Genomic DNA, 144,179 nt, shown 5'->3' with positions numbered 1-144,179 from the left:
GTCAACCTTGTATTATGTTTTATTTTTCATATATTGTCTCATTTCTCCATTGTACTCCACGCTCTGGTCTGAGATACTAATAAAATACTTCAATTTCTTATACTATGATAAATTTATTTCTCTGTCTAATAATCTGGAATGAGATACTTAGCATCATTTCTTTCATATATGGTTTGTATGGGAGAATGGTTAGAGAAAGTACTCCATTCTTCCCATTTGATGGTTTATATAATCTATTTTTCTGCATACATGTGGGCATCCTTCTATTAATCATTCTTCTATCCTATAGGATGGAAGAATAATCACAATAGCCATTATGATTATGAACTGTATGTCTGGGATGAATGGGAACCCATAAAGAATGAAGTATGTTTTCTTCTCATCCAAACTCTATAATGTTTACAGGTTTGTATTGTCTACTGCTAGTGTTGAGATCACATTATGTCACCATCTGAAGGTTCTCCAAGGGACAAATTTCCTAATGAACGTGTGTTCCACTTTACATTGCCAAAAGATCAAGGTTTTGTCACAGTAAATAGCGTTGCATTTTTGATGATCCCATTCTAATCACATTCGACCAATAGTTCTAGTTGGCAATGTGTCTAAGATTAGGGTTCTACATTGAGAAGCTTCATTATATACTTCCAATCATTTCTGATTCTTTATTGTAGACAAATGCTTCATTAATTTGATGTATATATTGTCTATATGCTGAAAGCATTTGTCCATTACTCTTTAATTCACTGTCTACTAATGTTCTTCCCATCAGGATGGTAGGAACATGCTCTGATACCACTATAATGTCCTCATTTAGGACATTAGATTATATTTTCAACTCTACATATATTTTCTATATCTTTCCTTTGATTAATCTGTATTTCCCAATCTCTAGATATATTCCACTTCATTTCCTAATCAATTGATGATTTTTCGCTTTGTATTTTTAGTTATTTATATATTTCATAGTGCGAAGGGATGTGTCTATTAGTTTTATTATATATTAATACTTTAATATAAAAATATTATTATCATATCATAGTTATAATAAAATATCATATTATATGATAATAATGTTATTGATATTATATTATTATTACTATTTCATTAATAGTGATTTGACCTTATTATTCCGTTAGTTACTACCTAGGTAACATATTATAACAATAATATTTTATTATTTATTCTTTAATAATATATTGTATCATTTAAACATATTTAATAATCATGAGATTGTAATATGTTTACATACATACATACATACATACATACATACATACATCCATGCATGCATGCATACATACATACATACATACATACATACATACATACATACATACATACATATATATATATATATATATATATATATATATATATATACTCTAATAATTTAATATATATTTATTTATTTGTAATAATTAAAACTATTAATTTCATTCAAGTATATTACCATAATTAGGGGACATGACATCGGCTAATGAAGGATTTTCTTGTTTTGGCATATTAAGCTTAATTGATTCATCTATTAGTTCTAGTTGATTGTGATGATGAATATTAGTTATTTTAAGTTTCATATGAGCTGACTTGACAATATGAAAGATATAAGTATAAGGTCAAGTTGTGGATTCAAGAAGAGTGTATTGAAGATTTAATGATGAAGAAAGGAATTGAATTTGAAGGCTAAGCAAAATATCCTTGTGGAGTAGAAAAACTATATTTGATCAGGAAGGATCAAGTACAAGCTAGAATAGAGATCTATAATCAACAAATTAGTTGCATTCAAATCAAGTCATCTCATTGTTACTCTCTAAGCATTGTAGCAGTGATCTAAATCTCTTAACAGAGTTGGCTTAACAACTATTTGTAAATCCTCTAACAAGGTGGCTTCTTTAACAAAGTCACACCTAACAATGTGTTTTGTAACTTTTGACAAGGTTGGCTCCTAACAGGGTTCACTTCAGAAGAGTGAAAATAGTAACTAGTTGTAATTGGTGGTTTTTCCCAAATTGAATTTCCACGTTAAATCCTGATGTAAAATGTGTTCATGCTATTTTGTTTTATGTGTTTGCAACTAAGCTAAAGTAAGGGTAGTCACAGATAACATTTAAAGATTTGCATAATTCATACTTGCCAATTTACAACATTTTATGTGTGTTTACCGAGCATCAGCAGTATTCAATTTTCAAACTTTATTTTGTACTAACATCTTAGGGATCTAGGATTTATTTTAGTAGTAACTGATTCACCCCTCCCCTCTTAGTTACTCCTATTATATTTCCAACAATTGGTATCAGAGATTTTTGTGCTTGTAGAGAAGGTTTCAAGGACCTAAGCTAAAGATCAAGATGTCTTACAGAAGAGAGATTCCCAAGCTAAACAGAGACAATTTTGTAGCATGGCAAGGATTTATGAGGTTACATTTAGGGTGCAACTATCTTGATACTGAATACAAGACTCCCACTGAAACATTATATGTTGAAGTTATTGTTGAAAAGAAGAATCATAACATCATGATGACTGATATTGCATCTGCTCTTAGTTATGTTGAATTTGATGAAGTCAAAGACTAAAAAACAACTCATGAGATGTGGACCAAACTAAAAGACATATATGGAGGAGATGACAATGTAACAAGAGCTAAGGCTGAAATTCGTAGAGGTCATTTTGATCATATGAAAATGAGAGAAGATGAGAATATTGCAAAATATGTGGAAAGAATCAAAGCAAGTGTAAGTGCAATCAAAGCATCTAGACAAGACATTGAAGAGAAAACAGTTTTAAGCAAGGTATTTAGAACTCTTCTTCCTATTTATGCAATTAGAGTGTTTTTTATTCAATAAATGAGATGTGATACAAATAATAAAATGTCTTTGGATGCTCTAGTTGGAATATTGACAACTTTTGAGTTAGATAACTTTGATAACTATGTTCCTAGTTCAAAGGTTATTGAGTCTGTTTTTAAAGCTAAACTCTCACTCAAAGAAAAGGGTAAGAAATCAAAGTCCAGTTAATTAGGAAGTGAAGAAGAAGAAACAGAAGAAATTTTAGATAGTGATCTTGAAGTTGTTGAAGCCCTACTTGAAAGAAAGTATTCCAAAGGTAGAGGAAAGTACAAAGGTAAAGTTCCTCTGATCTGTTTCTCTTGTGAAGAAGTTGGTCACATTGCTACAAGGTGTCCAAACAAAGAAATCAAAGATGCAATGAAAAAAAATAAGCACAAAGGCAAGAAGGATTCCAAGAACTTCAAGAACCACAAGGACAAAGGTAAGAAATCTTGTTTTATAGCTAAAGATTATGATAACAATGAAGACGAAATGGTATATATTATTGTAAAAGATGAATCTGATGATGAAGAAGATAAGATGGCACTTATATCTCATGTTAGTAAAAATGATATATGGATTATTAATAGTAGTTGTTCATGTCATATTACTGGAGATAAAACAAAATTTGAGCACATGAAACATTATGATGGAGGTAAGATTTGGAAACAATGAACCTTGTAACATAAAAGGAAAAGGATGTATTTCATTAACTAAGGAACTTGTATGTAACCATTCTTATTGGGGTGGCACAATTGAATAACATTGGATTCAAGGTAGAATTCATGAATGGACAAGCCAAACTACTGGATGGAAAAGGAAATCTGGTTGGATTTGGCAAGCAAACAAAAGGTAATCTATTTTATCTTGATCCCAGTGAATGTTCATGTTTTATTGCTCAAGTAGAAGAAAGTTGGTTATGGCACAAAAGACTATGTCATGTAAACTTTGATAATCTCGTTAAGATAAGCAAACATAGAAGAGTAAGAGGTATTCCTAGTTTGAAGAAACCTAATATGGGTTTATGCAAGAATTGCCAAATTGGTAAAATGGGAAAGACTAGTTTCAAAAGAAAAAAACTATCAGTCAGAAAAAGTCTTAGAAATTGTTCATACAGAATAGAGAGTTACAGTGGAGAAAAGTTTTTCATTCTTTTTTTTTATGACTATTCTAGAATGATGACTATAATATATCTAAAAGAAAAATCAGAAGCCTTTCAAAAGCTCAAATGGTATCTGAGAAGAGTAGAAAAAGAAACTGGAAAGAGGTTGAAATGTTTAAGATCAGACAAAGGTGGTGAATTCATCTCCAAAAAATTCAATAATTTTTGCATTGAAAGAGGAATTAAAAGACAAGTATCAACCCCAGGTACACCACAACAAAATGGTATAGTTGAAAGAAGAAATAGATCCATCATGGATTGTGCAAGAACCCTAATGATTGAAAAGAATGTTGCAATCAAATACTGGAAGGAAGCTATCAACATTTTAGTTCATACCTTGAATAGAGTACAGTTGAAGAAATATTCAAACAAAACTCCTTATCAACTATGGTATGGCTACAAACCTAATGTAAGTTACTTGAAAGTATTTGGCAGCAAATGTTATATCTTGAAAGAGTCTAGAAAAGGAAAATTTGATGTAAAAGGTAATGAAGACATATTTATGGGATACTCCTATAGAAGTAAATCATACAAATGTTTGAATTCATCTACTCATAAAATAATAGAAAGTGCACATGTTAGAATAGATAACTTTGCAGAAAAGAGTGAAGAAGAAAGCAACAAAAAGCCAGAGGATTATAGAGGATTTGTTTACTATGAACCTGATACCCTACCAAACCAATCTGAAAGAAGGGAGGCTTCATCTCCTGAGTCCCCAAAATCTCCAATAGTTACGGAGTTGCAGATAGTGCAACTCGAGTCACAGTTAGAGGATACCGAGCTAGTTCAAATCGAGTCTAATGGACCCAAGTCATATACAATGGGACTAAGCTTGATACTGAAATTGATGATGAAAATAGTGGAACTCATTCAAAACCCAAAGAACCTATGTTAGCAAGATATGTTAGAAGGCATCATGCACCTGATCAGATTGTTGGAGACAAATCTAATGGAACAATGACAAGAAGCAAATTAAAAGGTACATGTTCATTTGCTAAATTTGAACCTAGAAATGTTAAAGATGCTCTGGAAAATGAAAGTTGGATTGAAGAAATGAATGAAGAGATAGAACAGATAGAAAAGAACAAAACTTGGACTCTTGTTCCTAGACCCAAGGATAAAAATATAATTGACACAAAGTGGGTGTTCAAAAATAAGCTGAATGAAGATGGAAAAGTTTCCAAAAATAAGGCAAGACTGGTATGTAAAGGCTATTCTCAAGAAGAAGGTATTGATTATGGTGAGACTTTTGCTCCTATTGCAAGATTAGAAGGTGTTAGAACTTTACTAGCATATGTAGCACACAGATGATTTAAAGTATATCAAATTGATGTTAATCTACATTCTTGAATAGAATTCTTGATGAGGAAATATACATTGAACAACCAGAAGGTTTTTTAGATCCTAGCAAAAGAGACATGGTTTGTAAGTTACAAAAAGCATTATATGGTCTCCAGCATGCTCCTAGAATATAAGTTGACTTGTCACATAAGACAAAAGTCTCACAAGCCTTTTCTTTTAATTGTAAAATAGAAAAAGGACTTTATGTGTGCACTTTAAGTGGGTTAGAAGAATGGGGTCTTTTATTTAATTAAAAGGGGACATTTTCTTTTAATCAAATAATGAACTTGGGATAGCATAGTCAAACTATAGGTTATAGTCAAATTAATTGATTATTGACAATTTGGCCTAGGTAAGTGATTAAATTAAATTAGCCAAAATGCTGAGAAGGGGGCTAATAGTCTAGATGACCATTTTTAGGTGATTACATTTGCCCCTTTTTGACTAATGTGTGATCAATTTGGGAACACATTATGTCAAAGAAAATCGAAGCCAAGTAGGCAGTGGTAGATATGGATGTCTGATTCCAAAGAATGATATGCAGAAATAGATAGTGAGTCCTGAACGCAGAGCCTGATGGCAGTAGTTATGAACACTAGGAAGATGATGTTAGGATCCAAAAAGAATTCTAACACCTAGCAAAGTGAATAGATTGAGAGCAAGTGATAAGGTCAAACAAATGCTCCTAAGAAATAGATAGCTGTAACAATCAGCAATAGAGTATTTCTGCCCCCTCAGGATCAAAATTGAAATGAGGTAAGAGGATGCAGAAACTAGCTAGACATGAGAAAATTGAGATATAGCAATGTTCGATATGACAGATAAATGATTAAAGCCCAAGAATGACTATAAGAAAGTGATAAAATGCCTCAGTTTGACTAGAGTTGACCATGAAGGACACAATGTAAAATTAGGTCAAATCTAGTAGAAAAATGATTTTATACATGAAAAGGTTGAATTTCAGTAGATATGAAGTATGGAAATGATACATGAAAAGGTTGAATTTCAGTAGATATGAAGTATGGAAATGATGAAGACATGAAGAAATGAAGATGCCCCAGCGATGATTTGGAGATTAGACCTCAAAAGGTCAACTAACTGCTCAAAAGAAGGTGAAATTTAAAAATGTGATTTTGACCATCAAGATGAACTTGGGTTTTGATTTTTATCCCGAAAATGGATCCAAGGCATCAAAATTAGTTAGGGGTGCAATTTTTGCGCAATTCTGAGGAGTTTGAAAATTAGGTCAAAATGAGGTTGGAGGCTATAAAAGGGGTCCAAGTGTCATTTTCACTATTCATTTGTCTTTTTTGTGATTTGAGAGATTTTGTGAGTGGTCCACATAGCATCATGACTCAGGCAAACATTCCTCTTCATCGACACCGTTTCGAGCGTAGTTGGTTGCACAACCGGCCAAAGCGATATGGGGCACCGGTAAGTAATTACTTTTTTGTTGCTTTATCGAGCTTTTTGTGAGCTATTTCGCACATTTTAAGGGTTTCTTGAAAAAAGTCACACGATACTTTTAAAGTATCGCACGGGCATTGAAATATTGTTGCGCGATACTTTTTTTCAAAAAAGTATCGCACTACTTAGCGACTATATCCTAATGTCACACGGAATGGTGCAAAATATCGCACGACAAAATTATGTCGCACAGCTTCAAAAAAAGTGTCGCGCGATACTTTTGTAGCAAATTGTGTCACACGCTACATGTAAAAAGTGTCGCACTGATGGTTTTGATTTTTTTTTTAATTCTTTTTTCATCATGTGATTGTTATTGATGGTTGCATGTTTTACCTGGATAGGAGGTATTCCTGGCATTACAGATCAAAGCTCCTAGGGTGGTGGGTTTGCGCATTGTGGAGCATTTGAGCGATGATGAGCAGACTGTGCTAGCGGCTATGGGCTTGCAGTGGGTTGTATGGATGCCCCATATTCGGGCAAACCATGGTTTGCTAAGTGCACTAGCAGAGAGCTGGCATAGTGAGCATAACACCTTTCACTTATCGACTGGCGAGACCTCTATTACCTTGGAGGACATATATCACATTCTGCAAGTGCCATGCCATGGCGAGCCGGTAAGTTGCTTGATTAGTAGTTTGTTGATTTAGCAACTTTGATGTTGGATGCTAGGTGTACTGATGTCAAGTTTGATGGTGGCATAGGTGTACTATGATACTACCCTGACAGAGGGGCAAGCACGAGTGCAAGAGCTATTCCAAGATGTGACCATTCTGGATTGTCACTTGAGTTGGGAGAGATTGATGACCAAGTACGGATATGATTTTCCTTTGCCTAGCTTGTTATGCTCTTTAGTAGCCCAGGCCCTAGTGATAGACCGAGGCCAGAAGGGCTTCCCGCTAGGATGGGGCCGACTGGTGTATGATCTGATCTCCCAACCACGTAGGATGGCATGGGGGCCTACCATATTGGCAGAGATGTACCATGAGCTCCATGAGATAGTATACCATGAGGGTGGGTCATGGGCATGCGGAGTAGTGTTAGCACAGATCTGGGCTTGGGAGCACATTACTATGATCTGACCGCGAGTGTAGCCACGAGAGCGCAGCCAGCCTTACATTTTTGGGTACAGAGGGTTCATCCCATAGAGACATAGTGGAGATGTGACCTACTATCGACGTGCGTTTGATGAGCTAACTGCATTCACATGGCGACCGTACTGGGAGTGTGGCAGATGGTCAAACTCATGGGAGCTGGACTATGTTAGATATAGTAGACCACTGGTGGGTCGGAGTGCAAACATTATGGAGTGGTTTGTGATCAGTCACGTATGGTGGTAGTTTATAGAGTGGCAAGTGATATCGGTGGAGACCACCACCTATGCCTGGATATGCAAAGATGAGGGATTGGGATGGCTACCGATGCTGGACTATCATACAGTAGTTCGGGATACAGCAACGCTAATGGCGACTCCCTGGGATTATCACCCAAATATGGTAGATGCAGGGGCAGTTCCAGGGTATCTTTATGAGATGTAGAGACACCCATTCCCTTGGTTCATAGATTCAGATGTGGCACCCACAGGAGTGGGACGCGAAGGTGGCGAGGGAGGAGGCGGCAGTAGGCAGATGGAGGGGGAGAGCTCTTGAGCAAGGTGGAGGAGGACGCGAGTGTAGATGGTGTAGGAGGAGGAGGAGGAGTCATCAGAGTCTGATGATGATGATGGTGAGGAGGAGGAGGTGCCCCTAAGGCAATGGCGAACGGTGAGGGTAGAGGCACCTACAGAGCAGCCAGCAGGAGGAGAGGATCAAGGTGCGAGGATTCGTGCCTTGGAGGCAAAGTTGCAGGTAGCTCGGGTGACTATTGCAGTATGGGACCAGTAGCTGATGGATGAGTGGGCACGAACAAATGAGCTACACCGAGAGCGAGATACCTCGAGGTGAGAGGCAGTGCATCATGGTGCACGAGCTGCATACTATTATGCTGCCTATAGGGGTGTGGTACCACCAGGAAAGGGTTTTCCTGACTATTCAGAGCAAGTGGGTAGATCAGAGGGCGCAGTGCAGCCACCTGATAGGAGACAGGCTCCCCCACCAGGGCCAGCACTAGCCACAGAGGGTGGCAATCAGACATGATGTCGAGCAATAGCTGTGTTTTGATTGTACCTTATGTATTTTTTGAGACATATCCAGATTTTGGATCCCATATTTGTATATGTACCATGACACATTTGATATATATATGAGATACTGGATTTATTGATATTCTTGTGTACTTGTCTCAAAATGTATGTTTCAGCTTTCATGTGGTGTTTCAGTTTTGTTTTCAGCTCATGTATGTGTATATGCTCATGTGTATTGATTTTGATATCTCATATGCATGGTAAAAACTTAAATGTTTTTGTGAAAATATGTGACACTTGGATAGATCGTATGTGATGTTTTTGGATTAACCCCTTGTGATGACAGGATAGCAAAGAAATGTAGCGAAAGATTAAGGAGGTGAAAAGACATGAAGAAGTGAAAGATGAAAGCAGCTAGTAGATATCTTCGCAAAGAAAAAAAATGAAGAGGGAGCTCTTCCCACGTGTAGGAATGCGCAACTAGATTAAAAATGACATGAACCTAAAATGCAAGCTAATATGCAAAGTGGTTTACCAGCAAGAAACACATAACATTTAGACTCTTAATTTCATCATTGAGTATTTAGTAGGGACATCATGAGATCATACAACCATCACTAGTATAACTATGAGGATATGAATATGATCGACATCAAATAGGGATGTGGAAATCCAATCTAAGCATCAGAGATATGTAAGTCAAGACAGCTATGCGATTAAATTTCCTAAGTTTAATTTAGCAAGATTACACCTGTATCAAGGCATAAGCGCCAGGATAAACCCTAAGTGCAGTCTTGCAAAATAGTCAAGGATGATACATTTGTAAGTCAAAATGTTGAATAGGACAAGCATTTATGCTTACAACACTATAGACAAACAAAGTATACCCACAAGCAGAAATCAAGAAAATATGTCCCATGCCCCCAATCTTCTAGTCAATGACATCCTCGAAAGACTATTAGGGAGGGAACATGTGGCAAAAAAATCATGATAGACAACACACAAAGTAGATAAAGATCAGCATAGCTCAATCGTTTAAGTGTTAAAGTGCGTGTGTGTAAGTCACTTGGCCATTTCTTCAAGACTTGATTCTGATAGTGAGAAATATCACGACATCGGAGACCGTAGGTAAACTATCTAAAAAGTGTTGAAAAACACTAGATGTCAAGGTGGGGGAAGTGTTGAGAAACACTATTTTGTGAGTTGTCAAAGAAACCCTAATGCACAAGAATGCCTTAATAGGTTAAGTAGCTATGCCCCCGAGATGAGGACAAGAAATAATTCCAAGCTAGGAAATGTGTAGCGAAGTGGATGATTGAGACTGATAGATATAGGTGCAAGGGTTTCAAGTAGCACCTATTTCCAGGTTTTCACCACTTGACAGATTTTTTTAGGACTTTTTTCAAATTTTTGTTTTGTTTTGTTTTTTTTTTTTTTTTTTGGTGATACATCAAAGCACCTGTTGCTAGGTTTTCACTAAGATGATCATTTTTCCAAGGCATTTTCTAATTTTTAGGATTTCTTCAGCATCATATATGATTTTTTGAATTTTTTCAGGATCATAGATATATACAAGATAGCTGAGCAGCAAGTCTCTAAGCATAGAACTTTTTTAAGTGTAGGATGTTGATAGGTTCTGCAAGCTCTTCCCCTTCAAGAGTAGACAATTGATAAGCACTAGACCTGAATGCTGCTATGATAATGTAAGCACCCAACAAGTTAGGTCCAAATTTCCCTTTCTACTCTCGATGTTGTTGATTTTTTGGATTCTCTCTAAGCACGAGTTCACCTACTTGAAACTCACGAGGGTGAACTTTCTTGTTATACTGAGTAGACATGCACTTCTAATAAGTCCTCATGTGATCAAAAGCAGCCTTACGACGTTCATCAAGAGTCTCTAATTCCTGTACTTGCATAGCTCTATGGTCCTCATCGGTTATTAACCCTTGTAAGGAGACTCACAAGGATGGGATCTTGACCTCTAATGGGAGAACAACCTTAGAGCCATAGACTAGAGAAAAGGGCATAGCCCCTGTAGGAGTATGAATAGAGGTTCTATAGGCCCAAAGTGCCAGATTTATTTGCAAGTGCCAATCTTTCCCAGACTTGTGAACTGTGCGGTGTAGGATTTTCAGCAGTGTTTTATTAGAGGCCTCAACTTGGCCATTCCCTTGGGGATAGTAAATAGAGGACCAGTGTTGCTTAATTCGAAACTTTTTGCACAACTGCTTTAAGTCCTTATTCTTGAACTGCCCTCCATTATCCGTAACAATAGAGGATGGGATACCATATCGGCAAATGATGTGATTCAATATAAACAGGGCAACATGTTTGCCTGTAACAGCAGATAATGGTACAGCTTTAACCCATTTAGTGAAATACTCTATTGTTGTGATGATGAATTTATGACCATTGGATGAGCTTGGATGAATCTTTCCTACCAAGTCTAGTGCCAATAGTGGCATGTTGTGATGGTTAAGTTGTTGCATTTTTATCTTTGCCATCAAGGTTCAAATCTAATGGGGATGAGGTCCCCCGTTTGTGGCCTCACTGGTTCATAGCTCCAAGTCAAAGCGTTTACCCCTCTTTAAAAAAAAAAGAATCTGTCCTACCAAGTCAAAGGCCCATTGCTGAAATGGCCAATATGTCACAGAAGGGATTAACTCTCGCTCGGGACCATGTATCAAGTTGCCATGGAGCTGACATTTCTGACAGGACTTCACATAGCACACAACATCAGCTTGCATGGTGGGCTAGTAATAACCCGTCCTAAGTAGTTTTTGGGCAAGTGCAAGGCCATTAGAATGTGCCCCACAAATGCCATCGTGGACTTCGGCAAGTGCCTTCTCGGACTCTTCTAGCTCTAAACACCTAAGCAACATTCTGTCTAGACCCTTCCTATACAAGTCACCAAAGACCAAAGTGTAGTGTGAGGCGTTATGAAGGAGTTGGAATTTTTGGTTGTGTGTGAGGATTTTGGGAATAACCTAATCATGCAAGTAGGAGAAAATAGTTGCATAGCAGGAGGAATCATGACCCACAACAGTGCAGATCACCTGGTTATCCGAGGAATCATAGGCTAGATGATGCAGTTCTTCCACCAGGAACTCAAATCGTGATTCATGTTCTTGTAGTTGGAGGATAGATGCTAAGGTGACCATAGCATCAGCAGCCTTATTTTTTGCTCTAGGAATCTGTTGGAATGTCACAAAAGTGAAATAGTTCCTTAGAGCATCTGTCAACTTTTTATAAGGGATCAACTTGTCATCCTTTATTTGATATTCATTATTCACTTGGTTCACAACCAGTTGAGAATCCCCATAGATGTGTAGCTCAGTTATTCGCCATTCAAGGGCCATTTTGATCCCATTTGTTAATGCTTCATACTCTGCAATATTGTTTGTACATGGGAACAATAGTTTGTAGGACTTTGGGATTATATAACCATGAGGGGAAAATAACAAAACCCCTACTCCAGCTCCATTTTGTGTATGGGATCCATCAAAAAACATCTTCCATGTTCTCTCAATAATGTACATGATCGAGGCATCTAGAAACTCAATTTGCATAAGTGCTACATCTTCAAGTGGGAAGTCAGCCAACTGGTCAGCTATGGCATGTCCTTTGATTGCCTTATGTTCGACATACTGAATGTCAAATTCAAAAAGAATCATCATCCATTCAGCAAGATGACCAGTAAGTGTAGCTTTACTTAACAAATATTTCAAAGGGTCTATCTTCACAATCAAGTGAACTGTATGTGCCAACATATAATGCCGAAGTTTTTGGGAGGCAAAAACTACAGCAAGGCATGCCTTCTCTATACTTGTATAGTTTAGTTCATAAGCCACCAAAGTTTGACTGATATAGTATATGGCTATTTCTTTACCTGTTTCATCACTTTGGGCTAAGAGTGCTCCTAAAGAAGAATCCATAGCTGAAATGTATAGGATCAAAGGTTTTCCCATAATGGGTGGCATCAAAACTGGAGGTTTTGCCAAGTAGCCTTTGATTTGATCTAAACTTTGTTGGCAGTCACTGTTCCAAATATGGGTAGATCCTTTATGCAGATTTTTATTGAAAGGTTGAGCCTTATCAGCTAATTGAGAGATAAATCTTCTTATGGATTATAGACGTCCTTGCAAACTTCTAAGCTGACTAATATTCTTAGGTGGAGGCATATCCATGATAGCTTGGACCTTTTCAGGGTCAACCTCAATGCCTTTTGCTGAAATGATATAACCTAGCAATTTTCCAAAAGTGACACCAAAGGCACATTTTTTTGGATTCAGCCTAAGTTGGAATTGTTCCATACGGTCCAATATCAAACTAATGTCTTCGAGATGTGTGTCTCATTTTTAAGATTTAGCCAGTGTGTCATTAACATAGTCTTCCATGTTTTTATGCATCATATCATGAAAGATGGTTGTCATTGCTCTTTGATATGTAGTGCCAGCATTTTTAAGCCCAAAAGGCATGACATTCCAGCAAAAGGTACCCCATGCACATGTAAAAGTTTTCTTTTCTTGGTCTGCTGGAGCTATCTTGATTTGGTTATACCCAGAAAATCCATCCATAAGCGAGTACATCTCATAACCCACAGTCATGTCCACTATCATATCGATGTTTGGTAGTGGAAAGTCATCCTTGGGGCATGCTTTGTTGAGATCTCTAAAATCAGTACAAACTCATATGGATTTGTCATGCTTAGAGACAGTTACAATGTTGGAAATCCACTTTGCATAATCAATGGCCCTAATGAAGTTTGCATTCAATAGTTTTTCCAACTCTATCTTGACCAGTAGGGCCACATGTGGATGCATTTTTCTCAACTTTTGTTTGATAGGCTTGACATCTAGTGAGATTGATAAGTGATGCATGATGAGATCTGTATCAAGCCCTGGCATATCAGAGTATGTCCATGCGAAGTTGACCTTCTTGTCTTGAAAGAATTGAGCAAACTGTGTCTTTTCTTCGTCTGACAAGGATTGAGCTACATGGATAATCTAAGGACATTCTTATGTACCCAAGTTGATAGGTTGTGTAGGCTCAATGAGAATTGAAGATCTATCCTGGAAATAGCTTGGCAGAATACTAAGTACCTCATCCGCAGGTGCCTCAGAGAGGTTTTCACCATTAGATATGCCTTTATTTTTACTTTTTTGAGGATCAAACATCGCCACAATGTGGTTTTCGTCATCTAATTTCTTATTTTTTCTTTTAATTTTTTGACTGAGGTACTTGATATCTGATTTCGTTATGTTAACCGCAGGTTCGCTGGTGGAAGAAGTGACAGGTTCAATGGCATTTAGATAACAAGCGATCTCATAATCATTTTGGAAAGATCGTATTTTAGGTCTTTGATTTTGGAGAGACCAATCTATGAGATCTGGGTGAATTAGCAAGAGTGAGGGGGAAGTTTCAATATGATTGACATGGAAGGAGTCATCTCTAGTGACTTGTGAAGTTGAGCCTATAGAAAATGTTGCAAAGGAGTCCAGCTCAGGAATAGTTCTGTAGGGACTAGCGTGATCCATTGAGACATGTTGTGAGTCAAACTAATCCAACCCTATACTAGACCATTCGACTACATTGGGTTGGGTTGTATAGGCGTGAATGGCATCCACCCCTAGCTCGCAAGATGCATCAGAGAGACTTTCCCACTCATACTCATGAGAATCTGTACTCTGATCCCTAGCTATGAGACAAGCAATATTCTGCCTAATTTGTCCTCTATTTATGTCCTCAGAAGTAGACCCTTCTTGTTCCTGTTGTTGGGTGGTAGAAGCTTCTTCATTATTAGCAGTCAATATTTCTTCTCCCCAAAGGAGGGAAGTGAGAGGAACAAAGTCTTCATCTTGTGAAGTGGTAGCAATTATTGGAGGGTCATCATCCTCCAATTCATTAGACATGAGCAATCTTCGATCATAGGTTGGTATATCATTGTTTAGCCCAAAGCCTAGACCAGCAGTGTCTCGAGTATCACAACCTTGAGTGTGACTTAAAGGTTCAACTAGAGCATTCTTACAACCATTTAAGGACCCATGGCCCTGGTAGCCAATTTTTGCCAAAAATTTATAGCCTTTTCCATATCTTTTGGGAGAAATAGGAGTAGTCACTGTAACTTCCTCATCTTCCTCTTCTCTGTAGATCTAGTCCTTAATGGCATGTTCTTCCTTCTCTGCTTCTAGAGGTAGTGATGATTGCACAAAAGTGCCAAAAAGTGTCATAGCGGAAGCGAAAGGCTTCTTTGCGGTAGTTGGTTTCCCATAGGACCGAGGGGAAACTAGTAAGGCAGCAATAGAGTCCAAAGTGTACTCGTCCATGCCAAGGCTCATCTTTTTTAGTTTTTGTTCACACTCTATGAAAGATGGTGTCAGCTCATGAGATGAGCGATTATGTGGAACCAGTGTCTCAGCAGTAGATAATGTGTTGATAGACATGGAGTTGTCGTCGGGGACAACTACTTCAATACCATTGAATGGGAACTTGATGCACTAATGGTACGTGGAGGGTATTGCTTACATATCGTTAATCCATGGTCATCCCAAAAACAAGTTGTATGCAAGTGGTATGTCTAAGACTTGGAAAATGACATTCTTCTCAACTGGACCAACTCTGATTGGAAGTACAATTAGACCTTTAGAAGGCCTTTCAACCTCATCATAGGCCTTTATAGTGATCTTGTGCTTAGGATCGATGGCAAATTCAGACATGCCCAACTATTGGATTACATTGAATGAAATGATATTTAACCCTGCACCATTGTCTATCAGGACTCGGTGGACACAGGTACGAAAGATTTGAACTTCGACGTGAAGAGCAAGGTTATGGGATGACCTAGAGCTCGGTCATCTTCTTTAGAAAATGTGAGATAGTGAGGTGAGGAGATGTGGTTCACCATAGCTTGGAATCGTTCTGCATCAATATTTGTGGGAACATTGGCAAAACGTAAAGCTTTCTCAAGGATATCCCTGTGCAAAGGAGATAACTCTAGCAATTCGAAAATGGAGATTTGTGCTTGTGTGCGTTGTAGTTGGCTAACAAGATCATAGTTGGAGATCTTGGAAGTAATTGGTTGCTTAGATGATGAAGCACTTTTAGGGTCATGAGAAACTTTTAGGACAACCTTAGATTTCCCCCTAGTAATAGCGTTAAGTGGTTCACTCTGAGAAGACAAAGACTCAGCCACTCAGAGTACCACCTTGGGTCTAGTATCAGTATGGTCTTGAGGAGTGGATCATGTTCTTAAGACCACTTTTGGTTGTTCATCTTCAACGTCATAATTTGGCCAGTTGTCATTGTTGGAGCTTGTCATACATATGTATTCAATAGGCTCAAGCATGCCTATAACATTATCAGTGTCAGCGTAAGCATAACTAATTTTGGTGTCATGATTCTTTTTGGCAACTTCCCTTGAGGTCTCACCCTTTTCGTATTCGGGTAACAGTTTTTGGAAAGCCTTATGATCAACATTTCTAACAAAGCCATCTGTGACAACTTTGCTAGCTTCGATGAGGTCTTGAATTACATCTTTGAGTTTGAAGCAATTTTATGTGTTATGTCCTTTACTTCGGTGATAGTTGCAAGTATGATCTTCTCTCCACCATGGAGGTCTAACAGGTGGATCATAAGGACATGAGTTGTTTGGTAAGGTAACCAATTTGTTTGTAATTAAGGTTTTTAAAACCACTTCATAAGGTTTGACCATAGGTGTGTACACACGTCGCTTCCTCACAAATTTAGAGCCTTTGTCAAAGGGTTGTGGCTTTGAACCTTCTTGTTGTTTTGTTGCATAGATGGCATTGGAAAGGTTAAACGCAAGCTCCTTAGTCTTAGGAGTGTCCACTACTCCATCATTGACAACATACTTGTTTTTGTTCCAAGGTTTGCCTTTGTCTTTAATGTTTCCATTGTTAACTTTATCCTTGTTTATGACAATGTCCCCTTTCTTGATAGCAACATCCTCAATGCGATATGCGCTCTCAACCATGGTGTTGAAGGATGTGAATAGTTGTTTTCTAAGATCAAAGTATAGCTCAACTACGAGTGTGTTGACAAAAATGTCGATTTTCTCAGCTTCAGGAACTTGCCGAGGGTACCGTGAGTATAGAGATCTCCACCGTTGGAGGTATATGGAAAAAGGTTCCCCTAATTTTTGTTTAATTTGGCATAAGTCCAACACAGTCATAGGATGTTGGATTTTGTATGAATATTGTTGAAGAAAGCATTGTGCGAGTTCATCAAACGTCTTAAGAGGGGGACTCAATTTGATAAACCATTCCATGGCTTGTCCTCTCAAACTTTTGGCGAACAGACGCATAAGAAAGGTGTCTTCATGCATAAAGTCCATGCTAATAGCATAGAAATGTCTCACATGGTCGTTAGGGTCACCATTTCCATTGTATTTTTCATCCTTAGGAACCTCTATATCCTTAGGAAATGGCAGCATGTATAGATTCCTATCAAATGGAAGAGCGCAAATTGATTCAACAAATGACATTTTAGGTGGCTCTTTTGAAGTTTGTTGCAAATTATTTTCGTAGTTCTTGTATTTCTTCCCTTAAGATTTCAGCCTCAGTGGGCTCTCGTTTTGGAATTATATGCTCAACATCAAAACCTTGAGGGAGTTTCCATCCCCTAGCTGCCATGTATCGAAAGTATTAGTCTCCATTTTCCTCTAAAGCTCTAAGCATTAGTTTTTGGGCAAAGCCATCTTGTTGAAATTTGATCACATCTTTGCTAGTTACTTCTTCATCACTATCATGATGGGATGGTTTAGGTGGTGAAGGACATGCACCAATGGCAACTCTAGGAGTCCTTGGTGGTGTGTGATTTCCATCATTATTCTCAAAAGGATTTCGAGTACAAGTTCCTTTATGTCCTTCATAGCGTGCCTGATTGTCAGTTTCAACTTGTTGGTTTTCTCTTTCCATAGTGTATATAGCCTCCAAAGTCTTTTGGGTTTCACATGCTTGTGCTTCTAAGCGACGTTTAATTTCATCAGGGTGTACCATAGTGACTATACCACTTGTATCCTTAGGTGTCTCAGAGGGTGTACCGAATGGATTTTCAAAACTATAAAGTGGGTTGTGCCGAACGTTGGCCATTTGTGTTTGAGAAAATTTGAGATTCTTATCACAAGGTTGCTTGCGAGGACGTTTGGGTGGTGTTTCCAATTGCTTGAAAACGAAAGGCATGTGGCTAATTGTGACCAGCATGTAAAGAGTTGTCTTTGTTTAGTAGGACAAGAAAAGTGAGCCAAATTTGAAGCATTTAAGATCAAGACTAGTCACTTGTCAAAATGTGATAGATGGCTTGTCAAACAATGCTCAAGATCTTACAGCACAGGTGATTCAAGCCGAGTGGATGAGCGAGAAGCTCAATAGCGGATAGCTAGAATAAAAAAATAGTTGAATTTTGACAAGTGATTCATCAAGATGTTTCAAGACTTACATTCGATGGACTAAACCCATCTTTTCAACTTAGGACAAATTCTTCACACACTGATATGTAGCTAGGACCAAGGGTGACCAACGTGACTCTCCTTAGACCAAAAAAAATCCAACTGTAAACTCTGTTTTTGACCCAAAGTAACTCTAGGTGATATTTTCTTAGAAGGAGGGCAACATAAGTTAAGCATATAATATCGCGCGACAAAATTTTAACACGGGTGCAACAATTTTTTTTTAAGTGACAGATATTGTAACCAAGTGCGACAGAAGTTTACAAGCAGTACGACAAAATTTAGTAATGACCTACGAAGATTTTTGGGTAAAATCTGTCGCGCGATATTTCTCATGAGAGCGTGCGACAGAGTGCCAGTTTTGTGCAAAAAAAGGTCAATTTTTTGTTTAAAGTTCGTTTCAATTTGTCAATCAAACAATTGTTTCAATCAGGCAGTGTTTCGTTTCAGTTCGTATTAGTAAACAGTAAGGTTTGCAAATAGTAAGTGTTTTAATATGTCTCAAAACAATTGATCAAGGGTAAAAACAACCTTGTCAATACGCATTTGGGATATCAGGACAAACTTCCTAACAACTTTTATCAGAATGTTTATGTTGCAAGAATGTTAACACTGGTCAAAACATCGAAAACAATAGCCAGGCAATCTACCTTAGAGTCATGGTTCATTACTCAACAACTTGGCCCATGCTTGATGCTCCTTTGCCTCACACCAAGTGGTTTCCCACAAGAGATATTGGCTTTGTCATGGAAGTGCCATAAGCACAACCAAGGGAACACATATGGTGAGTGTAAAATCTTGGGGTGATCCAAGTAGTCCACTAGGATCGATCCTTGCACCAAGAAGTTGAGCGGCTAAAAAGGGTAGTTACTAACTTAGGGTGTTTAGATAGGGCTTCCGTTCATAATTTTCCTCTTGCTCCCAATTATGGGACACCTCACCTTGCAATGAGTAACTGATCTCGCGACCACAAGAGCACCTTAATCATTCTTGCCTAGTGATCTCCCTATGGTTTAAATCCCATAAGCGATCACACTAAGCAAAGAAAAACACTACGTCTACCAAGGTTTTGTGTCCTTGGTAGCCTTGGGTTTATAGTGGGTTGGAAGAGCCAGGTAATTGACTTGTCCCCACTTGGGTCATTCCTGTTAGGTTGTCCGAGAGCAGGCCCTCTAAAGGATTCTAACTACACAAAGAGTGGATAAACTTTCGGAAGTCAAGATTTCTGATTCACCATAAGGGTGAAGAGCACACTCTCCTATTCCAATCATTTTCTCCCAAACACACCAGGAAGATTCAGTTACCCCTTGCTTTTGAAACCAAATGGCAAGTCAAGATTTCTAATTCACCACAAGGGCGAAGAGCATACTCTCCTATTACCAAAAGACTCCAATCACAAGTTTTATGTGCCTATGAAAAATGAACAATTAGTCAATGTCGCACATGAAAATAATAAATCAAGCAAGTTTGGGTTTTTATGCTTTGGGCAGCCCTGCAAACAATGTTAGTAGCCCTTGCGCATTTGAAGCTTTGACATGCGTTCTTTTGTATGCAAGGTTTCAATTTTTTTTCACAAAGAGGGCAACCTGCAATCACAACTTGTTAGCCCACAAGTTAGCATGAAATAATCACAAAAACTGCGAACTAGACCTCTATAAAATAGCCTAGAAATCTACTAAAAAACAACAGTCAGCCAACTGAGAAGAAATTTGATTAAATCCCTCAAAAAAAAGAGCAAAACTTGTCAGGCGATACTTGTTGCTGAACAAATGTCGTGCGATACTTTATAGTATATGAAGGCAACAATTTCTGTGTAGACGATACTTTTTCTTCAGCTGTGTGACAGAGTTTTGCACAAAGGGCAACAAAACGTAGGCTTCAAGTGTGACACTATTTCCAAAAAGTGTCGCACGATAGTACTGTGAACTGTCACGCGAAACTGGAAGAATATCGCCCAACACCGCGATTGTAAAAAAAAAAAAATTGAATAGTAAAGGAAATGCAAGTGAAACTAGGAAAATGCAAGGTGAAACGTACAGTCTAGCCCCACGGTGGGCGCCAAAAATGTACACTCGAAAGTGTCCCACTCTAAACCCTTCTATCCAAATGATTCCATGAGTTTGGAATGCTTGGATGTTGGCTTAGAGCTCCCTATCCACGAAGTGCAAGAGAGTGTATTTCAAGTTCAAGGGCTCTCAGCTGAGCCTTAGGAATACTATTCCTGCTAGTAAACCATGCAATGGGAGGTTCCAAAGACAAGATGCAAGAATGCAAATGTCTCAAGGAGTTCCTCAAGAATGCAATGCAAGTATGGAAACTAAGCTAAGATGATAATGCAAAATGCAACTATGCTAAAACATGTATGAGAGTGTTACAATCCAAATATTAAGCTATGTGAGATAGATTATTGCAAAATAGAAGCTAAACTAACATGCAACATGAATCTAAGCTAAAATGCTATGGTATGAGAGAATGTAGACAAGAAATAGAAGTTCTCCACAAAGCTCCAAAGAAACCTGTTAGAAAACCTGCAGCATAACAATACTCAAAAGATGGATGGATCCTTTGAGGGGGAAAGCTCTCTCCCTTTTAAAGTTGTACGGATGGTAGAGATCAAGATGAAGATGGTGGATGATCAACGATGGAATTCGAAAAGAGGAGTGATCCATGTGCACACACAAGTCAACCAATAGAATATAAGTTGACTTGTCACATAAGACAAAAGTCTCACAAGCCTTTTTTTTTAATTGTAAAATAGAAAAAGGACTTTATGTGTGCAATTTAAGTGGGTTAGAAGAATGGGGTCTTTTATTTAATTAAAAGGGGACATGTTCTTTTAATCAAATAATGAACTTGGGATAGCATAGTCAAACTATAGGTTATAGTCAAATTAATTGATTATTAACAATTTGGCCTAGGTAAGTGATTAAATTAAATTAGCCAAAATGCTGAGAAGGGGGCTAATAGTCTAGATGACCATTTTTAGGTGATTACAACATCTAAGGGATCTGGGATTTATTTTAGTAGTAACTGATTCACCCCTCCCCTCTTAGTTACTCCTCTTATATTTCCAACAAACTTCTATTGGAGTTGAGGAAAGCCAACTCCAAAGACGCCAAGATCACCTGCATGCGAAACCTGTCAAAGAGAAGCCATAGAAGGGGAGGAGCATGGAGCACGGGCAAAACCCTAAACGGACATGAGAGACACCATGAATGCAAACACAAGAAGAAATGTATTTACAATAAGAAATGATGTGATGTTTGCATTCATGGTGTCTCTCATGTCCGTTTAGGGTTTTGCCCGTGCTCCATGCTCCTCCCCTTCTATGGCTTCTCTTTGACAGGTTTCGCATGCAGGTGATCTTGGCGTCTTCGGAGTTGGCTTTCCTCAACTCTAACATGGTATCAGAGCTAGCTTGCTACTCTCTGTTCATGGTTTGTTGAAGCATTTCAGAAGCTACATTTTTCGGAGTAGTGGGAGGCCGTACGGACAACAAAATTTTTGGAGCACTTTGGGCTCAAACAAATGCTTCCATTGAATTCGGAAGGCCGTTTGCAGTCAAAATCCATATAAAATTTGTTCATTTTGGACACCGTTGGTTTGGGAGGTAAATTTTTTTGTCTGACAGGGCCGTACGGCCCCCTACACGCAGTACGAGGCGTCAAAATAAAAAAAATTGGAAAAAAAAATCTTTTTTTGGTTGTTTTAGCCGCCGGCGGTTATTTAACTGCAGCGGAGCCGCTAGCGGTCACCGCTGACGGCAACCGCTAGCGGTTACCGCTGGCAGTCCGCCAGCGGCCTTTAGCGGCTCCGCCGGTGGCCACCGCCGCTGCTCCACCCCGCGGCAACCCTCCAACCTCCCGCTGCCTGGCCGCCGCTCCGCCGGGGGTGGAGGGATTTTTTTTTAAGATTTTTGTTTTTTTATTATTATTTTTATTAAAAAATAATAATTTTTTGCATTTTCAGAGGCCCTGGAGGTTTTTTCTCCGTAACTTGAGCATTCGGACGTATTTTTTCAATCTGAAAAATGCGCCAGAAAGCTGGTTCCGAGACGGAGATGCTAGTATAGGTGTTTTTGGGTTTTTATGTAGTTTGGTTTCCTATTATGGTAGTCAAAGCTAGATGTTCTATTTTGCAATCCGGGAGGCGTATCTTGAGCTTCCGATCTCTGATTTTGGACTTCTTTATATCGTTGGAAAGCTCTTTCTGTGCTCTTTCCAGTGATGCTGGTTGTTGTTCTAGATTTTGTTCTAGGAACATATTATTTAGTCTTTTGCATTTTAGCATTCTGGTGGATGTCTTGATTGTTTCAGGTCTGGGGATCGATTTTGATGCTTCAGTTGCTTCGTTTTGGGCTCTACCTTCTATTGTTTCAGCCTTATGTCTTTTCTGATCATTGTTGATATTCATTGTAAGCATTTTTATGCAACGCACTGAGATAAAGTGCCATACTACATCTGTATTTTCGTTTCAGTTGTTTGCCTTTGTTTGCCTTCTGATTCGAGTAGTGTCATCTGAGGACACTCATACAGATTACTGTATTCTTGGGATTCATTATATCTTGTGCCTTATTGTACATGCACTACTTTGATAAAGTGTCATGGGGGGTTGATTTTTTTGCCTTTGTTTGCCATCTTCCTTTGTCTAGTGAGTGTCCCTTCCATGACATTAGCCTCATGACGTGTCTGAGATTGATCACCTCAGTACACACACATGTACTATTTTGTGCATCTTGATCATGGTTCCTTGACATGCAGTTCTTTTGGCCCACTTTTTCAGGTGCCTGTCACGTCACCCTTGTCTGCATTAGGGGGGGTTCTTTTGTTTTCTCTCATGCTTCCTTGGTTCGATTGATCAGCTCTTCAGGCTTTGGTGTTTCATGCCATCTGTATCTTCGAGTTCAGTTGATTGCCTTTGTGTGCCTCCTGATTTGATGCAGATTATAGTCTTCTCTACCTGGTCAGGTTCTATTTCAGTGGAGGTCTTTCAGATCAGCAGTTACTTTTGACAGAGCTTTGCAACTTCTTCATGCTTCAATGATTCTCTTCTGATCTCTTTGTTCCTTCTTCTGGAACATTCTTTTCTATCTCTTTTTGGAGTAGGGTTTTTCCCATGTGGTTTTCTCTATTTCTCCTCTTTATAGAGATTTTTTTGTGATTGGGTACCTGATCTGGCCTTGTTGCCGGGACCCAATTCTCTTTCATAGTTGTGCTAGGTTAGCTTCCTCCCAAGCTTCGCTTAAGGGGGGGTGTTAGAGTAATTATTTGTTCTAACTTATTAATTAAATCACTTTGATTTAATTAATTAAGTTGTCAATTACTCTAGTTTTCTTAAGCTATCTTGTAGGTGCATATAATTAATATTTTATTAATTATATTGTGCAACCCTAGCTTTTTTAAGCTTTAGTTTCCCTTTTCGGGTTTCATGATTCCTTTACAAGGATTCACCTCTTTGTATTTTAAAACATTCACTTATTGGATTATATGAGATATTTCTCTTTGCATGTCCATAAGATGGATCTGGCTTTTTGGCCTCCTTGATTTTTCCTTGCCTCTGTTCTTTGCTTCACCTAATCTAACAACTTCAACATGTCCCCTCCACTAAGCATGTGCTAAGGTGCACACATGCACACTTGGCTAAGTTGTGCAAACTCCACATTATGCACAACCCCCCACCTATAAATAGAGTACCCCTCACATTAGATCACTAATTTGCATTTGAGAGCTCATAGTGTACACATCTTTGCACCCTCACACTACCCATATCTTCACAACACATAATGCTAAGGTAAAGGGCCTAATGTGCATGGGTGCACCTTGCACAAGTGCACATGTATACAATATGCACATCTCTTTCTTTCTTGAAGACCTCATGCAAATACATTTTTAGCCCAACTCCATGGTGCACAATTGTGTACCTTCACAACATGTGCAAGTATCCCTTTCCAAGTCCACACTTAGACAATTTAGCACACATTGTGCACCCTGTACACTTGTGTATGTGCATAAGTGTGCACCTTGTAGGGTCTTATTTTCCTAGTTTCTCAAAAAAAAATCCAGTTTATTTGAGTTATTAAACATATTTCGGGCTTCGAGGCAATAATGTACTAATGTTCATCCTTCTGTGCAAGTTACCATGGCTTTGTCATCTTCCATAACAACTAAGATTAGACTGAAACATGTGACTTTCAAGTTTTAAGGAGTGCCTAAGAAGTCATTCTTTATAAATTTGCACTCAAAGATCAGGGACATAGAGCTCAGACACATTGATTGGAATGAATTCCTCATACTATTCAACAAGCCCCAAGAGAGATCGGTTATTGTCTATGCCCTCATTTAGAGTGGGTTGATAAACACATCACACCCAATGTTAGTGCAATCATTAGAACTAATCATTTAGTGCAATCATTAGAACTGATCATGACTCTAGCAAAGCACTATGTACCCAATGAGAAGGTGGTAAAGAGTGTAACTAGGGAATTTGTCTTAGATATTTGACCAAAAAATATAGAGAAAGTATTCCAGCTCCCCCTAAAAATTGAATATCACGACATTACCTATGAGAGTGAAAATTGTTGGTAAAGAGAAAATATCAAACATGCCAAGAATATAGTTCAAGAAAAGTACCTGATCACCAGGATCCCACATGATAGGACTAAAAAAGTAGACATGACATAAGGATATATGACTGCATACATTAGATACTACATTCTCCCCCAGGGTAGAGTGATGAGACTTTTTTGCAGCAGGCCATCTGGAGACATGGATGGTGCATTTTATAGAGACAATTAAGACGGTATCACAAGATTGGTTGAGGCATCATCATTAGTAGCACGTTGGACGAGCAACTCACTATGGTCCAAAATGACCCACATTTTTATATGAAATCTTATGTGGTCTACTTGTTGGCAGCCCGAGTGGTGAATTATCCAAGACTTGTAAGGAGGGGAAGCATACAAGACCCCAATGCTTGGTCACACATTGTATACCCATAGTTAGTGTAGAAGAAGCTCCCAGACAGAAGCCCAAAATATAGAATAGCGAATGACACCTTCATCTTCACAGTAATCCAGTTCATATAAGGGTATTATGTGAAAAGGATATCAATAGGTGGGAGGATAATTTATCCAATACCACACATTTACTTACCTCCAAGTAGTTGGAGCCCTTTCCAGCCCAAAGAAGCTATTGCATTATCCATTAGATAGACTTGAACTATTGGAGATTGTCTCGTGGCTAGCTTTTGCATATGGCTGGGTCTAGAAGAAGCATAGGAAGACATGGGTATGGCCAATCACCATTGGGCCTTATAAGGTGAAACAGAGGCAAGACATTTGCACCTACAAGGTGGAATGGGAGAAATACCCACTTGATGACTCCCATCGGCCCACCCTTATTTTAATAATATAGGGATGTTCAAGCAAGCTGCAGACAAAGAGTTTTCTAGATACTTCCATTGAAGATCATTGGTTGAAATATGTAGACAACTATGAAGTCTGGATAGCAGATTATTGTAGGATGAATCTAGCACTAGCAAAGAAAGTTCTAAACCTGCATATAGCACTCAAGGTGTAGAATAAGGATAGTCCCAATGTCCTAGATCCCACCTATAACAAGGACAAGATCTTTGAATGCCCTATCATGAATGCAGAGGTGAATTAGGAGGCGAATGATGATATACAACATTAGGCTCGACATGTTGTCAATTTGACAAGGGACTAGGTATGAAGGCCCTTCCACTTGGATGTTGTGCTAAATATTCCTACATTAAAGGCACTAGCAAGGCCAAAGAAAGGGAAAGGGACTACGGTTATTATCCCCACTTATAAGGAGAAGTCCCTAGTCAGACCTATGATGGTGCATAGCCACAAAGGGATGTAGTTTATATTTGCAGGGAAGAAAATTCTAAGGGAAAGAAGAAGCAAAAGGTCATGGAAGAAGAAGAGACACAACCTGAAGTAACCTTGGCTCATGAAGAACCTTCCCCATTAGTCCCAAAATAGAACAAAATGGAGATGATGGTTACTAGAGTGAAGAGGAGGAGATTAAAGAAGAAGAGCACTCCCTTGTCATATATTCTTGAGGCCATTGTAAAAGTGGAAGAGGATGGAGAACAAGAGGAAGAGATTGATTATCTTTTGTTGAATAAGTGGACCCGTTCAACTAGAGTCATTAAGGAAGACAGGAGGAGAAGCTCCACATAGACACCCCCAGTGATACAAGAAAAATTGATCTAGATTGAAGAATCCATGCATCAGGAGCAAGAAGGATGGGCTGAATTCACACTATGGGAGGGGTTAGATATTTTTGATCTCGTTGACTTTCATTGGATGCCTATATGGACACACTTGGAGGAAGGGTAGATAAGAGATACACCATGCCAATAGTCATTTGGTGATGATTGGAATGTAATTCCTCCACTTCCCTAAGGTCTATAAGGCACACCTCCTCCACCTCTAAGAAAGCCAAGGATACCACCTCTACCTCCACTAGAGTCGAAAACCATGTCACTGCCTCCTCTAATTCAGGAAGAGAAAAGTCAAGGGACTACAAAAGGAGAGCCATGTGAAGTTCAAATAAAAGAGTCTCCCATGTCAAGACAGATGGCTATAATGGAAGAACAAGTTCCTTCAACATTGCAACCATCTTCCTCCCCTCCTAGAACTATAATGACCACTCTCGTGGTGGAATAGCCAAGAGTATAGAAGACCCTAGAGAGGACAAATAGGGGCAAAGGACTAGCATCTATGATGACTTTGTCATCTAGCTAGTATATGTCTCTAATAGGAACTACTCCAACATGGCTAAAATGGGAATTAGAGACCTGAAAAAGGATGTATATAAAGACTCCTAAGGAGGGGATGGCAATTGTGATAGAGCTTGTTAAGCCAATATTGTCTATTCAAGAATATCCACACCAATTGGCCTTTATAATGAAGAATAAGAAAAAGGATTTGGTTGCACATATAGCCATCCCTACCCCTTATGCAAATTCAGAGACCATGGCCCCTCAGGACTATCAGATGCAAGAGATCATATTGGGGAAGGCCACTAAGGATACAACCAAAGTTTTGACAACTATGGATCTCAAGTAGGTGTTTTACCACTTAGATTAGGGAGAAGTTGAAATCCAAATTTTGAGGAAACAAATGTTGTCTTGTGGAGATTTGTAAATGAGGTAGCAGGTCACATTGACCCGACTAACACTGGGATAACTTTATTAGCTACCCTTGAGAAATGAGCCCTAACCCCTGCACTAAGTGATTTATTTTGGATACTTGTAAGCTATGGTATCTCATTTTTTAAGAGAAAGGCATAAAGATTATAGAGGTGAATATGCATGTGTTACATAACATATAGAATAATTCCCATAAGTTAGCAACAATGATCAACCATGATTTTGGGTTAATGGACAAAGAGTCTAGCTAGACCAATGATCTAGAGGCATTATGGACAATAAAGAAGCAAATATATAGGATGTTGATGGATGTATATTTAGAAGAAGAACTACATAAGATAGATAATTGGATTGAGAAGGTAAATGATAGTAATAAGGTCATGCTATTCATGTATGAGGATATCTAAGACATGTTGAAAAGGACTCATGCCCAGTTATTAGAAGCAGATAATTACTATAGTGCAATTAGCCTAGAGATTTTTTATGATGACTCCAAAAAACACCTATGCTCAATAGAAATATGTGTACAAAAATTCTAAACATATTTTGAAGCAATTTCCTTTGAAGATGATGTTCGATAAATATTCAAGGTCAAGGAGACACTAAAGGAGTTAGATTCCAAATTGGATGATTTTGTAAAGTATAACAAGAGGTTCACAATTTTCATGGGGAAGTAAGGACCAAGTACCAAGATTTATATTTTTCAAATCCCCAATAAATCACTATGGTCTTACAAAATTTTTAAGTAACCCATCTAGACATCATTTTGGTTGAAGATCAACAAGACCTAAATGCTAGAAATTAAGATTTTGGACTTGGAAAAATCCTACCAATTTTGATCATGAGACCTCTGAAAGTGCGCAGGTCCATATTTTGAAGTTTTGGAAGAGAAAAAAATTTTGTCTCCAAAGGTGCGCAAGTGCACAACTTTGTAGGTGCGTAGGTGGAACGATTTTTGAAGAATTGCGGTTGCGATGACAATTAACTGCCAATTTCTATTTTGAGCATTTTTGTGCACCAAAAGCATGTTTTTAATGCTTGGCAATAGTTAGTTAATACTTATTTATGAAGGAGGATGAGTGGCTATTTTTGGAAGGCTCCTAACCTCTAGTTTTGACTCATATTTTTATCTTCTATCTTCTTCTACTTTTTACTATTTTAAGTCATGTAAAGGCCCTTGCACCATTTAATTAATAAATAAAAATGTGCTAGCCTACTTAGCACAATGTTAGGAGTCAATTTGTATATAATTTTCTTTATTTTACTAGTTTTAGGATTTTTTTCATAGGGAAAAACCCTAACTCCAAAATTTACACGAGGGAGAGGGTTTCTTATAAATACAAGGATGTAATTTGCATTCAGGATCGATATTTTATGCAATAAAGTATGTTATTGGTGCTCTCATTCTCTGTGTATTGATTCTTGTTGGAATGTGCATTCTCTTTGTGAATTGATAGTTCATAAATAATGAAGGAGCTAATAGTCTTATTATTTTGAATGATCATGTAATTTTCGTATTTTGGAATCTTGTCATAAACAGTTGCATAATACCTCTATTGTGACTAATTGGAGAAGGGGATGTCTTACATGTGTTCATATTAATTTGTCTCATGTGCATGCACTTTGTATGGCTACATGATTTGATGAGTTGTGAAAAATTACATTATCTTACAAAGTTCCATTGACGATTGCATCAGGGAGATTTTGGTTGTGTTGCTCCAAATTTCATTGGTTTCCTATTATCCCCTTTGAAGTTTTAATTTGCAAACGTCTTACCACTGTGGCTTATGTTTATTTAGATTTCCCTTTTTAGTAATTTGTTGATCTTTCTTGTTACCTTACCTTCATAATTTTCTTTTTTCACAATGGCTAATTTAGAAATTCATATTAATTTAGGCTTGCATGCATCATCTTAAAAATCAAAAGAAAAAGAGAGAAAAAAAAAAGTTTTTGTTAAATATTTTCTAAGTGTCAAAAAGTTATAGATTGGGCTTCACCAAACCAACAAAGGTCTCCCTATTAAACACAAATATTTATCTTCAATTGAGCTACCCAATTAGTTTTAAAAAAACCTCCCAGAACCTTGGAGTTGATTTTTTTATTAGTTTTTCAAGAGAGAGATTCTCACTAATTTATGTCATCATCATCATGCAAATACAATGCTCAATAGAATTGGTGCTAGGAGGGCCTTAAGCTCAATTGAAACTTTGAGAAAGCTAGTAAATTCTAATCCATCATCACCTAACAAAAATGAGTTCTTGGAACTTAACCATTTTTGCAAGCCTCGTAGTGATGAAGGCATTCCCAAAATTCATACTCTACTACCTTTCATATTGCCAACATCCACCTCACAATTCCTTGTTTCTTTACAACCAACACCTTCCCCACAACAAAAAAAATTAGTCAACTTCACCACTGATGGATTTCTTTGCTAATGCACAAAATTCACTTATTAGCTTACAAGGTCAACTCAATGACCTTCCTAAAAATCTTGATAAATTCTCTCCAAGGTATGTTTATGAAGAAACAAGGACTGTGGAAGACCACATCAAGATTTTCAAAGAAATGTGCAATAGAAAGCAAATTCAACATGAAGTTGTGGTTGTTTGTTTGTTCTCTTATACTTTTGGTGAACCGACATTTCATTGGTATGTTGATTTGCCTCCATCATGGATTATTGGGCCTCTTTTGAGAGTATGTTCTTGGACTAGTTAAAGGCATTCATTAGCACAATTTTTGTACACCAATAATTCCTTGCCATAAAGAGGGACCCTCATGAAATTATCTCAAGGTTTAACCATCATTTCCATATGATGTATAGGAAGATAGTGTCCCCTTATATAGTACCACTCAAGGCTACAATACAAAATTGTCTCAATTCCATGGATCAACTCACAACAATTTTTCTGAGAAGGTTGTCTGTCACAAACATAGACACTCTTGAAATGGTTTTCCAAGAAGCAGACACTTTCACCAAGAAAGCTAACCCCAATGGAGGGGGAAGCATGGTGATCCCCTTGCTAGCAAATAATAGAGGAGTAATTCCACCATATGTGGCAGGACCAAGAACGACAATACATCAATACCAACCATATAGCACTACACCTATGCAATAGTCCATTGCTACTCCACTAGTAGCTCGTTTGAGGTATGAGCCACCTAAGATAGCATTTTTTTTGAACAAAAGGCTTATCCACAAGTAGAACCTAAGAGAAATAACATGGCTACTAAGTTTGAAGTCATGAAGAAAATAATGTCACGACTCTATAATGAGTTGATGAGGAAGAAATTGTCTCAGGGACAAAATCAAAATTATTGGCTAGTACCCAAAATAATAATAATAATGTGTTGAATTCTAATAGAAATTATGGTTCCTACAACAATAACAACAACAATGGTGGGAACATTTACAATGTGCAAGATAGAATGAACAGAGTGCCAAGGCCAAACTAACAGTGGATTACTCACCCCAATAATGGTAGTGTCCCTACTACTAATGCTAACCTGATCAATTCTGTTGAGGCATACTTTGTTGGACCTAATGGGAATACTCAAAATAGTAGAGATTATTAGTACTATGATCAAAATAATAGTCAAAATCAGCATCATCAAGATGCAAATGCAACTCCTATACAATTCAATGCAATGATGTTAGAATATTATATGATGTGCCTTGAGTTGAGGAGGAGAATTCATCAAATGAGAAGTTTGTGTTCCCCTTCAACCAAGAAGTCGAACTAGAAGCAATAATGATGTCCATTTTCTGCAATGACAATAAGAACACTTACAACTTGTACAACTAGATGGATTCACATACTGATGGTATACCTCTAGGATCATGCCCTATGCTTGTAGTGTTAGAGATGCCAGAGTTGTCGTTGCACCAAAAGATTGACCTGTTAATGTCTGATACAACCAATAGTCTTATAAAACCATAGGAGGTGATTAAGCCATGTCGCGAACCCTGCAAGGAATACTGGCCCACTTCCAACAATCCCCCTCCCAACATCACTTGTTGTGGTTTGTAGGATTAAAATCTATGACCAAGCTTTGATACCAATTGTTACAAAGGCCAGAGTTTCCATTGCACCAAAAGATCAACCTTTTAATATCTAATACAACCAATAGTCTTATAGAACCATAGGAGGTGATTAAGCCATGTCGTGAACCCTACAAGGGACATTGGCCCACTTCCAACACGTAGATACTTGGGCAAGAAATAACCTAGTCTTGCCATGCATGCCATTCCAAGGGGCATATACATTCAACAATCCACCCATGATACTAAATAACCCAACATGGTCTTCAAAAAAGTATAGTGTAATAGAAGAACTAAAGAAAGTGAAGGCTAATATTTATGTATACGATATGCTACGAGTTTTCTTAGTCAAAGGGAAGATCTCTTGAAAACTTTAGACCATACAAAGTCTATGCCAACTCCCAGCACTTAGACAACACCTAACTCCAATATTAATGCAACAAAAACTATGCTTACCATGTTCAAGGATAAGCTTACGAAGTCTACATATTTTTGGGAAAAACTTACACAATTGTTTGGTAGAATTAGGTTCTAGTTGCGATATCATACCGCTATTAATTTATCAAAGGCTAGGCATGACACCCCAGCCCACAAATCGAGTGGTGATACAACTAGATAGAATAAAATTCAAGGTGATTGACATATTAAAATATGCACACATATAACTCATGATAGATCTAAGGATCCATGATATAATTGACATACATGTGATAGATATCCCTGAGATGTACGAGATGCTTCTGAGCAGAGAATGGACTAAGTGTCTAAGTGGGTGGTTTTCAACTGATTTCACCCAACTATGGTTGTCATGGAAAGGATTGAATAACCAATTGAAGATTGATGCAAAACCTAAATTAAAAACAACGGTGACTAAATATAACGACCCCAACAAATTTCTTTTCCACTAATCTGACCTAGGATCATATCAAATCCTGACATTTGACCTATAGGAAATATCAAAGGGTAGCCCTGTATAGGGACTGCAAGAACTTTCACTGAGTGCTAATGCCTCAGAAAATTCATGGACATGATTTCAAAAATGCAATATCTCAAAGAAGATGCTAATCTGAACATACTCCTACTACCTAGTTTCTATCACCTTCATCGAGAAAGTCATTTAGAATTCAAATGCCCATGTTGCCAAGATGTTATATCACAAGTATTATCAAAGGTAGCATCACAAGGGAGTATGACACAAATTACTAGTCTAGTAACTAATGCCACATTGCTAACCATACTACAAATCTATGAAGAACCTTGTGCGACTAATAGCATTACAATTGCTTATCCAAATAATGGGCCTAAAGATGATGGAATGGTTCTAGTAATAAAATATTTTCCCCCCAAAGGACTCTTCTCTAACAAAGATCCAAATATCTCATGCAGTGATACTTCAACAGATGGAGGAGAACTTCCATTGAATTCTGAAGGAATGATTGCCCACTGTAGGAGGTGATGTTATGCCAAAGGTCAAGGATGAAATTTGTCGTTGTTAAGCCAAATGAAGAAACTTTTAAAGTCCTAGAACCCATAAGTGAACTTCGAGAGAAACAACAAGAAGGCACAAAACCATTGTCCAAAATTGAGGACACACCTATGGAAGTCAGAAGAATCGCCCAAGGCAAGATAGAATGGAGGCCTAAATCTAAATCCTTCAAAGATAAAGTTAAAGCCAATGTCAAAACCAACAAGAAGATGAAACAAGTCAAAGATATGAATGGGATATGGACCTTGATATTGATAGTTCTAAGTAAAAACAAGGAGTTGGAACCAGAATGGAGCTAATAAGCCCCAGAAATAAGTCTTACTATGTTGCTTATCATTTATAGTTTTTTTGAAGTAACAATGTCATAGAATAAAAAGCTCTAATGTGAGGTCTTTTTCTAGCTCTAGAGAAGGATGTGAAGATTCTGGTAGTTGAAGGAGACTCTCAACTAGTGATTTGGTAGATCAAAGGAACCTATTCATGTAATGACAAGGGATTGCAAGCTTATAGGAAATGATTATGTGACCTGGTGGAGGATTTTCAAGCCTTCAACATAAGATTGATTCCTAAAAGGAAAAATGCAATCGCATATGCATTGACCATGTCAGTCAGTGCATTATAACCAATGGAGTGAACTAGACTTAAAAGAGTTTCTATAGAATTGGTTGTCGTCCTTACAATCCCTAATAATATCACCAACTTCAATTCTTTTCAAGATGATTAGTGGAATTTTTGAAGGACCCATGATAGATGATGAACCTAAGGAGGCCATAGAAAAGGAAGGGGTTAAAGATGAAGACAAGGTTCTAAATTTGAAAAAAAAAACACCATTCCCAGGGGGATGGTGGAACTTGAGTGGATATTTGACAAAGATGAATCCACATGACAAAAATGACCTCCTCTTGAAGAAGGAAATGATGATTATGATTCATTCAAGATTTCATTGAGGATCCTTGAATGGTGAAGATTAGCAAGGTGTGAACTAAACAAGAAAGGAAAGACATGTTACTACTTCTAGCTGAGTATAAAGATGATGTTGCATGGAGTTATGAGGACCTCAAAAGTTGTAATTTCTACTGCACCAGTGCTTGTAAGCCTCGACTACCAACTATCATTTAAAATATATTTGTTTGCCTCAAAGCATTTGTGTGTCAACATATTGACTCAAAAGAAAGATGGTGAAGACAAAAGACCCATAGCCTTCATGAATTGTCCCTTGAAAAATGTCAAGTTGAACTATCCCAACTTGCACAAATAATCCTTCACCTTAGTAAAGGATGTCAAGAAATTCAGGCACTATATCCTATGAAGTAAGATCAACACTATTGTAAGAAATTTATATTAATTTAGGCTTGCTTGCATATATACGCAAATGTTAATTTTATTTAGTTTTCACAAGAAGTAGAGTTATTCAATTATCTTCGTAATTTTCTTTTTTCACAAGAATGGCTAAGTTAGAAATTCATGTTAATTTGGGCTTGCTTGAATCATCTTAAAAATAAGAAAATAACAAAAATATAGTTTTTCACTAATATTTTCTAAGTGTCAAAAAGTTAAAAATTGGGCCTCACTGAACCACCAAAGGCCTCCTCATTAAACATAAACATTTATCTTTAATTGAGATACCTAGCCAGCTGAAAAACAACCTCCTAGAACCTTGGAGTTGATATTTTATTAACTTTTCAAGAGGGAGATTCTCACAAATTTATGTCATTGTCATTGTGCCAACATGACACTCAATAGAAGGATTGATATTATATTTAGAGGGAGTCTAACTCTTCATCAAAAGCATCATTGGATGAGGAGCTCAGATGATTGATATTTAGAGGAGTTTGAAAGTCCATATGTGTGATTGTATGATTTTAATGGATGTACCCCTTGTGTACATCATGAGGAAGTGACAACTTCCAAATGGTTATCACTTGTATTTTCAAAAGTTATTGGAAGGTGATAATATTAAAATAACTTAAATCTTGATATGCATTTTATGTAAATGTTGAAACAGATCATGATAAATTATATCTTGTAAATCAATAACTAAGTGTTATTTGTCATTCCTTGACGATCTATGAGTTTTTTGTATAGATATATGATAGGTATTTGGTGAATATCATACGTTGATATTTGAAGGCCATTACCTTAAATTGAATACTTGGTGAATATCATGAGTTCATATTCCGCAGGTCATTACTTAGAGTACTTGGTGAATATCATATGTTGATATTCTAGAGTCCAATACTCATGATAACAAAATGGTGGATATCTTCTGATCAAAGATATTTTTTTTTTTTTTTTCCATTTTGTATATTACCAATGGTGTAATAACTATGCATTTATCCTCCCTAGCTAAGAAAGAGTGTTATACACACGCACACACACGCACACACACGCACACACACACACACACACACACACACACATATAGATATATACACACACACACACATATAGATATGTACATATATATGTACACATATGTACATATATATGTGTACATATGTATATACATATGTGTACATATGTACATATATGTATGTACATACGTATATGTATATATGTACATATATATATGTACACATATGTACATATATATATATATATATATATGTACATATGTGTACATATATATATGTACATATATACATATACGTATGTACATACATATATGTATATATGTATGTATGTATATATGTATGTACATACATATATGTACATATGTACACATATGTATATACATATGTACACATATATATGTACATATGTACATATATATATGTGTACATATGTATATACATATGCACATATGTGTACATATATGTACATATATATGTATATATGTACATATACATATATATATATATACATATATATATATATATATATATATATATATATATATATGTATATGTACATATATACATATATATGTACATATATATATATATATATATGTACATATATACATATATATGTACATATATATATATATATATATATATATATGTATATATGTATGTACATATATATATATGTATATATGTACATATATATATTCTATCTCAGGTATATATATACATATAAATATACATACATACATATATATAGTTAAATAATCAATTGTTATATTAAATAAATAACAATGAAGGCACATGTCTCTCCATGTCTTTTTGATAGTATAAGAGAGAGACCATTGTTCTTGGAAAACATATACCAAAGAGGAAATGTTAATACATTTGCAATGATCTGGATAAAACAATAGTAATATGTCCAAATACTTTACAATGAAGTCATTGTGTTCCCAGGACACATTAGCAAAGTCAACCCAACTTCTTCAAAAATGTTTCAGTGAGTGATTTCCATATATGTGGTCATAAATCTACTATCCTATTCTTTTTTGTTTTGGGTAGACAAGGGTTTGTCTTGGTCAATCACTAGATTAAGGATTAAACCTTGAAATTGAAATGTAAATATTTAAAGAAAGCAAGACAAATGTAAGTATTCACCTTGATTGAAAAAACCCTTGTCAATGAGGATTTGTAATGCTTGTATGTTGTAGACGTTGAATTTGCAAAGAAGGATGTAGAAAATATCCACAAATACAATGGATTTACCGAAACCACATCATGGAACCATGGATGTAAATTTGCATTAATAAATAAGATGATGAATGTCTTAATGTATATCTCCTCCCTTATGGCCAAAAAAATACTAGATCTTGAAGAGGAAATAGTCACAAAGAATCCTTGAATCTTTGAATGCCTTAAATGCTTGATGAAAATCCACTTGTTTAAATGCTTGAAATTGTTTGATTATCTTAATAGCTTGTGATTGATCATGGATAGCTTGTGGATGTCATGTGATGTGAAATTGAGGTGCCTAGGATTCCTTTTATACTAGTTTTTGAGCACGAAAACAAAGCAAGCTGATGGGGTCACCAAATTTTATAATTTACAAACTTGATACAAAATTGACCTCCCTATAAAATAGGTTGACCTATTCTATGGCTGGCCTACAAGGAGCCAACCCTAAGGTCTTTAAAATTGCATCAATGGAAAGGAAAGAAACAGGGCATAATATTTAAAGAAATGATTGAGAACAAATTTATCCATGGTACATAAGGCCACTAAAGGATGGGTACTAAAAGGTCTTAAATGGTGGGTACTTCCATTTTAAGATGGTACAAAGAGGTTGTGGTCAATAATCTCTACTAATTTTTAATTTTTTTTAAATGCATCTTTGTTTGTGCAGGTACTAGTAGGAAATAATAGAGTAAAGAAAACATTTAGTCTCACCTAATTCTTTAAAAAAAAAATCCTAATCATTAGTTTACATATCCCTCTCTATCCATGTGGGTCGCTAGTAACCAAGGACTGGAAGCCCTCATATACAAGTTTAAATGTTTTACTTTTATATATACATATCCTATATTCAACATATGTAGGCTTTTTTTCTAAGCTTGCATCAACTTACATATCACATTACTAGTTGTATTTTTAGTCTAATTCAACAATCAATATCTTTCATTTCCTATTACATTTTGTTATTGAGGATAAAGGTTTATAAATTACAAAACTATATCAACTACAAGTGACATTTACATTGAAATTATTGGTCAACGTAGTGGGATCCTTTAGCTTGTCTGCTTTCTTTAGGACACTTCCACCTCCCCTTTCCTGATCATGCCTATCTATAATGACAGTTCTATCCAATTTCTTGATGAAAATTTAATATCAAATCAAGTTCCAAAAACTTATATGTCTAATTCTCCTCAAGAGACTTTTGAAGAGCTAACATTTCTATATTTGTCACAAAAATATCTTAAAATAGAGTATAAGATTTGAGGAGCAATTTGTCAATACCAACACATAATAATGGTGTTGAATATAATATGGTTACCCAAATTAATTTACTAATAAGTTGTGTGATATGTTTCTATCCATCATATATCTTGCTAAGCTTGATTCACAAATAATTTCATCTTGTCTGACACTAAATATCATTGAAAAGAAGAGATATAAATAATTAACCATCAAATGAAGGAACATACAGAGTGTTTACGACAACTGAATCCATAGTTTGGAGAGTCAAATAGGCATAGTAATCGTGTTGTAGTTCAAACATCAAACCAACTCTAAAAAACATCAATAATTAGGTCATTCTTTCATAATAAAATATTACAAAATAAAGTTAAAATCAAAACATGCATTGCAAAATTCTTAGCCTCAATAATCATTATGTCAAAAAAAACATCAATAAAAGACTGTAAAATCTTCACCTATAAATCTAGAGTGATGAATATACTTTGTGTGAGTCTTTGTGTGTGTGTGTACATATACATCTTGGATATTTTATGTACAAATACCCTACTTATAGGTATGTATCAATATAGCCATATGTGAATGTATGTACACATATATGTATAAATGCATTAAAGCATATCACCATAAATAATCATTGTCAAGTGTTTTTCATAGAATATACTATAGCAATATTGAAAAGCCAACATTGTGTGAGCCATTTTGCATCTAAATCTAGATTACTAGATATTAATGCTATATATATTAATCCACATATTTTAAGTAGTATTGAATTAAACTTATTTACACAACCTAACTATAAGATACGGTTCCCTCAATTCCCCAATAAGCATATTTATGTATGCGCATTTCAATGTGATTCAAATTCTCCACTAATGATATTTATAAGTTTGACCCTATGTCTTGAGTATAATATCATTTCTTTATAAGATACAAGGCAACATGACCCTTCTACAAGTTCTTATTACCTTTACCATGGTTATGGTATGATTATGCAATGCTCCTACCTAATAGTGTCTCCATCTTCCCCTCTAATAGAAACTTCAACTACCCAGGAATTACCTTCCCTATATATGTGATTGTAGGTTATTTTCACAAAGGACTGAACCAAGTGGAGAGCCCTTGAGAGTTTAACACTATGTTTCCAATTTATTATGGATCATTTTCTTAATGCCTTATTATAATTGTCGAGTCTCCTTCAATGACTAACTTCTCGATCCTCATCTCTATACATATCAGGAGCCTTTCTATAAGGGTTGTTAGTTCAACCATTTAAAAAAAAATTATCAATTAGTTTATCCAGCCTAAAAACCTCAACCCCATCATTATTGTAATGAAAACATCCAATGATATCTTTGTTTGGATTTTTTCTTTAAGCTCTGTCAAAATTCAACTTGAACCGTCCTTTCATTGGAGGTTTTCTCCACACACTCTGCTTGTTTTGGCTCACTCTCTTTTGCTCTAGGACCCACATAAGGAGGAATTTGTAACCCACTCCACATACCTCTCATTTTCTTATCCCAATAGATCATCCCAAGCTCCTTTATTTGTTGGTTCATAATCCTATTGTTAAGAGTGTCAATTATGGTTGCCTTGAGTTCGTTTGTAAGTTGCTTCCAATCCATCTTCTTATCCTTGAAAATGCTCCTATTTTTTCCCTTCTATAATTTTGAAATGACAATGGATGTATATAATCTCCAAAGTCCACCATGTACGCAATGTTTCTTAATGAGAGGGTAGGCTTGGACATACCCAAGATAGATTTTGGAAAGGCAGAGCTCCATCCTAGTTTATTACATAACTATAGCTAGCATTGACTCAAAAAATTATAACTCAATTGTATGCAAATCAATAATCTCTTTTTCCTCCTCTCAAAGAGGGAATTTGCTAGGACTTTCATATCCCATTTTTTCTAAATTTTGTTGTTGTTAAAATTTTATTATATAGGGCCACTAAGAAAATAAGCCCACCTTAGGAAAAAAATACTTATCCCAAGAATAACTTGATACTGATGTTAGTCTTTAGCTCTATTGTCTTCCAATTAAGTAGTTATAACCTTCCTTAGTGTTATATTCTCCTGATTTTGAGTCATCCTGCACCAATCTATCTTCCTCTAGATAGAAATTTATACTTCTTTTTCTAAGGATATCACTAAGTTCTTCTTTCTCTTTGATAAGAATATTCAAATAATCTATATATATCCCCTTCAACTACTTCAATGTAGCCCTTAACAAAAATACTCCATCTATTTTCCATAAGGATTTTAGAGGCTTTAAAGATGGATATATTTTTCTATAGCTTTATATCCCCCACCAAGAGTTAAACCAAAATAGAGCATGCTCACCTATCCAAAGATTCTATGTTAGTTTCTCATTAATGGCATTTTTGAAATCTAACATGAAGTTCCATATACATGATCTTCATGGTGGGCATTTCTCCCTGAAAAATATTGGTAGAGTCCTAGTTATTTAGGTATTTATGGTACAAGTTTTCTGTTCATTTTATATATTAGCTTTTATACATTCTCCAAATACTTTTGGTCCCAATGGCCTTACTTTTCTCCTTTATGTTTTATTTTAGTGCCCCCTTCATCCTTGGTTCTATATAACTTATCCCATGTTGGGAGTAGTGATTTTTTTCCTCTAGTTCCTTGCCAGAAGAACATTCTTAGATGTTTATTTAATTTATCCTTGTTATCTACATGGAGGTTAATGCATGAGATTTGGTAGACACACATTATATATAAGGAAAATTGTAACATATTTCCCCTCTCAATGAAGGAAAGCCACTTACATTTCCAATAATTTGTTCTATCCTTTATTTGTGATTTCATTTAATCTCATAATTTAGTTGAGTTACATCCTCTATCCAAGGGAAGCCTTAAATGTATGCATGGTATTTCACCCTTTTTAAAATTCAAAACCAAACCTATCTCCTTTATTTGTATTTTCATCAAAGTTGAAGAATATAAAATATATTTTTTCATGGCTAATTTCCTACTCCAAGACCTTTGCATAGGAATCTAGTATTTTTTTCATGGCTAATTTCTTTATATTATTCACGCATCCACTCATCTAGTTACTTATACAACTATCAACAATAAACATCACAAATCTCAAGTCTTATATTACTTTTAGTCTCTTGAGGCCCTATTTGTTTCATACCCTACAATTGATCTAAAGACCATTTTCTTTTTAATTGTGTCAATGTCCTCTATATTCAATTTGGTTTCTTGAATCATTAACAAATCTAGATTAGTGATATTGTTGCAATATTTAATTATATATTGTTTGCTTGAGGCATTCATTCCCCTAATATTTGAAGTCAAGAGCTTCATGGCTCTGTGGTAAGGGCCTTCCTCTTTCCTGCATAAACCACAGAGGTTAACTTGGTATGTCCCTATGTAAAATTGTCTTTAATTAGCTTAAACAAAAAATAACTTCCTCTTTTCTTATTTTGCTTAATGTAGTCTAACGTATCCCTACCTACTTCAATTTGTGTGATACTAATGATCACCATCCCTACTTCATTTTCCTTGTTATTTATCTCTATTATCATTTATTCATCCTTCGTTATCAATTGTTCATTCTTTAATTTTGTAATTTTTGCTATTAGCACCCTTTTTTGCAAAGCCATTTCATCCTCATCCACTATTTAATCCATAAAGTTCTCCATGCAAGGTTGTTGATAACCTTGTTAAATACATAGTTTATTATAATATTAACTTCTTATTCTACCATTTTACTTTCCTCAATAACAACTTCCTCGACAATCTTGTCCTAGAGGATTTCTTTGTTAGTATTTCCTTTACTAGGCATTCAGCTTCTATCCATTATGCTCTTTTCTTCTAGCTCAATTTTCTTATCCTTTGTCCCCATACTGAGCATCTCTGTCTCTTTAATTACCCTTCCTACTTCCTTCATGGCTTCCAAATCAATGATATCTAGGATCACAATCATGATAACTTCCTTGTCAACCTTGTCATTATCAAAGAAGGTAAATATTTTAGTTGTCCCTTGTTCCTCTCCAATAGCTTCTGTAAATTATTTAGGTATTTCTTTTCTTGATTTTTTGTTTACCTCTTCATTTATAACTTTATTTGGTTAAGGGCTATTATTTTCAAGGTGAGGAACATGTCTTTATCGTCATCACACACCACTAGAGAAGGATTTGCTCCCTTACTCTACAATCTCCCCTCCTTTCACTTCTTCCAAACCACATGGGTTAATGAAAACTTCTTTTTGGTTAGATTTTTTAGAGCCTACTATAAATCCCCCCTTTTCCATATTCAAGCAAATGTTGACTCCATTGTTTATCTTGGGTAAAATCTCAACTAACCTACTACAAATGACCTTTGGCCTAGTTACTATTTTGTACCTAGTATACCCATAAAAAAATATAAGCTAAAAATGTATATTGCATTTTCATTCTTAATTCAATAATTTTCAACGAGCTTATATTTATATTCATCTTGATCTCTATAACAACATCAAGATATATGATGCAAAATTTTCTTCAAACCTTAATACTTCTTCTAGCTGGTTGCTAATATTTCTTATTATGTCATTACTTATCAGTTTTACTGGAAGATTAAGGGACATAATCAATCTTTATACTTCAAATGATTTAAGATTGCTAGGGTTAAAATTAGGTTGTCGATCCATCAGTACAAAATCATGCCCTTTATAGTATGCGTATTTACCAAACATGAAATTATTTTTTAATTTAACATTGTAGTAATCGATATAGAAAAAATCTTCAGACATGATAGTGATATGTACCTTGTCCTTATAGGTTTCTTAGAGATAGTTCACTAATTGTTCCCCAAGAATCCCATGATCACATCATCTCATAAATAAACCATAAGTTTTGCAATGAGACTACATGCCTTTGGTGATATAGTTGTCGATGTCTATGAAAACCTTTTCCTCTATGTTTGCAGTATGAGATTTTGCCTAGATGGTCTATTTAAATCAATTAATGCAGGCGCATGGATTCTATTTTGGTGTGAGGATTCATTGATATGATTTTTCTTGATATTCTCTCTTTGTATAGGCCTGATTACAACAAATTGACAGTGTGAAGGAGCCATATTTTTAATCCTAGGTCTAGGTGTTAGATAGATAACTGAGAGGGGAGGGGTAAATTAACTATCTCACATGTCCTTAAAATTACTTTTCACAATCTTGACTTCTTATACTTTCAATTCATCAGCTTGATAAACACATTAGATATTAAGATCAAAGTAATTGAATACTTTGCAATATACTATCAACTTATTATTCCTCAATATACCATGTATCAGAGTTAACTTCCTAGCTTTTACTAGTTTCTACCAAGTATTAGTAACAAGTAGTAAACATGATAATAATATGCAACACAATAAGCATCCACACAATTTTCACACAAGTATTTAATGTTGAAACCTTGTGAAGGGAAAAACCACCTGGGAACCAACAAGCCAAAAATTTCACTCTTCTAAAGTGAGCTCTGCTTGGAGCAATATACCTTGTTAAAGGTTACATACACATCATTACATGTGACCTTGTTAGAGGTTTTTCACCAAAGATCATCTAGACCTTATAACTTCATAAAAATCTATAGAGTGGCATGCTCTAAAGGACTTTAAAACAATACTATTGAATGTTACCATAGAGTGGCATGCTCTAAAGGACTTTAAAACAATACTATTGAATGTTACCATATAGGATTTCACAAGATTGTTAGGTCCACTTAGTTAAGAGAATTTTTACTGCAATGGTTAGAATGGAACAATGAAATGATCTGTTAGGTTTAGCACTACCTTGCTTGTTCAGATCTTTGTTCTACTCTGGTCTCTTTCCTCTTTCTCCCTTCAAATCTTTCTTTGTGATTCATCCACTCAACAATTCATCTACTTAACACTTCTCTTGCTTGATCTTCACTATGCAACTCACTCGGTTATCCTTTGGTTGTCAACTTCTTCTTCAACTTGATCAATAATAATGAATATCGTGTTCATCGCTTAAAATAATAATCTTCCAACTTTGTCTTCTATTTGATCCGTCCACTTTATCGCTTAAACATATATGTTAGATCTTCATTTAGCTCAGGTTCATTCAATCTAGTCCCTTAGTTAATACTCTTCCACTTTGAAGTTTGTGCTCATTCTAAAAATAGTAAATCTCCTTCATCAGACCTCTCTTGAATTTCTCCACTCATTGATCTCATAACTAACTTTGTCCTTAACCTTTAGTCTTCTCAAACATTCTTAATTTTCATCAAATGTCGGCCTTGGATCCCATCTTTTCTTTTATATTCTTTCCCTTCCTTGCTCAATGAACACAAGATCATGCTTGAGCAATACTACACTCAGTCAAAACTAAATTTTCTTAGTTACTACTAACACTTCCTTTTCATTTCATTAGGCACTTGATGAGCTCGGTTAATAGTTGGATTCTTCTTTCACCTAGTTGATCGGTGTAACTTGGCTAGCTCTGTGCAAACTTGTTTACACATGATTTCAACTCTTATTAAAACAATCAAACCAACACTATGCTATCATAGTCCAACTCTTTCAAGTTCCCATTGAATACCATATACTTATCATCACTTACATCATTATACTTTCTTCAAATCCTTTTCATTCAAATCAAATGATATGGAACTCTACTAAATTAGTATGTCTTACCAATTAAGGCTTCACATCAATGACAACATAACAATTGATATGACTCTTTTACATACATTAACAACACTATCAGTTGGGGCTAACACTAGGGTTTTGTCAAAATTGATTATGATAATGATTTTGATTCTTATTATCAGGGGCCAATTGTAAGAAACCCCCACACCTTTTTGCAGAGGAAGGAACTTGTTGTTGTTCAAAAGTAGATGAGCTACGTGAACTGATCATTACTAACTAGACATGGGTGAAGGTTGAGGGTTTCATTGTCCCAATGCAACTCTTTTATATCTAGATACAAATTTTGGTGGTTTTTAAGTAATTAGGATGATGCATATCCTAGAAACCCTTTGCTCCTTTTCCCTCCTCTTTTTTTGTCATGGTGCACTCAAACCTCTCAATCTTTCTATTTTTAACCAGTTACCAACCAAGTCATTTGAGTTTTTTTTTGTGCGTGTGTGGGGAGAAGGGGGGGATGCCAACAACAATGGCTATGGGGTAACATATATGCACCTTGTCCTCATGTTTTTACTCTTGTATACTTTATATTCTTTCTATGAGAAAGTGCATTTTTGTGCCATCATAGATAATGCTGATCCCAACCCTTATATGTTTCGTTAGCAATTTACCATGGGTTATGGTTCAAATTTCCTACCCTTGTTCCGTATGTCTTTCTATTTAGCTAAACTATGTTTTTTTGTGTACATATTTTCGTATTCACATTCATTGGTTCATGTTCTTTAATTAATTTTTAGATAGAGTTATTTACTAGTGTCTCATTTAGACTTTTGTTTATTTTTTAATTTTTTGTTTGTATTTTTAATTTGCATTTATATATTTTGGTGTGTCTTATCTTATTGTGCTTTATTATGTCTTATTTTGTATTTTTTCTTGCTTTTATTTTTAGTTCAATTCTATGTTAGTCTTTTTCGGTCTTGTGTGTGGTCTATTTACTTTTAATTCGTGGGTTGTGTATTTTCAATTTCATTATTATTATTTCCACAGCTCAGTGGTCTTGTCTTTTTTGGTTTGTGTGTCCTCCCCCTACCATCCTTTCTCCTTTCCTCTTTATTAAATTCTTCGTCTCCAATCTAAGATTTTTTTCTTTTCCTTATGTTATCTTGCACCTTGATGATGAATCATAGAATGCAATTTGAAATACTAACATAAATTTTTTCTACATGATCAAATCCCCTTAAAGCTACATAACATTGATTTGGATTGTGGAAATCTAACAATGTTGATTTTAAGATCTATTTTTTTTTACTCTCAAGTTTTCATATGCACTTTAAAATTGATTTAGAGTTAAGAATGGTTAGTGATATAAATATGATATTATTGCATGCATGGTTTGATTGGCATGTTATATGACAAGTTCTATGCATGTTATATGACAAGTTATACTTTTTGTAAATCATGAAATGTATTATTTGTAGAACCTTAAGTATACTCACGAGGCCATATATATTAGACAAAGTGATGAGAAGATAACCCTCTCTTGTCAAGGGTCCAATTCCACATTTTTTCTAACAACAAATTTTACAAATAGGTTAAAATCACTTGCTCTTTATTAAACTTGTCATCATTTAAAAATATAAGATGCTGCATTTAGAATACCAATAAAATGAAACTAAGAAACCCCATTATTAACTAACATATCCATGACTTCTATACTAAATTAAATAAAAAATTTGAAAATAACATCTAGCCTCTAAACTTTTCTTCTATACTTTTAATTTTAATCTTGTATCATGGGTTTTAAATGCCTACTAATAATTAATTGAAGGCCTTCCTCAACTTCAAGAAATCCACACCTCAAAGAGCTAATTGAATTTCAATATTTTAGAAGAACTACTACCATTACCTCATCATCATGTTCAATATCAAGATTAAAAATGTGTCTTTTAGAAAAATTCATTAAAAGATCTTACTATTATTCACATCTATAATTTACCTTTCAATATCAAGATTAAAAATGTGTATTTTAGAAAAATTCATTAAAATATCTTACTATTATTCACAACTATAACTTACCTTTCAAAATTTTATTAAGATTCAACTTTACAAACTTTTTCAATAACTTAATGCCACCTTTAATCTCATTTAACAATAGAGAATTTGTACTCTTTATAAAGGACACACCAAATTCAAACCTATGTGACAAAAAAATAAAAATGCACCTCTTTTATAAGACATCACAAGTTTGTTGTGCTGCACAGGGTACCAACAAAATAGTGTATAATATCTTTTTCTTTACCTAGCTTTCAATAAGGGCTGTCAGTGGCAAGTAATCAAAGAGATTTGTAAAATATTTCCATACATTTGCATTTCCATATTTTCTCAAAAATTCATCGTAAAATCCATACCTGAAATTGCAAGAAAACAAAATAATTCTTGAACACTGTCGAAAAATTAAGATAAATTACAAATAGATTGACAAATTTTGGTCAGCTTTCTAATCTCCCCATTCAGATACTAATATTTTGCCTCCCATAATTTAGATATAGCCTCAAATGGAAAATAATGTACATGTCTACTTTAAGCATGGTACATGAAAATTGATAAATACATCATAGATCAGGGTTTTCAAAGGACTTCTGACTCAAATTTTTATGTCAAGGCTACTAGCAATGATATCATCCTTCTAGTTATATATGCCGACGATTTAATAATCATTGGCAGTTTGGCATCTTAATTCATGGAATCAAACAGAATTTATGCCAATCTTTTGACATGACCAACCTTGGGCTTCTCCAGTACTGCACATTAAGAAATATAGATAAGATATAATACCTTTTGAATTTTGTGTATGTATTTGCTCTACGAATTATTCTCACTTTTCTAAACTCTTCTATTGTGCAGATATATTTGTACATACTTCCTCACTGTTGTGATTTAATGATACCCTGAGTTGTTCCTTCAATAAATCTGGATTATTACTATAGATACACTACAGATGCAATAATATCATGTTGACTGAATATACTTTCCATCCACAGATAATATATATATTACCATGATAAGTCGTGTCCCATATATCATTCTCAAAATCATCACTTTATCTTAGATATTGACTGTATCCAATTAATACCAGCAATAGTTTCTGTTTTGGATTCTTTTGTGCCAGATAACGCCAAGGGACCAATGCCCAGGCATCAATTTTTAGTATTATCTAACAATCTCACAAGGATGGAGAAGTTTATAATAGCTCCTTGATTCACAATGTTAGAAGACAAAAGATCAATTTCCAAGAAAAAGGAAGAAAATTGGTTGGTAATCCATTTTTTGACTCTTTTGACTACTTAGTTATATCTTTCCCACTTTACCAGTTGCAAATAACCTATGGTGAATGCGAATTTGCCATGGGGTAAATGTAGGTTAGCCACTTTTGCTGATCATTTAATATTGTTCTTTTGGTGGCCGTCACTGTTGCATATGGATTCATAATGAGGCGCCTTTTGTATTGAAATGGCACTGTTTTTCGAAAGCATATCTCAATATGCAATCAACTTTAACTTTTGATTCAATCTTCATATTCATCTTGCCCTTGATATAATCGTATTTGCTAGGTTTGGTTGAACAAATATGTCTTCTTTATATATATGGATTAAATAAATTAATTTTGTTATGTGATGGTTATAAAGTAGCTTGGGCTCACTGAAGTCTCGGCTCCTTGAGGTTTCATTAACCGTTATAAATTGTAGGTTTTCTAAGCAGCATCAACAGTAACTATAACAAAGAACGATTTCTTATCAAAATATCCTCTATTTGTTTATTCTCTGTTGTTCAGTTCTTTTATTGCTCGACTGTTTAGAATGTCAGGTACTGTTGAAAATCCCTACATTTTTCTGTTCTTTCAGTCTTATAATTCAATTATTGTGGCTAGTGCGAATGAGAAAGTCATTGAAACCCTTTGTGCAAAAATTCTTCAATTGATTTTTAATGAATAAAGCCCTAATTCAATAAGTGTCTTTTTTTGACGGGGATCGTTTTAGACATGGACAAAATGGATTATGGATTCGAGTATTCTGATGAGGATCCGGATGAAGAAGATGTCGCCATTGAAAACCAGTATTACAACTCTAAAGGTGCCAAATAAATTGAATCTTTTCTATTTTTGATTTTTTTAAATGGCAATGATTTTTTATTTATTTCTAAATAAAAATTGGGTATTTGTAGAAGTAATCACATGCCCTAAAAGTTAGGGCGATGGTTACTATTGTTCGTCAAGCATTATGTTGTTCCTATAATGCCAGATCATTTGTTATCAATGTTGAATTTTTCAAGTTTTGGGAATGTTTCAGTTAATGGCTATTATGTTGATGACAATGAGTGAGTCTTGCTTCACTGTCTCTAGAAGGCTCCACTTACTTCATTACTGTTGAGAGTGCAATTGGTATGGAGAGACTATAAAGATGCATTGTGATGTGTATGTTCTTATGAGAGGGGGCTTTAAACTTATCGATACTGTGTATTAGGGTACAATTTGTTGTAACAACTTGTGACTGACTGTTGTAATCCTTTTTGCGACGACTAGAATCCATTGTGATATAATAATAATAATGATTGGAGAAAAAAGGATTCTAAGAGTAATGGGTTTGTTTGTTTTGCACCTTGCCATCATCCTCCTTTGAATGTTGCCCTTGGCCCTTTCGCCGCAGAGATCCCCATAGAATATAGTAGGTCAAGCAAGCAGTTAGCAGATGCGGGTCTCTGCCCCTCTCAATGCGTCGAGTTAGTCGATGCAGGTCTCTGCGCCTCTCAATGCCTCGAGTTAGCATCACCATTTGAGAACTATTAGAGTTGCCCTCCTTTCCTTTCCTCCCTCAACAAAGTAACTAACTAAATCTTTTAATCTTAACTACTCTTTTTAAAATTCACAAAACGACCTAATTGTTGAAAAAATAGTGAAATTTTCTGTACACTAGGCTCAAGCGAAGCCCCTCGATGGACCCATAGCAGACTGTTTAATTACATCTTCAAACTTTGAAAATCATGAATGACGCATGATTGTTCTCTAGCCATCATCACCGCTCGTCTACCCATCTATACCACCAAACTCACATTTACCACCGGTGTTCATTCCTTTGTGCATGCATTACCTTCCAGTTCAAGGGTTTTGTTTTGTTTTGTCTGTACCTATTCTTGCTAAGGATTTACAGTAGTCGTCATGCCTTACGTTCCACCTCACCAAAGAAGCGGAGCAGCTTCAGCTTCTCTTTCAAATGTCAATGCCAATGGTAGCTTGCCCAAATCTCTCGACGGACATTATTCCGCTTCAGGAAAAAGCTTTGGTTGCAGTAAAGACTACCAGAGTAATTCGAACAGACGAGGAGGAAGTTCGGGTTCAAATCTTCGCGAAGTCGGTAATGGCAATGGCATTAGCTATTCTCATAGACAGCAGACGGATGCCCGAGGCTCCTCCATTCCCGAGGCTGTCTTCCCCCAGTGGCAGCCTTCCGAACGCATTCGCCGTTTCGAGAATGATCAGGTATGACTCAGGCTATTGGCACTAGCTCTTTGGAACTATTCGAAGTAAAATTTAGGTCTTGCGCTGCTAGAATTCAGTCCCTAATTAGCTGTAAAATAGATTTTTTTTCACCACATTTCATTGCGGATCAAACTTGAAGTCCTTTACCTTATTTTCTATTTCATTACTTCATTGGCTTGATTTCTTGTCTTTCTTATGAGGGCAGCAGTTCTTGGCACTTGCAATAGCATGCCCAAGAAAGTGCGAATTCATCTTTGTTGCATATTTTTTGCACCCTAAGATAAATTTCTTCTTCTTAAAATGAATCTTACGTCTTTACGCTTCAATTTTTTTTACAGAAAACTCTAGCCTCGTGAGGCTGTATCCAGGGCATTATATTCGACTTAGCTGCAATTGCAATTACCTTTGCATTACACACTATTTGATTATAATTGTTGCAAGTCCAAATGTGCTAGCAACGGCTCCTGTCAACCCCAGGGTAGTAACACTAAGCTGAGATTAAAGTAAATGGGATTTAAAATAAAATAAATCCTCCTAGATTTGAAACTTAAAACTTAATTTAAGATTGAAAAATGGAAGGAGAACAGCATCTCAGTATTTTGAAAATAGACAAAGAGAAGGAGAATGTCATGTCCCCTTTTCAAATAATAAAAAAATAATAATCTTTGCTAAGGCAGGCAAGCTCAAGAAAGTGAAGTTTCAAAAAAAGGGTGTTAATCTTTGGAAACCGCTGGACTAATAAATGAAAATTATTATTAAAATATGTTTTATTAACCTCTCTTGGACGTGAGTTACAGTTATACCCTCTTTTAAGGGGTTTGGAGGCATTTTGGGCTGATTGGAGAACTGGATTTTTGCTCATTCTTTGTTATTATTCAGAGGCTGCCAAACCTGTGGAGAAGAAGACCCAAGAACGGGAGTTTGCAGGTTTCTAAGGAGACCCAAGAACGGGAGTTTGTAGGTTTCCAAGAAGGCTAAGGACGGGAGTTTGAAGCCATTCCATGTGCATGCTCATATAGAGTTTGCCTTTGTGCTGAACAGTGCAGATTTGTGAGTTTTCGGGTGTGTTTTTTTCTATGAGTTTGGTGTTTACAGTTGAGTATTTCATATCAGTTTGGGTTGTTGCTGTATTTCAGACTTTAAGGTGTTAAAATAGAGCTGAATATATGTATTGGGACGTGATTAAACTTCTGAGATAGATTATTAGTGTTTTTGTGGTGTTTCCGGGCATTTTTGTGTTAATTTCAGGAGCCCGATGAGCATAGTTTTTGTCCTACATTTGAGAACTGTTGTGTAAAGGATATACGGATCTGGAAATGTCATTTTGTAAGCTGTTATGTTGCTGAAATTTCTGTAAAAATGTCCAATTTCAGATTTATTAATAATAGGTGAAGCTGTGAAGCTTTTGGCACAATTTCTGGCATACCCGATTTGGGGTTTCTTGAGAAATTTGGTGGATCTTTGTGATATTAGTTGTTTGATCTTGAAAATCTGATTAGAGGTTGGAAATATCATACAAAATCAGAAAAGGGACATTTCAGTGGTATCAGAGCCATGATCTTGCCAGCCTGAGGGTTTGTAGAAGCTTGCATGTCAGTTTTGACAACTACCCAGATCTTGCATGTCAGTTTTGACAACTACCCAGATCTTGCATGTCATAATTTATGATTGCATGTTGCTTCTAATCAACTGCATGTCAAAATTTATGGTTTCATGCTACTTCTAATCATTTTCATGTTAGTTCTTAGTGAATTTGGTGGTTGTAGAAGTTTGCATGACAGTTTTGACAACTACCCAGATCTTGCATGACAGTTTTGACAACTACCCAGATCTTGCATGTCACTTTTGACAACTACCCAGATCTTGCATGTCATAATTTATGATTGCATGTTGCTTCTAATCAGCTGCATGTCAAAATTTATGGTTGCATGCTACTTCTAATCATTTGCATGTTAGTTCTTGGTGAACTTGGTGGTTGCATGTTGCTTCTAATCAGTTGCATGTCAAAATCTATGGTTGCATGCTACTTCTAATCATTTGCATGTTAGTTCTTGGTGTTTGAAGAAGTTATATCCTATTGGGGTTACACTCTACTTTATCTAGAATGGACAGGTATAGTATAGAGTTTCAGAGGACACGATCTTGGACAATTGATATCTAGAGTCAAAATAGTAGAAAGGATGGTTATTTAGACATTCGAGATAAACTTATGAAAATAAGCCATGACATGTCTGAACAGTTGATTGAGCACCACCGTATAATGAATGACATGTTGTCCGACCCAGCTAAGGTGGATAAGTTGACTAGATTTCTATTTGGCAGATTTCCTCACAGGACAGATGACACAATTCCCAAGAACTTGCATGAGGAGTTTGAGAAACTAGTTGATAGCCAGGTAGAGGTCTCAGATTCTACTCTGCCACAGGAGGTGGTGGGAAAGGATATTACGCAGATTGATAGTAACGGTCAACTTGATACTCAAATTGAGACAATTGTTTATAGGTCGTCAAAGGGTGATGCCACAGGTATTCAAGATGGTATAGTTACAACAGGCAGTGACTACAATGTAGTGGGTTCAGATGATGATTATGAGGATGTTGTTGTGCAGGATGGTGAGATACTTGGTAGAGATGAGTAGGCATTGAGCATTCATGACTTTGCTGAGAAAGAGTACCAGGCACAGTTAGATGCTTCATCACATGAGGTTGAGGCTGGTAGTACTTCACATGATTTGTCCAGCCAGTTGAAGGTGAACAAAGATAGTATTGTGACTTCATTACCTCATCATGACAGGTATATGGAGTTAGTTGGTATTGGTCATATTACTCAGGTGAGGAGTTTGCTTGAGTTACCAGTTGATTCTAGTTTACGGATATGGATTTGAGATTGTTATATTGGCATTTGGGATTCAGTTGACTGGAGATCTTTAACACTTTTTGGTAGTAGTGTTTGTTTGGGTGCTATCATGGATTTGATTAGCAGATTACGCGGTGTTGTCTTTTCTTGTGCCAGTATCTTGTCTGATGTTGGTATTAGTTTTTATACACCGATGTTGGGCTTTGTTCATATATCCAGTCGACCATACTTGCTGGAATGTGTTGATGATATTTCATTTTTGGCAGTGTGTATAGATGAGTCCCAGGATCATATTGGCATTGATGACATCCAGGAGGATTCAGTGGGCAGTTTTGAAGACTTAGTTTCCTTGGGTATAGAGGAGTTGGACAGCAATGCTAATGTTTTTGATACTCTGTATGTTGATATGAGTTTTAGATTTGATTCACAGGATATGGATGGTAATACTCTACAGACTAGTAACTTTGAGGATACTCCTTTAGACAGTGCATCAGAGGAGGTTTGTAGGAGACAGTCAAGCCAGTGCCATCATGTGTTTAATCAGTTGAGAGTTAGTGACCGAGACATTGCTATCACTTGCCAGCATTTCGATGCTGCTCGTCAGTTGTTAGCAGTTTATGAATGGGGTTCTCCTACTAGTGATGAGCAGGGAGGCAGTTATCTTTCCTTGACAGAGTTCCACTTTTTATGGGAGGCTATCCAGATTCTGAGACAGGATTATATGCAGTTGGTAGCCGACAGAGATTATCTTATGAAGTGGGGCAGTACAGCATATGATGCATTGTTGGCCAAGGAAGATGAGGTGAGTGAGCTTACTGAGCAGCTTGAGGTGACTTCTGAGATTCTTGAGAGTACACAGTTGGCTTTCAAGGAGTCACAGTTTCATTTGGCTAAGGTGACCATGGAGTTAGAGCGACTACAGTCTTTACCTGATTCTATACAGTCACAAGCTGTGGTGTTTGGTGATCCGAGGATGTCCATGGCCGAGATTGTCAGAGACAGTGGAGATGGGGATGCATCCATTCTTGATACTAACATTGGCATATCAGGTTCATTCCCACTAGAGTCAGGTTCAGTTGAGTTGGGTGTTGTTGCAGATTGTTGTATGCCTGACATGGTGGTGGCCTCTAGTATTGATGGCATAGAGACTAGAGATGTATCAAAGATCATGTGTGATGTCGGTGAGTCGACAGTTGGCATGGTTCCTGCTAGTAATACTACTCCCTTGGTGATATCTTCGGAGGTAGTAGTCAGTTCCAACATGGTTAATGATCAATTGCAGTTAGTTTCATCTGGATTACAGTCTGAGCCACTAACTGAGATTGACGCATTCTATCGGCATTACACTGTGAGGTAGGCTCATCAATTTACCTTTGATGACCATGTTGATGAGATAATGATACAGAGATGTACTTTGGTTCCTAGTGCTTATCATCAGTTATGGGAAAATTTGATGCCTCAAGATGAGAGTTGTGATAGGCATGACATGGTGATAGGTTCTGCAGTTGACAGCTTGATAATATGTGACTTAGAGCAGGAGTTTGGGAGTGATGCTTCAGTGGGTGTTGTTATTGATTCTACTCCTTTGGCTATGACATCTCCTGACTTAGCTAGTGATCAGTCACAGTGGGTTGTATCACTTGTTCATGGTGAGCTGTTGACTGAGGTTGGTTTTTTTAATCAACATTATATTGCAGGGTATGTACATCAGTTAGCATTTGATCCTTGTTTTGAGGAGTTGATGGCAGACAAATTTGGTTTGGATTCCATTTCTTACTCTTTATTTTGTAATTTCTTTTCACCATCAGCAGTGCATGGGAGTTATGGTTATGAGACAGTGGCCGATGATTTGCAGAGTTGTGTTGACTGCAGGAGTTGTACATTGTGTGGATTCTCCATACTTGGTATAGTTTCATTCGAGAGCGTTCACCATTGTTGCAGAGTTGGATTGTACATTCCGTATAGGCCAGTGGGATGCGTTGATGGTATTTACTGTGTTGGTAGTTTGATTTGTCCACTTTACTTGGGTTCTGATGTTCTAAGAGTTTGTGTCTCATGGGTTTTTGACTATGGTGGTGGTGATTTTGGAGTTTGGTTGAGCTATAATTGTCAGTTTTATTATGGATTCCTCTTGGTCATATTGCAGAGGATATTGCAGGAGCCTGTGTTAATTGGTAGTAGTATAGGTCATGACTACATTTGGGATCCAGGTGGATTGATTGGTTTATTGTTCAGCCATTGCTTGAGGACAAGCAATTTTTGGGAGGGGAGGACTTGTCATGTCCCCTTTTCAAATAATAAAAAAATAATAATCTTTGCTAAGGCAGGTAGGCCCAAGAAAGTGAAGTTTCGAAAAAAGGGGGTTAATCTTTGGAAACCGCTGGACTAATAAATGAAAATTATTATTAAAATATGTTTCATTAACCTCTCTTGGACGTGAGTTACAGATATACCCTCTTTTAAGGGGTTTGGAGGCATTTTGGGCTGATTGGAGAACTGGATTTTTGCTCATTCTTTGTTATTCTTCAGAGGCTGCCAAACCTGTGGAGAAGGAGACCCAAGAACGGGAGTTTGCAGGTTTCCAGGGAGACCCAAGAACGGGAGTTTGTAGGTTTCCAAGAAGGCTAAGGACGGGAGTTTGAAGCCATTCCATGTGCATGCTCATACAGAGTTTGCCTTTGTGCTGAACAGTGCAGATTTGTGAGTTTTCGAGTGTGTTTTTTTGTATGAGTTTGGTGTTTACAGTTGAGTACTTCATATCAGTTTGGGTTGCTGCTGTATTTCAGACTTTAAGGTGTTAAAATAGAGCTGAATATATGTATTGGGACGTGATTAAACTTCTGAGATAGATTATTAGTATTTTTGTGGTGTTTCCGGGCATTTTTGTGTTAATTTCAGGAGCCCGATAAGCATAGTTTTTGTCCTACATTTGAGAACTGTTGTGTAAAGGATATACGGATCTGGAAATGTCATTTTGTAGGTTGTTATGCTGCTGAAATTTCTGTAAAAATGTCCAATTTCAGATTTATTAATAATAGGTGAAGCTGTGAAGCTTTTGGCACAATTTTTGGCATACCCGATTTGGGGTTTCTTGAGAAATTTGGTGGATCTTTGTGATATTAGTTGTTTGATCTTGAAAATCTGATTCGAGGTTGGAAATATCATACAAAATCAGAAAAGGGACATTTCAGAGAACACTCCAGAGGCTATGGAATGAGGCCAATTGGGTTGTCCAAGTTTAGTATGGTTACTACCTTGCCAAAGGCATAGTTCAGAGACATGCTTTAAAAACTACCTACTCAAATTATACCCTACTCTAGTACTTCTAGCCTAATTAATTTCTCATCTGTGCTCTGTTTTGTTTTGAGTTTTGGATAGTTATATTTTCTACGGAAATTACTGACTGACAACCATAAGAATATTCCTGATGAACCCATTAAATGAGTCATAAGAGATCTGCAAGCTCAAAAATTTGGTTCTTGTAATAGGCAAACAAAGTTGAATCCAGTAGATCGACAAGGTACCTATAAATTGTGTTCAAGTTCATTGTCCTTGGGTAGATTGACAAGTTCTAGTCTATGTGTGATGTGTTATGCATACCATGAACTTAACTATCACAAACGTAGAACTATAAAAGCAAATCATACCCTTGAATTATGCCAATAAGGACTATGGGACAATATAAATACTCACCTTTGATGGTATGGATTGTGATATTAGTGTCTCTTCTAGAGTGTATGTTACGCTTCCTTGAAAAATTTGAGGCCTTTTCCTTTTGTTAATGGTCAGCACGGAAATTTCAATCTACAAATGGTTGAAGCTGGTGTAAGTGCTTTCTAAGGACAAATTGACTAAGATTATGTGTTCAGTCACCATCCAGAAGCATATTTATTTCTTGTACATCACATGCTCATAATTCTTCATGTTTATTGTTTTCATTTTGGTAATATTCCAGAGCTATTGTTCTGTTTTATGCCCCTGATTCTTTAAGTGATCACTAATCTCCCAGACTGCAATCGTATTCATTTTTACCTAGTAACAACTGTTTGCTTCTACGTTACCACATTTGCTCAGCAGATCCCGATCTGAAATGTGGTTCACTTGGAATTCTGTCCACATTTGCTGTTTCTAACGTTGGGTGAATTCAAAGGGAATTTGACAGACTTTTAAAATCACTGCATGAGCCTGGACAGAATGCAGGGGAATGTGGAGCAAATTTGGTGGCCAACATTAGTTTTGTCGACTTCCAATTTAGTTAGAGAAAGATCATTAACTTAGTGCACTGCATGACTAGATTTATATTAAACTTCAGTTTTGTTGTACTCCCTATGCTATGTTGTTCAACGGAGTACAATGCTTATTGTATCAACAGACTAGAGAAAGATCGCCAACTTACTGCACTGCATGATTAGATTTATATAATCCCACAACCTGGCGACTAGGGCCCAAGACCATCCCTGTGGCAGAGAAAACAGTGGTGAAATAACAATCATAACTGTAAGACACCTTCGGAAACTCTGTTTCCACATAATAAGAATTGGTGTAATCTTCAGGGTCTGTTAGATCACGATTTTTATCCTGCGCCAGGCACTCACTGTTCCCACTATCGAAGCTCACCACCATTGGTTTGTACTGGTATGGTACTCCTTTTGTCAGTGTTTTTTTACAAAACAAATAATAACCCACGATTAAGATCAAAACATTCATGAAGGTCAGTTCAGCTCCTGTGATAAAACAGAACAGAAAAGGCACTGGAAATGAGAGATATAACATACCACAGAAGTGGCCTAGGCATTGGTAGGAGTCCATGTCATGTTGCTCACATTAGTAGGCGTCCAATTACCCATCATGATACTGTTTCCAACAATCTTAAACACTTGCCCATATTCGGCATGTTGAGTATGAGCAGCAATATTGATGTAGAGATACTATGTACTGGAGATGTAGAGCAATATTGATTATTTGCAGCATGCTAATTTGCTTCAGCAATATGCAGCATGATAATTTTCTGTCACATGATATTTGCCAGCAATAAATATAACTTATGTCTATTCGTTTCTTTTCCTTGTGATGGACATCAAATATATTCTGTAACCTCTATTTGAATAAGACATGCATATGGATTATTTCCTTTAATGAAAGTCTGCTCTCTTGCTTATATTCCTTTGATGGTGATGAGAGAATGCATTCAATTTCCTGATGCTTCAGCTATACGCAGCATGATAATTTTCTGTCACATGATATTTGCCAGCAATAAATACAACTTATGGCTATTTGTTTCATTTCCTTGTGATGAAAATCAAATATATTCTGTAACCAATATTTGAATAAGACATATACATATGGATTATTTCCTTTGATGAAAGCCTGCTCTCGTTCTTATACTCCTTTGATGGTGATGAGAGAATGCATTCAATTTCCCTGATGTATCTTTAATATAACTAGCAAGGTTGAATGGTTGCATCTATTGATGGTGAAGAGACACATCTTTTGTTACGAAGAGACACATCTTTTGTTACTATCTCTCATAATTAGATCATACCTCTTCATAACCAGACTGTTCGATTCTCTTGACTCAAATGCACTCTTTCTATAATTGGTGATTGATGCCAACCTTTAATTGAGAATTAATCTTCTTTTAGAATAATGACTTTTGGTATATGTTAATCTTTGTCAATGGTATTCTTAAGCTGTGTCTCTTAATTAGTCTCTATTGTTAGATTTGATCATAGACTAATTGTCTTAGGTGATGACATATACGTTGTTCATATTGTTTTTATGTTCTCGTAGTCAATAATGTATTGTTGTTATTGTGATGCTAAACCTTAATCTCAAGGAACAATATGACTTAATTCTTTCCATGTCATCATATGAAAGCCAAATTGATGTTATTCCTTATTTAACAGTGTTGTGGAGTCAATGAAAGTACTGTCTTCATATCTCATCGAGAGCCCCTATATTTGAACACTTTGTACTGTACAGAAATCATATTATGGTGAATTGTTTTGCTGTAATTGCATTAATGCTATTTGCCCAACGATACCTGGTGATTATATTTTGATTAGCCTTTAATATCTATCATCAATATAGATATGTCAAGTTAGACGCTCACCAACTAGCAATAATATTCTGATGTTATTTAATTATATATTACTTTATTTATTTTTGGTCGGTAATAAGAGAGTATTTTATTAATATTTAGAAATTTACATTACATAGCAATATAACATAGATGGCCATTTAACATAAGGCCTAAAACAACTATCTGGACCTTCAAAAAATAATCATTATAAAACCAGATTCCTAAAAACTGGCTATCTAAATCAGCCACCCGGAAAAAACTTCACCAAACCACCCGTTTGGGTTGTCTGCAACCTTCAGCTGATAATCCTTCATCTCCGAGCTGCTTCATGTCCACCATTTCCCCTCCACTCCAACAGGCTGCATTCAAAATGGGCACTAACTGCCTTCTGCTATTACTACTGTTAATGTCCAGCCATTCAAAATCCTTACATAGGTATCCTCGCTTCACAAACCTTCTCCACCACCGCATTTCTTCGCTGCTTCCACAAACACAATTACATAAATATTTCCTTCAAAACAGCTTCTACCATCCATCCACAACTCCAAAACACTCTCCACCACCTTAACACCGCAGTCGCTTCGACATTCATCAAAAAAGATTTATCAAAATTTCTTTAACTACATTTCATGATTGTTACGCACAAACCCATTCTTACACCAAAAACCTCCCTACCATAATTCAAATTTGTGGGAAAATCACCCGCACTACCAACCTCCTTCGTCGTGGGGTTGCTGATTGTCGCCTTCTCTGGGCAGCCACTAGAAACCCTATCACTCAGCAACCATTTTCCGCTTTGAAATGCTGGATTTCCTCCTTAAATTGCAGCAAGGCGTAAGCAATTTCCTCCTTGTAGGCCCTCTAGTTTACTCGTTTAGGCCACGATAGGAAGGAAAACCGTCCCACCTCATTCCTTCTTCCTCATTTGCAAAACATTCGCTATAATTGAAGCCATAGCGTGGGAATGGCCACTGTAGAATTCAATCAATCCCAATGATCAGGTCTTTGGGGAACAAAGCCTCCTACCCATTGAACCACTGGCGTGCCCTCGTTTAATTCCAACCCCCAAGCCACCACCATTGCCCCTACATCTGCTTGCACCTTCCAATGGTGCTTTGCCTCTTGAAACAAACGACCCAATATTCGTTGAACAACATTTATCACCCTCGGTGTTGGGCAAAGTAGGAGCAACTTCAGACATTTCTCCGTAAAAGTCCCAAGAAGGGCTTTCTGTTGCTTGCGAGTCTTGAAAGTAAAGGTTGGCTCCATGAAAATGAAACCACTTTTCACCACTTTTCCCAATGCCAAACCATTTTTGGCCTTGCGCATATAAAAGGCTTGCTTAATTACTACCTGACATCCCTTACTTGTCACTGTCAGGCTTACACACTTCAAGCGCCATAAAAACAAGGGTAACCTCAATCAATAGATCTCCTTTGTCCTTACTTTTTAAACTTTCCCTCTTCCAATTTAAAAAACACTAACTATGCCAGCTTCAAAATTTAGTAAAAAAACTCTTCATTCCAATGGCTACAAAATTCAACATGTCTCTCGCCTACCTCTTGAAAGTTGACTTCGATTTAAATAGAGCTTCCGCTTCCCCATTTCCCTCCCTATAATTATGGCCGACTTTGAAATCATCCAAACTTTCTAGCTCCTTTCTAATAGCTACAACATAGTTCTCCAAATGTCATGCCTTAATTTTGTTTGATCAAATGGCTTCTATTACTACTAAAGAATCTCCTTCTAAATGAAGCGGTTGCATCCCTAATTCCTTTGTGCATTTCACTGCTAGTAAAGTTGCTTTCATCTTAGCACTGTTATTCATTCCTTCTATTAATCTCATCCCCACACAGGCCATAGTCTCTCCTAACTGGTGTCTCACAATAAACCCAGCTCTAGAAGGGTCTGGATCACCCTTTGCAACATCATCAAAATTTGCCTTGACGTGACCATCCTTTGGGGCACACCATTTAACTAAACATCTAGAATTTTGCATCCATTTTATCTTGTTTCTTGCACCCCAAAGTTCTTATTTTTATCCTTGGCCACTGTTGTTGAATAACTCCATCTCTCAATTGGTTCCACCTTGTCTTGAAAAATGCGTCGATTCTTTTCATTCCAAATTTCCCAAATCACAATTGAGGGGCTTACATTAAACACACTAGACAACATTGCTCCCTGCTTAATCCGCGACCAGCTTAGAATTTTTTTTTTGGAGTTGACATCCAAGGGCCCAACCATCCCAACTTTCCCTGCACCATTTGACAACTTGAAGTTGCCACCTCACATTTTAGTAACAAATGATCAACTGACTTTTCATCTCTATTACACATAACACATTTTGTTGGGCCTTGAAATCCAATCTTTTTCCTTCTTTCACCTGTGAGGATCCTTCCTTGCACAACTAGCCAGGCAAAGGTTCCAGCCTTTGGGAGACAGTTTTTATGCCAACACAACTCACCAGCTTCAAAGGCTTCCAACCTACCTCGAGAGAGGAAATCATATCCCAACTTCACAAAATATTCACCTAAGGAAGAGGCACACCAACTCACTTTGTTTTCACAATCTATTAAGCACACCTCCCTACTAGGAAATAAATTCCTTAAAGAGGTTTGCTGCCGATCAGATAAGCCCTCTACTCTCCAATCCGTCCACTTACATTCCTTCCCTAAAGGTTCTTTGAGTCTCCATCAAATAATCTCTCACCTTCACCCCCCATCTGGCACAAAGAAATGTTTTCAAATCCTCATCGTGAAAAACCTATTTAACAACTGGGTAACCATTCCATGAATCCTCCCAAAAATTTTCTTTCCTGTCATCCCCTATCTTCCATGAAACATGGTCAGTAATCACATGTCTACATGACACTATAAAGTTCCATATAGCTGAACCATTTTGTGGATTCCAGATTGTAAGATTCCTTTCTACCTCATTGGAGTCTAAATATTTAGACCTTAGAATAATAACCCATAACTGCTCTGGGCTTTTATATAAATGCTAAACCAGTTTAGCTCCTAGTGCAATGTTCATCAAACTCCAATCTCGCAAGCCTGCACCACCATACTTTTTTGGCTTACAAATTTTATCTCATCCAAGCAAAGGAAGCTTATCTCCCTCCCCTGCACCATTCCAATTTTTTGCTCCACCATTTTGATCACTTTTTTTGGGATATTTAAGCACATCATTGAGAAAATGGGAACGCCAGACACAACAGATTTGAGCATTAAAATGTGGCCTGCTGAAGTCAACCACTGTCCTTTCCAACCCTCCATCCTTTTCAAACATTTCTCCACCATACCTTTCCAAAGGTCAGCCTTATTTGTGCTTTGAAATAAAAGGATCCCTAAATATCTGCTTGGTAGAGCACCATTTCTTATATTCAGGATCCTACTCATTGCTCTTTGTTTACATAGAGGGGTATTAAAAAACAAAATTTCAGATTTGTGCCAATTAATTTTCTGCCTTGAATCTTTTCCATACAAATCAAAATTCTATTTCATCACCTGAGCCCTCTCTGAAGCTTCACCTGTTAAGAAAGTGTCATCAACAAACTGGAGGTGGGAAATAATTTCCACCCCTTCAGCCACCTTCACACCCTTCCAAAGCCCATCTCTTCTCTTTTTACGAATCAATCTACCCAACACTTCTGCCAAAATGATGAAAAGGAAAGGGGATAGAGGATCCCCTTGCCTTATGCCTTTTTCAGTCTCAAAGAGACCTTTGGGGCTGCCATGGACCAAAATTGAAAAACGAGGAGTCGAGATACAACTTTTCACCCAATTTACCCATCTTAGATCAAACCCAAACTTCTCTAGCACCCTCAAAAGAAAAATCACAAGCCCTTCTGATATCTAATTTCACCATCATTTTTTCCAGCTTCTTCACCTGGATTGAATGAATCATTTCATGTGCTATAATCACCCCCTCATATATAGAGCGTCCTAGAGAGAAACCACTTTGTTCACTAGAGATCACCTCTTTCAAAACCCTTTTCAATCTATTAGCAATTACTTTTGCAATGATCTTATATAAAGTATTGCATAATGCAATTGGTCTAAAGTTGTCAAAATTCTTAACCTCATCTTTCTTGGGCTCCAAAGCTATATTAGTGTTATTCAGATCTTTAAAAGCACAAACCCTCCCCTTCTTAACTCTTCCACCAAAATGTTCTGAAAAACCAGGCAGGGAACCCATCAGGGCCTTGGAGCTTTGTCTTTACCAAGACCCGATAGGGATTTTTGCACCTCCTCCATAGAAACCTTTGCATTCAACAAATTATTATGCTCACCAGAGATCTTTTTTGGGATGCAAGAGAGCACTCCCTCTATGCCCATCACCTCTCCCTGCTCCTTTGCTCCTTTCCTTTTAAATAAATTTACAACTTCTTCATTAATCTCCCTACCTTCCTTAAGTAATTCACCCTCTATGTTTTCAACTGAAAAGATCTTATTATGAGCTCGCCTCATTTGTACGGAGTTGTGAAAAAAATTTGTTTATCTGTCACCCTTATCAAGCCAAGTTTCTCTAGATTTCTGTCGCCAAAATATTTGCTCTCTTGTCAACACCTCATCATATTCTTTACTCTTTTCCCCAAGAAAATCTTCCTCTCGCATCCCATGCCTTCTAACCTTTTCATTGAGCTCCTTTAGAGACTCTTCCAAATCTATCTTTTTTTTGAAAATATTCTAAAAGGTTTCTCTATTCCACACTTTCAACTTTTCTTTGAAGAATTGTAATTTCGTAAAGAAAATAAAGGCTTTATTCCCTTCATAGATTGGGGCAGCAAACCATCATTGCTCAACCAATTCTTTAAAACCATAAGCTCGAAGCCACAATGCTTCAAACTTAAAGGGGCATTTGTCTGGAGAGGAAACCCTCTGCACTCTAAGTCCTATTGGGAAATGATCAAACCCATGGATAGGGAGGATTTCAGCTTTCATCATCCAAATTGCACTTGCCCAATCTCCTGCCAGCAAAATCTATTAAGATTTTTTGCAATATTTACAAACCCTGTTCTTTGATTTGTCCAAGTCGATTCCCCTCTCTTGAAAGGCATCTCAAACAATCCGTTACCTACCACAAATTTTGTAAAATCACCTTGACTGGCTGATCTCCAACCCCTTCCATCCTTTTTCTTTGCAGGATTAAGTATTGTGTTGAAATCTCGCCCCAACACAACCATCTCCTCAGATAGGGCCTCTAACACCCCAGACAGTGATTGCTAATCCAACTTTTCCCCCTTATCTTGAGTAGGCCCATACACATTTATAACATTGAATTCAGTTCCTAATTGCTTAGAGCTCACCTTTAGCCATTGCCAATTTGTGCTTGCTGCATCACCAAAACCGAAGCAGACTCATCCTTCCACATTACACCTAAACCTTCGGAAGCCCCCGAAGCTCCCGACCATACACATTTCCATCTACTTAAACACCTATGCCTATTCATAATATTCATAACATCAAAGTCCTTATCCTTAATCTTGGTTTGCTGTAAAAGAACAACATCTGGCCTTACTTGATCAAGACCCCTCTTGATCAAATGAATCTTGTTAGGGGCATTGCAACCCCTAACATTCCATGATAGGAGCTTCATCTCCTATGGGAAGAGGCATTCCCTCTTCCTTATTTCAGTTTACTTTGCCCATTAGTACTCCTAGCAATTTGGATCGGAGCATTGATTGTTCTTCGACCTCTTTTCTGTTTTTTCCCAACCTTTATCTTTTGATTTTTTTCTTTTGTTTCGGATTAAGTTCTCTTCTCACTTAGCAGCACATTCTTTGAGAGGTGCAAAAAATCATCCTCTTGGTTCTCCTCATCCCCCTTATAGTCACTTCAGACTGTTCACTAGAAACCCCTTTGGAGTTGAAAGAGCCTTCCAAATTTCTTATTGGTGAGATTTCAATGTCTTTCACATGAGCCTCCTCCTTCCCCTCATCAATCTTCCCTTGCATCAGGTTCTCAACATCTAAATCTTCTGAACAAAATAAGAAATCTTTTTCTTGGCTTCTCCATCCTACCTGAAAGCCTAGCCTCTCTGCTTTGTGCCTCTTCCTCATCGTTATCTTTTTGTGGGGTGCACAAACTAATCCCCATATAACTATCCACTAAATGAGTTTAGCCCTCACCTACCTTCACACCATCCAGGCTATCTTTCCTTCCTTCATCATCTAATATGCTACCCAGCTCAAATAAGCCATTTCTTTGCATGGTAAAGCTTTCCCCAACAACATTCTCTTTATCTCCACCTAAGGTTAACATCCAACCTGAATCTCTCAATCTATCCATTCCACTATCATCTTGCTTCGAATGCCAACCCTCTCTTGAAAGGTTTTCCTTATCTTTTAATACAGTTTCACATTCCTAGGTTGCAACCCTTGCTAAATCTTCTTGACACACAACTTCCTTTTGGAGAGATAGGGATTCAAAAATAGCATTGCTTGATTGAGAAGCTTATTTGCTTCCAATTCCTGTTTCCCCCTAAGATCACAACCCTTCGATTTATGCTCCTCACTCTAGCAACCCATACACACCCGAAGTTCCTCTTTTATGGATAGAGTGTGCATCCACATCCCTTCAGATGAGTGTAGCTCGACCATTTTTGGTAAAGGGTGACATGCATTCTAGATGATACATAGACAAGGAAACATCTGAAAGGAGATTTTATTCACTATCTCGATGGCCTTAACAAAGGTTCTTAACTTGTTTCCTATCAATTGATAACATTCCTCATTCCAATATTCTTGAGGGAGATCTCTCAAACCTATCCATAGAGGGAAAATTTGAATGGCTTCTTTTGTAGGATCAAAATTTGGCTCCCAAGGTTTCATATAAAAGCCTTTCCCTTCCAAGAAATAGGGACCACTATTTAGAATCCAGTCTCTACCATGAGCACTATCCACAGTGATCATGGAAAAACCATTTTCTAGAGTTTTAAAATCTTTCACTCAACCTTATTGCCTATAACACCACTCTTTGATCTTTCTAATAGCTGGCCATTGTCCCCCCCATTTGAGAAAGAAGACATCACTTTTTAAAAACTCACCGATTCCTACCATAATCGAGTCTCAACTTTCAAGTTGTTTAGTGTGCATCTCACCTCCACATGATCTACTATAGTCTCCGCTTCCTGTTTCTCCACCACCTTTGGTCTCCAAAATTTCTGGGCTATTGTGCTGAAGTCTACTCTTCCCCTCAGGTTTGTTGAAGTGAACCTTTGTGATGGGTGGGGCCTTTGCAGCTGATTTCTAACCCTCTCATCCCCATTTTGTGTAGCACCCATCTTTGCAGGTTGAAACGCTTGCCTCCTTGCCTCCATGCCATTGTTCAAAAGACCGTCTGTTTTGCCTAGAAAAGGGCTACTGAGTTATCCATTGAGCTGTATAAGAGAAACCTTGATGTTTTTGAAACGGTCCCCCCTTCGCCTTCTAAAAATCCTTCTTGAAAACACCTTGTGCACAGCTGCCATGGATCTGCCTTTACCCTAAACGTCTACGCTCCACCATGTCTCTTGGGCCAAGATATACTTGAGATCAAACATCAATAAGATATTGCCTTATATATTACTTTATTAATAATATTTATCATTATTACTTTATTTCTTTATATTTGAATTATTATTCAATATGCATTGAAATACTATTATTTATTTGCAATATAATTATATTATACTATTTACTTGCTTTTATATTTTAATATTATTATTTATTCACTAAATTCACCTTTAAAATTATATTGATCATATGCCAATATCGGGTCATGACAATTAGAATATTGTAATATTTCTTTAATGGTCATTTTAGTTAGGCTTTAGTTTTTTAGGTAGTTTCTATTTTTGTCTTTAATTCACAATTTTTCCTTTTAAAAACATCATCAGCTGGATGTTAACATCTAATTCACACTTAAAATAAATGATAAAAGGATAGAGTTTGGAGAAGTCTAATATTTATCTAACACATAAGAACAATGATGATAATGCATACTGTTAATATTTTGGTAAAGTAATGAATGTATTATTAAATAAAAAGATCATAAATGATCTATATATACACGTATACATAAGAATGTTTCTATAACGAACAAAGAAAGGAATAGAAACATTCTGAAGAGAAAAAGAGAAAGTTTCCTCAAGTGTAAAGTTTTTGCAATTTCTGTACTAAATAATTCGGACTTCTATGTTATCCTTTGTTGCTGAAATTGATCTTCTTAATATTCTGAAGTATGGAGGAGCTGTCGACTTTTATTCTTTATTGAATGTTATTTATCTCTGCAATAAATTCAAATTGGTATTATTGCTTGAGGGAGCAGACTTGTAATTATTGTGTGTCCTCAAACTGCAATAATTCCTACCTTTAATATCATTTCCAAAGGGCATGTCCCTAAAGGGACATGACCCTCCCTAGGTTGGCTTATACTCCTTTTCAGAAATCGAGGACTTGAAAAAGATGACTAATCATAAACACAATTAACATAATGCGTTAAGTTTAGTTTAACATTATCCTTAAAATCGCTGCCCATCCTAGAGGTGTATGACATATATATAATGTCTTGAAGTGATATTAAAGGAAGAAGACTAAGTGCGGTCTGCACTCTCAGACTAGCATATTATCATAGTTATGAACTTAACACTCCCTCTTAACTTGATAATCATACTGAGAGATAACATATCTAGCATCATCAATTACGATGAATAAGCATAGATTGATACTCTATATCTATCTGAATCTTTTTGAGAAAATGGCATCATGGGATACATGATACTGAATCATATAACTATCTTGTGATATGACTTATCACTTATACTAGTGATGTCAGTATTGCATGTAATGCAATACACACCAGATAAAATCTGAATAATGATGAAATTCTTCATTTATCCAGGTTGTGACTCATAGGTACTAGCAACCCTATATCACAACTTGATCTTGAGTTAAGATCTACCAAAGAACAGGATAAAGTTTGAAGGATTAATTCTTCCTTTATCCAAGTTGCGATTAATAGGCATATAAATTCTTATGTCACAAATGATCTTGGACTCACCTAGATCTAATAGTAGTTCTATATTGTTCAATACATTATCTGAGGGATCGTCATCTCTCATAATGTCTTTTATACAAGTATTCATTACTTTAGAGATCGTCTTCTCTTAACTAATGAATACATATGGTGGAGCCCATAACAGGCAATAACTTGACAATAAAATTATTTCATTAATAATTTAAAGAATACAAATGAGTTACAATTCAACCATACCAAGTCTTTTCTTGAAGTGATCTATCTTCACTCTAGATAGAGGTTTGGTGAGTATGTTTGCTGTCTGATCTACAGTGCAAATGTATTCTAATTTTACAGTATTCCTGTCTATGATATCTCTTACATAATGGTAAAGAATTTTGATATGCTTGGACCTGTCGTGAAAAACTGGATTCACTGAAAGTTTGATGGAACTCTGATTATTACAATGAATAATTGTAGGATTCATGGCTTGCCCAAATAATCCCACAAGTAACTTCCTCAACCAAACTACTTCTCGAGAGGCCATCATTGCTGCAATGTATTTGGCTTTTGTGGAGCTTTGAGCTATTGAAGACTGCTTTCTGCATATCCAAGATATCATAGCTGATCCTAAACTGAAACAACATCCTGAAGTACTTTTTCTATCTTTAACACTTCTACCCCAATCTAAGTCGGTGAATCCATGTAAATCTAAATCAACTTTCTCATATTTGAGCCCAAAATTAAGAGTGCCTTGTAAGTATCTCATAATGTGCTTAATTGCAATTAGGTGAATCTCCTTTGGCTCACACATAAACTGACTTAAGGCATTAACAACATAGTAAATATCAGGTCTTGTATTTACCAAGTACAGAAGGGACCCAATCATCTGTCTGTAGAGAGTAGAATCTATGGAAGGTGATTCTGCTGTTGCTTCTTTAAGTTTATGTAGATTAGTTTCCATTGGAGAAGACATAGACTTGCAATTCCACATTCCAAATCTCTTCAAAATATCTGATGTATACTTCCCTTGATTAAGTATAATGTTGTCAGAATTCTGCCATACTTTCAGTCCTAGGAAGTAATGAAGGAGTCCCAAGTCTTTCATCTCGAATTCTCTAATTAGATCTTTCTTGCATTGATCTATGAGATGATCATCACCTGTTATTAGTAAATCATCAACATACAGTATCATAGTTACCATATCATCTTTATCTCTTTTATAATATAAATTTGGATCGGCTTCATTTTTGGAGAATCCTAAGTCGGTGAGATACTTATCAATTCTTTCATACCAAGCCCTTGGAGCCTGCTTAAGCCCATAGAGAGCTTTCTTGAGCCTGCAAAACAAAAACGTTAGGATCATGAGTTTCAAATCCTTCAGGTTGCTCCAAATATGCTTCTTCTGTAATCCTTTCATTTAGGAATGCTATTTTTACATCCATCTGATGTACTTTCCATCCCTTCAATGCTGCAATTGCTAAGACTGCTCTTACAGAGGTATATCTGGCAACAGGAGCAAGAGTTTCTTCATAATCAATCCCTTCTTTCTAAGAAAATCCTCTGGCTACAAATCTAGCTTTATATTTCTCAGTGCTACTGTCAGTAGTATGCTTTATTTTAAATATCCACTTGGAAGAAAAAACAGATTTTCCTTTAGGTCTTGGTACAATTTCCCAAACATCATTTTTCATAATAGATTGGTATTCTTCTTCTAAAGATAAGATTTAATAATTTGTTCTGTAACTTGTGATAGCACTTGTGGATATTTTGTGTATTCCAAGTTACTATACAAATGAATATATATATGATATAAAGAGGCATGTCTCTTGAAGAGACATGTCTCTTTAATATATTAACTTACATTACTTATAGATATAACATAAGTAATATACCCTCAATATATTATAATTGTTATATAACAAGATACACACACACACACACTCTTAACATAAGTTAATAATTCCATATATAATATTTATCATATATTATTTATATATCTCATATATATAAAATATAATTTATTCGACAAAATTATGACATTAACACTCCCTTTTAATGAAGAAGGATAAAACACATAGATATTATACCATAGGTAATATATCAAGAATAATACATATGAGAAATCTTTGATCAAAAGATTTCCAATATATGATACCATATAATTATTGGCCTATCAGAATATCAACACATGATATCCACCAATTAGTATTCCATATCATATTAGGTAATATGACTGAATCATTTACTCTATCTTCTCCCTCTCTTTGTCCAGAGTTGCCTCTATAGAAACATCTCCCCTCTAAAGTTGGTATAGGTGGGAATGGAACATTTGTTAATATCTCTACCACAATGTAAAATTCCCACTCTTTTATCGTTTGAACAATTTTGCATCACAATCATATATGATAGACTTCATCTCTGACATCGTTGGTAGTAGATGGCCAGAACATACCATGAGTTTATAATCCTTTATGATCACTCGTCTTTGACTATTTTGTTCTCAGACTTGTTCATCTCCTATGTCATAGTTGATATCTTATAAGAAAGATGAAATACACTAGTGGTGACGAGGACATCAAAGATTGAGATATATAAATAATATATTTTATCCGATAGAATTATAACATTAACACTTCTGTCATAGCTTCTTTCCAAGCTGTATGTTTAATAGCATTTGAAGGATTGGTTGGTTCTGTTTTGGACATGTCGTTCACGTTTGTTGTATAACTAGAACATCTTTTGGGTCTTTTGCTTTCTTTGATTGTTCCAAAAGGTGCAACAAAGTCTTGTGCTTCCTTGACTGTTTTAATGGCCCAAAGTGGTCTTTTCTTAGAGTTTTGAGTTTCTCCAAGATTTAGATTTTGAATTTCATCTTCAATTTCTTCTATGTTCTCCCTCTGAGACTCAGATTCAGTATTTCTTTTAGAACTAGGTAAAGGAGAAGGTTCTTCAGAACTTAGGGCTCTTTTGAATGCTAGATCTTCTTCAAAAATTACATCCCTACTAAGTTCAATACTTTTCTGTCCAGGTATGAAAATCCTATATGCTTTAGATGTTTCACTATACCCTACAAAAGTACCCTTCCTCCCGGAAAGTCCTAACTTAGTTCTCTTTTCTTTTGGAACATGGATATATACAGGGTACTCAAAAATCCTAAGATGACTTATATTCGGTTTAACCTTAGTAAAGACTTCTTCAGGAGTTTTATCTCTAAGGTAGGAGTGAGGGCTTCTGTTTTGACTATAGACAACAGTACAAGAAGCTTCTGCCCAAAGATAATATTCTAGGTTTTGATCAAATATCATAGCTCTAGCAGCTTCTATAATTGTTCTATTCTTTCTTTCTGCTACCCTGTTTTGTTCTGGATTATAAGGAACGGTGTACTCTCTTTTAATTCCTATTTCTTTACAAAACCTTTTAAGCAAATCTGAGGTGTATTCCCCTCCATTATTAGTTCTAAGAGTTTTAATTTTATATCTTGATAAGTTTTTAGTTAATGTTTTGAATTCTTTAAGTCTCTTTAGGATTTCTTCTGATTCTTTGCATTTTAAGAAGTAAATCCATGTTTTCCTAGAAAAGTCATCTATGAACAAAATATAGTACCAAAATCTTCCAAGAGAAGGAACAAACATAAGTCCACATAAATCTGAATGAATTAATTCCAAAACATTGTTGGTTTTTCTAGTGCTATCATGAAATGGACTTTTGGTGTTCTTACCCAGAGCGTACCCTTTGCATATGCTTGAGTGGTCTTTATTTAGTTTAGGTAAACCAATAACCATCTTCTCCATAGTTGATAAGGTTTTGAAATTTAGATGTCCTAACCTTCTGTGCCATATTTCATTTATGTTTGTAGCTTCATGAAATAAAGCTTGAATAGGTCGACTAGGTTTTATATTTAATTCATACAAATGTCATTTTCTTGACCAATCAACTTCGCTTTCTTAATTGAGGAGTTCTTTGCCTAGGTTATTACTTTACTGTCCATGAAAGCAACATTATGTCCATCATTTTCAAGTGCTGTAACTGAGATTAGATTTTTTATTTCTGGTATGTAGAGTACTCCTTTGAGAAGAAGAAAATTTCCTGATTTTAGTTTCAAGGTGCAATTTCCAATTCCTTCGATAGAATGTGCTGAATTATCACTAATGGTGACTTCGCCATTAACCTTTTCTGATATAGAGTCTAGTGCTTCTTTATATCCTATTATATGTTTAGAAGATCCACTATCAATTACCCATGCTTTATGAATACAATAAACGATTCTCAGAATCATAGTTATCTTCTTCCCTAGTAACATTTGTACGGTTCGCTTGTTGTTTAGAATTCTCAAGACAATTAGATCTGTAGTGTCCAAACTTTTCACATCTGAAACACTTTATTTTGGATAGATCTTTCTTGAGTTTGCGATTCTTTTGATTTCCCCTTTTCTTCTTGAAATGCTTCTTCTTGCCCTTATAGGAGTTTGTATTAAGAACATGAAGTTCTTCATCTTCTATTTTTAGTTTCCCTCTCTTTAATTTTCTGGATTTTTCTTGAAGACAATCTCCCTTAAGTCTGTTGAAGTCAAGAAGTTTATTTGTGGCACTTATTCCTTATGCAAAAGTTTCTTATGACTCTACTAATCCATCTATAGCCATCAGTGTTAGTTCCGTTTCACTAATAATGGTTCCTATACTTGATAGTTCATCTCTTATGTTGACAACCCTTGGGAAGTAAGAATTCATTGATTCTCTTTTCTTTATTTGTATGTGATTTAGTTGCGTTTTCAATGCGAGAATTCTAGTTGCATTGTTTGATGCAGACTCTCACCTTGGAAAACTTAGGAGGAAATCAATCACTTGACTAAGTTGCTTAAAGGGACACATACTTCTAATATCGATTCTAACTTATCACATATTGTTGTTCAAATACCTTTCTTTTTAACAATTCATAACCTTGATAGGCGACAGGAGCTTTCTTAACCTCCTGTAGCAACATTCGTTTTTTGCTTCAATTAACTTACGTTGACTCGACTCTTTCACCAAATAATTACAAGACATGGTTAAACTTATCACCGTCAAAAATAAATTAGAATATCAAAATGAACACAAACTGCCTTCTAATCAACATTAACAATGTCCAAATCTTCTCCACATGTCTGCATGTGAAATTGGAATATGAACCCAAGTCGGCTGACGCAGGTGACTTCTTTAACATAAATCAAAACTGCAAATTCATACCTCAGTTTGACACTCCTCACACTCACATACAATCATACTATTAAACATATCGGTGAATAGATGAACAAATTCACTTGATCAGAATCTGAATTCCGCGCGGTTATGAGATATAACAAAAGGAATAAGGAAAACATAAAAAAACACAGAAAACCTATAATACATAACTCCTCCACGATCCTAGAAACCAAATTGTGGAGAGTTTAAGAAGACTCCATGTCTTGCTGCGACCCTCAAAACGGTAGATATTTACATGCAAGGAAACCAGAAATCGTATTTCCTAAGATCGTTTCCAAAACAACAAAACTTGATTTCTATTCAAAACTGATTAATATAATACTGTTCTAAAACAAAACCATCGATGTAATCCAATAGTTCAGAATATCGATTCTGGAAAAAGAAACAAAGCAAATCACCATCCAAACTAAAGACTCACCAAAAATCCGAAAAAACACCAAAACTTTCTATATTCTTCTGCTTTACTTTTGATAACCTCTTACATTCCAAAAATCTGCCTTTTCAATGTTTTTCTCCCTTCTGATGTGGGAAGATGAAACGTCATTCCCACTCAAGAACAGGGAGTCATTTTACAAATTATGAGGAATCCAAAACTGCCGCCAACTTCCTGTCGCTTTCCAGTACTTGATTTGTTTAATTATTATTCACTCAAAAACTTTGACTTAAAGAAAACTAACTTAGCTGAAAACAAACACACATTGTCCTAAGTCGCTATACCTGGAGAGTTCATCAAATTACTACTCCAGTTATGCCACCACACATAGGACTTTATTAAAACATTTAAAATTGCAAACACACATAAGACATTTTATTTAACTTCCTGTCGCATTTTCGACCATGTTAGTTTCTGTAGCATTTGTTTGATCTGCCACTGCAGCCTTGTTGACCTCATATGCATTTAGTAATGCATTCATCATATCAAATGCTGTCTGATGTTTTGTTAGCATAGGTACAATGTCATTCTTTACTCCATCTAATATGATCTGAATGGCTTTTCTATTTCCTTTACTCCATATAGTTTTATGAGGTTCAATGTTAGGTTGTTTGGATGTTGAATCAACAAATTGTTTTACATCATTTTCTTCAAGAATCATCATGATTCTGAATTTCCAGGCATCAGTGTTCTTTCCCATCAAACCTGTCCTCGGGTCTGATTATATATGCCATTGAAGGTAGGAGAATGATGCTAGATATATATTAGGTATGATTACTTTAATTTGCAGAGCCTAAGCTTGACTACCAGAGCTTTGATACCATGTAAAGTTTTTGCAAATTCTGTACTAAATAATTCAGACTTCTGTGTTATCCTTTGTTGCTGAAAATGATCTTAATATTCTGAAGTATGGAGGAGTTGTCAACTTTTATTCTTTACTGAATGTTATTTATCTCTGCAATAAATTCGAGTTGATATTATTGCTTGAGGGAGCAGACTTGTAATTGTTGTGTGTCCTCAAACTGCAATAATTCCTACCTTTAATATCGTGACCAAAGGGCATGTCCCTCCGTAGGTCGGTTTATACTCCTCTCTAGAAATTGACGACTTGAAGAAGATGACTAATCATAAACACAACTAACATAATATGATAAGTCTAGTTTAACATTAACTTATCCTAAAAATCGCCGCTCATCCTATATATATATATATATATATATAATGTCTTGAAGTGATATTAAAGGAAGAAGACTAAGTGTGGTCTGCAAAAAGAGTGACCATAAGAAAAAGACAGAAGAGAGAGTAAATAGAAACTATCTTATATCGTAATAGTTAGTATAAATGGATTCCATAATCAAGCTTTGCTTTGCCATGGAGGAACAATTACGAAAAACTGATGTTAGCTCCAAAGGTAACCAAGGATTTTCATATAGTAAATATTACATCCAAATATCCTCTACTGGGACAATCCAAATGACCATCCACTATTGAACTATTGCTTAAGTGGGGGGTTTGGACTAACCATGCACTTGAAGTTGCAATCAACAAACCACAAATTGTATGAACCAAGGAATTTATCATATATCTATTAAAGTAAATGAACTTAAACTAAAAATTGAGAAGTAGAAACCATGCAAAATGTAGAAATAACACACAAAGATCCACCATCTCGTTAATGAAAATTGTACATTAACTTCAATGTAGTCTTGGCAAATTTTTTTGATCTCCTCCTATTGCTACTCCTACTTGCCAATACTATGATCTCTCCAATCTTCTAATTCTTTGTCTCTAAGTTGCTGGTTTGGGTTCGGTTCCAAGTTCAAAGTTCAAGGAACCGGTTCGCAAGTTTGTCAAAATTTTGGAAAGGGGTTTGGGTTCGTTAGTACAAAAACATGTAAAAAATATATATATATATATATATATATATATATATATATATATAATGAAGCATGAGTTAAAATTAGAATGTAGCATAGTAGCACAAACACATTTAAACAACAAAAACTTTAAAACACCATAAACATTTAAACTTGTAATCATAGTGATCATACCATCATATAGTAACATAGTCCAATCAACTTCAACATCAAAGATTCAAAATGTTTAAAATATCCAGTTCAAGTATCATTGTTTCACATTCATTGTCAAATCTATTAATATTCTAAATTCTTCAATCGTCATCTTCTTCTTCTTCAATATTACTTGTGCTAAGGCCAATGGGATCAACAATAGAAGCAACAATGGTATTGACATCAAAATCATTTAATTTTAGGGTTGTAGATGCCAAAAAACATTTCATTTTTTCTAAAAAAAACACTTTCCAGCTATCTGTTGGGCCCAGTTTGCTGCGGGTTCGAACTTTTTGGTGTTGGTTCGCTCGGGTTCGATTCCAGTTTGAACCCGCAGGGAAAAAACAGTACACTGGTCGAACCAAGTCCGAACCGGACTAGAATTGCAAACCGGTTCAAACTTTTTCTGGTGCGGATGGGGGGGAGGTACTCGTGCAACTTAGCTTTGTCTAATAGATTTACAAATGAGAAGGTCAAAACTTTTATAGACCTCTCAATTACAAATGAAGGGTCCAAATTTGGTTCTAAATTAATGTTTGGGATTATTCATTAGAAACCCTAATTGTGGTTGTTACTATTATTACCTTCATACATTTAATGCCATCTAATGAGAAAATTACAAATCTTTGAGTACATATACTTATTAGGTTGAATCATTGAGAAAATTTATTGAAATCTTTCATTAATTGCCCTCCACATTACCACAGGAAAACATTATGGATTGTGATTGTGAATGAAACCCTAGGCTAGATAAAAAGTTCAAAATTAATTCCTTTGCATCATCAATCTTGTATTAAAGAACTTTAAAAGGAATTTACACGCTAATCGCTCCTTAATAAAAGTTTTAAAACAACATCAACAACACGAGAAATTTTCTTCATAAATCCTCCAAAAACCTTGAAAATAATGAGATCTTGAAACCTGTAAATGCAAAAAAGTCCTCGAAATCGTGTTCTAGAAAAATACTATATTTGGTGAGAATTCGTTTTGATTTTTTGTAAATGTATAATGAGAAATGGGGATCAAAGGGGATCAATCCTACCTTTTTTTGTAAATCTAGGAGGGAGAGATAACACAATAGGTTTAGAAGAACACTAAATGGGTATCTTTGGTCCTTCCCTAATATGCTATGTTACCTTGGGATGAGGGGACAAAGAAACAAGTTTTTGAGACTTTTTTCCCCCGAGCTGGGGAAGGCTATATATATATATATATATATATAAACAAATCTGAAATTTCAAATATATTCATGAATTATATAACATTGTAATATTCATCATAGCAACATAATAACATTTATAAATCCAAATACAATGATCTATATATATATATAAAAGAAAATCTGAAATTTCAAATATACTCATGAATTATATAACATTGTAATATTCATCATAGCAACATAATAACATTTATAAATCCAAATTCAGTGATCATTCATTGAATTATCATAATGCATAGCATCAAATGAACCAAATCAAATCATCATAGAATAAAAACATAGGATAATATTAAATGAGAGTTCAAATTTCAATTTTATACATTCATAGGTATAGTTCATTGAAACAATGAAAAGTGTCATATTGCATGTCAAAATGCACAAAGGCTGCAAGTCCCAACAAAATGAAAAGTTAAAGATCTACCAAGCTTCAATAATCATTGCATAAATGTATCATATAATGTTAGAAGACTAAAGTATTAAACTTCAAAGTCAAAATGAAAACAAAGATTGTATGTTTCTGGCCCTAAGCCTTGGTCTGTGAATGCTAAATATTGCTCAGATTTATATTCTCAATCTGCAGGTAGCAAGAACAAATGATTATTCACTCAGTCATAACTCTATTGATTTGAGCCAATCTGTTTGTAACTTGCGAGTAATTTATGATTTGATATTTTCGATTGTAAATTACTAATAACACATTTTAATATTTAGGGTTGCGTTGAGGTGTGAGGCCCACCCAACAGTAAAAAAATTGTAAATATTCTATAAAATTATCTTTTCCTTCTACAGGAAAGACTGGCAGTCCCCAGAATGGTTAGGGGAAGGCTAAAGGTTTTCGAAACTTCCGTTTGGGACAGTTTCTGAAACTTTTGCTTCATCAGGGATGACTTGGAAATGTTTCTGGCTGTCCCCCTATCACCAAAACCTTTTCCAATTCGGAGATGAGTCCATTTAGGGCCTGTTTGGTTGCGGGAATAGGAAGTTGAGAATAGTAATGGGGAATACGAATAGGAATAGGGAATACAAATAGGAATCAAGAATAGGAATAGGAACAGAAATAGGAATAGGAATAGGATTTGTTATTCTACAACCCGTTTGGTTTTACAATACCAGAGTTATCATCTAATTTAATCATCTGATTTGGAAGGGGCAAATGGTGAAGAACTCGTAGCAGATTCTGCCTTCTCCATTCCTTGGAGCATAAATTGATATTTTCACTTCTCCTCGGCTGAGCTGATTTTCGACATTACACACGCCTATGATCTTACTCGTGCGTGATCAACACCCTCTGCCATTTTCCACGATATCAATGAAATGATCTCTATTATTGAAGCTCCTCAATGTGCAGTGAATTGAGGAACTTTAGAGAAATATATAAAGAACATATTGGAGGGGAATGAAAGTAGAGAGAATAAGGAGCTATGCGCGCAAATGCTCTTGCAAGAGTTCAAATTGAGCATCGCTTCTCATAATTTCAAAATAATGAGGTTGCTTATCGAATTTTTTGAGCGTTGTAAGGGAGAAATGGTGAAAACTGCATTCAACGTTTTCTGTGAAGATTAAATTATAGAGTATTGTAAAAGGCCAAATTTTAGTAGCAACATGTTGCCTACAATGATCTGTTTTATGCAGGCAATAGGAAATGGGAAGATAATAGTTTCGAGAGATTTTCGATTATTATTTGTGAGAAGTGCCTATCAATCATAGCAAACATGTGTAGTGGAACAACTACCCGAGCTTGATAGCACAGTGGTGGAGGTCATAGAGAGAGAATATCTTTTTTTAAATTAAAGTGATTCAAGTAGACTTCAAAATCGAACAGGCAGTGGACTTCAGAAGTTTATCAAATATGAAAAAGTTAAAATGGGAATAGGAATAACTATTCCAATAAGAGGTATTCTTGAGAATGAATACATGCTCATTTTGGGGCCAAAATGGGAATAAGAATTCCAATTCCCAATTCCGATTTGGCGCACCAAACTGAGAATTAAAAACAAATTCTAATTCTCAATTCTGATTTGATGCACCAAGCTGAGAATTGAAAACAAATTCGAGTTCATGATTTCTATTTCAGTGAAATTCTTGCAAACAAATGGGCCCTAGTGGAAACAGATTTCCATGTAACATTGCTAATGTGGAAAGTTGATAGGGAGATATGTAATCTAAGATGAAATGGAGGAAATGATTGATTTTTTATGCTCACAAACTTAAATAAACTAGATAAATCAGTGCAATAACTAGAAATGGGCCATAGAGGATGTCATTGACCTGTGATTTAATTTGGTGTAGTTTTGGAGGGAAGAGATTGCCTAGGGTGACCTCTTCCTTGCCCTTTTTGATGATTTGAATTGTAGATTGTCCATGAGGCCTTGGTCTTCCCAGAGTTGATACGGTGCAAGCACTACTTGTTCTTACACATAGAAAACAAGGGAAATATTGTTTAGAGAGGGGTTTGCCTCGGTCAACTGTGATTGAGGAATCAACCTTTGAAATGAAATAAAATATGCTTGAAAGGAAAGTATGCATCATAAAATAGAAGCTAGGTTTGAATCATAAATTACCTTTTACCTTGATGATGGAATGCTTCTTTAGATGTAATCGCAAGTGTTAATGCAATAGCTCTGACTCCAAACAAAAATGCAAAAAGGAAATCATGAAAAAGATATGCATTATAAAATAGAAGCTAGGTTTGAATCATAAATTACCTTTTACCTTGATGATGGAATGCTTCTTGAGATGTAATTGCAAGTGTTAATGCAATAGCTTTGACTCCAAACAAAAATGCAAAAAGGAAATCATGAAAAAGATAAGCGTTGCACAATGGGTTTTGTAGTTTGCCAGAATGTTTGATAGAGAGAAGGAGAGAGAGTTGGAGACTTGACAATTTGAATGAATAAATGATTGAATGTTTATGCTATGATCTACTTCCTCAATGGTAGACATCTTTGACTTATCGGCAAATAGAAGCTTCTGATTTATATTATATCAAGATATCATAAAAATGATTACAACGAGTAGCATGATAATTACAATAGTGACATACCCAAAACTTTTTTATAAAAAAAAATCACTTTTACTTCATGTTGATGCTGGTTGGCGACAAGGGACATATAGACGTCTTGTGTCTTGGTGGTGCGAAGGTGGCTTGATGGTTGTCATGGGGGGATTTGGGAATGCCAAGTTCCTGTCTTGGGGACCTCCCCAACTTGGGTGTGTGGGGGTTTGAGGGGGGAGACGTATCCCTGTGTTACACTGGATGAACCCCCCAAAAAGGGAGTGGTACCCACAAAATCAATGGGTTTTTGCAATAGTTTTCACTGGACTAGGAAGGGGTTTTAGACACTCGAGGTCAAATAACTTGCACAATCCTAAAACAGGAGATCAAGTGAGTATTGAGACTACTTGAAATAGAGTTATTTCCCTTCAAATTAAGAATACAAAATGGAGAGAAGTGAAAATATATATAGAGAGCTTTCTTAATGAAATGGGCTAGGGTCTGGCTAGCCTTCTAGAGAGTTTGTAAATGTTGTGACAAGCAGGATAAGAATTTTGAACTGAAAACTCAAACTTTAAATATTTGGAATGAAATTATATTAACAAATCATAAATAAATAGTTCTACAAATGCTAAAAATAGTGTTATTTGAGAAGCAAGTTGTCTATATAAATACAATCTTTAAAAATAAATCAAATGAAGAAAACTAAAAAAGTCAAAATGATCGTTAACTAAGGTTCTAAAATAATGAGCTAAATATATCAAGAACCTAGGATACTCAATATATTCGAATACCCTCCCTAAATGATTATTCTATCAACTACCTTGTAGAAGATTGTACATGTCTTGTGGTCATAAATTCCTCAAAACATTCTGCTGCTGCTGATATTACAAGGTAATTGGTAAATACTTGCTTATTAATAACAGAGACCGAAAGGTCAATTTATACAAAAGGAAGAGACGATGTTTTCTTAGGAAACGATCGTAAAGAATAGAAACATTCTATTCCAAAGAAAGCAAAAAACTTCAGATTTCTTGATGAAAAATGGTCGAATCTGCTTCCCAGAGCACGATGACAGACTGAGACGGCTAAGAGCATGAAGATTTGATACAGAAACATGCAGATTTTCACCCCAAAAACGCGAGTCTTCAAAAAATGGCCACGATTTCCACGCGATTTGCAGACCCGTAATTCGGGAATTTCTCCAAGCAGAAAAACCCTAGGTGGGTTTTGGAGAAATTAGCTGAAATAATTTTGGAAAAATTTAAACAAATAATTTCAAGAAGAAATTATAAATTTTTCCGAAAAAATTTAAGTATTTAGCTCTGATACCATATTACAAGGTAATTGGTAAATACTTGCTTATTAATAACAGAGACCGAAAGGTCAATTTATACAAAAGGAAGAGACGATGTTTCCTTAGGAAACGATCGTAAAGAATAGAAACATTCTATTCCAGAGAAAGCAAAAAACGAAAGCAAACTAAAGCTAAAGATATTTACAAGATAACCATTAACTAATAATAGACGTCTTATCTATTATTGTAATAGCTGAGACCCTACCTGGATCTGCAAATGTCAATGGCCTAGAGTAGTCAAAACCAATCTAGAAAAGAACAGAGAAGGGTTTCCCCTTCTTTAGAATGCTTTGCAACAAGAGACAAGAGTCTGCCACTGACTTTTCCATTGAGATGAGTTTGCCACTAACCCTCCCAAAATCTGCAAAACCTTTGACCAAAAATTATTCACAAAACATCCAACCTGATATTGGATAATGTAACTTATTTTGCTGTAGACGGAGACACATTGAGAAGAGCTGCCATGATTTTTAGGAAAAAATGGCAATACTCCAAACTTTTGCAGATGGGCCAGGATGCCCCAAAACAGACTGTGAGATACCATGAAGTGAAGTTTAAAGCATAATTTTTGTGGGAAAAAAACGGTAAAAAAACTAAAAAGCAAATTCCACGTGAGCTTCGCAAATAATGGAAAACCAGAAACAATTTTTGAGGTGAAAAATCTTTCAAACCCAAATAGGTAGCACAAAATCTTAAGGCACAATTTAGTATACAAAACATAATTTAACTGAAAAACTGTAAAACCCAACGATTACTAGATAACCCTTCTGAACCCTTCTGAATTGCAGAAACCATGACTGGCATATACAAGAGAAAACCTTTTATTTTTTAGGAAAAAATTGTTAACCCTCCAGATCATTTTTTTAAGGACGAAATAATTAGAAAAAAACCCAAAAGTAATTATTTAAAAGCTCAGAATTTTTCGAAGGATAATTTTAAAAAAAACCCCAAAATAAAATTTCAATGGGAAAAATTATAAATCCCAGAAATTCTACAGCTTGAAATCTGATTTTTGGATTTAAGGTTTTATTCCCCCCCAAAATGCTGCAAAACCTGAAATATTTTTTAGGGAATAAATTATTGAAACTCACAATACTTTTTCTTGGATTTTTAAAAAAACCCTAGACACATAGATTGAAACACTGAAACCCTCAAAATTTCTTCACAAACTCTTGGAAAAATCAATTCTGCTGAAAGATGCAATTGTAAAAAATTTATTAATAATCTTGGACCCTCCCGTGAGGGAGTCATACCTAGACCTGCTCTGGTACCATGAAACTTTAAACGGATGAAATTGTATTAACAATACAGTGATACACAAATAAACGGAGTTTTACAATCACTAAAAATAAAATTAACAGAAAAGCAAGTTGGCTAAATAAAGACATCTAAAAATTGACCAAATTTAGAAAACCAAAAATAAGCCCAAATAACCATTAACCAAGATTCTAGAATAACAAGTTAAATATAGCAAGAACCTGGAATACTAAAAATATTTTAATAAGAACTTTGCCAAATAGAGTTGGAGAATATAGTAGGAAATTGCAAAACCTATTAAGATTTGGACCGTTCTGCAAAGGTCTATGTCAAAGATAAAATAGAGATGAATTTGGAGAAGGATCAGTTGACAAATAAATTGACTGATTCAAGTAAGGAAATGAAAGGGACAAAATTCTTGATATGTCATGCCAATCAAGAAACTGGAGAAACAAGCCATCATGCTGATTCTTTGTGTCAGAGGGCGAAGGACTTAACTTATTGAATATTTCAAAGTCTAAAATGGAAGATTACACACACTTTTGTTTTCATACTATGCAATTTTGTATCACTTGCATGGAGTTATTCTTTGTAGTAAACGGATTGTTGAAGGGTTTTAGATAATTTAGTAATACCTTTATATTAATGATAAGAAGGCATAGATGATTGGGGTTTCCTGCACTAATAACATGTTGCACAATAATTAACTGCTTTTTGACAGAAAGAAATATAATTGTTTGCAGTGAATTGTCTGGACACAAAGAATATGAGTTGTATGTATTCAATGTTTTGAACAGAGAGATTAGAAGTGCTCTTGGGAATACTGGGTCACTTATAGTGTTTAACTTCAGCTTGTATTGGATTTCATCTCTTGACATTCTATTTAAGAGCATTGAATTATGTTATTATTGACATTGACAACAGATTGAAGAGGTCAGAGCACGATTAAATGTTGATGTGGCTTCAGGCACACCTCCTGTCTCTGCACCCGTAGAGTCATTTGAAGATATGGTGTGTATTAATATGCTATTTGAAAATTTTATGTTCAATTTTTTTATGACCATCTCGTGTTTGATAGCATTTGTTATTTATTGTGATAACACTTCACTTTGTTTCAGTGTTTACATGTGAGTATCATGAAAGATATTGTTTTTCATGAGTACACTAGGCCAACTCCTATTCAGGCTCAAGCCATGCCAGTTGCTCTCAGTGGAAGAGATCTACTCGGATGTGCAGAGACAGGGAGTGGGAAAACGGCAGCCTTTGCTATCCCCATGATTCAGGTTGAAAGCTTCATCTTTTATTATGGTCAATCTGTTTAGATGGGTTTGTTGACGTTTTTTATTTTACTGGTTTTCAATGTCTAAAGAAGAAAGTGTTATTACATACAAGGCAATGTTGTTTGTGTATGTATCTTATGCATCAGTTTAAACATTGATGGTGCTAAAATTTGAATCCTTGTTTAGCACTGCCTGGCACAACCACCTATTCGGCATGGAGATGGACCACTAGCTTTAGTTCTGGCACCTACAAGAGAGCTTGCCCAACAAATTGAGAAAGAGGTATTTCATAGCTAAAAACATTGCCAGCTATAATTAAAATAGAAGAAAACAATGAAAGCTTGGTTAGGACTTTTCAATTTCTTCTGGATGTTCTTACCTTGGTCTTTAATTTTATAACCAAAATTATATACTCCTTAGGAAAAGGGAAAACATGCTTATTAATGCCAGTGAATTTTCAGTGTGTGTTTGATGGTTTGATATGAGGAGATATAAATTTTTTTGATCGGTAAGAGGCCGACGCCAAGGCAAATTATTATTATTTGTTTTTTGTAATTATTATAATCATTATCTGTTAAGCTCGAGTAATTTTGAACCCAAGACCTCCTAGATAAGAGGCTCACTATTTACCATTGTGTTGTAGGCTCTTGCCTTTGATATGAGAATGTATTTGTTTTGTTGTTGTCAATGACTTCTTTAGAAAGAGCTAAAAGAACTGTTGGCGAACTCTTCATTTATGGATGGGATGATATTGTAAAATCTATGTAGTATTGGAAACCTATCCATTCTGAATTTGGACATCCAAATCAAGTACACACTTGCAGTGATGTCATGGCATCTGTGAGTCTTTTTGGGTCTGGATATGCATAGATTAGCATTTTACTAAGAAATTATACTGCAGTTGAGTCATTTACAATGAGACATTTGCTCAGGTATAATCAAGTACTGTATCTTGAATCTTGATAACTTCAAATATGAATGATTCTAATGTTAGCCCTTGTTCATAATATATTACTAGTAGGCTCTCATACATGGAACTAAAAATTTGCACTTACAGCATTCATGGTGCTGTGGTAACTATATTTAGCATGTCTCCAACGGAAATGCCGAGGACAGATAACTGCTTTTTCAATCAAAGAGGCAGCTATGTTAGATTTGCATGCTTTTCCTTGAATGTTAGATTAATTTTTCTACTACTGCATATTTTATACATCCAGTTCTGCCATGAAGGCTATGTGTTAGTAATCATGGATGGTTCAATCCTCTCTATCTCTGCTTGAGTTTTAAGGGACAGATGTAGAATACTGCCTAAATATGATCTTATCTGCAAAGCTAGTCATTAATTTCTGTTGCAGGTGGGAATTATTGCTATCAACACAATGGCTTGTGAAAACCTGGTTTGGGATGACAAAGTCTTGCTCACCAGCTTATTACCTGGAAGTGCACTCACCCAAGGTGGGTGGAAACTTAGAAACCTTTAGGTTCGAGTATGATTACAAGTAATACTGTATGCTCTTCTTGACTATTCTGTCACGTATCGAAGCAACTGCAACTATGCGTTTGCTTATTGGAGAAACGTCCATTGTGAGGCTGATGAATAGAGATTATATTAGGTGGTTCTTTCATCAACATGGACATTGGATATGATGTAGGAAGATAGGGGAATTGAAGACAACATGTGGACTAAACTCAACTTCAACCATCCAACACTCCCGCTCAGAGATGCACACGGAAGCTACACATAGATTAATGAAACCATAGAAAACACAAGGCCAGATGCAACATATTTTGCAAGTGTAATTATTTCACTTCATATATAAAGAAACAACAACATGTTCGGCTGTGAGGTCTTCCAGGTTGCGACCTTATACAAAATAAGAAATATACAATCTCAGAGCCTTAGCTTTCATATTCTGTCTTCTTTTCTCTAAGAATACTACTTTCCTACATCTAATCAAGCTTCTTTTATAGCCAGCTAAGCCACAAGTCGGCTAGTCAAGCATTTAATTACATTATAAGTCCATACTAGAAGAGTAAACCAAATTTCGCGCAAGCGACAATATGAGACGATGCACACTTGGAGGTAGGTCCACATGTATGTTAGGAGTCAGCTCCCAACTGGGCAAGATGCCACATAATCAACAGAAAACACACCAATCGGAACAACATACTATGCAAGATGAAAACAACAGGAAAACAGGATCGAACGGCACAAAACTCAAGAAATATAGAACATAAGAATTCGTGTGCTTGGGACAAGGATCTAGGATAGGTCCTTGACATGATGACAACTGCGCATAACATGAAAACAAAAGCAACAACGGCTACTTCGCGAACAATTGACTGGTACAAAAAACAAGAAATATTTTATGGTTGATGCAAGATTGCTCAAAGACCCATGATGCTCCTGCATCAAGATTTAATTGCAAATCAACATGACAATGAGAGAGGCTACCATAAACATTGATGCCTAGAAGTAAACAACATATTTAGCATGAGATACGAAAAATAAAATGATACTGTGGTCATACAATTGTTTGGAATACTTCCATCAAAATAACATTGAATTTGCTCTTATTCTGGAGCATTATTATACATCCTCTATTGAGGTCTAGGACAATGTCATAAAATATTATACGTACTTTCCCTAGCCTCAAAGGAGGTTAAAGATACACTTCTATCAACCTCAAAAGGTTGCTGCCTTTTCTATCAAACTAATTAGCAAAAATCATTGTTAAATATTCTATATGCTTTCAATCAGTTACAACAGCTAGTCAGAGTTATGACTTTCCTTTAGAGAGCCATATTGATGGGCAAACCCCAGTTTATTTTTTTTCAAATCGAAAAACACTTTTGACATCCTTGTTGCAAGTTTCATGTTGGTGCTTGAGTTTGATGAAGGAAAAACTGTGAACAAATTCCTGACCAATTATATTCCCGCCCCCCAAAAAAATGATTATCTGCATTTTTTGAAAATTATATTTTGTTACATTTAAAAATGAAAATATTTAAATTTACATTAATTTAAAAATATGGAAGTTAAAATAAATATATTAAGTATCAATAAAAACTATAAATATTTGAAATTGAAAAATGAGAACCTAAACTAACACAAGTTTATATATTTCATTATTTTTGTGGTATGTTTATCTCCTTACACTTTGTTGCGATTAATCATCCTACTGTTGTCCATATCAGCCTGGCGAATCACAAGCCAATTATATACAGCAGTCTTTCCTTCCTCTAATAAACCAAGTGGATACATGACAGACTCCAGATTTTCAGCAATTATCAGGCCACTGCATTCCTATCCACCTTGAGTTCTAGCTTCTGCAATTACTCCATCATTTCTTGGTAGCTTATAAGGTAGGCCATTTCATCAAAGGTTAACAAAACTCTCCTCAGCTTGTCTCTCTCTACTACTAAATTAGTAGTCTTGCCAGATTCCTCTGTTATGTATTAGTTGATGAAACAACCACATGAGTTGATAATTGCTATAGAGTTTGTGCACTATAGCAGGGACAATTGAGTTCACCCCTGATTCTGTGCTTATCAGAGACCAACATAGTATAGATCATTGCTGTGGTAGAGTTGGTCTTGCATCACAACTTTATTAGTTCTCTCATTTTGCTCCCATTGAGCATTTAGTTCCATTGACTGCTTCTATCTCTCTTGCAGAGAGTGGATCAGGTAGCTGAGGAGAGGTTTGGTCACTTTAACCACTCTGTACTTAAGTCATACATAGTTGTTCATGAGCCTTGTTTTGATCCTCCTCCACCTCTTGCTTGTTTTGGGCCTTGTTTAACTGGATATTTGATCACTTCCAGTTTCAGCAGAGTGGGAAGAGTACTTGCTAGATATTGCAGCATTGTTTGATTCATCGCATACTCAAGATATTGGGGACATGATTTATTATATTCCATTCCTCCTTGATGGCAGTTTGAGCATTCCTATCATCCCATCTTCTGTGCTTCAGAGGTTGTTCATTGGACATCTACATAGTTTTTTGGATCTGTTTTAGTTGATATGGCATCTACAGATTCAGACAGTTGGGCAGTCTTCAGTTGCTTACATCATGTGCATTTCCTTGTGATTACATGCAGTTGCTCCAGCCTTGACCATTGGATTTTCATCAGCATTCATACTTGGGCCTTCATTTTCGACATCGGATCTTCTCTTTATTTGGGTGTGTGTGTGTGGGGGGGTGGGTGGGGACGGACAAATTCAGTACTTGGGGGGACACTTTGAGTCCACCTTAATTTTTTCTCTTTGCTTTCCATTGCATCTCTTGCCTTTGGAGAGGATTTTTCTCCCATGTGGGTTTTCTCTTGTTCTTGACCTCAATTGTATGAGTTGCATTGGTTTACATTGGTTTGTATATGAGTACCTAATTAGGCCTTCATTGCTGAGACTCATTCATGCCAGCTTTTTGCATTTATGATCAACTTTTTTGTCTCCATAAGTTTGACTTAGGGGTGGTGTTAGAGTATGCATATTGGTTAAAAAAATGAATTGTGCATATGCTCAAGAATATTCTGATGCATAAATGAGCACATGTTTGCACATTCATGCTCTGGCGTAACTACAGTTAGGTTATTTTAGTCTAGTTGGGCTCCAGTTTGCACTCTGTGCATATCATGCACTTTTAGTTTGCATACCTAACTTTAGTTTTAGTTAGCTTTTGGATATATTTAGTACTGATTTCTACAATGCAGTCAGTCATTTATTGTGCAATCAATATAGAATGCTGGGGTGCTTATAGGGCATATTTTCTTTGCTTGATCTCTTGTGTGATAGCTGTTTTGCTTGCAGATGATTCTTGGCTCCTGTGGGTGTTTCATCAATTCACGCATGTTAAAAGCTTTCCTTTTTCAGCATCAGTGTTAATGGTTTATTCATTGAAGAAATCTATAAATCTCTTGGGAAAAAAATGGCATATTAGTGAGCATAGCTTTTTAATCCAACATTATCTGTAGAGGCATCTTAAAAGAAAATTTCAGCATTTTTGGATTTAGTTAGTAATATTTGGGAAATCTTAAACATTATGGTTTGATCGCTAAGTCTTTTGTCATAGGTGGTCAGTACCATGTTTGCTGCATGCTATAACTGGCTTGAGAGTTCCGGAAGACTTAGCCCAAAACTGCTTCCAAACTACTGCTTTGATATCAAAGTCTGGAAGGCTGTTAAGATTTGTTAACATCTTGTCAATCTCAACAGGGATGTGATTTTGATACTCAATGCTTCATGCATACGCAACATACTCAATTTCATGGAATTTTTGGAGCAAGGAGGATGAATTACTCCAACGGATATTACAATTATGGTTTAAGTTGTGGTTTCTTTGGAATTGAATCTTGCAGTTATGGAATTGCAACTCATGCTTAATGAATTAGTCTTTCTAATCATTTTCTTTACTTTTGGAAATTGATGTCTTGGAGCTCATTGACTCCAGTGAAATAACTTTCTAGGAAAACTTTATGGAATTGCAACTCACCCGTGGCCTGTTTGGTTGCTGGAATGGGAATAGAAAATTAGGAATATGTTTTGAATTCTCTGTTTGATGGGCCAGATCGGAATAGAGAATAGGAATACTGCTACGCCCTTAATGTTGGTGTATATAGGGTTATGAATAGTCAACTTGTGGCTATCTTAATCCTTAATTAAGTCATGTTATCATTATTATATTATTATTTAGGTGGGTAGGTCAGCCTAGGTGTTATGTAGGGTTGTGTCTATTCAACCTAAGCATAATTAAGTATGTATAGGAGGTTGTGAGTCTTATTTCAATATCATATTGTGAAGTGTGTTCTCATTGGAGATATTTGGAGGTTGCCCCCTCGAAGTGGTCTATTACTCTTAGTTATTATCAACTATTTATATGATATTTCATATTATTTTTTCTATTGTGCAAGTTATTTCATTACAAATGGTATCAGAACATGATCTTGGCACCATAGAGCCAAGATTTTTTCTCAACATTGGGGCGATTATGGGAAGAGCATAACTTTCAGATTGAAGTGATTTTTTCAAAGATTTTTGAAGGGTTTTTGAAGACCATTTAAAATAAGCTATAGTCCAAATTTTAGAGGAATTGGAGCAAATTTGAGAAAATTATTGCAAAATTACTATTTCTACACAATTTATTGAGATCTTCATATCTTTCACATCCTGCTGAATTGGAGTATAACTTGTATTGGGTTTTTGAATACATAGTAGAGGAGCCTAAATTTCAAGGCTTGGAGAAATTGAAAAAAAGAAAAAGTAAGATATTGCAAAATTAGGAAAATTCTCTCTCAAGGCTGCAAATTTGCTAATTTTTTTTGGGATTTTTTTCTAAGTAAGGGTATCTTGGCCCTAGTAAGTTACAGTAAAAAAATAAAAAAGAAATTAGAGAATTTACATTTCATTTGTGTGATTTATTTCAAAAATATTAGTTTCCAGCATGATGGGGTCTTCAACAAGAGGCAAAAAGAATACTACCACACTGGTGAAATCCTCTGATCAAGATTGGGAAGCAACAGAGGATAGTAATCCCAATGAGGAACTTAGTAAGTTCAAGGAAGAGGTTAAGAGGGATATGTGTGACCTACAGGTAGATATATCAGATATTCTCAATCAAATTTCAAGTGAACCAAATGAGATTGACATTGCCATTTTCCATTCTCATTCCCTAGTCTCATTCCTATTCTCATTTTCAATTATAATTTTCAATTCCTATGCTTGCAACCAAACGGGCCCTTAATGAATTAGTCTCCCTAATAGTTTGCTTTACTTTTGTAAATTGATGTCTTTGAGCTCATTGACTCCAGTAAAATAACTTTCCAGGAAAACATCAAATTTTGTATTGAAATTGAAGTATGTTTCAAGAAGTTTTTCTTTGAGCTGAAGTGATTTTTCTTGAGCTGGGACATGTTGCAGGCAATTGCTATGCTATGCATTTAGTCTTTATGTCTAGAAGAGATTTTTTTTCTTCTTTGTTAATGATGTATGTATCTAAAAGTTAAGACAATAGGACTTAGCTCGGATTTAATTTTATGACTTCTCAACAAAGAAAAAGGAAATTGTAAAAGAAAGATTCCACGGAAGGTTTCCTGTGAAGACACAGAAGGGAACTTTAGTGATGCTCCAAGAATTGAGATAAAGGTCAATTTTACAATCAGAAAGTATTTGAAAGTTAGTGACATAGCTCCATTTCAACATGTGGGAGGTTGATATATATATGTAATTGAAACTGATTTGGATTTGCAGAGTCAAAACTTCATGCAAGTGAATTGTGTGGAGAATCTTATTTGTCTTGGTTTTAGTTATCTTTCGTTGGATATGAAAGCTTGAGAATTGTTCAAGCAGGTCTGTGGCTCTTTGAGTCTTTAAAATGCCCTGGGATAAACCTTTATGATGTCTGATAGATTTTTTGTGTCATTCCTAAAACAGTTTAGAATTGCAAGATGTTCCCTGGATCAAGAATTTTGGTTTGATTATGGCTAAATACCATTTGATTGGAATTTAACGAAGCAATTTTGGAAAAGAGTTCTATTGAGTGGAAATTTTTTCCCAATGGATGTATTTTAGGACTATATAGAAAAATCACATGTATATGTTCGATGTTTGGTTTAAGCTAACAGCTAAATATGGAAGCTTATCATATCTATTTATATTTTCCTTCACATGTGTGGTCATTTGCTGCATCTCAGGTAAAGGCCTTCAGTAGATCACTGGAGTCGTTCAGGACTGCTGTTGTTGTTGGAGGAACAAATATTGCGGAGCAGGTTCAAAGAACTCATTTTCTTTAGATGTCATGCACTATAAACTTTGCATATGAAATCTTAATTACAGTTGGAAGCAAAGAGCACATGAATCTGCTTAAAATTGCATGGGAAAAATATGATAGAAAGACTTTTTTGCTGATGTTTTCTTTTCTTGCTTGTCTTTCTCTGTGTGCTTGGCTTTGTCAGAGGTCTGAGCTGAGAGCCGGAGTTCAAATTGTGGTTGCCACCCCTGGAAGATTTATTGATCATCTCCAACAGGGCAACAGTTCTCTTTCTAGGGTTTCTTTTGTTGTACTGGATGAGGCTGATAGAATGTTAGACATGGGGTTTGAGCCCCAAATCAGAGAGGTGAAAATATAGTTTTAGAATTATGTGTTGGGTCTGGTCTCATGCTGCTATTGTTAATATAAATAGCTTATTGCATTTTGTAAATATAAACAATTCTATGAACCTAATCTGATAGTTCGTATTCTAGTTTTTTGCTTCAAAACCAATTTCTTTGCAGTGTCATCTATACTTGGCTACTGCTCTTAACATATGGGCTGTTAATTTTTAATTGCTGATGAGCTTGTGTCTCCTTGTCTTCCATGTTGGAGTTGTGCTTCCGTTAAACAATATTTTTGCTTTTCTTTGTAATCTTAGAAGTACCTCTTATTGCTGTAGGTCATGCGGAACCTTCCTAAACATCATCAGACTCTATTATTTAGCGCCACAATGCCTGAAGAGATTGAAGGACTTGCTCAGGTATACATATATATATATTTATTATCATCTGTTTGTGTTTCACCTTATCCATTTGTCAACTGGCGCAGAACTTTTTTGGTTTGCAAGAATAGTCTTTGATGAATGGATGAAATACAAGATTTCGAGGGAAAGGTTAAGTTCATTTTCTGTGTGTGGCATAGTGAGATCACGATATATGTTATAATACTTCCAAGATTTTAGATACCTGATACAAATAGAGAGATGACAGAATTTATTCCAGATAATTCCTCGTCAAGTCTATGAGAACCTCAACATCAATAGACAGCTTGCAGTTTATTTCAAAAAATATGAAGTTTTGCTAAGTTGAAGAATGCCTTATTATGAAGTAATTGGTAAAATATTTGTTTGTTATTAACAGAGACCAAGAGATCATTATATACAAAAGAATGGAACGATGTTTATTTAGGAAACGATTGTAAAGAATAGAAACATTCTATTCTAGCTGAAAGAATGCTAAAAAAGCTACAACTAAGTAAAGCTAACTAAATATTAGAAACATTCTAATATTTACAATGGATTACAAGTAATTTTACCATTAACTAATAATAGACGATTATCTATTATCATAATACCCTCCCTTAATGGTTAATTTATCTACAGCACCAAGCTATCCTCTGAATCTGACAAACTTATCAAGACCAAGAGGCTTGGTGAGAATGTCTGCAGTTTGATTTGTGGTAGGAACATATTGCCAATCTATTGTCCCGTCTTCAACCAACCATCGTATATTATGACAGTGAACATCCACATGCTTGGTTCGTTCATGGAAGATTGGATTTCGTGCTAAGTTGATAACTCCTTCGTTATCAACAATCAGAGTAGTCGGTCTTGCTGGTGACATCTGCATATCCCCAAGCATCCGACGAAGCCAAACAACTTTACATCCTGCCTTAACAGTCCCTCTGTATTTGGCCTCTATGGAGGAGAGAGAAACTGTCTGCCGCTTCTTACTAGTCCATGTTATTGCACCTGATTCCAAATTGAACACATATCCAGAAGTTGACTGTTTATCATCAACAAAGCCTGTCCAATCTGAATCTGTGAACCCATTGAGTCTAGGATTAGAACTTGAAGAGTAAAGAAGTCCATACTCTGAAGTGCCCTTCACATAACGAAGCACATGCTTCTCTGCCATCAAATGATCAGCCTTAGGAGCTGTCATAAAGCGGGAGATGTAACTGACTGTGAAGTTGATGTCATGCCTAGTAGTAGAGAGGTAGATGAGGTTGCGTACTAGTTGCCTGTATGTAGTATAATCAATGGGAGGAGAATTAGACTTGACTGATAATTTGAGACCTTTTTCCATGGGTGTAGATGCAGGCTTGCAATCTTGCATACAAATTTTTTCTAATAGAGCCTTGACATATTTGGATTGAGAGATGAATATACCAGAAGACTGTTGCGAAACTTCAACACCTAGGCAATAATGCATGAGTCCAAGGTCAGTCATATCAAAAGACTGGCATAAATTCTGTTTGATTCCCTGAATTAAAGATGCCAAACTGCCAGTGATGATAAGATCATCCATATAAATAACCAGAAGGATGATGTCATTGTTAGTAGTCTTGATGTACAAATTGAGTCTGAAGAACTCCTCTTGAAGCCTTGATCACTGAGGTACTTATCAATTTTTATGTACCATGCCCGAGGGGCTTGCTTCAAGCCATAAAGAGCTTTTACCAATCTGAGAACCTGATTGTCTTTACCAACATCCTTGAAACCAGGAGGCTACGTCATGTCGACCTCTTCATGGAGATCATCGTTCAGGAAAGCACTCTTGACATCCATCTAATGGACTTTCTAGCTAAATTGTGCTGCCATGGCTAGGACTAATCTGATTGTGCTCATCTTTGCAATAAGAGCAAAGGTCTCCTCATAATCAATGCTTTGATGTTGAGAAAAGCCCTTCGCAACTAAACAAGCTTTGTACTTATCCAAAGTACCATTAGATTTGTATTTGATTTTGTAAATCCATTTGCGGCCAATTGGTTTCTTCCTTGGTGGAAGATCAAAAAGGACACTAGTGTTATTCTTTAGGAGGCTCTAGTGTTCAGATGTCATGGTCTGCTCCCACTTTGAAATTCCTTTAGCCCCGCAATATGTTTGAGGTTCAAACACACTGTGAATGTTGGCCATGAGAGCAAAGTTAACAGACTTTGTAGGTTTTCTCTTTTTTCGAGCAATTCTCCTATCAATGAGCTCATCATCACAAACATCAGCAAGTGTCTTAGCCCACCACTTAGGCCAGAGAGGAGAATGACCAACATTAGTAGCAGGAGATGCTTGGTGATCAGGTTCCTCATCAGAAGAGTCTAGATCAAACTCAGGTGAAGCATCTACAAATCGAGGTGATCCTATAGGAGAAGCTGAAGGTGTTTGTACAGGGATTACTGGTATAATTGGAGCCCTCCCATCAGGTGGACTTAATGGAAGCCTAACTCCCAAATCATGAGCCTTCATAGGCTGGTTTGCTGGATTAGGAACAGGAGAAGTAGCCATGAAAGGTCCTCTTTGCTCATCAAAGGCTACATCACGACTGTAGATGAGACGAGATGTCTCAACGTCGATCAAGTGGTGGGCTTTGTGAAGACTACTATATCCAGCAAGCATGCGCTTCTGACTCTTGGCATCTAGTTTGGTGCGTGAGGCATTAGGGATCTTAACAAAAGCAAGGGAGCCAAAAACCTTCAAGTGACTGATTCTGGGCTTGCGACCTGACCAGGCATTTTCCGGAGTTTTACCTTTGACCGCCACTATGGGTGATTAGTTCAAAAGATAAATTGCAGTGTTGACTGCTTCTGCCCAAAATTTATTTGGAACATGTTTGTGTTTGAGCATGGATCGAGCCATCTCAGTGATTGTTCTATTCCTATGTTCAATTACATTGTTTTGTAGTGGTGTGTAGGGTGTTGTTAACTAGTGCTTGATGCCATGAGTATCCAAGAAGCTACAGAAATCATTAGAACAAAATTCTTCCCCATTGTTTGATCTAAGAGTAATAATAGATTTCCTAGACTCTTTTTCAACTAAAGGTTTAAACTTCTGAAATACAAGAAGTGCATCTAATTTCTTTTTAAGGAAATACACCCACATTTTTCTGCTGAAATCATCAACAAACAATAGAAAATACTCAGACCCAATAACAAAAGGAGTGACCATAGGACTGCAAATATTGACATGAACAAGCTGAAGTACCTGAGAAGCTCGCCATGAATCACCACTTGTGAAAGGTGTATGATGTTGCTTCCTAGCCTGACATGCATCACAAATTCCAAGCTGCTGAGTTTGAATCTCTAGCAATCCAAGAACAAGTTCATCCTGAGCAAGCTGAGAGAGATAATGCACATTTAAGTGCCTATATCGCATATGCCAAAGTGTGCTAACAGAAGATCGCCGAGTAGCCATAGTTAAGTCCCGAGAATCACCAGAATTAGTGAGTTGGAGAAGACCACTATCCTCAAGACCCACTGTAACAGTACACTGAGCTGCCCGATCGGTGATGGTACACTGATGTGAACTGAAGGTGACATCCAAGTGTGGAGAATGTCACAGTAATTGACTAACTGAGAGTAGATTTAGTTCCATCCCTGGAACGTAGTACACATCAAGTAAAATGAGATTCCTCCTAGATGTTGCCTTTGCCGGCAACAGTGTACTCTTCTCCACCACCAAAAATAACAAAATCTGAATAATGCTGGTAGTCAGTAAACCAGTCTTTGCAGTGAGTGAAATGACGAGAGGCACTTGAATCAATGTACTAGGCATAAGACTTCACATGATTTGTAGGTCTTTTAGCCATGAAGGTGTAAAAGGCAAATTCCATCTGTTGAGTGTACTTTGCACTATTCGCTTTAGGTTGCGAACCTGATTGCTTAGATTGTGCAAATAAGCATTTCCGACATTCAACCTTCATGTGCCCAAACTTGTGGCAATAGTTGCATTGAATGTTCTTCTTCCAGGAGGCGTATGATGTTGGAGCAAAAGACTTCTGCTGAGACGGCTGCTGAAACTTGCCTTTATCCTTTTGAAAGGATTTAGCAGCAAAGACTTGCTCTGTGGAGGTGGAGTTGGAACTGCTACCGAATTGGTATTTCTGCCGATCTTGCTGAAGCAGAAGTGTGCAGAGATCAGTGAACTTTAGATCAACACCAGAAGACGTGATGTTGAGAGTCTCGATAAAATGCTCATAGGACTTTGGTAAACTCCAAAGAGTGATAACCACAATATTCTCTTCCTTTGTCTTGCGATCAATGGCAAGCAACAGATCACGAATTTCCTGAATCCTATTCAGCTGTGCGTGGAGTAAGGTTTGCTCATCCATGATATTAGAAAACAAAGTGTTCTTCAAGAAGAAAGCTCTACTTTTGTCAGAAGTCTCATGGAGACCTTTGAGATGTGCCCATATCTCGACAGTTATCTTGCAGGAAGGAATCTGAGAGCTAATCATCTGCTACGAATAATTTGAGAAGCATCACCGCCGCTCGATTATTCCAATCCCATGTATCCTGATCAGGGATTTCCTGAATCTTATTCAGCTATGCCTGGAGCAAGGTTTGCTCATCCATGATAATAGAAAACAAAGAGTTCTTCAAGAAGAAAGCTTTGCTTTTGTCAGAAGTCTCATGAAGACCTTTGAGATGTGCCCATATCTTGACAGTTATCTTGTCGGAAGGAATCTGAGAGCTGATCATCAGCTACGGATAATTTGAGAAGCTTCACTTCCTCTCGATTATTTAGATCCCATGTATCCTGATTAGTACCAGGGGCAGTCGGATGCTGTGTAACACCCAAAACAATTTGATCGGTATTCCGATATTCAAAAATTGCTACGATTTGTTGCTTCCAAGTGCCATAATTTCGACCATTGAATTTTGAGTTGTTCTTGAGCAGAATATTTTTCAAAGATGCCATGGCACGTTTTTCTGTGAAGGCATGTTCTTTGAGGCAAGAAAATGGAAGACCTAGAAAATTTGAAGGATGACCTAGAAGAGAGCTCGTAAAACCCATAAAGTATGATGTCAGTTTATGGATCTACTAGCAAAATTGAGGCACAAAAATTGAGGTACCTAGAAAAAATGGATGACAACCTAGTTTGAGCTCTCAAAAAACTGACTAAGAATTTGTAAATTTTTTTTGAACCCAATATAGAAAATTAGTGTTTCAAGCAAACACGGCCCTGGCTACAAGAAACCCAAAAGGAATGGCGTATTTGTAAAAAAATGTAGTGATTGGGCACAAATATGTTGCCAGCAAAAAAATCACTGGAAGATGAATGACAGTTGCCAAAAAACCCTAGCTTGAACCTAGGGATTTTGAAGAGTTTCTCAAAAAAACAGAAACCCAAGACGGGCTTTAGAGAAAAATCTCAGAAATAATTTCAAAAAATCTTAGCAATTAATTTCAAAAGAAATTATAACAGAATTTTTTTGAAGTATTGGCTCTGATACCATATTAAGAAGTAATTGGTAAAACACTTGCTTGTTATTAATAGAGACCGAGAGGTGATTATTTACAAAAGAATGGAATGATGTTTCCTTTGGAAACGATCGTAAATAATAGAAACATTCTATTCTAGCTGAAAGAAAGCTAAAAAAGCTAACTAAATATTAGAAAAATTCTAATATTTACAATAGATTACAAATAGATTATCATTAACTAATAATAGACGATTATCTATATTGTAATATGCCTTGTTAATTTAATAAGGCTTTGAATATCTTCCTTTTTTTAGGAATAAATTCGTAGAACCTCATTGTCACATATCTTCCTTTTTTTAGGAATAAATTCGTAGAACCTCATTGTCACATATCCAAACAAAAGTATCCATCTTAAAAAAAGTTGAATAATATATCTTGACGAAAAACATGTCATCTTCTAAATCATAACTTTCCAAATGGATGCATTGTTATACAACCCTTTTTCTAACAATTCAAGCTGCTGTGTTTGAGAGGGAAAAACATGGAAGTTCTCCTTATGATATCATGAAGAAAGATGTAAACAAAGTGCGTGAAAATATTCTTGAAACGGTGAATAGTTTGAGGGAAAAAGAGTGAAGCAATGTGTTTCCCCACTTTTCATTCTCTGACCGATTAGCAAAAGTGAATACTCGTGTTTTAATGAGAGGAGTGAATTCTTGGTTGTGATTGAGTCTAGGTCTAATGCCCTCTTAGGTTGGACGAGTCTCCATTGGATTTTCCCTTTTCTCCCTCTCCTCATTCATAGCGGGGTGGTTCTTCATTTTGTCAAAGTGATATTACGAGTAGGTTAGCGCCTATTCCAATGGAGATTCATGTTACTCATTCAATGATCAATTACAAGTTATATCCGCTTATGGCCTACCACTATTTCAAAAAATAGAAGCTTGTGGAAAATAAAAAATCGTCTTCTCCTTGGCGGGTTTTCAACCCATGAAGATGATTTCCCGTACAAGACACTAAAAATGATGCAGACAAATCAAAAACACAAAAATAACAAGGCATCCTGTGGCTGATCCATGCTCACTTTGCGATTATGACTTCAGAAAATGTTTAAGATTTGTCATGGCTCTCATAATCGTCCCTAGCGGAAAACTCAGAACTAACTTCTCCTTGGTGGGTTTTCAACCTATGAAGTTGGATTTCTGAAAAGGTCGTTTAGAATGAAAAGGAACTATAAGTGGTCTCCTACAAGGTCGTCGCACCTTAGACTTTTCCGATTCCAAGAAGGGCAATGGTCTAAAGTTCAATTAAGAAAGGAAACGTTGGCGGAGAAACATAAATTGTCATCTCGTCGGCAGGTTTTCAACCCATGTAGACAATTTCTCGAATTCCAAAGAAAATCAAGCCGATGATCAGGTTAGATTTGCAATTTGTGCATAAAACATCTCAGAATGATAATAGAAAGAATCTAACCATTACGGAAAAGAGTTAATGATTAGAATCCAACTTAGCGAACATTTTCCCATGGAAAACGGGAAAGTAAGTTATGGGGAGATAGAAAGTTATCGTTGAACCAATGGAATAGTGAAAAGACCCTTAAATGCCTGTTAAACCCTCACATTCACTATTTCAATTCATTCGTGTGGCACGAACTTTGAAGAGCAATAGATGAATTGAGGCTCTCATACATATGGAAACATAAACAGTTGAACAAACTACCTCTCTTTCTTTGAATTGCTATTCTGTTAATGTGCATAACTTTTTCAAAAAAGACGGTATCTGTTGCATTAGCCATTCCTTTCACTTTCTTAATTCAAATCTCACTCTCAAAACCATGGCAACCAGATTTGTGGGTTTTGATGGGTTGAACGAAATCAAATCCCAATTGCAAAATTTCATAGATACCTCTCTTCGTTTCTACTACATGGAGGATTTTCACAAGAGTGAAGTCTGAGTGGATTCATCCCATCACTGAGAAGCTTTGAGGATGTGGGTTGGTTGAGGCAGCTGGTTTTTCGGTTGCAGTTCAGGCCTCGGAGTTAATCTATGAATGTATACATCATTACAACCTAGAGACAAGGCAGATTGTACTACCGGATAACACAGTGTTGATTTCAATCGACAGACAAACTGTGGTGAATTGTCTTCGAGTACTGGAACGGAAGGAATTCTCAGACTTGACCTTTGGAGGAGCTGTTTCCGAGTTCTCCACAAAGAAGATGATCTGGAGGAAAGAAATCATGTAAACATGGTTCCAGAAACCACAGAGTGCCAAGAGTAAGGTTCCTAAGACCTTGTTTGGGACCAACCTCAAACCAGAGATTATTGATATCCTGGTTCTCCTACATAGGTTGAAAGGTGAGGTAGAAGCTTTAAATTTCATTGAGCAGTATTTCTTTTTTAGTGCAAGTCATCTGCTTTGACACCCAATATATTGATTGGGCCCATGAGGCAAGCAAAATTCTGTCCAATGCTCTCCATGCTGCAAAATTTTACAATATGTTCTATATGCCCTCTTTCCTCATCTATATGTTGGCCTCATTACAACTATGGCCAGGCCTCCCAAGAGTGGAAATTTTTTCTGATGATGTGAAATCTTATGAGTTTTACCCATGTTCACAATTGGAAAATAGCAATGCAGAGTATGTAAAAGTTAATGATGCATTCACTATGAGGATTTGCAGGAAGCTACAGGGATGCCAAGAAAGGAGATTCAGTCCTAAAGCCATGGCAGCCATCAACCAATTTGGGAGTTATTTCATCCAATTCTCCTCTTCTTATTTGCGTCTTGCAACTTTTGATGGTTTCCCCTTGAAGCTACCAAGATATCCCAGTGACATGATTGTGCTGATCGAGATCGTGCGACAGGCCATTCAAGTGAACGTGTTGAGTGGGAGCTTGAAGAAGAAAGGGTACGAATTCCCCATGAAGGTGGGAGCTTTCAGCTGTGACACTCGCTTTGATGCCAAGAACATGTTGAGGGTGTTTGAAATGAAGTATAAATTGGACATGTATGAAGCCCTAAGGCCCATGTTCGACCCGAATGGGTACGTAAGGGATGTTTTGCAAATTGGAAGTGTAGTCAAGCACATTACCACCATTGAGGATTACTGGGTCGATTGCAAGAATGAGTTTGAGAGCCGTGATTGAGCCTTTGCCAGACTAACGGTCGATCAGTTGAAAATGTACAAAGTCAATATTGATGTAGAAGGAGTAGAGGATGATGGCCAAAACATGTATAGCAATACTTACCTGACCAAGCTAAGAGGCACTCCAATAAGCTCAGAACCTTATGAAGATTCCGGGGAAGAGCTAGATATAATGATGGCTCGAATCTACAAAAGGACTGGAAAATGGGTCGAATGGACCATAGCTAGAAGGAGTCGGAGCAAAAACACAACTGCTCAAGCTTCCCCAAAAGTTGCAGCGGCTTCCTCCTCCCAGGGTGGCACATCATGTGCAACCTCGACCATTACCCAAGGGCCAACACAACCATTGATGGAGGTGATCAACTTCCCAACAAAAGCATTTCCCTAGCTAGAATTTGCCAGGATGGCTCTCTGCCAGTGATTGGAACCCTTGTAGAGGCCAAGAAGAAGGTGGAGGAACTAAAAGATGGTGCAGTCACTCTTGCTCTCTCACCCCATAGCAGTCCAATCCCATCTGTAAGTGCTGCACTACTCCTTCCCAGTAGCCCCCAAGTGCAAGTGGTGGATCTTGGAGATGGTGGAAGCAGTAAGAGTGAGTCTACTAAGTTCGATGAGTCAACAAAGAAAACTGCAGAGGCAGAGAAAGGCCCTGAATCTTCAAAGCTCATCTCACAGGCCCCGAAGAATCCTTTCTCTTCGATCACGAAAATACTCACCCCGGTCAAAAGAAAGATGATTAGTATAGACACACTTGGGACTACGTCCAAGGTGATCGGCACAAATTCATGGCTGGAGGACACCTTGGATAGAAAAAGAAAGAGAAGAGAGGAAGGAGCTCCTAACAAAGAGACTTCATCTCTGGCTATTCGCTTTGGATCAACACTGAGCAAAGTCAAAAAGCAGAAGACCTTGTCCATCCTTGGACAATATCCTGACATAGGGCATCTGATGATGGAAATTGCCAAACCCACTAAAGAAGGAAGAATCGAAGATATGTTTGTGGATGATTTTGCCCTACATTCTGTGGATCTCGGGGAAGTTAGACATGACACCAACGTTGGCTTATGGAAGTCAACAAATGATGTAATAGAGGGACAACTTGAAAGCCTTAAATTATCAAAAGTCGGAACGAAGGCGGAAATCCATGAACTTAATGGCTTTATCAGGCAGTTAGTCACCCCATTGGCAAGCATCTCCAGAATGTCAATCACTACTGATCCTGCTGCTATTGATGTCCAAGCACTCATCTCTCAGCTCCAAGAAGATAAACATTTCGGGCAAATCGGTAGAGAGTGGAGCGGGAAACTCAAGTTAGAAGGACTTGCCATTATAGAACAAATCGGTAATGTAATACTGAGGCTCGAAACAGAAAAGAACAACATTTCAGCAAATCGAGCTACCCTGGCAGCGAAGAAAGTTAAGAGTGAAGATTGTGTTTCTTTACTGAAGATGATTATCCATATGAAGGCCAAGGAGGGTGTGGAAGCAAAGATTCTGCCTAAGGGAGATGAGCCTTTATTTGAGTGGCTTCAGAGCATGCAATTCAAGTCTGAGATGATCCAGGCGGCAGAGGAAGGACTTAAAGAAATAGAAGCCAAAGTGAAAAAGGATCAAGACAGAGACTATGAACTCTTAAGAGGTCTACATACAGATTCCTAGACTAGTGGACAAGGAAAAGGGATCATTGGAGTGGCCGTCATGCAAAAGAACTTCTCCAGTTATATAGATGGCTTGATGGGAATATCTTCCGACCAGCGGAACAAAGTTTTCGAGCTCCAAAAACTTGGTGGGTGTGTACATGTGGCTATGGAGGAGATACAAGAGTGGTTAAATGCCGTCAAAGATTTAGCCAGAGAGCATTCCAAATGGCTTTTGAGATACACTAATGTACATGTTCATAGACATGAAGAATTGATTCCAATCATTGTCGCCACCAAAGCCTATAAGGCAAAGTCAAAAAAGGGAAAGAAGGCGAAGTGATTCATATCTCGCCCCTTTCGTTTTTTGATGTAATGATTGTAATGGACAAATGGGCTCCTTGCCATTTGTCAATTTTGAGGAGATGAACCGATTTGAGTTCCTTTTTCTAACGGTCATATCGGAATCCTATATGTTGCAAAGACAATTGAATGGTATTTTCTGTCGATTATTTCCTGTTCCATTCTGTTTTATGTTTTCTCTTTCGTCTGAATATAATCAAGGAATGAACAGAGTTTTATTCCCTTGTTTCAAAACAGCAAACTGAAGATAATAGTATTGTTATCACAGGTTCAAGAGAAATCCCCTTTGTGTTTTCTTTCAAGTCAGTCTTTCAATCTCTGTAGTTAGTTTCATGCTAATATCAGTTTAGTTTTGGTTAGCATGCATTGCGGAATCGTTAAGCCTTATGGGTTCATAAGATGTGTGAATTCATAGACTTAACTAATCTTAAGATACAAACTCTTGCCTAAGTTAGTTCCTGTTTAGGCCTAGCTTGGTTTACCTTTCCCGTTCTCGAGTTAAGAACACAGCCAATTTTAGATTTAGAAGCAAACATAATTCATTGCAAATCACTGTGCAATAGGGAGCTGTACCTAAGAATTCAGAGGGAAGTTAGTCACTTCAAAACAACTTTCCAACTGTTCTAACCAGATGTTCACAAATTTGGGCGTTTAAGAGTTAAATCGAAAGGACAACCTGTTTACCAACACAATGTAATTTAAAACATAAGAAGTAGCAAAAATGTTTATTACTGGTAGTTATATCCGAAAATGCATATGATAGTGGCATATGGAACAGGTAATAATGGTCTGGAATGAAAGAAACAAAATAATAAGGTGGAGAATATTATAGAGAATGGGAACAATGTCAAGAAAACACTTGTCTTTATGGGGGAAGATTTGTTTCTTTCTAATTTTTTTTGCTTTCAACTATTTATTAAATAGACTCTTCCAAGTTTTGTTGATTCTATTTCCATGCCATAATAAATTTGAAGGGCCTACTTAAAATATTTTAAGAATCATAGGTACAAGTTATCAAATTAAAATTTATGCTGATCTTGTATTTAACTTTTGTTTTTGAAGTTTTTCAAAAAGAAGATTGTCTCACAACAAGACAAATTTTTTGGTCGCTGAATTGAAATTCTATTGAACAGTAGGTATGATTTCCAAGGACAAAGGCTAGCAATAATCTTGCAAAACACAAGTCATTGAATTGTTAGGTCTAACTCATAATAACTATATTTGATATTAGAATAGTATAAACAGGTCATTACAATCAAGTCAGCTGAGCAATTTCAGCATATCTGCTCAAAGATATAACTTGTACAGCAATTGCAAAACAGACTAAAGATTTCCAAGTATAACCAGAGAATACACCCCCATGATAACAAAACAGGGGTCAAATAGGGCAAAACAAAAGCATGAGATGTGACTGAGCATTATACTGACTACTGAGTATTAGTTACATCTCACTGTTTTTAAAAAAAAAAGCATTATATAAGCAGTATCCATCAAACAGCCCAGCCATCATTGGCATTAAAGGACTCAAGAACATCTGTAGAAAAAAGTTCAACATTCCAGCCAGCTAGCAGATAGTCATGTTGACTTGGGGCATTATCTTTTCCAGGTGTAAACTTTGCAGCCATGTTTTCAGAATCAGCAGTCTGGTGATGATAACAACAAGCACTTCAAATAGATAACAGTGAACACAAATTGTCTAAAGACTAATACAGACAACAGTGAACACAAATTGTCTAAAGACTAATACATACAACAGTAATAGACTAATAGTCTAATACCTATAGATAACGACAAGTACTTCAAATAGTCTAATAGATAACACTGAACACTAATTAGCAGAGAATTGAATGATCATAATTATTCAATTCTCTGCTAATTAGTGTTCACTGTTATCATAAATTAATTAGTGTTCACTGTAACATGATTATAATAAAAAAAAAAATAAAAAAAATAACAAAACATTAAAATAGTAAATACCTGTAGTAGTGTAGAGGCTGACTGTAGAGGCTCACGACTTAGTGAATGAAGACGGTGGTTCCATTTGTAACAACTGGTTTTCCCGGGTCTAATTTTAACATCTATCATAAGCATAGAATACAGTTTTAACTTCAACTTCATAAGAAGGCAGTTACATCATTCGTGTTCATGTGAAGAAGATTACCGTTAAAGTCAGTTAAACAAAATTTCTTAACTAAATACTTGAAATACCTGTTAATGAAATTACTTCAGAAATTGAGATCACATACCTCGGAAAAGCTGAGACTGAAATTCTTCGAAGTATGCTTCTGCAACCACCCAGGTTAGTCCACAAATATACTATAACAATTTCTCAAATCAACTGCTAACTCAAAAATCATTTGATGAATACCACTAAATACCAATATAACTTAAATTAGGGCATCGCATAACATCTTACCAATTAGGGCATCAATTACCATCGGTTTATTTAGGGTTTTTGATATTGCTTTACCACTTAGGGCTTCTGCGACCACGGATTCAATTTAGGGCTTCCGCGACAATGGATTTATCTAGGGTTTCTACGACGATGGATTCAATTTAGGGCTTCTGCAACCACATATTCAACTAGGGTTTCCGATACCACGAATTCAGTTAGGGCTTCCAATACCACCATATCAATGAAGGTTCCAGCTGTCGCGCAATCAATTAGGGCTTCGGATTTCTTTTCCTTCCGATTGTTTATCTGTGACAATTTCTCAAAATTAGATAATTACTTATATTTAATATTCATTTATATGAAGTAAAATGATGATAACAATGAAATACCTCAATTTAATCTTACCTTCTCATAAACAAAAATGATAATACCTATTTCCGATAGATAATTGATTTCATGGCTTATCTCTGTTTGATGCATATCTGATATCTTGAGAGAGGTGAAACATTCCCAGGGGCTTTACCACCCAACCTCGGACCACAACTTGTCCCCACACGATCTCTAACAAGAAAGGCCCTCCCTACCCAGAATCGATAGGGTACATCTTACCATCCACTGGACATCATGGTATACAACACGCCATACGACTTGGAGGTAGGAGATCACAATAGCAAGAATGTGCATGAGCTATTAATTCATATTTAAATGATAACATTGAAATGTTATAACTAATTACTGTTTCATGTTGTTGTAGTTTTCCTTTCTTTCACCTCGTCATCCATTTTCTTAGCTACATAGTTGGGTGAGTCCCAGGTGTTTGGAATTCTCATACAACTGGTTCTGCCAATTTTTACATGCTACCAGCATTTCACTAACTGTGATTACATAATTATGTTCTTTAAAGATCTCAATGTGAATATCTTAATTAATTAATTCCACCAATTCATCATAACGCCTGGTGAATTTCATCGTGTTTGGGTTTATTGATAATATTTTCATCTTTGTATGGCATGAATGAATTTATAACTTCCTAAGCTAAATATAATTGCTCGCAGCTTACATTGCACTTCAATCTCTTATATGAATAACTGGTACGCTTTTATGAATTAAGAATCATCTACGATATAAGAACAATTTCCAATAACTAGAAATCAAATACTGTTCACCATATTTCAGTCTGTGTTTATATTAGTTCCATTACATTGGATTTTTCATGATTTCTTATTCATCACCAGATTGAGTATAAATGGAAGAATTTTAGATTCTAAACTTCATAGCATTACCATTCATCATTTTGAGACAGTTTATGGATTAAGGAACAATCAATGATATGAACCTATTTGGTGACCTAAAATCTTGTAACTGATATCCAACTGGATGTTTCAATAACATAGACTCACAATACTGTAGTTCATCCACAGAGCCAGAAAATACATGATACAAAATATAGAGAGAATTTCTAGCTTAAGATATTTAACACACAAAAATGATAATACACAGAATAATGACATACCTGCCTAGACATAGAGCAACATCTCTGAAACATTTCTACTCATCCAATACACTGGGCATCAACACGAGAATCATCTCAAGCTTGCACTAAAGTTTCTGCACATAACAATAGTAACATCTTGACAACAAAGAGGTCAATATGAATGGCAAATGACAGCCGTTATACCCAACATTTTTGGTACATAGAAGATATAAACTGACACCATGAAGGAGGAATGCCGCACCAGGGATGGCGTGGATGCTGCCAGCGAACAGTGATGCCAAGAACCATGATGCCAAGCAACAGATATTATGACACACGCGCGGCACATGAAAAGGAACAGCCGCTGACACCTTTAAAATGACAACGGTCGACTCTAATGCGAGATTGGCAATCATAGCAATGAAACAAACCACTGACTCTGAGACTAAGTCCAATTCGTTGTTGCAATATCTGAGAAACCTTAGCTGCCGCTTGGTTGAGAATGATTTTCTCTCGTAGCTGACCAAAATTGAGATCGACTTGCACTTGATTAATTTTGCCAACCCCGCTATCAAACCCGCGGCATATGGAAAACATTTTAAGTTGGGAAAAGATAATTTTCTGAAAGAAGGTGATTGGTTGATGCATTTGAGCAGAGCTCCACCTCTCTGGTGATATCAAGTAATATATCCGGTTGCTAAGGAGAAGAAAAGGTCAAGAAATTTGAAAGCCAAAAGACGATTAAGAAATCCATAACATAGAATAAGCTGGCTCTCCAGCTTCATCAGTTACAAGAATCCTTTTGAATTCCTAAGATGACCATTGGAGTTCTAATTATTAAATTGACTATTGGAAAGAATTGGAAGATAAAAAAAAAATTCGATATTATTATTATTTGAACATTATTATAATGTACAACTATTAAATTATCAAAAGATAATGGTGCCAAAACATTTAATATTTAAAAGCATGTAGTTAAATATTTATTAAAAAAAATAATTTAATGAAGGATAAACTAAAATCTTTTAAGATACATTTTATTTTTAAACTCAATTATTTTATTTAAATAACTCATGCAATTCCACAGATGTATCCTATTTCAAATCGCTAGGTCCTTTACCCATTTGCTAGTGATGGTGATGCCCTGCCAAATTCTTTTCTGACAATGCTTCTACCCCTTCGACATGCTCCCTGCAAGGAATTTCTCTATAATTAAATTATAAATTATAAATAATCATATCAGTTGACCTTTCATCTTAATTCCATGAATTAATGATCATCTAACATGTCATTTTCACTTGAAAATCATAATGACCAACTATCTTACCAATTCACCAGATTATATCAACTTAAACTACCAACTGACTTCATGTGAACCTCAACGGCTATATTTCAAGCTAGGTCAAAAATTGGGATGTAACACCATTGATATGAAATATGTCTCCTAAATTTTATATTGGGCCTTTCCATTGAGGAGCAAAGCACCTTGCGCCAAGCTCTAAAGCAATATACACCAAGGATTGAGGTTGATCTCATGAATTTTTTGCAAAGTAAGAACCAAAAGACATACTCTAAATCTTTATATGACCAATCTGAGATTGCAAGGTCATCTTCCGAAGAAGGATATCCAGGTACAGGAACATGGAAAACTTAGTTTTGTGGAAGTTATTCCTCTGGATCCAGATTCCAAACAATCAATACAAACTGCTGCTGCCAAAAACGATAAAATCCCAAATGCGGGTTGCAATATGCACCGCCAACGTCATTTTAGGTTTTAATATGCCAAAATGGAGTTGTTTTATGTTTCAACATACTCTTAAAGTGCTTTAAGTTTATGTCTTAGTTGAAAAGTCAACAAGATGACGTGGTCAAATTTGCCCAAATTCATTTCACATTCCCCCTAGGCTCCACTGATGGCAACCAAATTCGTTACAAATTCCTTTGAATTCGACGAAGGTTCGAAACAACGATTCCACATGGAATTTTGTCGGAAAACAGGTGAATTGGTAACAACTTTGAATCTGAATGAATCAAATGTCGAATATCATGATTTATGAGGCGAATAAGGTAAATTAGATTTAAGGCAAAGAGAATAGAATTGCGATTAGCATCTGTCCTTTATGATAAGTAAGACAATTATTGGATTATTTCCGACAATGCTCATGTATTAGATTTGTTATGACATTCTTTGTTTGATAATCAGGGATAGTGTGAAATATATACGTGTTTCCTCATCTCTGTCTAATTAGGGTTCCCACCAAAGAAGTTAGAATCCTTTTGGACTAGCATCAAATTGAATAGGTGATTTGTCTCTTGCATTTAGAGTACAACAATAATTGATGATATTGTGAAGTATATTGTCTCATAAAGTTGTACATTATAATCTTCATTGTGGTATACTCTATGACCCAAATAAACAAGGCACTAGTCTTTGGAATCATTGAAATACAATTATTGGATTTATGGTTGAAGTCAACAGTTCTTTTCTGTATTTCTTGCAAACATCAACTTAATTATTGATAAAATATTATACAAACATTTAATCATTTGAAGCATTCAACTTTATTTTGATCAAGTCTAAAGATTTTGCCAACTTAAGAATTCTCAAGATTTAAATTTTCTATAGAAAAGATTTGAACCAAATCATAAGGGTTCAAGGAAGGTTTACCCGCCTAGGTGTAGTGAAGCCTAAAGTGTAGGGGACTTAAATTAGGAGGTAATTCCCATTCGTTGAGCAAAATTGTTGGGTAATCCTATTAGAGAATTGGCAAAGCTCTTGAATTTTCAATCTGTGGTTTTGGGAACCAACAATAGGTACTTGCAAGAATAGGTGTTTGGATGATACAATTGGTGCCATGGGTAATTGCATTGTTTTCTTTAAGGATGGAGGTTGATAAAAACTTTGTTTTGATCTTTTTATCAATTTATCAGTAGCTTCTTATTCTTTTACAAATGAGGCTATTGGCACATTAGACAACCCCTTCCCATTTGTGCCTTTGCACATTGCAAATCCTTTACCAGTAGGTCCTGTAAAATGAAGTTTAACCTAGGAATATGAGCTATTGAATTTTTTGCCTTTGTTACTTTGACAATAATTACACTTCCAAATATATGAGCCACCTCCAGAAACCTGTGCACTATTGGCTTCTTGCCCTCCCTCTGAACTTTGACTTGCGGTGGCGGCCATTCTTGCAAAATACAATATAATTTCTTGACATGCCTATAATAAGAAATTAAATAAATATAAATAAGGAAAAAACTATAAACATCAAGCATACAATTGTAAAAAAATGATACAAAACTACTAAAATAGATATAGCTAAGCTTGTTTCTTTAATAAAAAGAAGTTCAAAAATTTCTCCTCAAACTTGAAATAATTCATCCAAATCTCCTAAAAATTTCATTAATGAACTTGAGGATGTGATCAAATGTACCATAGATGCATAAAACTCGTTTGGGAAAGCTATCTCTTCGCCTACGATCGATCCTCTTTGAAAATAATCACCTTGCCTTCAAAATGCCAAAATGGAAACCAAATGAGAAAAGAGTCTATCTGCAAACAAAATGTGATGTGTGATTGGATGACCACTTTTAGGGTTGTTTTAGGGTTTAGGAGCAAAAATTAGGTTGAAAAATGACGTTCCTTTTACATTTCTTCAAGCCAGATTTTGATCTCCTTAACTGTCTGGGTGTAAAATAGTCAAAAGATCAATTTGTGTCTATTCCAAGAATTTTCTGATTAGAAATCATTTTTTCTCACATTGCTTTTATGTTGTTATAGCTTGGTTTTTTTGTATGTTATTGCCACATTTGTGTGGTTATGATTACTAACAAAGTTGATCATATGTTCGAGCTTTTTTCTGTTACTGGTTTATGCTAGCACTTAACTAGATTAATACACTGCTACTTCAGACGCGTGGGATGGTTTTTTTGTATTCTTTGAAAAAGCCCCTAAATTGTGATTGTGACACATATAATATCTTACAGATTTACTGTATAGGTTGTCAGTTTCAAAGGAATTTTGTTTTATACCATCACTATAATACTTGTGCTACATTGTGTGAAATCATAGGCATTTAGGGTACATAGAATTTATTTCTATATTTGATAACTCTTTAATGCTGTGAATTACACTTCAGTTAAGATTGAATATGCAACCATTATAGAGATGACTGATTGTAGAGTCTGGTAACCAGTCTTCTGCTTATTATGCAATGTATATGCACATGCTTACAGTCAAGTATTGTATGTACAAGCAAAATATTGTAATGCTGTCTATGGCATTGCTGACATCCAATTTTAATTATGTTAGTTTGTAATATATCGAAATTGCACGGCAATTGTTTTTCATGCTATATGCTTATGGCGCTTTGGGAAATTCAGGTGCAAGTAGCTTTTGGCTGAAGTGATTTGACTTCATTCTTTTCCTTTACATAAACACTGTTCTTTTCTTGTGTAATTCATTGTTTGTCATTTTGAAGTGGGGAGCGAATACATCTTTTCATCCACAAGAGGAGAGAGGAGCTATGGAAATCATATCAGAACTACATCATATGCGCAAACTAAAACAAACAGCAAGTATTAGGGAAATACTTGAGTCATTGAGGCAATTTATATGCAAGAATAAGGCCTTTTTATAAACTGCACTGCATGCTAGAAAACTCTAAATTGCCCTCCTATTGACCCTTGAAGCATAAGATGCCTGTGATGCAACAGATAAGTGGATGGACAGTAGTCAGGCAAACAATGGATTTAATTTTTCTACAATTAATCATTGGCTAAATAGGAAGTAGCCATCGCAATAACTTTACACGAGGGATGATTTGCTGATGATACATGTGTGGAATCTAAATAGAAAGTGCAAGTAATGAAACCTCGGTGGCATGAAGAGAAGTATATGGCCTAAAAAATTGAAGATGTGTCAACTATCAACTAGATGCAAATGGTGTACTGTTAAATGCAGCAAAGCATGAAAGAGAAATAGTGTAACAAGGACTCACTAGTGTCTATTTTGATTAACTTCTCTGGATCGAATGGCATTTCAATACCAAATCGATTATTAGGTCTGACCAGTGTGAACTATATTGTAAGACATAGGACAAGGATGCTAACCGCATCATTATCTGAGCTGTTTAATCTGATGCACTGACAGTTATATTTTAGTTCTATTGAATGGTAGAAGTTGCTAATGTTCAAATATATAGTTGAAACATAGCTGTTGCTTTACATTTTATGTTTTCTTATTTAGGTTCCATGGTTCCATTACTTACACAACTACTGAACATGTACTTATGGGTGGTAAAGAAAATGCACTCATATTTTGGTGATGTGCGTGTCATTGATTAAGACTTCCTGTTTTTTGTTTTAGGAATACTTGAATAATCCTGTACAAGTAAAGGTGGGAAAGCTAAGCAGTCCCACAGCAAATGTTTGCCAGACCTTAGAGAAGCTTACTGATGGTGAAAAGGTACGAAGAACTTGTTTTTGAGAAATAATATGTGACATTTTTGCTTTTATATAATATACCAATCTGCTGGCTTTGGGGGCAATTTTGATTTTATTTCATGATTGTGTTCATGAATGAGCAAAATACTGATAAATGAATAGAAATAGATGATATGCCAATAGAAACTTAAAGGTGGCAGAAAGAACATGCTTATTGTATTACAAGATATTTTATGTTGGAAACCCTTTTGAGACAAAAATGCAGCAAAATGAGGTGACGTGAGGATGGGAGAACCAGGGGCCTAGTTTTTGGGATGGCAGTGGGGGATGATGTTGAATTACATATAGTACTTAATAAAGTGGTCATAAAAAGATGTATAGGAATACAAACTACAAATGGAACTTTGGCAAACTAGAAAAACTTAGTAAACTTAGTAACTTCTAAACTTAGAAAAACTTAGTAACTTGGACACATTGTATCAAGTTCCTGCCAATAGCGTGATTGTTTGTGTTAGTCTGCAGATTTAATTAGTACTACTAAAGATAACTAATTCACATTGAATTGCATGGTGGACCATGATATCAAAGACTTGTCGACTTCTAAACAAATCTTCAAAGAAATTGGGCTAAGTTCACAAAGAAGGATTTGCTTACTAATTTGTTAGAAATCACTGCTTATTTCAAATAGTCTAAAGTTTAGGATCTTTTGTTTAAAGTTCTTAACCATTAAAATCTGAAGAGAATCACCATGAATTGATTACTCTTAGAATCAAGGATCAATTCAAAGAGTATCAATCCTAAGTAGTCAAACAACTACTATATGTATTGGTGCAAATTGAAAAGACATGACAAAAAATCATCAAGCTATCACTACTTCAAATATTCAATGGTGGAATTTAAGGAAACCATTTCATCTTGCAAATCATCCTATCATCCTAAACAATTGCACTATGGTAGGTGGATCTCATTGCATTCTATATCTAGTGGAATGTGAATGCTGGTGTGAACAAAAAGAATCAAGAGACAAATAAGATGTCATTTTTTCAAGTCTTAAAACATAGTAACAATAGGTGTTATCAACTCAAATGAATAAGACGTCCTCCTCTGGAAAATTACTCTTAGGTAGACATCAACGTTATACATATGAGTCATTTCTTCAGTCAAGATAATTTCAATGGCCATAGCTAGGATGTTTGATAAGCCTCCTGAAGGTCTCTAAGATTTTTCTATATGTATATATTTAGTTCAAAAACATATTTTATTTTTTTATTATAATTTCATTCATGTTTAGATCAAGATTAAATCAGATCAATCTTATACCATACAAAATGAATCTAAAAATAAAAGAACAATTTCAAAATGTCAAAAAAATATAAATAAATTGTAAATAAATAATAAATGTCTTTATTTAAATACATCAATTCTTACTTGTACTTACAATCTTCCCTGGCATCAATCACATGCAAGCAGATCAGTATGCATTTTTTCAAATACCTTGCTTATATTGACAAAGTTGATTTTAAATTATGTTGGTCAAAATGATTTTAAAAATGCATTTAAATGATTTTGCATTCTCGCTGTTAAGTTTAAACAGATAGTCATTTATTTAAATTTATGTAAATTATTTTAATTAGAATTAAGGTTTTGGATATAAATAATTATGTGTTCGGTAAATGACAAGACAAAAAACTTTAAAAAGGAAATTTTGACTTTGGTCTTGACTGTTTCTAATATAGATCAATAGAAGGACAAATAAATGACATTTTTTACAATCATTTAAAATAGAAAATTAAATATGACTTTAGAAATTTTCTTCAGAATTATTACTATGCAATGATTGGTTGAATTGAATGAATGCATTAGTATTCTTGCCTTGGCAGGAACTAATGATTAAACATTGAGCAATGAAAATGGTGAATTTATATCTTAAATTGCATTCAACATTTCACAATAATGTACAATAATGGTTGCAGATGTTCAAGATAGCAAAATGGAGTGAAGTGAGGCCTATAATCATCCCCAAACTCCTTATCACTAGAATTGCTAGCTCCTCCAAACTAATACCAACCAGCCCTATCTGTGTGGCATCCTCATCAATCTATATGCTGGCTCCTTTGGCTCTATATCCCATTATGATATTGGGCCCTCATACTTCAGTGTGTTGTGGACAATGGGATGCAAGTTAGTATGCATTACAGAAAGCTTCTATGCTTTCTGAGGGATAAGTGTGTTCTTCCTTAAGGGAGTGGATGAAGCTGTAAGTAGGTAAGTTCCTCTTATTGGTAGAAGAAATAGAAACCTTAGATGACAAGGGCATAGCTAGAGTGGCAGCTGAAGAAGTCAATCTGTGTGTAAATCTCCCCAAATTAGGAGAACCCAAATTTTACTCTAGTTTGTAGTTTCCATATGAAAGCAAGTAGGGTTTTTAGGGTACCTTTTGCTTTGATTGAGATCACGCAAGCAAGTTAGGAAACACTATAATCATGACTCATAGACATTCTTGCGTAGAAAATAAACATATATCAGATTGATTAGATTGCTTGCATCAGATTTTAAGATGTCTCAATAATATGGATAATGAGGTAGGATGATTTGATGAGGTGCCCAAGAGACCCCTTACCCTAGCCCCAAGAGTGGATATAACATCCATCCTGGCCTTATGTGGCCCTTGCCATACAAATGAGTTGGCATACCTAGTATGGTGGCCTATCACTATTCTTCTCATCCTTGTCACTTACCTCACCTCCTTTGGTTGAGAATCCATTTGCATTGGTTCACTATGATAGAGGTTGCGAGGATCAGTCACAGCAGGGTGCCCATAAAAACCCCCTTCCTAAGCCCAAAAGCACTCCCCTTGTTCCCCGTTGGCCCCATGGGACTCCTTACTCACATAGCATGGGGTGGTGTGCTTAGAAGTTGACCTCATCACCATTTTCCCGCTTGTGACTATCTCATTTCCTTACCATGGGTATTTGCAGTGGGCAGAAGTCATACATGATTAACTCTATATTACAATGCTCATGAGTCAGCAATGAAGTGCATGGTAGGTCACGGGTATGCAGATTCATATAGAAATCTGTATGTATATCTACAAATAACAGTCACATACTAATATAATTCCTCTGAAATGTATACGTTATTTGAGTAGATCACAGTCGATAAGTACCTATTATGTAATATATATCTCCTTAATGTCCTTTTCCTTTTTCTTTTGATGATTGAATGAATGATTGTGGGTTTGATAGGGTTTACTTAAATGATGAATTGATTGATTTGATAGGCATTTGATGATTGATTTCTAATTCCAAGATGTGAATTGGTTGATGATGATTTGATTGCTTGTTTATTCACTTTGTTGAATTGATCTTTACTAATTGATAAATTGTTTGGTTCAACCTTTTCTGATTGATAGGTTGCTTGATTGTGTGATGCGGTGTTGAGTGATAATGTATTGATGTTTTCTTGGAGTGATCTCCCCTTTATAATTAACAAGTGAAAGGGTCACCAGACTCAGCACCTTTCACAAGATATGAGTCACCACTTTTTGTTGCTGCCTTTGAGAATAATATATTCTGCTTCCAATTGATCTCCCTCTTTGATGTTTTCTTCAAATGGAACCTTCTCTTTATTATACTTCCTTTTGAGTGTAGGGAGTCGCACCCTTTTATTTGTTAATATCCTTATCAAAGGGTCACACACTTATTGACAACAACTGCTGCCCCTTTCATTTATTTAATCTTCACCTATTTCTCACTTCTCAAATCTGTCTTTACTGCTTTTCAAATTTGCATATATCAATCTTATTTTATACCCTCCTTATAATTCTCTAAATCTGCTGGGTGCCCTTTCCTCCATTCTATTTGATTCTTCTTCCCCTTTATAGCTTTTGTGAGGAAGGGTCACACCTCTTAACCATGCCTGCCCCTTTTAGTGGTCACACGTTTCACAATTACCACCTATTGAAAGAGCCACAACCTTTCATCTTTTAAAAGGGCAATTTCTTTATTTTCTTCCCTTAATCCTTCCTTGATTCTTATGCGCCCTCTATTTCCCCCTTAGATGAATTTCTCTTCTCTCCCCTGTGTACCTCTTGAGATCCTTGGAAACAAGGATAAATATACACTAACATTTTTTTTTTTTGATAAAACATATATACATGCAACTACAAGCACAAGATCACAAAGATTGCAACGGAAGACTAAACACCGAACCAACAATGATCCCTAAGCATTCTTCACTTACAATGCATTCCTTTTAAAACCAAAGCACAATTCCTAAATGATTAAAACATACAAGTTCATTCCAATTAACACAATGGAAAACCAAAGACCAAGTTCCCAAAAGCACTCAATATCATATCTGTTATGATATAGGAAGATGTGGGACCAGAAGTACAAGATGCATCTTCTTGAAGTGCATGAGAACACTCACCGTTTCCCATACGACCAAACAACTTGTCAATCTCGTACCGGTTAGGATAGGCTTCAGGATGAGCTTTCCCCATGAGACGTACAAGTGACCTTTCAGGTTTGTATGAGTCAGCAAAGGTTTGTACGAGCCTTTGCATCCCCATACGAGTGATTGCTTGTCTCGTATGAGACTTTGCAGTCCCATACAACCTTAGGACGATAGTAGCACCCAAAGTCAAAGAAAAAGTAAGAAATAAAGGAAAACCTCCACACCGGGTAGTACTGGATTGACGTAAATCTAGGTGTGAACACTTGAGAGCATAGAAGAAATCGACAACCCTAATATACCAATTTATAGATCACAAACATCTAACAATCTAAAGCGACATCCTCATAATAAAGCATGTACATAACCAACATCGCAATGAAAGGAAAGATCAAGCATAAGATGCAACCGAACTAAAACAACCATGCTCATTTTCTTCTTACCATAATGGCATCATGAGATCGAAGGATCCTAACCATACCCTCAAGCATGAAATCTTAACATGCCAACAAGATTGTTGGTGTTACCTAATGAGTTTTACCTTATCAATAACCATCAATAAATATCATATGAACAAGTTCATCTAACATGCTAATCTACCAATAACATTGCTAATCCATAGCAGTGCTAAGAAACATCAACTAAGCAATAATATCTAACATCGTGATAAAGTAATGCAATAAGTAAACATACTAAGCATCATCTTGAACGAGATATCAATGCATCCAAGGTAAAACATAAATCATAAGGAAACATACTCGAGATATTCCAAAGTACCAAGTGAACATCCAACATCAACCTCAAGCAAGAAGTAAACCGTCTCTGTACACTAGTCCCTAGTAGTGGTATAGGTAGCTGCACCTCCCAACCACATGGTACCTGCAAGCCTACTCCTACCATGTTGATGGAGATATTGACCCGACCACAGTCACATAAGACAATCACCCATGGCTAACACACATGCCAATCAAGAGTGATACTGACATCTATATGCTCATGAAGACAATGCAGTACATCAAGCACTGGTTGTACCCAATATAGGATAACTATTTAGGGACTCTAGTGGAGTGTAAGCACTTGGCATCGAAAAGCCCAAGCTATATGTGGTATGGTAACACGCTCCCCCTATGAGGCCCAATACTTGGTGTGGTAACACGCTCCCGCAGAAGGCCCAACACCTATTGTGGTAACACGCTCCCGCATGAGGCCCAACACTAAAACCTCGCACCAGCTCCCTCGAGACGCTCAGAAAATGTACATGTGTTCACTTATCTTATCATTAAGTTCTATTATCCCATTAGTTAATTTTGGTTATCACTTGTTTAAACCTCTTCATGTTACCTTGTTGGTCACTTCGGGGCCGGGGTACATGAGAGAAGCCACTCCACACGTCTGCCGTACATACCCATGCTCATCGCATGATGAGTGCCCAAAGGCAATGTAAGTTCCCAACCCAAACCCCAAATGAACAATCCCTCAACCGACCTATATCTAGGAGTTTGAGTCTCGCAAGATCTGATCATATGCATGCAAATGTGCTCATGTGCAGGCACAACCAACTTCACGAATGCAATCAAATAAACCTTAGTTACCTGGGTTCGTTGTTTTGCCCCTAGAACCCTGCCTGGGTTCGAACTAGTTCGAAATATTGGTGCAATTTGAACAGGGTTCCATTTTCTTGGGGCTGGTTCGAACAATCAGTCCTAGAATTCAAACATGGGCAAATTTCAGCTACCTAGATCGAATTTGGAGCGAACTCGGGCAAATTTCAGGCGACCGGCGAATTGAAGGCTTTTTTTTAACAAATTCGATATTTTTTTGAGTTCCACAGCCCTAAAAAGTGAATGTATATAGGTTATTTTGGCGTCTAACATCATTTGTGGTTGTGCAAATAGGTGATTTTGTGAGTAAATAGGTGATTGAGCAAAAGTAAGTTTGTGCAAGGTGGAGTTGGAAGATTGGATTGTTAGCTATATTGAACTTGTTATGATTCATGGATTATGATTTAATTTTCACATTTTATATCTTTGATGTGGAACTTGAATAGTGAAATATGTGTCGGTATGATCTTGATTCATGATGCTATGATTACAACTTACATGTTTAAAGTTTATGCCAATGGTGTTTTTCTTGTTTAAATGATTAAATCATATGATAATATGATACTCTATGCTTCTAGGCTTCATGAATATATATAATTTTTACATGTTTTTGTACAAACAAACCCAAAACCCTTTCCAAAATCTTGCAGTACTGGCAAACTGGTTCTTCGAACCCGTATTTTGAATCGAACTCGAACTGATAACTAAGAATAATACCAATGTCAGGGTTGGATATGAGAAATGCAACAAATGAAACAAGTATAACAATCTTGCTCAACCGGCCTATATCTAGGAGTACCGATTCAAAAATTTTGCTCAACCCTTTCCAAAATTTTGCTGTACTAGCAAACCGGTTCTTCGAACTCGTATTTTGAATCGAACTCGAACCAATAACTAAGAATAATACCAATGCAAGGGTTGGATATGAGAAACACAACAAATGAAACAAGTATAACAATCTTGCTCAATCGGCCTATATTTGGGAGTACGGATTCAACACAAGTCTCAATAATGCAATTAATTACCAAGCATCATGAACTCAACTGGCTTAAATCAAGGAGTATGGATTCTACATGAATCCCAATTATGGTAAAGTAAAACTATGGTCGGATTGGAAACCTAACATACATTCCAAATCCATGACCTAACAAGTGCCAAGAAATACTCAAGAAAATTGGGTGGCCCAGGTTTGAATAGGGTTCGATTTTCTTGGGGCTGGTTCGAACCCACAGTCCAGGAATTGGAACACGGGTAAATTTCAGCTGCTTAGATCGAATTTGGTGCAAACTCGGGTGAATTTCCGGTGACGGATGACTTTTAAGGCATTTTTTATAACAAATTTGATATTGTGTTGATTTCCGCAGCCCTAAAAAGTGAATGTAAATAGGTTATTTTTGCTTCTAACACCATTTGTGGTGTGCAAATATGTGATTGAGCAAAAGTAAGCTTGTGCAAGGTGGAGTTGGAAGATTGGATTGTTAGCTATATTGAACTTGCTGTTATGATTCATGGATTATGATTTAATTTTAATGTTTTGAATCTTTGATGTTGAACTTGAATAATGGAATATATGATGGTATGATCTTGATTCATGATGCTATGATTACAACTTGTTTAAAGTTTATGCCTATGGTGTTTTTGTTGTTTAAATGATTAAATCATATGGTTTTATGATACTCTATGCTTCTAGGCTTCATAATATATATATATATATATATATATATTTTTTTTTTATGTTTTACATGTTTTTGTACAAATGAACCCAAAAGTCTTTCCAAAATTTTACCATACCAGCGAACCGATTCTTCAAACCTATATTTCGAATCGAACTAGAATCGGTAACTAAGAATCATACCAATGCAAGGGTCGGATATGAGAAATGCAACGAATGAATCAAGGATAACACTCTTGCTCAAGCGGCCTTTATCTGGGAGTACGGATTTGACACGAATCTCAATAATGCAATTAATTACCAAGCTTCATGAACGAACTCAACCGGCCTAAATCCAAGAGTATGAATGTACATGAATCTCAATGATGGTTAAGTAAAACCATGGTCAAATTGGAAACCCGACATACATTCCAAATCCATGACCAAAACAAGTGCCAAGAAATACCCAAGAAAATTCGGCGGCACTCAAAACACGACAATGTAAAAATTGCTCAAAAATCAACGTTGTCGTTAATTGACGAAATTAAAACCCATTACCCATATGTTTGCTAAACTCCCAAAAATCCAATAAAAATAGAGTTCCAAGCTCGTATGCAAAAACGACTAGCATAACGACCAACAATTCTGAAGTTGAAAACCCACAATTGCTCACACATGCCCAACCAGGCTAAATAAACATACAAAAACGGAGGCGAACACTAGTTCTCTCTTATGTAGTCTTCATTTGGTTTGCATAGAATCATTGCACTTATGCAAATCTTTAAGGCTAGGTGTATTGGCATCCCCACATCTAAATCACCTAGAAGATTGGAGCAATGATTGATAAAATACATTTTGCATCACTCCAAAAAGTGCCACTCTTCACTACATCCTGCACCTCTTCCCTTGCTCTGTCTTGGACTCTTGAAAATCATGCATTATACTCCAAGTGAATGAAATGGGATTTATATACAGTCTCAACAAGTTTCATGAATTGCTTTTTAGAGGAGGTCCTGAAGAGTGCATGTAATCTGTGGTGATTGTATATAAACATCTACACATTTAGCATCATTGATTATTGCTTTGATCTTATCAACCTTAACCATGTCCTTGGGCGCATTTTTCATGGCTTGCACACAAGAAGGTCCCAACTTAAATATGTTTATAAGCTGCCTCATGTAACTTACAACTTTGAGCACATGGACCATGTGGAACAAATTGAACACTATAAGGACCACTCTATGGCCCAACCTCAATAGCATCCTTGAGGATTTGAAACTAAAAATCAACATCCTTTTGATGGCCTAAACAATGAATTGCCTTAAAATTATGGCCCCGCTGAACATGTAACCATGATGTTATGAGTGGATGATGCCTAATGTATGTCTACTAATCATTATGGCCCTGTTGAACATGTAACCATGATGTTATGAGTGGACGATGCCTAATGTATGTCTACTAATCATTATGGCCCTGTTGAACATGTAACCACGATGTTATGGGTGGATGATGCCTAATGCATGTCTACTATCCATGACCGTATTGCGTCGCCCAATATTCTTTTGTTCTCCATTATCATATTTATCTTGGAATAGTTCTTATCAAATATTTTGGTCCTTGATTTTTTTCACCCTTGGAGACACATATGATTGTCTCGCCTTTGCTGCCTTTAGCATCACCTTCTTATAAGGAGATCAAGCAGCATGGAATGGGATGCCTTTGGCAAATAAGAATTTTCCAATGGCATCATCTGCCTCATCCTTCATCAACACATTGAGCAATTTTTGCTAGTGAGTTATGAGCATCACTTGTTATTTAGTGTTTCCTCCCTTTGCCACATGGGCCCATGAAGTAGATGAAATTGGCATGCATGCAACTCGCCTCTGCAAACTAGAAGTAAAACCGTGTAGCTGTAGGCTCAATTGCATTGTCTTCACCAGCTCATAGGTTTCTCGCAGTTCGTCACATACATCTGCACCTTATCCTTGTATATAAAGGAAGCAGGCATTAACTTTTGTTAATGCTGCTTGGAAATCCTAGGTTAGAAAAGTGGCACATTCTCAATCTCGTGCCCTCAGATGCCCCATGCTCGCTTGTAGTTTTGTTTCCAATTATCTGCCAATATTGTTGAGGGGCAGTTAATATTTGCACTTGCCATGGAACTTGTGGCTTGGGTTTCAGGGTCACCCCTCTTTGCTTGTAAATTTTCATCAGCTTTAGTTGCATAGTTGGATTTAGATTCACTTTGAACTTTAAGTCTTTGACCTCATCCTTACTCATGCAATGAGAAAATCCTTACTCATGCAATGAGAAATCATAATGACATTTCAATAAACAATACAAGTTTTTCTACTTTGACTATTTAAAAATAAAACTTCAGACTATGCATAATGAAAAGGATTAAGACACATATTTTCTTCTCGTTTTTTAACTTCATGTTGCACAAAGCCTGGAAGCAGATACAGAAATAAAAATTTAATTCTATTTTTACAAAATAAAAATAAATGAACATATAAACTAATAAAAGTAATTTCTAGAGTTTAAAAAAAATAAAAATATGACAGCTTGCTGCTGTGTATATATATATATATTTCAAAATTTAAAATTGTATATTAAACTAATAAATACTATTGAATTTAATTATGAATTAAAATTGAAATTGAATTTTGCAGCAAGTATATGATTCTATTTATTTTTAATGTTAATGACAATATGCAGCCATGCCTATGGATTCCAGCATTATAAAGTTATGCTTATAGATTCTATTAACATAATAACAATAGACAGCCATGTCTACGGATTGAAGTTTGAGATTCTACTAATAAATTAAAAAAATGAAAAATATCAATCAGAGAATCCTATTTCATGCTTCAAAAAATGCTTGCAACTTGGAGTAGATCCTCTTCTTGCTTCTCAACCTTCTCACATTTCACTTGTTGTTGATTTGTTTTTGAGATAAAATATGGTTTGTGTGTTTTATATGTTTTGTGGGGTCCACAGGCCATAAAGGTGCAAAAGCGAGTTTTTCTTTATTAAATGTCCTTTTGGCCATCCTGCCATGGTAGATGCCTGGGCATTCCTAAGATGGTAAAAGCCGTATGCCGATCTATGACAATATATCTAATAATCTCCTTTTTCATCAATTTTAACCTAGTAAAAATAAAAATAAATCTTCTGAATGCAACTGGATCATACAACTCCCTTGGCTCTCTATACCCCCCCATTCTCTCCCTCTATACCATAGGTACTCAACTGTTTCATTTGGAAAAGGCTTTGTTGAAATGTCTGTGATTTGTACATTTATAGCATTACACTCCAGCGCTATTTGCTGATCAAATATTTGTTCTCTCAAAAGGTGATACTGATTTAACTTGAATATGCTTTATCCTGGAGTGCATAGTTGAATTTTTTGATATGTTTGATGGCACTCGTATTATCACAAAATATGGGGATGGGATGTCAGAGTATGAGAATGGAATGTCCATGCTCAGTCTCAATCTCTTCCAAGGGTTGTTTCACCCATGGAACTTGTGGGCAACAAACTGTTCTGCTGTAGATAGTGAAAGCGATGCTTGTTTTTCACTTGAGCAAGGAACAAGGAAATTGCTCACAGAGAACACTTCTCAACTAGTGAAACATTTTGTACCCAATCCACATCCATCTATGCTGAAAGGGTGAAATCTTCCCCTCTTGGATACCACAATCCAAAATTCATAGTACCCTTCAAATATTTAAATATTCTTTTGACTGCATTGACATTGAATTTCCTTCTGAGCTCCATGCCACCAAGCCAATTACTTGCATAATATTGGGTTTTGTATCTATTAGATATAGTAAACTCACAATCATGGAGCTATACATAGTCTGATTTACTTTAGGAGATTTCATCATCTTTGCTCAATTTTCAACCAGTAATTGTAGGAGTGCTAGCTGTATTGCAATTTTCCATCTCAAACTTCTTCAGTATGTCCTTTGACATATTTGGTTAGTGAAATAGAGATTCCCTTATCATGTTGGGAAATTGACAAACCAAGAATGAAAGATAGCTCACCAAGCATTGACATTTCAAACTCTTTTTGCATGTTCAATGTGAACTCTCACTGCTACACCCCAAAAATGATGTCAATCATATCAAATATGACAATCAACAAATCTCTCCATTCTTGGTCTTTAGATTGTTTGAAGTTCCTCTTTTGAAACCTTTCTCTTTAAGATACCTGTCTAGCCTTGATGTAGTCCATAGATTGCTTTCTTTAGCCTGCAAACGTAATCCTCATTCTCTGATAGAATGAATCCTTCAGATTGTTCAATATTCATTTGTAGATTTTTATATAGATAGGTTCATTTTACATCTATCTGATAGATTCTGAAGATTCTAAAATTGGCAATGGCTAAGGACATTCTTATGGCTTCCATACAAGCAATAGGGTATCATCGAGCTTGGGTATGATGATTAAGGAGGTTCCCTTCTATCAAATTCACCTAGGACATGAGGGTACACCATATCCTATTAAGATAATATCTTATACTTTCTATAATAGTCAACTACTTGTCTGTAGTCCGTCTTTCAGTCTAGATAGGAATGTTTCCTATCCCGTCTCTTTTTTCTTCAGTCCAGATAGGAATGTTTCCTATCTTGTCTCTAGTTTTGTTTCTAATTCCGTCTTCAGAAACAACGTCCTTGTAATTCTTTATAAGGAACACATTTGTTCCTCTGTTAATTAATCAATCATCCGAAAATCCGTTAATCTGCTAACTCTTCTTGAATCTTGTAACATGGTATCAGAGCTATTACTTAAGTTTTTTCGAAAAAATTTATAATTTCTTCGTGAAATTATTTGTTTAAATTTTTTCAAAATTTTTTTTGTTAAATTTCTCTAAAACCCGCTTAGGGTTTTCGGCCTAGAGAAATTCCCGAACTCGGGTCTGCTTGTGTTTGTTCAGCACACTCTAGCCCCATTCGTCCATGCACATCGATCCTTGAAGAAAAATCTGCCATTTTTTATCAAGAAATCTGAAGTTTTTTCAAGCTTTTTTCAGCTAGGGCCTTTTTTTTTCGAAACCCTAATTTTTGGGGTCGAAAAAATATTTTGTTTGCAGATTCTTGGTGGATTTTTCGAGAGCTCAACTGGGTTGTCATCCGTTTTTTCTGGGTGCCTCGATTTTCGAGCCAGCGGAGCTAGAAAACGACAGAAGACTCCTGGGATTTTCGAGCTCTTTTCTGGGTCATTCTCTGATTCTTCTGGGTCTTTCGTATTTTTGCCTCAAAGAACGTGCCTTCACAGATTTTCACAGTTTTTCATTGAAAAACGTGCCATGGCATCTTTGACAAATATTTTGCTCGAACATAATTCCAAATTCAATGGTCGCAATTATGGAACCTAGAAGCAGCGCATCATCGCAATCTTCGAATATCGAAACACCGATCAACTTGTTCTGGGTGTTATGCAGCGTCTGACTTCTCCAGGTCTTGATCAAGATACATGGGATCTGAACAATCGAGAGGCAGTAATGCTTCTCAAACTATCCGTAGCTGATGACCAGCTTTCTCAGATTCCATCCGGCAAGACAGCTGCCGAAATTTGGACACATCTAAAAGGTCTTCATGAGACTTCCGACAAGAGCAGAGCCTTCTTTCTGAAAAACACTCTGTTTTCTATTGTCATGGATGAGCGCACCTCGCTCTAGGCACACCTGAATCGGATTCAGGAAATCCGTGATCAGTTACTTGCCATCGGTCGCAAGATGGAGGAAGAGGATATTGTGGTAATCACTCTTCGGAGTTTACCAAAATCCTATGAGCATTTTATCGAGACTCTCAACATCACATCTACTGGTGTTGATCTAAAGTTCACTGATCTCTGCACCCTGCTGCTTCAGCAAGATCGGTGGAAACAACAGTTTGGTAGCAGCTCCAGTTCCACCTCCACTGAGCAAGCCTTTGCTGCAAAATCCTTTCAACAGAACATTGGCAACCATTAGTCTTCTCAACCTTCCCAGCATCAACCTTCTGCTCAATCCTTGGATGGCTCTACGAAGCAAAATGTATAGTGTAATTACTGTCACAAGTTCGGCCATATGAAATTCGAGTGTCGGAAACGTTTGGCTGCCCAAGCAAGGCAAAATGCTTCCCAGCCAACAGCACAAGTTGTCGAGCTTCCTAATCAAGGCGAAGCTGCATTTTTCGCCTTCTGAATCTGTTTCTATTTTTTTGGGTTTGTTGATTTTCTCCTCAAAAATCATTTCAAGTTGTCTGTAATACGCAAGGTTGCGTGAGATTCTGGGTTTTACCGTTTTTTCCACAAAAACAAAGTTTTGTAATTGCCACCTATTTTGAGTCATAGCACTCTTCTGGCAAAGCTTCTTGGTTTCAACATTCTGTAGATGCAGGGAGGGTCTCAATTATCCCAGAATGTTCTGACATTCGTACGTTGACCATTAAGGGAGGGTATTAAGATAATATCTAATACTTTTTATAATAGTCAACTACTTGTTTGTAGTCCGTCTTTTAGTCTAGATAGGAATGTTTCCTATCCCGTCTCTTTTTTCTTCAGTCCAGATAGGAATGTTTCCTATCTTGTCTCTAGTTTTGTTTCTAATTCCGTCTTCAGTCTACGTCCTTGTAATTCTTTATAAGAAACACATTTGTTCCTCTGTTAATTAATCAATCATCCGGAAATCCGTTAATCTGCCAACTCTTCTTGAATCTTGTAACATATCCAGGATTGGATTTGGAAGTTTATCCAGTTCAAACACTGAAGACATTCATGACTATTAACATGCAGCATATTGCTGGGGTCTTGAGTGTATTCCACTATGAAAATCCTGATGATAATAAACTGCTTAAGTTCATCCTATCTGATTCAAATGCTTTATTTATTACTAATATTCTGTTGCTTTTCTTCAGTGCCTATTGGCTGTCTGAGCCATATTTTTGATTATCCCTGTTATTCAGATTGACCGTTTATTAGCTTTACTTGTGGAGGAGTCGTCTCAAGCAGAAAAGTCTGGACAATCTCAACCATTGACCATTGTTTTTGTTGAACGGAAGGTAAACATCATTTTCTTATGCTCTTTTGGTATACATAACATTTCTATCAGACTATTATTTGTTGTTTTTAAGTGAAGGGATTGTTTTATTGTTTTAATTGGGCTTTTAGAGATTTTAATGCAGTTCTTTCCATTTTAGACAAGGTGCGATGAAGTTACAGATGCCTTAGTTGCACAGGACCTACATGCAGTTTCTTTGCATGGTGGTCGTAGTCAAGGGGATAGAGAAGCTGCTTTGCGTGAATTTCGCAGTGGCACTACAAATATTTTAGTAAGTTTGACTTATGGTTTGAAATTAATTTGCATGCTTCAATACTTGTTCCTCATGTTTGAAGTACAAAAATGGAGGAGAATTCATATGCTTAACTTTCATACATGTTTATGCAGGTTCTAATGGTTTGCTTTGTCATTAAAATTTCCAGGTTGCTACAGATGTGGCTTCACGAGGCTTGGATGTGACAGGTGTTGCACATGTAGTTAATCTGGATCTTCCAAAGGTTTGTTTTAGTAGTATTTAGTTGTTTCATTAATAGCAAACAGTCTAGGAGTTTGGTGAGTACTGATGCGTTTTCACTTTTGTATTAAGCTTTGTATGCAATTTGATTTTCTATTGTCTCAGGCCATGGAGGATTATGTACATCGCATTGGTAGAACAGGCCGTGCTGGGACTACTGGACGAGCAACTTCTTTTTACACAGATCGTGATATGGTATGACTCACAGGACTGAGTGGGGTGGGGGAGGGGGAGGTGGGGAGGGAGTGTGATTTGTCTGGTTTGGGGGAGTGGCAAGAATTTGTGATCTGTCTAGTTGTAGGATTTACCTATTTCTTCTTTGAAATTTACTCCATGACTACATATATCTCATGTTCTTAGATGAAATATTGCAGTTTCTGGTTGCTCAAGTTCGAAAAGCAATATCAGATGCAGAAGCAGGGAACTCCATGGCATTTGCCACTGGAAAGGTTTGATTTCCTTATACTGGATGCTGGATACTTTCAAGGAAAAAGGATTTCTTAAACTGTAGATGCTTTCTTTTCATCTGATCTATCTTTGCTCTTTGTCTTTTTATGATTTTATCTGCATTTATTGAGCTTTATCTTCACTGGTATCTCATTTGTAACTTTTCTTCAATTTTTTTGATTGAATGCTAACTAGCTAATTAGAATTTGTTTTTAATGGTTCATGATAAATTCTCTACTTGTTAAAACTCTTAAAGGCCGCAAGGAGAAAAGAAAGAGAGCAGGCAGCTGCATTCCGAGATGGAAGAAATGGTCCTGTAGGTATGAGTTTAGTTGGAACAAACACCATTCATGTGGAAGACAAATACAAGTACATGTTGGCACAGGCAAATCTTAAGCAAGAAGGTGCTGCAGACAATGCCTGGGACGACTAATTGCGTTATCTTATACTGTATGCATTACTCTGAAGCATGGCTAGTTGACTCCTAATTAGGAGCTTTACAAAGTTATTTTGATCGCTTCCTGTCAGTTCTCACCTCGGGGCCCTTGGTTTGCCCTTGTTCTTGCTCCAACTTGAAGTAATAAGTTGGTCATACGGTATGTGGATGGACAATGTGGTGATATAGCATTGTAAAGTTGTCTAGATTACAATATTTCTTATGTGCCATTAAATGGCCAGGGAAGCTTTCTGCAATTAAATTTCATGTACCGATCATGAAATTTTTTGCAGCCTTTCGCTAATGTTTGTACCTATTTTGTAGACTTGTTGCTTTGGCCAGAGAGATTTTACCTCTGATGCCATAATTGTTTTACTATTGTTAAATCATGGTCTGTTGGATTACTAATCTAGGTCTGGTGCTGGTTGCAGTCTTATGGTTTAGGTGTCCTAGTTTGGATTTCGGTTTTGGACGTGTTAGTGGCTTGATTATTGTATCATATCTGTTCGTTTCACTTTCACCTTATCTTGACTGGTTATGGTTGGAAAATATAATTTTCAGCTTTGTGACTAAAAAAGTAAATTTTTGCAGTGAAAGATGTGATGGTGGAATGAAGGCTTAACTGAGTAAGCTGCTTTGGGAGTGACTCAATTTTTTTTTATCATTCATCTTTTATGCCGTGTATATGCAAAACTGTAACGCTCCAGGTGTCCCAATTCTCTCGCTATTTTAAAACGATGAGTTATATCTTGGATCTAATGCCAGGAAATCTGATTTTATTGACGGTGAAATCTGTCTTTGGAAGTATATCAGTCAAGATTGTACATGGAAGTGTGGATTTAACTTTGATATTATGACCTGTTTTTAGCTTTAGCTTTTTATTGTAGGCATGATACATTGGTGATAAATTGGTTGGCCCCATGAGTGGATCAGACTTTGGTTATCATACCAGATCAGGATTTTGTGCAATTAGAATGGAATGGGAATAGGGAATAGGAATACGTATTCCCATTTTGCCTCTAAAATGAGCTTATACCCATTCCAAAAAAAAATGTTATTGGAATAGTCATTCCTATTCCCAATATTTCATTCCTATTCTCCATTACTATGCCTGCAACCAAACGGGCCTTAATAAGTGTTCTATAAACAAGGATTTTGGAATTCATCATCTATTATTATTATTTATGTGCAGGAAACAAATGGGCTTATATAGTCATGTTCCTGCCAAAACCCTTGTTGCTAAAATGGTTTAGTTAACACATGAAAATTATGCGGTCTTTGATGCCAAGATAAATCTTAAATTAAATTTTTTTTTCTTGCCGTAGATATTGTACACGTTATTTCAAATAACACAAAGATGATGTGAGGCTATATGAAGAGAAGAATGTCAAAATAAAATGCACCGCCATCCCTCAAAAAGGAAGACCGATAACCCCTGAAAAGGAAATAAGAATCCAATTGATGATCGACCAAAAAGAACATGAAATAATATTCAGTAGTGCAATGGTTTTGAGTGCTCATGCCATTTCCTGATTTTGTGAGCGGGGTTTTGATACACAGCCTTTTAAACAACCGGCACAATCTTGTGTAAGTTGGGTACTTTTCATATTCTATTCACCAACCTATTCTTAAATGTTCCGTTGTACATACAATTCATCACCATTCACATTTTCCTATACCCTTAAATGACCACCTTATACACTTCAATATTGCATCTTTGCATGCACCCATTTCTACCCATTTCTATGTACATGTTTTCCATCAAGATTTAATCCTTTGTTTTGTTTTAGCTTTTGCTTGCAGTTTTGAGATTGCCCATGTATTGGACAGATATTAATTTGAAAAGTAAAATCCAAATTTGATATACATTGGGCTTTACTGTACATGCCTAGGCTTGATTGAACACACATTTTCGTAGGTTGCTTTGTTTGTTTGTATCTAACGACAGTAATTGCACTCATTTAATAGCAGAAGCAATCTAGCTTTGCACAAAATTCCTAGGATGATTGTAGATTTTCTTTTGATTATTTGTTTTTGACGGTTGATCTTAAAGTCCTTGAGGCTGCTCCATAAAGTTATTTTATAAGCATTGCGAATTCACAAATATTAGTAAGAACATATAAAGTTTAACACACATTAGATGATGTGGAGCAAGAGCTTGCACGTGTACAAATTTGTGGATTAGGATAAATCTGTGATAATAGATGCGATCCTAGCTGTACTTGACTACACATTCTCAAGAAGAGTATTTTGATTTCGAGGGGATTACATCATTTATTGTTCTTGATTTGGAGGCTCTACTTTCCAAGAAGATTTCAGATGTAGTTTTCTTAATCCTTTTTAGGTCTGCAATTAACTTTTTTCAATTCATCTGCTTTCTTGTATAATGATGAAAACATTGATGCTAAAAAATAATAATCACACAATCAAATCTAGAAAAAGTGCAAAACATGTAATATGAATTTTGGAAATATAATATCATTGATTTTTGATATTTATTTAAAAAATATTTATTGAAATTTGAAAAATAATATACACTTAAGTTTAGAGGAAAGCATTGAAGACACAAACATTTACAATAAGTAAAGGCCCATTAACCTTGTCATCAACATTCTATTGACAACTTCATTATAGCATCAATTTCCATCTTTAAGCATAAACAACATAGACATAAAATACACAAAATAGTTGTTGATGTGTTAGTTCTTTTAGGATAAATATGTACCATTGAATATCTATATTTCTAATATTAAGATCGTTTATATATCGTGTGTTCCTTAAGAGAAACAATTACAACTTATTCAAGCTCCTTACAAGCAATCACACTAGGAACAACAATTGGAAGACCAAGAGTCGCAACTTAGAATCCACTTTTTACAAGGAGACGAATACAACCAATAGAAGACCAAGAGTTGCAACTTGGAATTCCACAAAGATGTCCCTCGTGGGATTTGAACCAGTGTGTCCACAATGAGAACTCATTGCTTCAACCAACTATGCTAAACCCCTTGGACTTGAATATCTATATTTATGTAAAATGTTCCAATATATATATATGATTTTATTATAAATATTATATTAAACTCACCTAATATATATGAAATATCATTCATTATATCGTTTGAGATACTGATTGAACAAGACATGTTTGATTGATTGCTAATCATTCAAGCCGTGAGTCATGCGCTCGATGGGATGTGGTTCTCATCATTCATACATATGCTATGTTCAACCTATGATAATATCAACTAAGGAACACACCTAATATATCAGTCTTCTACAATGAATATTACAGGTAGATCTCCAATATACATTTATGGCAACAATTGAAGTATTAATAATTATTGTAGTATATCAATATCCCATATGTAATGCCCCACATAGAGATCCTTGGAACAAGGATGAATAAAAGCTAAGTTTTTTAATTTTAAAAACAAGTATGGATGCACACGACAATCAACATACAAGGATCACAACGATCACAATGTAATATCTATATTTACTTGAATATTTATATTTATGTAAAATGTTCCAATATATATAATGATATTATTACATATATTATATTAAACTCACCTAATATATATATATATATATATATATATATATATATATATATATATATATATATATATATATATATATATATATATATATATATATATGAAATATTATTCATTATATCATTTGAGATACTGATTGAACAAGACATATGTTTGACCGACTGTTAATTTAGTTTGTTTGGTTGATGTCAAGGTTACTTTTTGTATAAAAATATCATTCAAACCGTGAGTCATGTGCTCGATGGGATGTGGCTTTCACCATTCATACATATGCTATGTTCAACTTGCGATAATATCAACTAAGGAACACACATAATATATTAGTTTTCTACGATAAATATTATAGGTTGATCTCCAATATACTTTTATGTGACAATTTAAGTATTAATAATTATTGTAGTATATCAATATCCCATATGTAATGCCCCACACAGAGATCCTTGGAACAAGGATAAATAAAAGCCAAGTTTTTTTAATTTTAAAAACAAGTATGGATGCACACGACAATCAACAAAAAAAAATCCAAACACCAATTGATCTGCAAACGTCACTAACGATAAACTATGGAAGTCACACAATGCATTCGAATCCAAAACATCTTGAATTTAAAAAGTCAAACACTAGGGTTCAAGAACTTCGCAATGGGTATCCCAATCACCTCTTAAAACCTTTCGGTCAAGTTGGAAAGTGCCTGCTCGTCGCCCAAGCAAGTTTTCTCATAGACACAGGCTATACTTTCATACATCCTGGGCAATACTTTCTAGTATCGTACAACCTTTTCTCAATACTTTCAAGGTCTAGGTGACACTTCTTCTAAAGTCGTGCAACACTCTTCCAGTGTCGTACTACAGTTCACCAAAAGGCACATGATACTAGAAAGTATTGCACAACATTTTTCCTTTAGGCGTGCGAGCACAATATTTCTACTTTGGGCATGTGATACTTTACAAGTATCGCCCAGTGCTAGAACACTGTCGCCCAGGAAATGCAAGAATGCTTCGACGAACATTCAGAGGGATACGTAGAGAGTTAGAACCTCCACACCGGGGAGTACTAGATCCACAAATCAAGACTTAGACACTCGAACACAAGAGCAACAAGACAGATAAACAACTAACCATCTAAACCATAACAGTATAAGAAAACATACTGAAAGCAACATCACAATGTACAAAAACAACTAAACTCTTACGCGGTTCCTCCCAACCATAATAACATCATGAGGCCTCGAAGGTCCTAGCCATCCCCTACGTGTAACATCCCAAACTGCCAACCAGATAGTCAAAGTTGTCTTATGAGGTCGTCACTACTAAAATGTAATAACATCATAAGAACAAGGAAATCTAACATGCTAATCCATCATAAAATAAAATACATCATCTAACCATATGCTAAAAACATCATAATATAGGAATGCATCAAATAAACTAACATCATCTAAACATAATATCCAAGCATTCCAGTGAAAGCATAAATCACAAGGAAGCATACTCCGAAATTTTGAATATACTAAGTGAAACATCAAGCATCGGTCGCACTGGAATAATAGACGATCTTTGTACATTAGTCCCCAACAATGGTATAGATAGCCACGGCTTCTAACCACGTGAAACCCATAGGTTCACTCTCGCCATGGTGATGAAGATAATGATCCAACCCCAAATGCACATAAAGAAAACGTCCATGGCTAACACTCACGTGAAACAGTAATGATGACTAAAATCAGACCATGAGACAATGTAAGTACAATAGGTCCTGGTCAGACACTCAATGGGTAACTATGTAAGGACTCGCTAGAGGGGAGTCACTTGGCATTGGGTAGCCCAAGCTAAATATCGTGCAGATTCAACTTCCCAATGGAAGGTCCTCACACTATGTCCTCAAACTTAATCGAGTGCTCACACATTTTATTATCTTAAATTTATTACCCAATAATTTATTTAGTTATCACTTGTTAGAACTTCTTCACGCCAACCCATTGGGCAATAGTCACCAGGCTGTGAGGGAGAAGCCCCCCCTTTGTGCTACCCTACCCTACCCATACTCGTCCAACAATGAGTGCCTGTAGGCATGTATATTCCCAACACAACCCCAAATGAACACACTCACCGAAATATAGCTGGGAGTTCGAGCTTCGCAAGTCACCCAATAAACGCATGTGCACACACACGTGCTCGTGTGTGACACACCACCATCACGATCATCATAAAATAAGGGCTGGATGAGAACACAAGCAAAATAACTCTCAATTGAAAAACAAGCTCAGGAGGATGAATGCAACACACATCCCAATGCAACATGAAAGTGCAACAATGGTCTGACTGACAACCTACAGACAATCCAAGTCCATGAACAATATCATGTCAAGAAAACCTAAGAAAACTTGGGGACACAAATCGATGTAAAAACCTCAAAACTCAAAAACTTCAAAATCAAAACCCATTTGGTCTTAGGGCACAAAAGCCAAAGAAATATAATAAAATTCAGGTTTGGATATCGTATGCAAAAACAACTAGCACAACAATGTAAAATCCCAAACCGTCATCCCGAAAATTAGGGAAACATTCATACCCAACCAATCAGGCAGAACTAGGAATAAAAAATGAAGGGGAACACTAGTTCCTAGCCTCCTAACATACGACTACCAGAAACAAAAGTTGAAACAATAAAATGAGATAGCCCTACCTGATAGCCAAAAGGGCTAAAACAAGAATCAACCAGATAAAATAAATATCTCCCAGAAGTTGTCGAAAGTCATGGCAAGCCAAGGTCTCCCTGAACTGGATTCAACGAGACCGATCTCGCGAAGAGCCCACACCCGTAGCTCTCACAACAAAAATGCAATCCTCCAGAAGAAGATTTTGGAAAAAGCTCTCAAATTTCTAATTTCCAAAGGTGATAAATGAGGAATAAATTTCCTCTTTGGGTACTTATTCACTTTACGAGTGAATAATCGATTAGGGTAGGTAACCTAGTTAAACCCTGAATCAACCCAAAAGAAAACAAACCATTCCAAGTAATTGGAACTCATCTATGGCAAAGCTTCCATAAATCAAAATCAATTAAAATAAAGTCTGAAAACTCTTAAACTAAATTAACTGAAAAACTTGTAAGAAAAATTCCAATAGATAATATAACCGTTTCCCCATAACCCACAATAGATTTGAAATAAATATGTAATTAAAATCCACATGCAAGAGAATAGAGAACATACCCACAAAAAATTGTGACATAAGATATACCCTGGGATACCCTCATTGAGGGAAAAAACTCAACCTTCAAAAACATTCATCACCATGTATTAATCAACAAAAACACCATTGCAATACAACCATGGAAGTCTTTAAAGCCATAACCACAACCAAGCAATCTATTTGAACAAACATGAATCCACACATCTTATGCCATCCTTCCAACTTTCACAAATGCTCCCTTGGCTAACCTGTCAAACCTTGTCCTGCTCGACTCTTGCCTTTTTGTCTTCTATCTTATCTCTACAACTACCCTTGTGGCTGCTTATATAGTAGCAAGTCCCACAAAACCACCAAGTGGTATTACATAAACAATGTGCTACCTAATCCATTGAACCAACATTTAATATTGAAAATTTAATTCCTTTCCCCAATATTAAATAATTACATAAAATATTATCACAATGTTACAATACAACTCATCAAGTATATCCCATGGGAAACTTTACATGTTGCACGTCCATCTAGGTGCAACATTACATAATAAAATAAAATAATACAATATAACAATATTATGCAATGTGTGCAACACCTGTTATCTCAACAATCTTCCACTTGTTGTATACATTGCATAGGGTCAATTTGTAGTGACATAATGAACAAAGGAACAATCCCTCCTAGCACATCCACCATCATGGATCAAAGTACACCACGTGCTCCATCCTGGTACCCGCAACAAAATCAAATTATCCAACATCTCAAACATAAATGATCCCACCTTCTATTATGCCACTACCACCAAACATGCATAGAAGCCATTCAAAGAGAAAGCCACCCAACCTATTGCACTAGAATATCATAAAATCCTATACCAACCAAAATGCGAAGCATAAAAACTTGACTCAAAGCTAATCACAAGTATCCGTAGTTGTCAAAATATCCATAGTTGAAATATCACCCACAACAAGTGCCAAATCCATCCAACTATCCATATCTCCAAAGGTATACCAAGTGAATCTCACATCATTAACTTATCCAATCTGTAACCTACAATCACAAGCCTCAAGAGAAATACCTGCCACATATATACCAAGAAGCTCCCATTGCAAAAGATAATGTCAATTCTTTAACCAATCCATTCACAATATCTCAAAAAAAGTGAATCCATGTAGTCTCAAAGACATCCACAACACATAAACCAATAACCTACAAGAACAACTCTCATAAAAATTCTCCAATAGTCTCCCAAGCTCTCCACAACCAATAGAGGAAAGAGATAAAGGAATAACCATGTCATCTCTCACATGACATACATGAGCACAAACCAGTGATCAAAATCTCTAACCAATCTTCAATCCAATGTAAGCAAAACCAGACATCTAGGAAGATGACCAAGACCAAAGAGAAACTATGCAAATAATAACCTGTATGATGTCTTTCTACACACACCTCTAGATGTAAGCTGTGTAAGTATGATCTCCTCCATAAAACCCCAACAACACCCAAACCATACCATATAACTAATCATGGATGTAAGCCTCTCACAAGAAGATTAAACTCATAAACCATTCCTAATCCAAGGAATATGCCCAATATAAAACCAACTCCCAAACTCAACCAACATAACAACATATGAAAATGGAGTAACCACTGCTAAACCATCTCTCAAATGAATGCTCCAAAACTAAATCATGTACCATAGCTCAAGATCCATATTCATGAAAGACAAACATAAATATAATGCACCTAAGAGAAACAATGAGCTACACCTCTCAAGTAGCAAACCGCTGAGTAGACCAAGAGTGGGGAATGAGAATTCTCATCAAGATATCCAAGTCTCCAACCAAGACTTATCCAAGAACAATCTCCTCTCAAGTCCATATCAAGTGACTGCCCCTCAAACTTCCTGTTGAAACTATCAACCGTCCCAACAAATACATCTCTGATCCAAGAGAAATCAACATCACCACCATCTCTAAGTATCCATGAGCACCTGTAACCAATCAATTCATGCCAAATCTAAATGCAACATAACAATATCATGAAGTATCCAACTTATGATCAATGTACTCAATATAAAGAAAATAAACCAAGATCATTGTCAAAGTTCCAATCATGGCTCGAGGAACATAAACATGACAACATGATCTAACCATCTCAACCAAAGAGATAACATGCTCCATATGAACATACTATAAAATGTCAAAACTCTAAATGTGTATCAAGAGTATACCATGACATAAAAATGAAACCATCCTAACACCAAGGATAACATGTGAAATGAAAGCATAAATCACACCTTTACCAAGAACCTCATTAGTCTTCAAGATGCAACCATCTCCACACACCATGAAGAAAACTATCTCCACATACCATGAAGAACCATCTCCACAGGATCAAGTGCACTATGCAAATGTTAAAGATGCTTTTGCTGCAATAAAATCTAAGAAAAATCTTCAACATCTGCAAATACTCAATAAATATATCAATGCCAAAAACTCCCACTCAACCATGGTATCGAGTAATCCACGACATCATAAAATTCATCTCCTACATGAAGATCCTCTAGGTCTATACACACAACTAAAGTGTAATTCCAAGTGAAACTAAGATCTCCAAACCAAGAAGATACAAATCAAATCAGAAACTAATCCTGCACTGTCACAAGCTTCAATTAAACCATGTATCCAAGCTATCCATGACATCATGATGGAAAATCATCCTCTAACCATAAGAATCAATCAAGGCATAAAACTATCAAAGAACTCAAAGTGCACAACATGAGCTCCTCAAAAGAAGCCAAATAACCATGATCCTCAACCAAGAAGATATATCACCATAACCAAATAAAAAATCCAAGCCAATAAACATCAATCATATACCTGTATATCCAATCATGTCATGTCAAAATCCATGACACCATGATCACATCCATAAAATGAGCATTTGACTCTTAATATTTCCAACATGTCAACATAAAATAGCCAACCAAAATTCTCCACTTTTGACTATAGTTGATAACAACATCCTATCCTTTCTACATGAAGAAAAATCAAAAAATCGTGTGACTTGGGGCATAGACAACCTAAATTTAAGCCATAAATGCAACCTGTAAGTATAGATCGCTTATAATACTGCACAACTTATAGACCCAATAAGTCATCATACATATCCAAATCAAACACTGATAACTATATCATTATGAGACCAATATGAAATATGAACTGAGTATACAATGACATTAAATCTTAAATCTCTAAACATACAATGCCATAAACTTACAATGCTACCATAGTTAATATATACCATAAATTGTTCAGATTAATATATCACCAAATAAACCATGCCAAGCCTACACAAAATCTGAACCAATGTATAGATCTCTCCAAGAGCTTTCTGTTGACTACTCAAAGTCCAAAATCTGACTCTGTATGCTCAAGTTATGCCCTAATTTGTGCTCAAAATAAATAACATCTAAATTTAGGGCTATTAAAACCTAACAAAATGTCAAAATCATAGAACTAAACCTACACTAAGTTTTAGTGCTCCGAATTAACTTTCCAACACCTATAAAAATTCTAAAATTTGATAACCAGAGAGAAAGTTATGGCCGTTTTACTAAGATAGTCTTTTTACCATTTTCATTGCGATTTTTTTTGGTGACAAAAATTCTGATGGGATTAAATTTGATGGCCATCACGAGATGAAACAAAAAAATTCTTTCATTTCCTCTGAACATGGCCAAACTAGGGCATATTATATATCAAAATTTATGAAAATATCGATCCAGATCCAATGGTGAGATCTATCTTTGCCCAGGAGGTCATTACCACAAGCTAGCCCATAAAAAACCTCATTTAAATGAAACATCCAAAAAATTCATTTGACCAAAAATTTCACATGCCCAAACTTTTTCAACATCCCATCATAACAGCAAACCCAAAACCCTTAGATATGCAATAAACAACTCATATCTTGTCCTCTCTTTTATTTTCTCATGCATTCCCATGGATGTAGTCTAGGGTTACAACAATAAAACTATAGTTCTGATACCATTTGTAAGAAATTTTTCAATAAATAATATAATCATTTCCACATAACCCATAATACATATGAAATAAATATGTAATTAAAATTCACATGCAAGAGAATAGACAACATACCCACAAAAAAAATGTGACACAAGATATATCTTGGGAAACTCTCATTGAGGGAAAAAAACCCAACCTCCAAAAACATCCATCACCATGTTTTAATTAATAAAAACACCATTGCAATACAACCATGGAAGCCTTCAAAACTATAGCCACAACCAAACAATGTATGTGAACAAGCATGAATCCACACATTCCATGCCATGCTTCCAACCTTCACAAATGCTCCCTTGGCTACCCTGTCAATTCTTGTCCCACTTGACTCTTGCCTTTTTGCCTTCTATCTTGTCTCTACAACTACCCTTGTGGCTACTTATATAGTAGCAAGTCCCACAAAACCACCAAGTGGTATTACATAAACCATGTGCTACCTAACCCATTGGCCTCACATTTAATATTAACAATTTAATTCTTTTTCCCAATATTAAATGATTACATGAAATATTATCACAATGTTACAATACAATTCATTAAGTATATCCCATGGGAAACTTTACATGTACATCCATCTAGGTGCAACATTACATAATAAAATAAAATAATAAAATATAACAATATTATGTAATGTGTGTAACACCAATTATCTCAACAAACCTTACAAACTTTCACAACATTGTGAACCTCTAAATAAATAGAAATGTTCATAGGTCTAGTCACATAATGCAAATGAGTCTAGATTTAGTCAAATCATCGGAAGGTTTAATTTAAGCAAACAAATATGATACGTTGGCCATATAGGGATGACATTGGTAAAATATGAACAACTGAATCACTAACTCCATGTGCTACTGCCAGAGATATAAATCTTACACACTAAAACACATGATCAAGTGAAATTGTATATAATAACATAGTCAAAGAAATAAATGCATTAAATAACCTAATTTAACAATTTATTTAATTAAACTGAAATAATCCATTTACACCATTCACATTTGCATAAAACATAACAAGGTAAGAATGAAGTAAATCACCACAACATTAAATCCAACATATAAAAAAATCAGAGGTATGTCCAAATGCTAGATAACCATATATCATCACAAAACATACTGTTATCTCAAAAAATATCATCATGTAGATACGATCAACTGAACAACATAGTAATCTAACATCTATGATACTGGACATCAAAAAATAACATCTAATCCTTAGGTCATCTCAAATGTAAAAATAACATGAGTAACAAGTATCTCTCAGATCAAAATATATCAAGGTACAGACTACAAACATGAGAGGCACTACAACATACAAGATTATTCTCTCTTTCTATAAAGGGTGTAAACAACTTCCTTAGAAATTTCTTTTTTGCACTTTGACTATCATTATTCCTTATATCTCACTATATATAATGGATAGAAATCAAAATAAACTAAGTCTGATATGTAACAATAATATAAATACAATCATTCCATTGTTCCTTAGGAAGGTTCAATGGCCACCAAATATAAATATCATAACGGATCTTGAAGGAATATTTTGTAGAGTGTTTGTCTTAAAAAAGATTTCAAATAAAAATAAACATAAAAATTCATAGAGGATTGGTTATTATATATGATAGTTTGATACCCTAATAGAAATAAGTAACTAGATCATCAAAGATCAAGTATAGTAAAGACCTTAGTGCCCTAAGTATAGTTATGAAATTAATTCAACTTATGTATAACATGTCATTCCATCAAAGATATCATTGATTATATGTATATCAAGAAATAACTATCTTGCAAGTAACCCAATATATGTGTAGTGCTCGCGAAACAATAATATCATCACCCACCTCTCATGGATTATGTAAATCAAGAAAGGATGATTCATAGCTAGAGGAGAATTCAAACATAATTCTTACTGAGTTTTTTTAACTCATCCTTAAAGGGGACATCAAAGTTGGCACAATTGTCTTTTTGAGGGCATGAACTTGAGAAGAGTTATTTTTTTCATCTAGGTCCTAATTGGAGGGCCACCATTTCGAAATTATGTAGTCTTTCCTAGATTATATTTTTCAGATTGTAAGAGGGTCAACATTTGCATAATTTGCAAGGGTTGAAAAGATATATCTATACTACCACAAAATTTTATCTTGGCACCTCTTAAGATAAGGAATAATATCCCCTTTGCATCTCTACAGTAAAATGTATGATATTATAGTTCATTTATTGAAGGTATCATTTAGCTTTACTAGAGAGCTTGCAATAGTTGTGTTCTTTTGCTTCTCAAGTGTGAAATATGTCATTTGTTCAAAATTTTGCATTCTGATTTGATATGAACCTTTATTGGAGAAACTTGTATCAATGATGTTTTAGAAAAGAAGATAAAGTGTACATCTTGAAGCACATATCCTTGATGTTTGATACTATGAGTATCCTTGTATATCAAGAGGGAGCTCGACATTTTTATTAAACCTTGGACAAAGAGATGGAGGAGATAGAGGACATGTTTTAGTTAACTTTTGAGAATCTTGGTGATATTGATTCATAAGGACTATACTATGCTTATATGGTTCCTTTTTTGATCAGAAAACTATAGAAGTTAGAGGACTATGATTCATGGGATGAAGTTTCATTTGTGTAGGCTGGAAGGCCTTATGTGAATATCTAGACTATGACATTCCTAGATAGATGGATACTTGTTGAATCAAGGAGGATGACACAACTTGCTACCAAGTAGTCAGAAGGATGATATTAGATTTAGAGAGAGTTTGATACTTCATCAAAGGCAATCTTGTACTAAGAGGTAAGAGAAGTTGATATCAGATTCAGAGGGAGTTTGACTTCATGTAAACTTTTGAGGTCATGTTTGTGATTGGATGATTTTAATGGGCCTGCCCCCCTATGTACATCACAAGGAAGTGATGACTTCCAAATGATTATCACTTGTACTTGTAGAAGTTATTGGAAGGTGGCGATCTTACAATAACTCAAATCATGATATACATTTTTGTTGATGTGTGGTAGCTTCAGTTGGATAAACTTATATGTAATTATCTAATATATATATATATATACACAAATGGACATGCCCCTTTAAGGGACATGCATTTTCATGGCTTACACTTATTTATATGAGGATAGTTGCCTTTGGAACACACATACAAAAATACAATGACAATGTTAATACATTTGCAACAGATCCTCCAAAGTTTAACATGGTATCAGAGCCAAGTTGCAAATGTGCAAGGATATGAACAGAATGGTGGATCGAGGTCTTTGTGCAAGTTGTTGGATGTGTTAAATTCCACAGTGATTTCTAAAGTTTAAGCACAGACTGAGTGGTATTGAAGATTGCAAGATTGAATTTTTTAGAGGAGTTGCCTCTATTAGATGATTTGTGTCCTTGTCCATAATTGGGTTACGCATCTTTGATGTCTTTATTTAGGTCCACATGGATGCTCAAGTATTTTCCATGGGATTTGTGTGGGAGGTGATCTATAGTGAATATGAGAAGACTGATGTGTAGCCAATGTCAAGCTTCAAAGAAATTTTGTTGCATTCCTTTATTGTATGAGTGGACCTTTGATTGGATATGATTTTGAGCCACATGTAGCATGTGAGAAGAATTCAGATGAGGCTAAGCCAAAATTAGATGAGAAGCTACATGTTCTTTTCCTCTCATCACATGTGTTGAAAACATATTAATACAAGTATGATAGATGTGTTTCAATAATTATTTTTTCATTGATGTCAAACCTACTATTTGCTGGTAAGACAACTACTTATATAATTTAAAAACCATTACTTTTTTGATTGGTGAAGAGGATTTGATCAAAATGATGTAATAGTAGAACCTAGAGGAAAGGTTGAGTTATGATATGGAAAAGGAGTACAAGAATAAGATATGATAATGATATCATAGTGCATTGATAACCTACTTATGGTTACAAAGGTTGGTTAAACTGAGCAAGTTCAGAAAAACAAGTTAAGAAAAGTTTGTCTGCCAAAAACTTGATCGAGTTGATAGTTAGTACAGAGCAAATTTAGTGCAAGCCAAGCAGAAAATCAGTTGGAGCTGAGTAAAAGTCTATTTTAGTGTAAGATGAGTGAAACAATTGACCTTGAGTAAAGTTTAGTTGATGCTAAGCACTAGTAAACTTTAGTTCATGTTGAGTGATTTTTCAATGGATGTTGAGCAACGCAGTATGTGCCAAGCATCATAAGCTAGTTAGTGCCGAGTATCAACATTATTGGAAAGATCATGAATTCGATGGATCTGAGTTGTCAAAGTTGATTTGTTAGATTATGTGAACAGTGTGGAAGATAAGATTGATGAGTTGGTGGCACATAATTCATGATAAACCACGGTAAACCATTTTAAGGAGAAGTTTCTAGAAGGGAATGAAATGAAATAAGGGGTAGATTCATTGAATCCTACCTAATCTTTCCTAACCCTAAATTGGACAATGGAGAATGAATGAAAAAATATCTTAATTCTCTATTTATAGAGATGGCTGGTCAGAAGAAAAAGTGTTCATGTGCGAGAACCTAAGGAAGATAAGGAGTCTAGAGTATTGCTTCATTTAGTGACTTAGGAGAAGAGTCTACATTGGCAAGTCAAGCAAGAAGGCTTAAGGGTATCGATGCTTGAAGGGTGAAAAAGCTACCAGAGTTAAAGTGTGTGAAAGCCAAGCAAAATGGAGGATTGAAATAGAGATCTATAAGCTACAAATGGAGTTGTAAGTTGTTATCAAATCAAGCCTTACTGTTACTCTCTAATAATTGTATCAATCTAGGTTAAATCCTTTGGATTAAGGTTGACCTAATAGTCATTTGTAAATCCTTTAACTAGGTGACATTCCAAGTGAATGGTCTAAAGTCCTCTAACAAGGCTCACTCCTAACAGGGTGATTGAAATCCTTTAATAGGGTCACATTTAAC

The 144,179-nt window shown here is 36.0% G+C and overlaps 1 protein-coding gene across 1 annotated transcript; it reads left to right on the top strand.

The window, feature by feature from the left end:
* Positions 1 to 49,638: 49,638 nt before the first annotated feature.
* LOC149548317 (DEAD-box ATP-dependent RNA helicase 20-like) lies at positions 49,639 to 128,993 on the top strand. The gene is made up of 14 exons (XM_089792403.1): positions 49,639 to 50,054; positions 83,483 to 83,569; positions 83,677 to 83,841; positions 84,025 to 84,120; positions 91,530 to 91,604; positions 91,791 to 91,952; positions 92,268 to 92,348; positions 112,173 to 112,271; positions 126,912 to 127,007; positions 127,146 to 127,277; positions 127,429 to 127,503; positions 127,626 to 127,715; positions 127,895 to 127,969; positions 128,224 to 128,993. Exons 1-14 carry the CDS (start codon positions 49,734 to 49,736, stop codon positions 128,398 to 128,400), a joined length of 1,731 nt encoding a protein of 576 aa, XP_089648529.1. The 5' UTR covers positions 49,639 to 49,733; the 3' UTR covers positions 128,401 to 128,993.
* Positions 128,994 to 144,179: the final 15,186 nt, after the last annotated feature.

This window comes from Cupressus sempervirens, chromosome 7, assembly GCF_028749045.1.
Source record: "Cupressus sempervirens isolate cs-2001-9-10 chromosome 7, ASM2874904v1, whole genome shotgun sequence".
NCBI lineage: Eukaryota > Viridiplantae > Streptophyta > Pinopsida > Cupressales > Cupressaceae > Cupressus > Cupressus sempervirens.
Note: the sequence above shows the minus strand (reverse complement) of the source record. Positions and strands in the feature narration are given on the sequence as shown.

What these genes read in the sequence shown, in the direction of transcription:
- LOC149548317 (XM_089792403.1), top strand. Translation starts at nt 49,734, where the DNA reads ATGCCTTACGTTCCACCTCACCAAAGAAGCGGAGCAGCTTCAGCTTCT. An exon ending in GCCGTTTCGAGAATGATCAG is followed by an intron (nt 50,055 to 83,482) that starts GTATGACTCAGG and finishes CATTGACAACAG; the next exon opens with ATTGAAGAGGTCAGAGCACG. An exon ending in TTGAGCCCCAAATCAGAGAG is followed by an intron (nt 91,953 to 92,267) that starts GTGAAAATATAG and finishes TTATTGCTGTAG; the next exon opens with GTCATGCGGAACCTTCCTAA.